The sequence below is a fragment of the Xenopus laevis genome, chromosome 6S (genome assembly GCF_017654675.1).
Source record: "Xenopus laevis strain J_2021 chromosome 6S, Xenopus_laevis_v10.1, whole genome shotgun sequence".
Taxonomy (NCBI): Eukaryota; Metazoa; Chordata; class Amphibia; order Anura; family Pipidae; genus Xenopus; species Xenopus laevis.
In genome coordinates, this window is record NC_054382.1 from 120,507,065 (window position 1) to 120,627,731 (window position 120,667).

General features: G+C 40.0%; 3 protein-coding genes across 3 annotated transcripts; 2 read left to right on the forward strand and 1 right to left on the reverse strand.

The window, feature by feature from the left end:
• Positions 1–10,932: 10,932 nt before the first annotated feature.
• On the reverse strand, positions 10,933–87,476 carry nudcd1.S (NudC domain containing 1 S homeolog). Its single transcript, NM_001087312.1, is given in 10 exon segments — positions 10,933–11,377; positions 16,688–16,847; positions 38,323–38,448; positions 46,092–46,236; positions 52,429–52,636; positions 60,137–60,325; positions 63,357–63,540; positions 64,061–64,246; positions 69,255–69,409; positions 87,268–87,476. Coding segments are annotated over 10 exon segments (1,761 nt in total). The 5' UTR covers positions 87,383–87,476; the 3' UTR covers positions 10,933–11,084.
• Positions 87,477–87,613: 137 nt separating this feature from the next.
• Positions 87,614–93,220, forward strand: eny2.S (enhancer of yellow 2 homolog S homeolog). The gene is made up of 4 exons (XM_018223913.2): positions 87,614–87,755; positions 89,981–90,051; positions 91,126–91,200; positions 93,006–93,220. The coding sequence occupies exons 1-4, from the start codon at positions 87,688–87,690 to the stop codon at positions 93,080–93,082; spliced, it is 291 nt and encodes a 96-aa protein (XP_018079402.1). The 5' UTR covers positions 87,614–87,687; the 3' UTR covers positions 93,083–93,220.
• An 8,491-nt stretch (positions 93,221–101,711) lies between these two features.
• ebag9.S (estrogen receptor binding site associated, antigen, 9 S homeolog) lies at positions 101,712–116,466 on the forward strand (the record flags this gene model as incomplete). The annotated part of the gene is given in 7 exon segments (NM_001095825.1): positions 101,712–101,774; positions 105,884–105,979; positions 110,501–110,579; positions 113,348–113,470; positions 114,382–114,498; positions 114,688–114,779; positions 115,992–116,466. Coding segments are annotated over 6 exon segments (615 nt in total). The 3' UTR covers positions 116,113–116,466.
• Between the last annotated feature and the right edge of the window lie 4,201 nt (positions 116,467–120,667).

Here is a 120,667-nt window from a genome sequence, read left to right on the forward strand (position 1 = left end):
TTGCACATGAATGGGAAACTGGCTACAGGATCGGGTACAGAGGGTGGTTGTTAATGGGACATTCTCTACTTGGAGTAAGGTTCTTAGTGGGGTCCCCCAGGGCTCAGTATTGGGTCCACTTTTATTTAACTTGTTCATTAATGACTTAGGGGAGGGTGTTGTAAGTAATGTATCAGTGTTTGCAGATGACACAAAAGTATCCAGCCCAATTAATATCATCAAGGATGTGACATCCTTGCAACAGGATCTTGACAAACTGGCAATCTGGGCAGCTAAGTGGCAAATGAGATTCAATGTTGATAAATGTAAAGTCATGCACCTGGGATGTAAAAATATCCAAGCCACTTATACCCTTAATGGGACTGCACTAGGCAAATCCATTATGGAAAAGGACCTTGGAGTCCTTGTAGATGATAAACTTGGCTGTAGCAAGTAATGCCAGTCAGCAGCATCAAGCGCAAATAAGGTCTTGAGTTGTATTAAAAGGGGCATAGAGTCACGGGAGGAGGGGGTCATTCTTCCACTGTATAGAGCACTGGTAAGGCCCCATCTAGAATATGCCATACAGTTTTGGTCTCCATCACTCAAACAGGACATTATTGTATTAGAGAGGGTACAGAGAAGGGCAACTAAGCTGGTAAAAGGTATTGAAAATCTTAGCTATGAGGAAAGACTGCCTAAGTTCACCCACGCTGGAGAAGAGGCACTTAAGGGGAGATATGATAACTATGTATAAATATATAAGGGGATCATATAATAATCTCTCTAATGCTTTATTTACCAGTAGGTCTTTCCAGCTGACACGAGGTCACCCATTCCGATTAGAAGAAAAGAGGTTCCGCCTAAATATTGGGAAGGGGTTTGTTACAGTAAGAGCTGTGAAGATGTGGAATTGTCTCCCTGAATCAGTGGTACAGGCTGATACATTAGATAGGTATAAGAAGGGTTTGGATGGTGTTTAGCAAGTGAGGGAATACAGGGTTATGGGAGATAGCTCATAGTACAAGTTGATCCAGGGACTGGTCCCATTGCCATTTTGGAGTCAGGCAGGAATTTATTTCCCCCTCTGAGGCTTCGGATGGTTTTTTTTTGCCTTCCTCTGGATCAACTAGCAATTGAGCAGATTAAAAAAAAAAAAAAAAAAGGTTGAACTTGATCGACGTGTCTTTATTCAACCTTACTTACTATGTTACTATGTAAATATTATGCCCCAAGTCAATATTTCTCAATAGTTACTTGTGAATTGGAGTATAACCAGTCAAAGAGGGAAAGCTCTATCTTTAGGCAGACTTCTAGAAAACGTTATTGTAATTTTCAAATGCTTGGTTACCTGTCCGTGGAACAACTGAATTATCTTTAAAGAAAGCTATATATGCTGTTGACACAAATGCCGTGTTTTATGTGGTTTTAAATCCAAAACAGAAATGAATAAACAGATCAAAGAATCCACAGTTAAGGCTTTTCACCAATATCATTTATGTCATAAATTGTTTTGACAACTTTTACTTACACAAATTGAAGGTAAATGGACGTAAATGAAGGTAATTTTCCAAAAAGCAATTGTCGGTGCTGTGATGTGTTCTTTTCAAGTGAAAAGGGGAAGAAAGGGAGGGCTCAGTATGTCACAACAATGAAAACTGACTCACGCTTTGCATAATCGCTGCAAACACTCTCTCATCTTATTACTGCCTGACATTTTATTCAGTCCACTGCAGGGATCATGTAATGAATCAAGGTCTACAAGAGAGAGAGAGAAATGTGCACTGAATTATAAGTTACTTTGGATACAATGGCACAGTCCTCTAGATACCAAATATTTACCTGTATTCTGTTATAATAACCAGTCAGGAATATCATTAAAGTATTTGTGCAAGGGTTCTGGAGTCTCGTTAAAATATTGGTTTAAGGGTTCCGACGTAGAGTCCTGCATCGGATTGGGTACCCGAGGAATACCCGCAATATGATTGGGACTCAGGCAGATTATTCTTCATTTGCCCAGTGGGCGGGTGCCCCGCGGGAACCCGATGCTCTGCAGTGGGGGGGGGGGGCTACAGGTGGCCAATGCAGGGGAAACAGCTACAAATCCAAGTATCATAATGAGTAAAAATGCTCACTGTGACATCACTTCCAGTTGGCGTGATGAACACTGTGGGACGCGGTTTGTGTGAAAGTTGCCAAGGCGGGTAAGCGAGTCCTATAAAAGTATTTGGGTAAGGTTCTGAAGTCTCATTAAAGTATTTGTGTTAAGAGTTCCGGAGTCTCATTGAAGTATTTGTGTAATAGTTCTGGAGTCCCATTAAAGTATTTGTGTAAGAGTTTCGGAGTCCCGTTAAAGTATTTGCACAAGAGTTCCAGAGTCTCATTAAAGTATTTGTGTTAAGAGTTCCGGAGTCCCGTTAAAGTATTTGTGTTACACAAGTATTTGTTTAAGAGTTGCAGAATCTCATTAAAGTATTTGTGTAAGAGTTGCAGAGTCTCATTAAAGTAGTTGTGTAAAGAGTTGCAGAGCCTCATTGAAGTACTTGTGTAACAGTTCCAGAGTCTCATTAAAGTATTTGTGCAAGGGTGCTGGAGTTTCATCAAAGTATTTGCGTAAGAGTTCTGGAGTCCCATGAAAGTATTTGTGTAAGAGTTGCAGAGTCTCATTAAAGTATTTGTGAGTTCCAGAGTCTCATTGAAGTATTTATGTAAGAGTTGCAGAGTCTCATTAAAGTATTTGTGTAAGAGTTCCAGAGTCTCATTGAAGTATTTGTGTAAGAGTTCCAGAGTTTCATTAAAGTATTTGTGTAAGAGTTCTGGAGTCCTATTAAGATAGTTCTGTAAGAGTTCCAGAGTCTCATTAAAATATTTGTGTAAGAGTTCCAGAGTCTCATTAAAGTATTTGTGTAAGGTTACTAGAGTTTCATTAAACGATTCTGGCGTCCCATTAAAGTTTTTCTATACGGTTCCTGGAGTCTCATTAAAGTATTTGTGTTAAGGAATCTGGAGTCTCATTAAAGTATTGGTGTAAAAAATGACTTGCTGAGAAACTGAATGCAGCTGGGAGTGTTGTACTATTAACAATCAAATATGGTCATTTCCACATTACTTGTATAACTAGTGATTAAAGGACATATAAAGTCTAAAATAGAATAAGGCTAGAAATGCTGTATTATGTATACTAAATATAAACATGAACTTACTGCACCACAAGCCTAATCAAACAAATAATTTATGCTTTCAAAGTTGGCTACAGGGGGTCACTATCTTGTAACTTTGTTAAACATCTTTGCAAGACTAAGACTGTGCACATGCTCAGTGTGGTCTGGGCTGCTTAGGGATTGTCATAAACAAAGCTGTTTGAGTTCTGCATGGCTGGGAAGTAAGGCGGGGGCTCCCCCTGCTGTTCATAAGTATGATTGTTTCCCTGCTCAGCAGTTAGGGACCGTCTGACAATTCCTATCCACAGCAGTAAATGAAGGGAGAATTTCACTGCATACAGTCAGGTTTCTTATAAAAACAGTACATATTTTTTAATTGAAGTATATTGGAGATAGGTTTCTTTTTCATTTAAGAAAGTAAAAATGGGATTTTTGTTTTTTGCCTTTACAAACCTGTATTTATATACAGTAAAACCCCCATTTTACAGAAAAAAATGGTGTAAAATCCAGGTAAATGTAAAATCAGGGATATGTAGTATGCATAATATATAGGTGGGGCCACAAAACAACAATGTAAAATGAGGGAAAACTTAAAATCAGGAGATGTAAAAAAAATTGAGGTTTGGCTGTATTACACATTCTACAAGGACAGACTGAACTGTAATTTTGTGCGGCACACTGAACACATTGAATATACAACCATAGTAATGTTCAGATATATTCTGTATTATTATAAATTATTCATGGGGCAGAAAATTCATAATGAATCCTCACATCTGAATCCAAAGGTAATGTGTTTGACCCAAGTGTACTGGTTTCCATGGAGATGTGCGGGCTACATACATTGGCCATAGATGATATTCATTTTACAAAGGTAAACAAAACGAACAACCTTATTCTTTTGAAGCCAGTGTATTACACAGTACAATACAATATGAAGCGAGGTGTTATTCTAACAAAGGGCGATGCTATAGGAGCAGAGGGCCCTCTTATCAGTTTAGAAGAGCAAGGACAGAAAGAGAAAATTAAAAGTGTGGGCATAGTACAATGGAACAGGCAATGGAAGTACATATACAACAGAAATCTCATTCGCAGAGACATCGCCAACTTACTAACAGGCATAGAGGACAATTCGCTAGTGAAAGAGTCTGTCGCTAGCCTAGTTTCACGCCCTATCGCCAGGCGAATTTCCACTCAGGCAAATGATCATTACTCCTCAAATTCACTATGTTGCTGGTTTACTGGTGTGTTTGGGGTCGTTGTCTTGTTAAAAACCCCATTTCAAGGGCATTTCCTCTTCGGGATAAGGCAACGTCACCTATTCGAGGATTTTGATGTATTGAAACGGATCCATTATCCCTGGTATGAGATAAATAGGCCCAACACCACAGTATGAGAAACATCCCCACAATACTCCCAGGCAACTTGAGACCTTCGTTGATCTTCCTGGATTATTGGCCGAGTCTTTGCCATTTTGCCTATTCTTCTATCCATTCAAAAGGTAGTTTTCGGTTTTCTTAAAAGTCCTTCAGGTTTTGGTTGCCATTTAAAAGCATTTCAGCTGAGCAGCCTATGATTTTCTGCACTTCTTTATATGTTTTCCCCTTCTCAATCAACCGTCCTTAAATAAGGTCCGGAATTGACACCTGTTTTTTTACAGAATGAATTGAACCCTACACTGCTATTAATTGGAACAAGCTATTATTATTTGCAACACTGATATTGTCTGGAACAAGCAAATATTATTATGAACAAAGTTATTATTTGTAACAAGCCTCAATGAATGCTTCAATGACACCGAATCCGCAGCATATCATGACTGATGGGTCTGTTGATTTCTATTTCTCTACTACACCTACTAGTAAATTATTTGGGATGTAGAAATACAATTTCTACCAAAACAGTGATTGATCAGGTTAGTGATGTTGGACTGCTATTATTCTGAACATTAACCCATTTCTATCCCAATTTTGTATATTTTACTCCAGTCTTGGAGGGATGTACATATGATAGACTCCATGCAGTCTTATCACTACCTGCAGTTTTTTTGGCTTTTACCTGCAAGCACTTTCTCTCTATCTGCCCACTGATCTGGTTCAAATGTTAATATAGCCATCCCTGCCCAGAGCAACAAAGGGTCAGATTCACTAAAGGGCGAACTGAACCATCACTAGCGTTCATTCGCACTCGATCGCCAGATAATTTTTCCCTCTGTGGAAGGATCGTTACTCCTCAAACCAGGCGAAGTGCTAACAAGAAGCTAGATCTTCTTCAATCTTCTCACTTACATCATATCCTGAGTGCCGAAAAAGCATTAAAGTTGAAAAAACACTGGCGACTTTATAAAAGTCCTAACAGACATTTTTTAGGTAACTGGTTTTCTCCACACATTTCATAACATATGGAACATTAATTTTACAGTGGGCTCATGTGTAGGGCATTATATTAACTCTCTCGTCTTTATTAAAGGGATCCTGTCATCAGAAAACATGTTTTTTTTTTCAAAACGCATCAGTTAATAGTGCTACTCCAGCAGAATTCTGCACTGAAATCCATTTCTCAAAAGAGCAAACAGATTTTTGTTATATTCAATTTTGAAATCTGACATGGGGCTAGACATTTTTTCAATTTCCCAGCTGCCCCAGTCATGTGACTTGTGCCTGCACTTTAGGAGAGAAATGCTTTCTGGCAGGCTGCTGTTTTTCCTTCTCAATGTAACTGAATGTAACTGAATGTGTCTCAGTGGGACATGGGTTTTTACTATTGAGTTGTTGTTCTTAGATCTACCAGGCAGCTGTTATCTTGTGTTAGGGAGCTGCTATCTGGTTACCTTCCCATTGTTCTTTTGTTTGGCTGCTGGGGGGGAAAGGGAGGGGGGGTGATATCACTCCAACTTGCAGTACAGCAGTAAAGAGTGACTGAAGTTTATCAGAGCACAAGTCACATGACTTGGGGCAGCTGGGAAATTGACAAAATGTCTAGCCCCATGTCAGATTTCAAAATTGAATATAAAAAAAATCTGTTTGCTCTTTTGAGAAATGGATTTCAGTGCAGAATTCTGCTGGAGCAGCACTATTAACTGATTCATTTTGAAAAAAAATTTTTTTCCCATGACAGTATCCCTTTAAGGTTCCCTGGACATGTGTAATAAAAAGTGGTAACTTCAAGCATTTGCACCAACAATTACAACAAAGACCTCCATACAACTTTAAATTTCCCACTGAATGCAAATTGACCTAAGCGCAAGATCACTAGTGAATTTTCGGTAGGCACAAATGAATGCTAGTGCATCTTCGCTATGAAATGCTCGCACAGGCGAAGTAACGCAAAAAGTCGCCAGCATTCGATGCCCAGGAAGAAACCTCGCATTTTAGTGAATTATCGTATTCGTATCGCATTTGCGCCTAGTGAAGTGGTGCGAAGCTAACGCTGGCAAAAATTCACCCAATAGTGAATCTGCCCCAAAGTCTCAAGGACATCCTGGTTTCGAACAAGGGACCTGTTGTTCATCTGCCACTTCTCCTCCTGCTTGAGACACAGGAGGCAGTGTGGGGTCAGCCTGACCCTGACAGATTATCTTCTGTGATGCTGCCTAAATGTCAATCTTCCATGATCCATGCCCCCTGCCCATCTACATGCAAAAGATCATTAAATGGCTATTTAAGACAGTTTGCCCTACTCCCCAAGGCTGGATCATTGGCCAATCTGCCTAATCCTGATCCTGAAACCTTGTTCCTTTGACCATGGCCTGAAACCCTGCTCCTGTTCTTGCCTTGTCCTTATTCCCCATTATCTGATCTCCTAGTTTTGCCCATGGCCTATTTATGGACTGTACATTTGCCACAACGCGATTGACCCTCGGCCTGTTATACGGACTTGAAATTTTGCTGCCAGCCCGGCCTGTTTCAAGGATTTGTTTTTACCTGCTGCTTTAAACTTTTCTGCAGAGGTACAGTATGTGTGCTTTTTATGTAAATTAAACATTTGTTTGAAGCACACAGTGTGTGTGTGGCAGTGTCTATACATCACATTGGCTCCATACAAACCAGCACTTATTCCTAACACAAAGAGAAGAGGAAGCCTCCATATTTCGTTTTTTCTCTAGGCACCTTGTGCTTATTCAGGCTAAGCCTGACCCTGGTCACTGAAGGTTATTGGCTGAAGAGTCAAACTGACACCTTGAGGAAGCGTCTTTGCCCAAAAGCAGTCTCAGGCAAGGCCCTTCTTGCAGAGCAAGTCTCGAATGATCAGACTCCAACAAAGCAGTTTCTCACAACAGGGGCATGAGCAGTAGTGTTCCCTGGACATACTCCATATCATTATGGTAAGTGATGATTTTAAGTACTTCCAGGAAAAACGAATCACAGCATGATACAATTTTATCCTTTATCCAATTTTATCCTTAGCCATTACATTTTAAATCCAAAATGAATCATTGTTTTGACCTTTTTTTCCCCAAAAGTATTTTTTTCCCAAAAACCCTCTCAGGAAATATTTCACTCTTCCAGCAAATGACAGCATCTGTGCAAATTTAGCATGTAGGCATTTGGATGTAAATGGTAAAACATCTCATGTAAAGATGGCCATGAACAGAAATCATTACTTAAAGTATTCTGTGCTATGATCCAAAAACCTTGGTTTCCATGGTAATGATTAAACAATTTTAGTTCAGCTGACAGAACCCTTGTTTTTACTCAGTACTCTAGAAACTGTAGTCAAGAAAACGGGGCATTTAGATGCAACTGCAAGAGACCAGAATCCCTGAATACAGGGCTAAATATCATAACAAGAACAAACACAGTTCCAATACAGCAATCTTAAATGGAAAAATAAAGCTTAACCAAAGAAGTAGCTAGAAATGTTGTACATGATGTTTTGTGCTTCTGTACCAGCCCAAGGCAACCACAGCCCTTTAGCAGTAAAGATCTGTGTCTCCAAAGATGCCCCAGTAGCTCCCCATCTTCTTTTCTGCTGATTCACTGCACATGCTCTGTGCTGCTGTCACTTACTGAGCTTAGGGACCCACTCACAATATACAGTACACATAGAATAGAAATGTCACAATATAAGGCTGATTAGTAATTAATACACATAATTACTAGATGGCAGCACAGAAACCAGTGCAATAAGCATCAGAATTTAATAATCAGCAAACCTGTAGCATCAGCTTATATTACAGGGGAAGCTCATTTTCTGCTGGATAATTAGTGACAAGCCCTAAGCTAAGCTTCTCAACAGCCAATCAGAGCCCACTGAGCATGTGAGTGTCACAGACACTTTCCAAGATGGTGACCCCCTGTGACAAGTTTGAAGTCCTGGATCATTGCTGCTATTGACAAGCTGAAACTTTAGCCTCGTGCAATAAGTTCACTATATAATATATGACATTTTTAGCCGCATTCATTTTTAGGGTTTAGTTCTCCTTTAAACATTCATTTTTCAAGTAAATACTTTTTGTAATTTTCATAATTTTCGGTTATTGTTAATATTGTGCGTTTTACAACGTTTACATTTAAAGAGGTGAAACACGGCCATGGAATTTCTTCAATTGTAAGTTTATTTTAAGAACCTAAAAACATATATAATCTTTTATTTTATTATGGTTTCATTGCTATATGTCTTTTGTTTCTATGGCACTGAATATTGTGATTTATGGAGGAACTATTCTGAGTGTAAGTCCATGTGATGTGATGCCCGCTGTGTACTTAAAGGGGTTGTTCACCTTCCAAACACTTTTTTCAGTTCAGTTGTTTTCAGATTGTTCACCAGAAATCAAGACTTTTTTTCAATCATTTCCATCTTTTACCGTTTTTCCACAATTGAAGTTTAAAGTTGAATATTCCCGTCTCTAGTCTGGCAGCTCAGTGATCCAGGATCATCTGAAATGTTACAAGTTGCTCCATGTAGTTGCTCCATTTCTCAGCAGTATCTGTGGAATATTAGTAACTATATATATACAGCTGCTTTTAATGAAACTCAGAGATTGTGCTCAGCAGGGACAAAGATAACAAATGTATCAACTAAATGTATCAATTTAAATCAGTTAAGGGCAGAGACACACGCTCAGATTCGGGGAGATTAGTCACCCGGCGACAAATCTCTTCTTTCCCCTGCTTTCCCACCGGCTGGATAGCACTCGGAGCATTTAGTTTTCCAAAGTTTCCTCGTGAGGCCAAGACTTCGGAAAAAGAAGTGCTCCGAGTGCCATCCTGCTGGCAATTTACAATCTAGCTGGCGGGAAGGCAGTTGGGGGAGTTACATCGCCCCAAGGAAGAGATTTGTTGCCTCGAAGACTAACCTCCCCCCTGAATCTGAGCGTTTGTCTCTGCCTTAAAGAGTCGGCGACCCCCCCCCCCTTCCCAGAGCTGCTTAGAAGATGAAAAATGAAACTTTACACTTCAATATTAGAAAAAGTCACAAATAGAAAAAAGAAAGTCATTGGGAAATGTCTTTATTCCCTTGTGAAACCAACTGAACTGAAAAACATGTTTGAAGGTGAACAACCCCTTTAAGAGCAATAACTAGATATAGAGAATTTTACAAGCCAGAAAATTGAGTGACTTTTTTTCCTCTATACATTATAATATATATTGTTCAAAGTATATGCCTGCTTTTAGCATATATAATTACATAGTTTGGTCATATTGTGTGAATTTGTTTGTTTCAATATATAATGTTTCCAATATTCAAGTAAGAAAGGGTAGAATCACTGGGCAGTCATGTTCGGAACCACTATTGATGCTAGTAGCTTAGCTCATACCTGGGCTGCCGTTCCTCTTCATCAAAAAATGCACTGGTTTAAGCTACTTTACTTGTGAAAACTGCACTGCCATCTCCTTCTTCTTCTGTCCTTCTGAAGGTAAAGTACAGAAATAAATGAAAAGATTCTGTCCATGTACATGCTCTTACCAAGTGCTGCACAGGGCATGCCTGAAACATGGCACTTGCATGTAAAGTACCCTGGGAATGTTCAAGAGGAGCATCTTACAACCTTGCACCCAACAGTACTACAATGGAACCTACAAGTACTTCTGGCAGGGATCATTGGGTCATGTCTACCCCTCATATTAAACATTGATGGTGACTGTGGCAAATCTATATGGCGCTCCAATAACAGGGCAGTTTATAAAGTTAATATTAATTTTACACCTACAGAAAAACCAGCACCATTTATTATTCTTTTATTGCCTACAAAATTAGAGGGAGTTCAATTATGCTATGTCTCCTTTAATGAGTGCAGAGTTCTACAGCAGCCAAGGATTGCACAGCAGTAAGCACTTGCAGCGTTGGGGTCATTCGCTGAATTCTATTGAGGGCTCTAATTGCAAGGACTTTGCCCTCCTAGTTTGTGCAAATGTAATTGTAAGTACACACTGTAAGTAACAGCGAGAACATGGACTGATGTGAAAGATCAATAATCTGCTAAAACGTCAGTGTTCTATAAGTAACGGTTGATAACTGCAGCAGGGGCGTAACTATAGAGGAAGCAGACCCTGACCCTTATTGGGCCCCTTTACCTCTTGGGGCCCCCTGCAGCCGCAAGGTTTGCTTCCTCTATAATTACGTACATTTTGAATAAATACCGGTACATCAAGTCAACCTCTAGACATTATTGGGGCCTGAAAAATAATTTGCTGTGAGGCCCAGTAATACCTAGTAAGCCACTGAACTGCAGTAGTAGGAGTAGTAGTAATAATGGAGAAAAGCACCAAGAATTTTTTAAATGAGCCAAAGATTAAATAAACAGGTTCCTTTTGAACCCATTTGCCTAATAGCGCAGAAAAACAAACACTATACTTTAAATATTTTATTGGAATGCGGGTAGATAATGAAATCATTCAATAAAAATGGTTTATCTTTGTAACATCCAGAAAAAAAAGCTCTTTGAGAAGCATAATGTCCAGTATTACTGAACTGCAAGAGAATGTGAACAGCACTCTTTAATTAGGCTGTACTGTTTACCTTTATTACAGATAATGTCTTTGTGGTTAGAACAAATAACCTTTCATTGGAGGCTTGAAAGCCTAATATGGGGTCAGTGGTTTCAAGGCTCGCTACCTGCTGCTTAGCAACCTGCCCAACTCTCCTACCCTCTTTCCTGTTATACAATTCAGTAGATACAGGGGTGGGCTGGCGATAGATGAATATTCTGCGAACGCACTCACACAGAGCTGAATACGAGAAATTGGGCGCACAGGTGAAAAACTTCTTGTCTTGCTTTGATGCCTGGACGTATCCTGTTGTAAAGAAAAAAATAAAATAAATGATTATAAAAGCATCTTTTATGTCGGGTTCTAATATTCGTGTTTTTGACGCAAGCACAACAAGTTAGTCATTAAAAACACGTCATTAGCAAGTAGCACATATCCCATTTTGGAAACCATTGCTTAGTTAGAATAAAACCACTGGTAGATCAAAATAGTATAAATATGTTTAAAACAGAAGGAAAGGCTAAAACTAAGTAAGTTTATAAGAAAGATCTATATACACCAGTAAACCCTCACTGTAATGCTGCTCCGAGTCCTCTGTCAAAAGAAACAACACATTTCTTTCCTTCTATTGTGTACTCATGGGCTTCTGTATCAGACTTCCTGTTTTCAGCTTAAACCTCCAGGGCTAGGGCTTGAGCATGCTCAGTTTGCTCTTCACTCCCTCTCCCCCCCTTTCCCTTCCATGCTGTAATGTGAATCCAGAGCTATGAGTGAGCAGGGAGAGACTCAGGCAGGAAGTGATGTCACACAAAGCTAATATGGCAGCTGCTATGCTAAACAAACAGAGAGAGATTCTAGAGCTGTTTACACATGTATGGTAAAGCATTCTACAGAATAAATATAGTGTTATCGCTTGTGGCTAATCTATTGCCAATAAACTGACTTGGTAGCTTTCCTTGTCCTTAAAAAAAATAAGGCAATTGCAAAAAAATTATATTATATTTATATAATACACAGGAGCCATTAATATCTTGTAATATATATCCTTATAAACAGTTAGCGACATTATGAGTTATACACGATGGTAAATTACCTACAAGTCACATGACAAACTGGAAATTGCATTTTACTAGAAGTACTGTAAATGGTATTGAAAAAAAATGAGGATATTAGAAATAACCTTGGCATTCCATGACCTGTACAAAAGCACTCGGCCCTTGGCCTTGCATCTTATGGTCATGGAACTCATTTATGACCTTGAATATCCTTATATTTTGGTGGATATTCTCTATATAGGTATGATATTCTCATATCTCAGAATTACGGGAAGGCCAACTTGGCCTATTACAGGACACCTCATACTAAATTTGTTTCTCTCACAGGCTGTGCTGACTTATAAAAACCATGCTCTGGTTGAGAGCACCCATACTATTTGTACAAGAAAATGCCCCTAACAAGTTCTATACCACCTACACTTCCAGTGCTGCCATCTTTAGTCAGACGTGTATAACAAGTGTGTCTATTAGGTCACTTATTTGGATTATGTGTTTGATGTCATACCCATGCACATAATGGACAAGCTGCATACCTCCCAACTCCCCAACTAACCACCCCCATTTTTGTGGCCACACCTCCTAATTAATGTCCATTTTACAAAATTTGGCAGGTTATTTAAGTTTGAACACAGTTCTGTGGTTTCTATGTCTTATTACAATTTTGCTAATGAAGGTGAATTGCCCTTTAAGCTGTAAATCACAGTTTCCCCAAGAGACCTGCTTATCTTAAATCGTTACAAAAGTATCTAAGTGTCTATTCTGGGCTCTTTGCCAAAAGCCAATCAAGTTAGAAACTTTGTATCTTTTTTTGGCTGTTCAGTGCAGGAGATCAAAGAGAAAGTCGGGATATTTCAGTAACAATCCGGGAGTTGAGCTGTCAAAAGCGCGACTCTCCCGAGAAAAACGGGACAGTTGGGAGGTATGAAGCTGGGGCTCTCCTTGTTATTCCCATGCTTTGAGTCCAAAGAGATTGTACGTGGCACCATATTGATTGCTAAGAGCTTTTTCGGACTCAGATAGCAAGAAATTGAATTGAGCGGTCAGTCATATAAAAAGCTAGTTTCTTGAACAATCCCTATTGACATGTTAAAACGCACTTATTCTAACAGGTGTGTTTGGCTTTTCACACCTCTCCGATTCGCTGTTCACATTTAAAGGGAACCTGTTGGGCTAAAATGTTATCCCTAACCAAAGGTGAGGACTTATAGAGCCCATACTCCAGTTGGGGGGTTACAGTACCCCCCCCCGACCAGCGCTAGGACACTCTAACTGGGAGGGAGCTCCCAGTGCGAGCGGACATGTTGGGGCATGCGCATGTGCCTAATGAGCAAATGCCGAATCTGCTCATTATGCACATGCGTGTGACATCAGAAGCGCATTTGTACATGCGCTTTGACTGACATGGCTGCTCGCCTTCTGACGCCACACGCATGCGCATAATGAGCAGATCGCAGCACTTGCTCATTAGGCGCATGCTTATGCCCCAACATGGCCGGTCGCACTGGGAGCTCCCTCCCAGTTAGAGTGTCCTAAAAAAATTACTGTAACCCCCAACCGGAGTGTCCTAAAAAAAATACTGTAACCCCCAACCGGGGCTCTATAAACCCACACCTTTAGTTGGGGATAACATTTTAGCCCAACAGCTGCCCTTTAAGTCACTATACAATAGAACACATTTCCACAAAAGCTTAGAAAGAATGGAAAAGCGCAGAAGTAATGACGAATGATAATCAGGCTTCCATTAGTCTCTTTTCATACAAGATAATAAGTGTCTTTCAGAGCCATATTAATGCGTCAGTGACGTTTTTGAAGCATAATTTAAAATAATAATGGGGGTGACAAAACAGCACACATTTAAAAAAAAAAAAAAAAAAAAAAAAAGTGTAGTAATATCTGATTGCTTTCCCAGTGATTCAAATGAAATATTCTGTCAGCTGAAATGTTCAGTGAAAATATGGGTTGTCACAAAGAAATGATACAAATGTCAATATGTTTAAAGGACCAGTAATATCAATTTTTTTTACTAAAAAATTAGTTATTGTAAAACGAAAAAAAACACAAAACACAGCCATATTAAACTTTGAAATCGATAAGTCTCTATTAAGAAATAACTTACAGTATATACTCCAGTATAAGCCGTCCCGAGTATAAGCCGAGGTACCTAATTTTACCTCCAAAAACTGGGAAAGCTTAATGACTCGAGTATAAGCCTAGGGTGAGAAATGCAGCAGCTTCTGGTAAGTTTCAAGAAAAAAACTGAGGGTTTCTGCTCCCATTGGAGGGGCTGGCGTCTCGTTTTTGGATGCTGGCGACCATTCTTGGACGCCGGCGAATATTCTTGGAGACTATTCTTGGACGCCGGCGACTATTCTTGGGCGTCGGCGACTATTCTTGGGTGCCGGTGACTATTCTTAGACGCCGGCGACCGTTTATGCGCTTGCCCCGAGTATAAGCCAAAGTAGAGCTTTTCAGCATATTTTGGGGGCTGAAAAACTCAGCTTATACTCGAGTATATAAGGTAACTAAACTCCGCTTGCGCTCCACTTCAGAAAAGGCGATCCATAATGCAGCGATCGATTTTTCCTCCCTGATTTCCTTGTAGGAGATAGTCAGGGAGGAGAAAACGAGTGCTGCATGATGGATCGATGCCGTGTCGCCTTTTCTGAAGAGGAGCACAAGTGGAGTTTCAGTAAGTTATTTTTTAATTACGACTTGGCGATTTAAAAGTTTAATATGTGGTTTTTTTTTTTCGTTCTACACCAACAATTTTTTTATTTAAAAAAATTGAGGTTAATGATCCTTTAAAATCCCAACACCCATTGCATCAAGAGAATCGATTGGCTCTTTATCAGTTTATTCTAACAATGAATCATTTTATAGTGGAAGGAATATATACTATATAGCTTAAAAGTGTCAAAACCGGGTAAAATACTTTCCATACAAACTGACACACTGGCTGATTTTAAGTTCACTTGGAAATTGTAAAATATGGATTGTTTCTAAAAACATGTCAGTATCCGTTTATGATGTAATAGATCAAGCAATGCAAATTCGCATATCTTTTTCCTACACTGGATTTATGGAAATATAACTTGCGCTGAAAGCACAAGCACTTTATTCTTTTATAAGAATGTCTCAAAACGCAACACTCTATTTCAACTTGGATATATGGAGCTATAGGGAGAAATTTACTAAGTGCTGAAAATTCGCCAATGACTGCTTCGCAGGCAGCTCAACACTTCGCTGGCGAAGTTGTGCTACCGTTAATTCGGCAAGCAGATCTAAGTTGCGCTAGTGATGGCTAATTTGCATACCGCAGGAAGAAAAAAGTTGAATGGACGTATATGTTGCAGCCAATACATTACACTACACAAGCCCAGGGAACCTTAATAAAAGAAAATAGAGTTGTTATATTGCCCTACACATCAGCCCAGTGTCATATGGTAGGAAATGTAGGGGGAAGCCGGTTACCCAAATTTTTTTTTTTTTTTACAGACTTTTGCAGCCTATCACCCTGAAAAAAGGAAAATAAGCCAGCGATTAATTTTTGGGAGAAATTTTCAACTAAATTTTGAGGAACTCCTATCTACTCTATTGCACTTTGCCTGGTCTGAGGTGATGAAGGCAAGTCTGACACATGTGGTAACGTTCAGTAAAATCTGCATTTTAGTGAATTTGCGCAGTAACGTCCATTCGCCAAAGAGGAAATTCGCCTGGAGTTCGAGTATGAAGTAACACTAGAGTCTATCTTCTCCATTAGAAATGGCGTCAGACTGGCAAATTTTCGCCAGCGTTAGTCGCTTTGCCCTTTAGTAAATTTGCCCCATAGAATCTATTGCATGGAAAAAAATACCTCTTGCAAAACCCACTTCTTCTGTACTGTAAAATTGTACCCTTAAAATCCTCACTCCAGCAACAGTACTCTGCATCTCTCTTGCACCGAGGGGGACACCCTGCTTATAGACTTTAGAACACCCATTGCATCAAGAAAATCGATTGGCTTTTTATCAGTTTATTCTAACAATGAATCATTTAATAGTGTAGTGGCTTGCTTATGGCCTCCATATTGCCTTGATGCTTTATGTCAACTGTTTGGGTATCTACCTATGGAAGTACATTTCACAGAACTAAACAACACTGCTCCATAACAAGTAATTAGTCCCACTGAGCTGCCTGGTTCTGTACTTAGAGACGTAAAGAAGAAATAATATATCAGGATCTACGTTTCCTGCTTTTTGTTTCTTGTGTTGCTACAAGCAGCAAAAGACATGAACTAGAATTGTATCATGAGAAATTAGAATGGATATGCCCTCTGCCTGACAGTATTATATCAACTTCATTTATAATATCTTTTGGTTATATCATTTGAGTGATTTTAAAACCCATTCCCTAAAGATATAATGTACCCCAAGTACAGACAAGGCATAAAAGTGTCTTAGGAGAGGCAAGAAGAACATTTAGCATCCTCATGACCTAGCTCTGGATCAAACAGTTTTCTTTGAAAGCCTGAATATAAATAAAGTCTTGTTTTTAAAGGTCACCGTTATCAGTTTGTGCTTACCTAGGGCATTGAACGTTGCAATATGCTCCCAAAGGTTATCTGGCTGCTCAGAAACGGGCTGCCAGAGAAGGGCATCCACATCATGTCGCAAGGCGAAACACGGCATCAGCTCCGGGGTAGCCACAAATGTAAAAAGATATGGATTGCTGCCCAGATTTACCTATGCACACAAACACAGAAATATAAACATGCTTCAGGTGAGTAATTGGTTGGAGCAAGTTAATGTTATGTACATCAAAAGTTATATACAATATTGTTGATAAAGTGCAATATTGTTGATAAAGTGCAATATTGTTACAATAATATACGATATTGTTGATAAAGTGCAATATTGTTACAATAATATACGATATTGTTGATAAAGTGCAATATTGTCACAATATACGATATTGTTGATAAAGTGCAATATTGTTACAATAATATACGATATTGTTGATAAAGTGCAATATTGTTACAATAATATACGATATTGTTGATAAAGTGCAATATTGTTACAATAATATACAATATTGTTGATGAAGTGCAATACTGTTACAATAATATACAATAATGTTCATAAAGTTATATACAATATCGCTCATAACGTGCACATACAATTTACCTTTTTTTCATAAGGAGACAGGAGGCCTCATTTACGAAGGTAAAAACAAAGGCACACTCCATTTTATGCTTCTGCAAAAACTCCTAATATTTTGTTTTATTTAAGGTGAGATCCCAGCAAATGTTTTGGGGCACTTGATGAAGGGGCTTTGCCCCAAAATGTTTGCTGGGCTCTCACCTTAAAGATATACTGACACCAGAAAATACTTTTTTTTTTTTTTGTATTTATTATAACATTGTTGTTGAATGCTATTCATAGTTTTGCCATAAAAGTATTTGTGTGATGTTTTTACAATACGTTTCTTTCCCCCGTGTTCCTCTAGGAGGGGGCTGCCATATTTGTGCAGCAATAGTCCATTAGCATCAGAAACTCTAATGGACAGACTGAGAAGAGACAGTCAGGTTGGCAAAACAGTCAGGTTTACAAACTTCTAGGGATGCACCAAATCCACTATTTTGGATTCGGCCGAACCCCAGAATCCTTTGTGAAAAATTCGGCCACATACCGAACCGAATACCAATTTGCATATGCAAATTAAGGGTGGGAAGGGAAAATCATTTTTTACTTCCTAGTTTTGCGACAAAAAGTCACATGATTTCCCTTCCCCACCCCTAATTTGCGTATGTAAATTAGGATTCGGTTCAGCCGGGCAGAAGGATTCGGCCGAATCCTGCTGAAAAGGTCGAATCCTGGCCGAATCCCAAACCAAATCCTGGATTTGGTGCATCCCTATAAACTTCAAGTAGCAATTACTTACAAAATCCGAACTATCAGCAAACTTTAGGCAACTTTTAATGCAGATTAATATTTTAAAAAGAAAATTTTTAGTGCCAGTATAACTTTAAACAAAAGAAAAATCTTGGGAGTTTTTAACTTTTTGTATGCTATATAATAACCAATTCTAAGCAACTTTTCAATTGGTCTTCGTTATTTTTTTTTTTTTAGTTTTTGAATTATTTACCTTCTTCTTCCGACTCTTTCCAGCTTTCAAATTAGGGTCACTGACCCCATCTAAAAAACAAATGCTCTGTAAAGCTACACATTTATTTTATATTGCTACTTTTTATTACGCATTTTTCTATTTTTCTATTTTTCTTTTCTATTCTATTTATATCCCAATCTTTTATTTAAATTAATGCACGGTTGCTATGGTAATTTGGACCTTAGCAACCTGATTGCTGAAATCGCAAACTGGAGAGCTGCTGAATAAAAAGCTAAATACAGTGGAACCTCAATTATACATCCCCTGATTTTAAGTTTTCCCTCGTTGTTTTGTGGCCCCAACTATATACGTATTATGCAGAATACATTTCCCTGATTTTACATTTTCCTGGATTTTACACCATTTTTTTCTGGTCCCCTGAAAAACGTAAAATGGGGGTTCTACTGCAACTCAAAAGCCACAAATAATAAAAAGTGAAAAATTATTGCACATTATCTCAGAATGCCACTCTCTACATCCTACTAAAAGTTAAATCAAAGGTCAACAACCCCTTTTACGGCATGAAATTGGTTATTCAGTAATCACTTGCATCTTGGTCCTTTCTGCATCTCATGCCAAAGAGGTACATGGTAGCCCTGTCTTCACCTCCAGCCATGTGCCCAGCCCTACTTCCCAAATTTTGAGTTTGAATGATCCACAACTTAGGAGGAGGAGAACTATAGATTGTATACATATCACCTCTCATAAATACAGACCTGCTGAATGCCGGCAGTGCAGTATTCAAGGGGTAATGAATGTCTTTGTGCTCCATTCTGGGGCAGGGAGCAAAATCACGGGGGTTTGTTTTTTTGCACTTTATAAATAAGGCTGATGTCTGGTTGCGTTTAAGTCCAAATGGATTTAAACTCTGGATGGACAAACTCTAGCTTTGATCTCTAGCTATATCATAGAAGGACACAAATGAATTGAAAAATACATATTTACAAATGGTGCTTAGTGAAGAGAGTTGTGTTGCATGACCTGTTATATATATAATGCTGTAAATAAAGTAATATCCCCTCAGTGCTCCTTATCCTTTATAAAAGCACTTGGCTTGCAGCCTCATGCCTTTATATATATTCAAGGAACTCCTCTTCTTATATTTTGCAAGTGGTACAAAATTCACAATACGGGTAGAGGATCAGTTATCTGGACACCCATTATCCGGAAAGCTCAGAATTACAGAAAGGCTGTATCCCATAAAAAAATGAAAAAAATGAAAAAAAATTATTTGCTTCTTCTCAGTAGTAGTAACACAGTAGCTTGTACTTGATTCAAACTAAGATTTAATAAATCCTTATTGGAAGCAAACCCCGCCTATTAGGTTTATTTAATGTTTACAGGATTCTGTAGTAGACGTAAAGGGGTGGTTCTACGTTAAGGCACCTTTAAGTATGTTATAGAATGGCCAATTTTAAGCAACTTTTAATTGGTTTTCATTATTTTTTATAGTTATTTGCCTTTTTCTTCTGACACTCTCCAGCTTTTAAATGGGCGTCGCTGACCCCTTCTAAAAAAAAAAAAAAATGCTCAGTAAGGCTACAAATGTATTGTTATTGCTAATTTTTATTTAGTCAGGCCCTCTTCTATTCATATTCCAGTCTCTTATTCAAGTCAATGCATGGTTGCTAGGGTAATTTGGACCCTAGCTACCAGATTGCTTAAAATGCAAATTGAAGAGCTGCTAAATAAAAATCTAAATAACTAAAAAAAAAACCCACAAATAATAAAAAATAAAAACCAATTGCAAAGTGTCTCAGATTATCACTCTCTACATCATACTAAAAGTTATCTCAAAGGTGAACAAACCCCTTTAAGGTATAAAGATCCAAATTAAAGAAAGATCCATTATCCGGAAAGCCCCAGGTCCCGAGCATTCTGGATAACAGGTCCCGTACCTGTATAACCATTAGATCTTTGCCTTGAGAAATGAATACCTATCGTTGCAATCAGCATAATAAGCAGTGGGATGCAGATGATCCATGATGCACATGCCACCATCTTCTTCCTAAATTCTCTTTATGGCCAGTGCACATGTGTAGTAGGGGGAATAGCCAAACTTAGAAGCAGAAAGCTGCCTTATAACTCTACTGTCCACACATACCAGACTTGGGGTGTCAGCAAAGATGCTGGAAGCAGCACCCATCCCTATTGAACTGTATTTAGATAAAGAATCTATTTCAGCTGAAACGCAATAGAACATTGGCTTCAAGTATCTAGCATGCCGTTTTCCAAATCTATCAATTCTGGAATTGTCAACTTGAGAACATCACAAGGTATTATACTTTAAAGAGCCATTCTACATGACATTTTTCATAGTAATCACTAAGTATTAGAGGAAGCAGCTTTGAAAAGAGAAACAACGTTAATTTGATGGGCTATCAGACATAAAGTGATATTCAGAGGAAGTGGGACAGAGGTAAGGGCAATGGAATACAAAATCTCTTTTATAAGCACATAGGTTGTGTCTCAATTTTGGCATGGACAAAAAATAATGCATGCAGGACTCGCAGTTATCCCTAACTCGTGGCTATTAGCTAGACAATAGCAATAATGATAAATATTGGGAAGGGATTTGTTACAGTGAGAGCTGTGAAGATGTGGAATTCTCTCCCTGAATCAGTGGTACAGGCTGATACATTAGATAGCTTTAAAGGGGAAGGAAACCTAGTCGGCGCAAACTCCCCACCCCCCCTCCCGTTTGTTGTCCACCCTCCCTCCTCCCCCCTGGCCTACCCGTCCCGCTGGGCAAATGCCCCTAACTTGTTACTTACCCTTCTGCGCAGGTCCAGTCCAGGGAGTTCACCGACGACATCTTCTTCCACACGATCTTCTTCCTGCTTTGAACGGCGCATGCGCAGTAGGATCATTTCGCCGGTACGATCTACTGCGCATGCGCGTGACTTTTGGCGCATGCGCAGTAGATCGGTTACCGGCGAAATGATCCTACTGCGCATGCGCCAAAACGCCGTTCACAGCAGAAAGAAGATTGCGTGGAAGACGATGTCGTCGGTGAACTCCCTGGACTGGACCTGCGCAGAAGGGTAAGTAACAAGTTAGGGGCATTTGCCCAGCGGGACGGGTAGGCCAGGGGGGAGGAGGGAGGGTGGGCAACAAACGGGAGGGGGGGTGGGGGGTTTGCGCCGACTAGGTTTCCTTCCCCTTTAAGAAGGGGTTGGATGGTGTTTAGCAAGTGAGGGAATACAGGATTATGGGAGATAGCTCATAGTACAAGTTGATCCAAGGACTAGTCCCATTGCCATTTTGGAGCCAGGAAGGAATTGTTTCCCCCTTCAGAGGCTTCAAATGGGTTTTTTTTTCCTTCCTCTAGATCAACTGGCAGGCAAGTTAAAATAGAGTTAAAAGGTTGACCTTGATGGACGTGTGTCTTTTTTTCAACCTAACTTACTATGACCAGTGAGTGCCGCAGGGTGGGTCAGCCTACTGATCCCCTAACCATAACATTTTAAAAGGGTCTGTGAAATCAGTTTATCCTCATTTGGACTGGCGAAACCTTTACTCAAAACAGGATAACAGTGAGGTTCAACAATAAACAGACATAAATATATCCATGCATACTCCGTGCTCATAAAGAAGGCTTTCTTTTTACCCTGCAGTCCTGTGAGTCCAACAGATCCAACAGGACAACGACAAAAAAAACACCTTTACATTTTTGAAATTTTTTGGGCGGGCTGTGATCCGTTACAGTGTAACCCTTAAAACTGGTGAAAATCAGAAACCAATCTAAAAACTGGTGTCAGTAAGAAAGATCACAGAGAAGGTAAATATTAAAGATGTGCCACAACATAAGCTCCAAACATACAAAAAGGAAAAGAAGTAGAAATGACAGACACTGCTATAATTGCTGTGAAAGCACAATGTCACATTTACTCACAGTCTAAAAGGACTGACCTGACGAGGTCTCTATATAATAACAGGGCCAGCATACACAAGGCCCTGCTTCCATCATGGAAAATAGCCTTGTGTGACCCTGACAACCTCTTCCAGAAACGAGTTTTTATTTGACAAGTTTACAGCTCATCCTGTACTCTGTAAATAAAAGCTGCACTAAATCCTCACATCAAAGAGTCTGCTGCTTATCTCCATCTTTCACATGCTGCAACAGACATTACACATGATTTATCCAATCGGATGACGTAGTTAAAGGGATACTGTCATGGGAAACATGTTTTTTTTTTTCAAAACACATCAGTTAATAGTGCTGCTCCAGCAGAATTCTGCACTGAAATCCATTTCTCAAAAGAGCAAACAGATTTTTTTATATTCAATTTTGAAATCTGACATGAGGCAAGACATTTTGTCAATTTCCCAGCTGCCCCGGGTCATGTGACTGCACTTTAGGAGAGAAATGCTTTCTGGCAGGCTGCTGTTTTTCCTTCTCAATGTAACTGAATGTGTCTCAGTGAGACATGGGTTATTATTGAGTGTTGTTCTTAGATCTACCAGGCAGCTGTTTACCTTCCCATTGTTCTTTTGTTTGGCTGCTGGGGGGGGGGGGGAGGGGGGGTGATATCACTCCAACTTGCAGTACAACAATAAAGAGTGATTGAAGTTTATCAGAGCACAAGTTACATCACTTGGGGCAGCTGGGAAATTGACAATATGTCTAGCCCCATGTCAGATTTCAAAATTGAATATAAAAAAATCTGTTTGCTCTTTTGAATAATGGATTTCAGTGCAGAATTATGCTGGAGTAGCACTATTAACTGATTCATTTTGAAAAAAAACATTTTTTCCCATGAGAGTATCCCTTTAAAAGTCAATATGGGTAGAAATGCCAAATTTTTCAGTATATACAGAGCTTAGCGCACCAGCCTAAAGTTTCATAGTTTTGATAACTGAAATAATTCAGGCCTTTAAAGCTATGCAAAGTAGGTTGTCATCTTGGATTTTGTTATGAGTGTCAGTGACACTCAAAAGGTCTATGTTAAGCTTCAGCTCGCCTTTAAATTACTCCTCACCAGTTTTCATAAAATTCTTGGGAAGAATGAAACAAGGTTTTGGTTAGGAATCTGGGTGATTTCTTGACTAGTGATGGATGAATCTGACCCATTCCGCTTCGCCAAAATGCATTGGATTCTTTTCGTTGTGCATTGAGGTGCGTCAATTTTTTTTCCCCACAACAATTTTTTTCATCCATTGGAGTCTATGGGCATAATTTTTTAAGCAAAACTCTGCGAAAGATTTGGTTCATCCCTATTCCTGACTAAACTAAACCCTTCAAGACAATGTACCTTTAAAACACTGGACAAATAAAGGAGACTTTTATTTGAAATTATATTTTTGGAGAATATTTGCTCAAATTTAAAGATGAAAATGATGGCGTGGTTTGTTCCTATAAAATACTTTAGAGTTGTTTTCTTCGTCTTTTGAATCATTTTTACCTTATTTAGACAGCAAATAAATCCTGTTTCGAGCTCAGAACCAGCTGTCTGAATGCTTCCTTTTTATAAAGGTTGACAAAACCGCAGCTGTAAAGCAAGACAGAACTGCTGTTTTGCGAGAAAAAGCAATTGGCTTAAAAAGAAATAAGAATATTAGGAATGGCCAAAGTGGAAGCGGATTTAAATGATTTGCACAATGACATTTCTATACTACGAGCAAACGACGGTCATATTGCAATTTTTTTGTCTTTTGTGACAGATTTGCAGCAAAAATTTCATGATTATAGTAAAGAATGTGAAGGAGATAAAATTGTGGGACAAAACTGGTATGTCAATAAATCAGCAAGTAAATGTATACCTTCAGCTATATATAGAAGCCAATCGCAACACATTTTACAAGTATCTACCAAAAGATTGTTCTCATACACCAGACTGAAATCTCTATAATAATTATCTGCTAAAACAGAATGCCACATGCTGAAAAGCAATTCACAGACTTGCTAGTAATTGCAATTAAGCAGAAATAAACAGAGAGCTAATCTAGCTACTGAATGAAGAAGAAAAAGACAATGTCATCAGTAATTAGGGATGCACCGAATCCACTATTTAGGATTTGGCAAAAGCCCCGAAACCTTTGCTAAAGATTCGGCCGAATACCAAACCCGAATTTGCATATGCAAATTAGGGGTGGGAAGGGGAAAACATTTTTTACTTCCTTGTTTTTTGACACACAATTTCCCTCCCCGACCAGATTCGGGTTCGGCTGGGCAGAAGGATTTGGCTGAATCCTGCTGAAAAAGGCCGAATCCTGGCCCAAATCCCGAACAGAATCCTTGATTCGGTGCATCCCTATCAGTAATAGAGCTTAAACCTTGTCTGGAAACGTTTCATTTAGAATACAATGCAGATACTTAGTTGATGGTTTACTTTCTGCCATACAGCACTTATTATTATCTTCCCACTCGTTTAATATCAGTTTGTTCTGGATATGGCCGCTAGATGTAATGATATTTCAGCATTTCATTCACCTGAGGGCAGCTACAATTTCCTTTTCTCTCCAAAGAGAAAGAATGAGCAACTCTGCAGTAGGTACACCTGTTGCCTGAAGAAAAAAAGGGTCTGCAGCTTTATTAAACAATAGAATTTTATTTTGTCTTTGGTCTGGAGTTCAGTAATTATCAAATCAAAATGACTGATTCAGCTGAAGTAGAGCTTTAAAGCTGCACAATACAAATTTTATTGCTGTGTTGTGCTTAGTACAGGTGAATACCTACCACATTTCTTTGTATAGGATATTTGCAAGGAGCTTTCCCTTCTATGGAGAGATCCATTTATGATATAATTGATTTGTATGGGGAATGTAGGTACTGCCACTGGCCTAGCCACATGCCAGTAACTGATCCACAAAACAATTGAAAAAGCCAATACCTTAATTGCTTCAAAACTCAGTGAGGAAGGGGCATGTGTTTCCAAAACGTTCGATCGTGTATAAGGTTGTCTAAAGCACCATGCAATAAATAAGGGATCACCCCGTTTTGAAGCAATTAAAGTATTGGCTTTTTCAATTGTTTTGGAGATCCAGTTATTACTCAGAATCAAAACTAGTCTGTTTAGTTGCCAACAATCCCTCTTATTAAAGTATACCTTAAAATGCATCTTACATTGGATTTCTAGAAGTTATACATCCTCCTCAGCCCAAAAACTGCAGCAGGAGGATGTCCCGCTAAGCTTTATAAAATTTAGGGCAGATAGTCTCAAATACAGAAATTTCATCAATTGATCGCAAGTTGGAGCAAGCTTTAATTAATAGACTATAACAATACTTTAACTAATACTGATGTAAAAAAAACTTATATAGATAATGTAGCAGTCCTTATAACACAAATCTTTTGCTTCCTCTCTTTTCTTTCTCAAATTTTCTCCTCTGCTCTTTCGTTTCTCATCTCTTGATTTGCTTATTGTTCAACATCAAAATGTTTAAGAAAATGTACATTAAAAAAGAACGTGTGCTTTATAAAAAGTACATGGTGGCACTGAAAGTTCAGGCCAAAAGCAAGCTAGTTCCCAATCAGACAGCAAGTTAAACTTAAGACGGGGTCACTCCCTTTTGTCATGTAATTATGCCAACTCCTCTCCCTTGGCGACGGATCCCACCAATCAAAAACATCATAAGACAGGAGTTGGGTTGGGTGCAGGTTATAAAATGAAAGGGATCTTTGGGCTGGGTTGGGAAACAGCAGGTTATCGCCAATCACCGGAGTGAAACATTTCCAATCCTATGATTACAGATAAAGGACCTGTCATCCAGAATGATCGGGACCTGGGGTTTTCCGGATAATGTATCTTTCATACCTTAAGTCTACTGGAAAATCTAAGTTGGGATCAAGTACAAGCTACAGGTTTATTATTACACAGAAAAAGGAAATCAGTTTTAAAAATATGGATTCATCTATTATAATGGAGTCTATAGGAGATGGCCTTTCTGTAATTCGGAACTTTCTTGATAATGGGTTTCCGGATAACGGATCCCATACCTGTACTAATTCTCACATGTAGAAAGCCATATGAGATAGATTAATATTTAATGTTCTAATTACAATTAAAGGTAACGGTTTATTAGTTGCTTTGCACCATGTCGAAGTTTTAGTAAATAGTGCCAAGACCAGGTGCAGAATTTAGGAGCTTGCCAACTAATATAGCAAGGGCTACCTGCATGCTGTGGCTTTGTACACAGCCAATCCCCTAAATTTAAACTATAAGCTCCTTCAATGGATTACAGATTCAAGTCAAATGAGTGTGTATTATTTGTTGAAATCTATAAAAACGCCATGAAGATATACATTTTATACAAAAATGTTGTCAGCAATGGTTTTGTTAACCTTAATGGCCACAATAATAGATGGATAATGGTGCAAATATGCAGATTGATCTGCAGTCTACAAGGAAATCGACTGTATTTATGGCACCTGATTTTTTTAAAATGAGGCCAAGAATGCTGCAGTTTAGTTCATACATAAACACGGATTGCTTCTGGTATCAACATGAAAAAAATGATAAAGTCCCCATTTGTTTGTAATCACAATTATCACATTCTGCATTTGTTACATGTGAGAATGTGTGATGCTGGTAGTGCTTGTAGCAGCCAGAGAAAACAGAGAACATAAAAAGATATAAAAATGCACAAGATCAGAAAGGTACAGGGGAGATGAAAGCTTGGAACAGGTTTAAAGCTCAAAGATGAGAAAAGAGAATGAGCGTTTGGATAAGGACAAGATTAATCAGCAGGTGGATGAGTGCAGACATTGCCAGGTTTCATAAAAGGACTAGAAACTGCTGCTCCCCATGACACTGTGGATGTATCACTCTCCGGTAAGCAACATAATGTCACTAACATTTCATTTGCTGGTAGGATTTTGTGTTTTAAATATCATGAAATGGGAGCTACATCAAACAGGTAATTCCTTGGTTATGGATCAGAAAGACAAAAGTAGAATGAAAATATGAAAAAACAACTGTACCTTTAAACTCTTTAAAAAAAATCCCATGCCTTAAGGGTTATAAAATTATATGTGACCTTGCTCTTGCATTGTTTCCCCTAGCATTTAGATATATTACTGTGCAGCAACAACAACAACAAGCCAATGTTAGCTGGGAACCTATAGAAGGACTGTGTGGCCTGTCACTAGAAGCATGACCAGCTCAACGTTTCTAGTAAGCAAATATGAATCTCTATATATTTCTGTTAAACACAAAGAGTCAAAACAAAAGCAAAATCGCTATGATTTAATCGTACGCATTAGAAGAATTCATGTGCATTTTGAGGTCTGCTATTGTGCCAATACATCGGGGAATTGCTAATGTCAAGTCTGTTAGTTTGAGATTTGTTTTGGGAAAATGGTTAGGTATTACAACACACTGTAATACATTAGAAAGTTCTATATGAGATATTGTTATTTTCTGGGCTGGGCCAAGGGGTAGGCAGAATAGGCAAGTGCCTAGGGTGTGTCAGGGAGCCGGGAGCTCCCTCCAGGGAGGTTGTCAGGATCAAGGAGGAAGCCCTCTTGAGGGAACAAGGTCGCGGTGTCCAAAGGGTTAAATGAAGAATAGTCAGGATCCAGGCAAGAGTTCACAGGCAGGCAGAATACAACGAAGTCCAAAGTCCAGGCAAGGGGTCAGGATACAAGGCAGGAACAGGATAAGGCAATAAGGCACACAGGGAACCCAGGATATGCTTAGGGAAAGTAATCCTATACTTAGGCGCCATTCTGGCGTCTAGTTGGCGTTTTTATTTTCAAATTTGGCGCCATTCTGACGTCATTGACGCTCTGCGCCAACGTCGGCGCACTGACGTCATCGCCCGGCGCCGCTACCCACATGGCGGCCATGGGCGCCGCCATTTTGGGAGCGACGCCGGCAAGGATGGACGCGCCGCCCGGAGCTCCTGGGCCTGCTCCGGGTGGCGATCGTTACAGTACCCCCCCTCACGGGGGGGGGCCTCCGGACCACCAGGACTTGGCTTCTGGGGAAATTTGGAATGGAACTCCCTCACCAGACGAGGAGCATGGACATCAGAGCATCCTTCCCAGGAGCATTCTTCAGGGCCAAAGCCCTTCCACTTGATGAGGTACTGAAGAGAGCCCCTGGAGATCCTGGAGTCAAGGATCTTTTCCACCTCATATTCCTGTTGGCCATCCACAGAGATAGTAGGAGGAGGAGGCTGGACAACGGAAAAGCGGTTGGAGGTGGCGGGTTTCAACAAGGAGACATGAAACACGTTGGGAATTCGCATCTCAGGGGGAAGCTGAAGTCTGACAGCCACGGGATTGATCACCTCCAGGATGGAAAAAGGACCCACGAACCTCGGACCCAACTTAGGAGATGGTACCTTCAACCGAATGTTCCTGGAAGACAACCAGACTTTATCACCGACCTTGTAGGGAGGAGAGGGTCTACGTCTACGATCTGCAAACGTCTTATGAACCAGAGCACTCTTCTCCAGGTTGGACTTGGTTGCCGCCCAAATAGCAGACATGTGGGCTGCATGGTCATCAGCGGCTGGAACATCGGACAACACAAAGTCTTGTGGGAAGGCTTGAGGATGTTGACCATACACCGACATAAATGGGGACCTTCCAGTGGAAGTGTGGCAGGCATTGTTATGAGCAAATTCCGCCCACGGGAGGAGATCAGACCAATCATCTTGACAAAGGGAAACGTGGTTTCTCAAGAACTGTTCCAAGGCTTGGTTCACTCGCTCAGCCGCTCCATTTGTCTGGGGATGATAAGCTGAGGAGAACTGAAGATTAATACCCAGATCTTTGCACAGGGAACGCCAGAATTTTGCAGTGAATTGGGACCCTCTGTCAGAAACGATCTCGGCCGGGAAGCCATGCAGGCGAAAAATGAACTGGATGAACAACTGTGACAACTCCACTGCAGATGGAAGCTTCCGTAGAGGGATGAAGTGGGCCATCTTACTGAAGCGGTCAATGACAACCCAGATCACGGTGTTCCCACTGGAGGGAGGAAGTTCAACAATAAAGTCCATTGCCAAATGCGTCCAAGGACGAGAGGGAACAGGCAACGGCTGTAGTAACCCGCTAGGGCGAGAATGGCTAGACTTGGAAGTGGCACAAACGGTACAAGCAGCAACAAAGTCTTTGACATCTTTACAAATTGTCGGCCACCAGACTAGACGTCGTAAAAGTTCAAGAGTCCTAGCAGGACCAGGATGTCCCGCCTGCTTGGAACTATGAGTCTGTTGCAGGATAGGCAGACGAAGTTCAGGAGGTACGAATGCCATTCCAATGGGAGTATCAGGAGGGGCAGAAGATTGACTAGCCAGGATTTGATCAGCAAATTGAGGGTACAAAGAGGCGATGATCTTGACAGGAGGAATAATAGGCTCTAGTCTTTCAGGAGTACGATCCACCGGAGTGAAACTTCGAGACAGAGCATCGGCCTTCCGATTCTTGGAGCCAGGGCGAAAAGTCAAGACAAAGTTAAAACGAGAGAAGAAGAGAGACCACCTTGCTTGTCTGGGATTCAGCCTCTTGAGAGATTGGATGAATTCAAGATTCTTATGATCTGTGTAGATCGTGACTGGGATCAAGGAACCTTCAAGGAGGTGATGCCACTCTTCTAAGGCAAGCTTAACCGCCAGGAGTTCTCGATTTCCTACATCATAATTTTGCTCCGCAGGAGAGAACTTCTTAGAGAAATACCCACATGGATGCAGCTTCCCATCAGAGGGATGTCTTTGGGACAAGATAGCTCCGGCTCCAACTTCAGAAGCATCCACCTCGACGAAGAAAGGTAACTCTGGATCAGGATGGCGGAGAACCGAAGCAGAAGTGAAGGCATCCTTCAAGGACTGAAAAGCTTCTATAGCGGGCGGGGGCCATGAGCTGGGTTTACCCCCTTTTCGGATGAGGGCCAGGATAGGAGCAATACGAGAAGAGAATCCCTTTATGAACTGCCGGTAGTAATTGGCAAAACCAATGAATCTCTGGATTGCCTTAGTGCTCAGCGGTAGGGGCCACTCTTGGATTGCAGACACTTTCACAGGATCCATCTCGAAACCCTCTGGGGAGATGATATAACCCAGAAAAGGGATCTTGGACACTTCAAACACACATTTCTCCAGTTTGGCAAAGAGAGAGTTCTTCCTCAAACGAGAGAGGACTTCCTTCACCTGGGAACGATGGCTTGAAAGGTCCTTGGAGAAAATCAGGATGTCGTCAAGGTACACGACCACAAACTTTCCCAAGAGATCCCGGAAAATGTCGTTCACGAATTCTTGAAAGACAGCGGGGGCATTGCAGAGACCAAAGGGCATTACGAGGTACTCATAGTGCCCATCCCGAGTGTTGAATGCTGTCTTCCATTCGTCACCTTCCCGGATGCGGATAAGGTTATACGCCCCCACGGAGATCCAACTTAGTGAAGATTTTAGCCCCCTTCAGTTGGTCAAAGAGTTCGGCAATCAAGGGCAAGGGATACCGGTTCTTAACCGTAATCTTATTAAGACCCCGGTAGTCGATGCAAGGACGTAGGCCTCCATCCTTCTTTTCCACGAAGAAGAATCCAGCCCCGGCAGGAGAAGTAGAAGGGCGAATAAACCCCCGCTGGAGATTTTCTTGGATATACTGCTTCATGGCAGTGGTCTCCGCTGGAGAGAGAGGATAAGTACGACCTCTAGGGGGCATGGTTCCAGGCAGGAGATCGACAGGACAATCGTATTGTCGATGTGGAGGAAGGAATTCTGCAGACCTTACAGAACACATCAGCGAATTCCTTGTAAAAGGGGGGTAGAGTCTTCAGATCAGACAAAGAGATATTCACCCTCTGGAGGGGTTCAGCAGGAAGACAGTGCTGCTGGCAAAATGGGCTCCAACGGGAGATCTGTCCTGCGGACCAATCAATGGAAGGATTATGCAGGCGCAGCCAAGGGAGACCCAACACAACTGGAACGGATGGGCAGGAAATAATTAGGAACGAAAGTCTTTCTTTATGCAGTGTCCCAACCTGCACAGGCAATTCCCCAGTCGTCATGGAGATAAATTCAGCCTCCAGGGGTCTGTCGTCAATGGCAGTGACACGGAGAGGAGTAGACAATGGGAATAAGGGAACTTCCATGTGTTTGGTGAATTGAGCGTCCATGAAGTTCCCAGCAGCTCCAGAGTCAATGAAAGCGGAGCCGACAATAGTCTTAGTGGCTAAGCGAATCTGTAATGGAAGGAGAAACCTGTGAGTGTTCTCTTGAGACTTCGGAGTAGTGCCCCCTACATGAGTTACCCTAGAAATACCTCGGGGAACAGAACTCGTGGGCTTCACCGGACAAGAGTTCGCAAAATGAGACTGTCCGCCACAATACAGACATAAGCCAGCCATTCGTCTACGGAGTCTTTCATGTTCGGATAGACGAGCCCTTCCAACTTGCATTGGTTCCTCCGGAGGAGAAGGAGAGGCTTGAGTAGCAGGAGTCTGCAGGAGAGGTCTCTGGAAGCGAGGTGCCAGCAAGGGTTGAAATCTTTTACAGCGCTCCCTCTACACTTGATGCTCTCTGAGCTGAGTGTCCACCTTAATAGAAAGTGCGATCAGATCCTCCAGCAGGTCAGGGAACTCTCTGGAGACAAGATCATCTTTAATGCGAATAGACAGACCTTGATAGAATACGGCCTTATAGGCATCGTCATTCCAGGAAGTCTCAGCCATCAAAGTTCTAAAGTCAATAGCATAGTCACTGACACTGCGGTTTCCCTGCCGGAGTTGCAGAAGACGAGAAGGGGCATTAGTGACCCGACCCGGGGCATCAAACACAGTACGAAATGCTTGAAGAAAAGCCTTGGCATCAAAAGTCAGCGGAGAATTCTTCTCCCAAAAAGATGTTGCCCACTCAAGCGGTTTGCCCACCAAACGAGACATCACATACCCCACCTTGGAACGTTCATTGGGGAAGTGCGAGGGTTGAAACTCGAACTGGATCTGGCACTGTGTAGCGAAACCTCTGCAGGCCTGTGGGTCCCCACTGAAGCGAGGAGGAGGCGGAATACGAGGCTCACCAGACGAGAAACCTGTGCTAGACGAGACGTCCGCCATGGGAGGATTTGCAGCCGCTTGGGAAGCAGGAGACACTGGAGGCACTCGGGAGAGAAGGGTATCGAGTGCCTGTCCTATGCGGTACTGCTGGGCTTCATATTCCTCCATGCGGGATGCCAGTCCGCGGAGCGCTCGTCCGACATCAGGCGTAGCTTCCTCAGTAGGATCCATGGCCCAAGTATAATGTCAGGGAGCCGGGAGCTCCCTCCAGGGAGGTTGTCAGGATCAAGGAGGAAGCCCTCTTGAGGGAACAAGGTCGCGGTGTCCAAAGGGTTAAACGAAGAATAGTCAGGATCCAGGCAAGAGTTCACAGGCAGGCAGAATACAACGAAGTCCAAAGTCCAGGCAAGGGGTCAGGATACAAGGCAGGAACAGGATAAGGCAATAAGGCACACAGGGAACCCAGGATATGCTTAGGGAAAGTAATCCTATACTTGGGCGCCATTCTGGCGTCTAGTTGGCGTTTTTATTTTCAAATTTGGCGCCATTCTGACGTCATTGACGCTCTGCGCCAACGTCGGCGCGCTGACGTCATCGCCCGGCGCCGCTACCCACGTCGCGGCCATGGGCGCCGCCATTTTGGGAGCGACGCCGGCAAGGATGGACGCGCCACCCGGAGCTCCTGGGCCTGCTCCAGGCGGCGATCGTTACAGGGTGCAAAGCTGGGGGGTGCCAGGCACGTACCTGCTCCGTCGCCTACCCCAAGTCTGGCCCCCTCTCTCCCTTGCGGAATATCCGTCTTTTTGAGTCCTGCACATGCGTGGCTAGCGCCAACTCACTGCTTTAGCAAAATGCGCAGTCTCAGCCGGCGCACCACCGGCGAGGTTGCCTAGGGAGCCTGGCCAGCTTTTCTCGGCTCTGGTTATTTTACTAGGGATGCACTGAATCTAGGATTTGGTTTGAGATCCAGCCTTTTTCAAGTAGGATTTGGCCGAATCCAAGTTCCTGGTCAAACTGAATTGGAGCCCTTAAAATCACGTGACTTTTTGTCACACAAACAATGAAGTAACTTGCGGATCTTTCTTTTCATTTTGTATTCGACCAACTCTTTCACAAAGGATTCAGTCGGATCCCAAAACAATGGATGCGGTGCATCCCCAGCTTTTACATAAAAGTCCCTTCCAAAAGAAGGGAGCAGAAAACCAGACTTTGGGACTTCACTTAGGTTTTGCTAAAGCAGTAATCCCCAACGAGTGGTTCGTAAGCAACATGTTGCTCTCCATTCCCACTGATGTTGCACCCAAGTGGCCTCAAAGTAAGTGGCTATTTTGAAATTCATGGCTTCAATTAAAGTTTTGGAGGTATAAAAACAAAGATTTGCTAGAGCCTCCTGTAGGCTAGCAGTCCACATGGGGCTACCAATTAGCGTATCACAAAATATACAAAACTTGACTTAATAACAGATTCAAATAATTTAAATAGTGTAAGTAAAGTTTATTTTGCTTGACTAACATGATAAAATAGGATTTGGAATTATTTTTTAGGGTGGCAGGTCCTTTTTAAAGAGGTTACAAAATAAGGTTCAAAGTCTAGAAATGCGAGGTTATCAATGCAAATGCTGAATGTTGAAGGCCTTCTTAAATGAAAAGGATTTACTGAACCCTTATAAAACCTCATCTTGAGTATGTGGTGCAGTTGTGCACACCATTTCTACTCAAAAAAATTTAGCTGGAAAAAGTACAGATACCTTCAACAAAAGGGGATAAAACAGTTAAAAGGGGGAAAAAAAAGTATCAAAACTGTTATTTTCTCTCTGTAGAAGAGACACTTTCAAGGAAACAAGATTTAGAGGGTCTTAGAGGGTGTGATTTTACTCAGGAAAATATCTAGGACTACAGTTAGTTTTAGGTATATCGTATTCGGTTTATTCATGTTATCATGTTTTTTTTTAAAGTGGACCTGTCACCCAGACACAAAAAAGCTGTATAAAAAAAGTAATTTTCAAATTAAACATGAAATCCAATTTCTATTTTTATGAAAGCATTCATAGCTGTTGTAAACTCATTTAAACATCTCAGCTGTCAATCAAATATTGTCTGCCCCTCCTCTATGCCCTGGGCATAGAGTGGCGGGGCAGACAATTACTTTCACTTTCCATTCAACACTTCCTAGATGTCACTGCTCTCCCCACATTCCCATGTTCTATTCACAATTTAATTGTGTAACCAAGGCATGGGGATGGACATCAGGTCCCCCATTCTGGTGCACAAGAAAGATTCTGAGATGATAGAAGACTTGTCTTAATAACAGTGTCCACGGAATGGCTCCTGCCTGCTTGTTATAATTATGAATTCCCAGACTGGAGGAAACAACAGTTAATTTTGCTTGACTGATATGATAAAATAGTATTATGAATAATTTTTTGGGGTGACGGGTCCCCTTTAAGGTATGATCTAAAATGCAGAACATTCTTATCCAGTGCTATTTGTAAAACAGTGAGGATTTGATTCTGTTTATTGTAATTTAGAAAACTTACAAAAATTTACAAAACTTGATCTTATGGAATAACCTTTAAAACTTCACACAAGTGGAATGATTCTGTAACATTTTAAAAATATATATGTATTGCCAATAGAATTTATGTTTAAATTAATATGCTGTCACTCTAACTGAAGTAATAATATAATTTTTCTGGATTTAGAAGTCGTGGGATTTAAATTCACATTAATGGACTAAAAAAATAAAAAGGATATATGTATTACGTGCTTCAGTTCGGTACATAATGGTGTTCTTCCATCTAAATTTAGACTGAAAAAATAATGGATTTTAAATTTTTTAATGCATTTTACATCACTTAGCTTTGTACTGTTCTTAAAGTTGAAACAAACCGTTAATTAAAAAAAAAACCTACCCCCCCCTTCCCTACATAGATCCCCCACCCTCCTCCCCCCAGCCTAGCTGCTAACCCGGGCAAATGACCCAAACTCTTTACTTAACCCTCCGTGCAGATTATTTTCAGCAGAGTTTACGGGCGCCATCTTCAGCCTCTTTGGTAAACTTCAGAATGAGACCGGCGCTTCAGCAATTTTCGTTTTCGTCTACTGCGCAGTTGTGTCAAAACCAAAAATTGCTCCAACCGCACATGTGCCACCGGCCTCATTCCGAAGATTACCGAAGAGAAGAAGATGGCTGTCGTGAACTCCTCTGGACAGAATCCGCACGGAGGTAAGATTTAGTAAAAGAGTTAGGGGCATTTGCCCAGGGTAGCGGCTAGGCTGGGGGGGGAGGGAGTTCTATGTAGGGTAGGGGATTTTTAATTAAGGGTTGAATTCTCCTTTAAAGGAACAATAACACAGAAAATTAAATTGTTTTAAATGAATGACCATATAATGTACTGTTACCATGCACTGGTAAAACTGGTGTGTTTGCTTCAGAAACTCTACTATAGTTTATATGAACAAGCTGCTGTGTAACCATGGGGGCAGCCATTCAAGCACAGGATACACAGTAGATAACAGATAAGTACTACTATAGTTTATATAAACAAGCTGCTGTGTAGCCATGGGGGCAGCCATTCAAGCACAGGATACACAGTAGATAACAGATAAGTACTACTATAGTTTATATAAACAAGCTGCTGTGTAGCCATGGGGGCAGCCATTCAAGCACAGGATACACAGTAGATAACAGATAAGTACTACTATAGTTTATATAAACAAGCTGCTGTGTAGCCATGGGGCCAGCCATTCAAGCACAGGATACAGAGTAGATAAATGTGAAGTTCTGAAGAATCCCATTGTATACTACAGAGCTTATCTGTTATCTGCTGTGTATAGTGCCCTATGCTCACCTACCTTGCTTACATCTTGACAAAACAATTATATGAACGAAGCATAACTACACAGAAATATAAACACACATATATATATATATATATATATATATATATATATATATATATATATATATATATATATATATATAAGCTCAAAAGAACATAAGTCTTTCACAGGATTCACAAGGCATGACATCTTGGGCAAGTGCAGATAAACACAGTTTCAACCGAGAATCTTATTATAGGAAGAAAATGGTTTGCTACATCCATGAAATGAGGTTGTGGAGTCAAGGTTTAGCACATCATTGAACTTACTGTTACAATTTGACGAGCTGGAGAGTTTATATCTTCAGGCATAATGAAATAAGACAGTAAATTTGCTCCACCTGCAAAAGGTTTTGCCTTTTTAAAAATGAAACTCCAATCAATAAACAGCAATACCTCGAAAAAATGTAACTGAATGCTCTGACAGCAACATCAAATTGCTCAAACTTCATATAAGAAAGCTAAAAGATACAATCTGTAGCACTCATTCTTGCCACCGTTCTAGTTTTCATTGCCACATCTGTTATCCAGAATTCTGTTCTAGGGCTGAAACTGAAGTTGAATGTATTAGGAGAGGAGAAGCTCTTATAGTAGAGTCCTGCAGCGGGTGGGGTAACCGCGGGTTACCCACAAAAACCTGCGGTACCCTGCGGGTAGACGTTCTGGGTGCGGGTATAGACACGGGTCGGCGGGTTTGCAGGTCAATAGCAATATTTACTCCTTTTTCTGGTCACGTCTACTTTCGATTATGTCACTTCCAGTTTACAATGAAAACACTTCCTGTTTTCCTCTTTTTGTCTGATCACAGCAGCGCGGCACATTTGAGTGCAAGTTGCAGCCACCACATAAAGGGAAGCAGGTATGTGGGACATCACATGCACGCCCCCTTACTCGCCTGCTATTCCATAGGTGGAAGATGGAGGACAAAACCTATGCTTAAAGGGGTTGTTCACCTTTAAATTTAAACTTTTAGTAGGATGTAGAGTGATTTTCTGAGACAATTTGCAATTGGTTTTTATTTTTTATTGTTTTTTGAGTTATTTAGGTTTTTATTCAGCAGTTCTCCAGATTGCTAGGGTCCAAATTACCCTAGCAACCATGCACAGATTTGAATAAGAGACTGGAATATGAATTGGAGAGGGAATGAATAGAAAGATGAGTAATAAAAATTAGCAATAACAATAAATTTATAGCTTTACACAGCATTTGTTTTTAGGTGGGGTGAGTGACCCGGTTTGAAAACTGATAAGAAAAAGGCAAATAATTAAAAAACTATAATAAATAAATAAAGACCTATTGAAAAGTTGCTTAGAATTGACCATTCTATAAAATACGAAAAGTTAACGTAAAGGTGAACCACCCCTTTAAGGTATGAAGAGCCAAATGAAAGAAAGATAAATTATCTGGAAAAGCCCAGGTCCCGAGCATTCTGGATAACAGGTCCCATACCCGGACTTGCAAAATGCAAATATATATCTGCATAAATAGTACTGTATGTACTGTAATGTATGTTCAAGTTCTGTATGGTAAACAAGCTAAATATTAGTCTCATTATTAGAAGATTATAATTGCAATTCAATTTCACATTACACGTTTCAATGGTGAAAACAAATGGGAACTTTGTATTGATTGAGACTCGTGAGATCTATTCTTCTTTTAAAAGGTTTCAGGCCGTCTTAAGGCAGAATTCAACCCATGTACTGAATCCTACTAGCATACCTCCCAACATTTTGGAAATAGAAAGAGGTGCAAAAAGATTTGCAGTGCTCAGCGCGTTCAAAATGTGTTTGACCACGCCCATTTATGTGGCCACACCCCCTTATTACCATGTCCATTTTACAAAATTTGGCAGGTTAGGAAAGTTTGAACACATTTCTGCTGTTTTTATGTGTTATTGCAGTTTTGCTAATGAAGGTGAATTGCCCTTTAAGCTGCAAGTCACAGTTTTCCCAAGAGACCTGCTGATCTTAAATTGTTACAATTGCTTCTTTGCTTATCTTACATTGTTACAAATTGATCTAAATATCTATTCTGGGCTGTCTGCCAAAAGCCAATAAAGTTAGATACTTTATATCTTTTTCTGGCTGTTCAGTGCAGGAGATATAAAGAAACTCAGGACATTTCAGTAACAATCCGGGACTATGGGTTGAGCTGTCAAAAACGGGACGATGTACTAGGAACTGCATGGTACAGAATTCACATACAGTATTGTTGTAAACTTCTTACCACATGTGTGGCCTTCAAATGTGTACCATCAAATCTGCACAAATTTGTACTGTCTTCCAGAAATATGTCGCACTCTTCAAGTTCCTGAGCATTACATGGAGGTTTCTCACTCTCCGGATTGGGATTCTGAAAAAGAAGAGTAAAAAATAATGTTTTTTATATAATTCATATATATGAATATAATTCATCATTTATTTATTATGGGCAGGGACACAAGTGCAGCCTTTTTCATACACTTAGCACTTGTTTGCACTACTGTCCCTTGTACCACATACATAGATAGGCACAATACTTTATTCTCCACAATGCACAACTCCACAAAAAACATAACTTAAGCTTTTTGAAAAGTAAACACAATTTCAAGCAACTTTGCAATATACATCAATTAAAAAATATGCAGACTTTTCATAATTTGTAATGATTTGGAACAATTCCCTAAGCCTCGCCCCCTGCTCTCCTGCTGATCTGTCTGACTACTTTGCTGAGTTGGCTGACTACTGTTACTTTGTATCAACAGCCATCTGTCCTCAGCCTGCATCCTCCAAACCCCACATTTCCTTGCACATGTGATTTCAATAAGGAAAGGAACATCATAGTGCAATGCATTGTCCCTCCTTCCCTGCCAGAAAAGAATTGTTTAACAGCTGGATTTCCACATAGAAAATGGCATTTGTTCATAATTTTGAAGAATCCGGTAACGATGATGGGTATATTAGGGGTTTCCGTGTTATGTGGGCCTCTTTATCAAATTTGGCTTGGAAGCCGGAGTTCCCCTTTAACATATGGGGCCTTTTCAAAAACATGGTTGTGTCGGATTAATTAATTGCACTATGCACCTTACCACCAATTAGTGAATTAGCCCTATGGATGCATGCTGATTTATTTGCTGTCCATGTATCTTTGTCAGTGATACAATGCAAAAGTCTTACAGAAATGTATCCTGTTATAGAGATCTGTTATTAAGCATAATTAATTTCTGTGTTCATTAATGTAATGGACAGGCCAAGGAGAAGGAGCTAATGAACACAAATCCTTAATTATTCTTGAGCTGCTGTTCTACGGGTAAGCCTCAAGTCAGTTTTTTTTTTCCAGCAGCAATTCTTATATAATAGCCAACGTAATGGTTAGGTCTCATAATTATAAAACATATCGAACAAAATAAAAAAACAAAATCGAATTGTGTGAGGATTCTACTATTTTACCTGGATGCATGGCAATGGCCAGCTTCCCCAAAAATGTGCTAAATCCCCATAATAACTCAATTGAGGTTTAAATACCAGTTTCTGGTATAAGACAGTACAGGTATGGGATCTGTTATACGGAAACCGGTTGTCTAGAACGCCACAAATTACACAAAGATTGCCTCCTATAGACCCCATTTTATCCAAATTATCCAGATTTGTATGGGATCTGTTATCTGGAAACCCATTATCCAGAAAGCTCCGAATTATGAAATGGTCACCTCCAATAGACTCCATTTTATCTAAATAGTCCACATTTTTTAAAATGATTTCCTTTTTCTCTGTAATAACAAAACGGTACATTGTACTTGATTCAAACTAAGATATAATTAATCCTTATTGGAAGCAGAGCCAGCCTATTGGGTTTATTTAATGTTTACATTATTTTGTAGAATACTTATGTTATTAAGATCCAAATTACAGAAAGATCCATTATGCTGAAAGCCCCAGGTCCCGAGCATTCTGGATAATAGGTCCCATACCTGTACATGTTTCTTGTATTTTGTATATCATAGGGATGCACGGAATCCAGGATTCGGTTTTGGATTCGGCCAGGATTCAGCCTTTTTTAAGTCAAGCGGATTTTATTAAATAACGTTCCTCCAGAACCCATGGTGCTTTACATAAGACTGCAAGACTATTCTGGGTGCATCTAAATGAGGGTTTTTGAAGTGAACAGCCCTAGCAGGTACATGGTCTTGCTGGGCACGGTACACATACATTTATGTAGAGTTTTTCAGAGGTTTGTACAGTTCCTTATGAATATATTCAGTTCAGTCCTTTGGAGTTGAGATGCCTGATGGCTTGTGGAAAAAAACTGTTGCACATTCTGGAAGTCAGCGCTCAAATGCTGCGGTATCTTTTACCGGATGGTAGGAGGGTAAAGTGATCATGTGCAGGGTGGGTGATATCCCTGACAATGCTGGTAGCCTTCTGGAGACAGCGAGTGGGGTAAATACCCATAATGGCGGGAAGTGAGACCCCAATGATCTTTTCCGCTGTCCTCACCACCTGCTGCAGGATCTTGCGATCTGATGCAGAACAGTTTCGATACCAGGTAGTGATACAGCAACATAAAATGCTTTCAATAGATCCTCTGTAGACGATAGTGAGGATAGATGGTGGGAAGTAGGCTTTTTTTCCGCTTACGCAGAAAGTAGAGACGCTGCTGTGCCTTCTTCACTGTAGAGCTGGTGTTAAGGGTCCAGGAGAGGTTCTCTGCTAGATGTGCCCCAAGGAATTTGGTACTCTTGACGATTTCTACCGGAGATTCGTTAATGTATAGAGGAGGGTGATCACCACGTGTTCTCCTGAAGTCGACAACTATTTCCTTTGTTTTTTTTGTGTTCATAGACAAATTGTTGACTCCGCACCAGTCCATTAGCCACTTCACCTTTTGTCTGTACGCTGATTCGTTGTTCTTGCTGATGAGACCCACCACGGTTGTATCATCAGCGAACTTGATGATGTGATTTGACCCATGCTTTGCCACGGTGTGAACAGCAGTGGACTGAGCATACAGCCTTCAGGGGCTCCCATGCTCAGTGTGATGGCGCTAGAGATGTTTTTCCCCCATTTGGACTACCTGAGGTCTCTTGGTCAGGAAGTCCAGGATCCAGTTACAGATAGAGGTGTTCAGGCCCAACATGCTCAGATTGACACTCAGGTGCTGAGGAATGATTGTATTGAATGCTGAGCTGAAGTCTATGAACAGCATTCGTACATACGTGTGTCTTTATTGTCTAGGTGAGTGAGTGCCAAGTGCAGGGTAGTTGCGATGGCATTGTCTGTTGAGCGATTGGAACGGTAGGTGAACTGCAGTGGGTCTAGAGATGGTGAGAGCAGGCCTTTCATGTGTCTCATGACCAGCCTCTCGAAGCACTTCATTATGGTGGATGTTAGAGCGACGGGACGATAGTCATTGAGGCAGGACACATGAGGCTTCTTTGGCACAGAAATAATGATGGACTCCTTGAAGCAATTCGGGACAACAGCAGTGCACAGGGACATGTTGAAAATGTTGCTGAGAACATCCGCCAGATGGTCTGCACATTCTCTGAGCACTCTTCCAGGGATATTGTCTGGTCCTGCAGCCTTATGTGAATTGACTCTGCAAAGAATATTCCTTACATCGGTCTTGGTCAGACATAGCACCTGGTCGTTGTGTGCAGGGATGGACTTTAACACCTTCATGTTGTTCATTTCATCAAACCGGCTGTAAAATCTATTCAGCGTGTCTGGAAAAGAGGCATCCCCATCACCGGCTGATGTTGTTTCTGTGAACACAAGGATGCAGCAGTCTCTGAATTCCTGCAGGGTGGCTCTCTGAAGGCGATTGTAGTCTAATTAATTTTCTAGAGAGCAGACAGAGAGAAATATAGATGGGACAGCTGGCCGTTTGGGGTTATTACTTAGCCTAGCACGTATGCCCGCTCTCTAAGTAACACCGCTTGCGATGTCCTTTCCTTTGGCACTCAGCAGGCAATGCAGAGAACTGGGGGTCTGGTTCCCGCAGTAGGTCGAGGTCTCGCAACTTTTTCCGCAGATCATCTTGCAGGTGAGTTGCCAGTAGATCCTTGCACCGCAGCAATGCTTCACGTCGGTAGATGCGCACACCGCCCGCTCGAGTTCATCTCGCAAGACACAGGAAGCACAACAGTCAAAAGGGTCAAGTACCTAGGCTGCTACTGCTACCAGTACATCGCCATCTTGGAACCTCCTCACACAGCAGTCACCACAGCAGTGCCTGTTGAACATTTAAATGCATGGGGCCTGTGATTCTCAACTTTCCACCATACAGTGTATCAGTTCTCCAAGCAGCTTAGGCCCACTCGCAACAATGTTTTTTAGTCCCCAGAAGCCCTAGATAATTTGCAACAGCGAAGCCTAAACCTCGCAACAGTGCGCTTAATCAGATCATCGCTCCCCCTCGCTCAGCGCCTGGGAAACATTCAGTGCGGTGCTGGAGGGTCGGGAGCAAGCGTGACCTCAGCCAGGGAGAACATCGCTCTCTCCTCGCTCAGCTTCAGTGCGGTGCTGGGGGGTCGCGAGCAAGCATGACTTGCGAGCCGCAATGTAAATTTGTGTGTATAGAAGTTCGGGTTGGATGAAGGATGAGCCAAAAGATGTTCCGGGTCCGCCAGCAGTCCAGAGAGGACGCTGCTGCTACTGCTGCGCCGCCATCTTGCAGAATCCAGGTCTGTTCCTGCTGAATTTTATAATCCTTCTTTATGCTGCCTAATTCGCCATAAATTAGCACTGCATGTAGATCAGTTGTGTAGAGATCAGAACGGAACAGATAGAAGATGAGCCAGGTCTACCAGCACGATCAGGATCAGTAGTCTTGCACCGGGGTCTGGAGAGGCCGCTGCACCGCCATCTTCACATGCAATTGTATACAGCAGGATTCGGCCGAATCTTTGTGCCTTGCTGAACCGAATTTGCATTAGGTGCGGGTACGGGAATCACGTGACTTTTCGTCACATAAGAAGAATTTTTTCCACTTTTTACTTTCCTGCCCCTAATTTGCAAATGCAAATTAGAATTTACCAGGGATTCGGCCGAATCCCAAATAGTGGATTTGGTGCATCCCTAGTATATGACTACACTATAAAATTGCCTATAGGAAAATAGCCAAATATTATGGAGGTCCACAGGTTAACTTAACTTTAACACATGGGCTCATTTATAATCCTTGAACAAAGTGAGATTACTGCCTAGTCATGCCACTGGACTGCATCCCAATGCCCTTCATTACTTACATATATAAATATTTTCTTTTGTTTTTTTTTATATAAGCTCTAAAGTTCATTCTTCAACCTTAATAATACATATTTATAATAAAAACGGCAAGCAATGTGAAGTTTTGTTGCCATTAAAAGCAGTTTGTATTCGTGCCTCTCCTTCAGCAAGATAAATTAAATGATCAGGGCCTTAGTTGAAGAGGCAAAGCAGCACTCTTTTCTTTCCTGTATTTATTATGTTGTTGATAAAACAGCCTATCTTAATGGCACCTAAATGGGAGAAAATAAGGTGGGTAAGAACACTGGGGACAAGAAAAATCAATCTAGCTAATCAAGAGCACTCTTCATGTGAACATTAGATCTTCATGTACTGTACTTTATTTCTCCCTGCATGCTTTATTTGCAGGCTATGGTTTTAGTTTGCCATTAGATTGTTAACAAGTATTGCTCACACAAAGTGCAGGTGTTAAGTGACTGTTTTTTTCCTTCAGGCCGGTTAACCATCATGTAGCACATAAAGGGGCAGACTTATTCAGGTTCGAATGGTAAATTCGATTTAGAACTTTCGAGTTGAATCTTTGGTCAAAACTCACAAATTTGAGTTGGGAAGAATCCAAACTCAAATTTGAAATTTATCATACCTTGACCCTGGAAGTAACTCAAATTCGATAGGTCGCCCGCTAAAACCTGCAGAGGTCCGTTGACCCATTGGAAGATGTTAATAGCCTTCCTGACATTCAAGTTTTTTTGTTTTTCTTTCCGGAAAAAACTCGATTCGAATGGAGTTGGAATTTGATTCGGTTCAGTAATATTCTTTTGAATTTAGCGGTTACAGTTTTTACTTGAATAAGATACTGTTCGAGTTTCAAAGTCATTCAAGGTATAAAAACAAACACTCAACCTTTGATAAATCGGTCCCAAACTGTGTTACTGACTTTTCACAAGTGATCTGCACAGTCCAAACAAAATGGTATATAATCTCTCTCTGCAGATCACACTTAGGAAAGGAAATTAGAGAATAAGCTGATGAACGGAACAGGGATGCACCGAATCCAGGATTCGGTTCGGGATTCGGCCAGGATTCTGCCTTTTTCAGCAGGATTTGGCAGAATCCTTCTGCCCGGCAGAACCGAATCCGATTATGCAAATTAGGGGCGGGGAGGGAAATCGCATGACTTTTAGTCACAAAACAAGGAAGTAAAAAATATTTTGCCCTTTCTACCCCTAATTTGCATATGCAAATTAGGGTTCGGATTCGGTTCGGTATTCGGCCGAATCTTTCACGAAGGATTCGGGGGTTTGGCCGAATCCAAAATAGTGGATTCGGTGCATCCCTAGAACGTAATACAGAGACACAATTAATAATGCTAAATAAGCAGTACATTGTGGTCGTCAGTAAAATCATACACAGAGCACATTCCTTACCGACATAAAACAGAATTGCAAAATTGCAGGTCTTAAAGAATAGAGAAAACACCAAGGGATAGATAGTGTGGTCAGGCAACTATCAGATACTGTATATTAGGGATGCACCAAATCCACTATTTTTGATTTGGCCGAACCCCCGAATCCTTTGTGAAAGATTCGACCTGAATACCGAACCTAAATCTTAATTTGCATATGCAAATTAGGGGTGGGAAGGGGTAAACATTTTTACTTCCTTCTTTGTGACAAAAAGTCATGTGATTTCCCTCCCCAACCTTAATTTGAATATGCAAATTAAGATTCGGCCGGGCATAAGGATTCGGTCAAATCTGAATCCTGCTGAAAAAGGCAGAATCCTGGCCGAATCCCGAACCGAATACTGAATTAAGCATCCCTACTGTATATCTCAGCATCAGATGCAGCCTCACCAACTGGTTGTCCTACCTAAACCCTTTATTTTATTACATTATCTAAATGCAAAAAATGTGAGCAAGGACAAGGGAAAAAGTTTTTTTTTTTTTTTTAGAAAACTATTTTCATTCATCCTAATAGCTTTACATGCTGCTCTCCAAGAATAGAAGATACTAGTCAGTCAGATTTAGGTTTTTATTAGCGCGTGCTAGTAGTTTCTATTTCTAGCCACACTTGGATCAACCACATTATCCAATCTGATCGTCAACTGAATTGGCAGATTAGTGGCCCATATATAGGGCCCTACATTAAATATTTTGAGCTCTGATGTGACTACACTTTGAGATGAACACCCAATGCAGATTATGTGGTTTGCCATCTATCCCCTATCTGCACGTGTATGGGTCATCAAAGATTGAGCTACACCTTCTCTAATAATCAGACTATGAAGCCCATAGGCCTTACTATCATTTGGGTAAACTAGTGCCAATCTAGCACAGTATGTGATTAATCAGTCACTTGGCTGCATTTTGCTTGATCCTTACTGTTCAAAAAGGTTTGTTTAAAAACATTAAATGTTTTTGATACCCTCTGTATTGTTGCAGTACACAGAGCTTTCAAACTACAAGAAGGTCCTCTGCTCCCTTTGTCAGAAGTTAGAGGCTCTTTTTCTTTTTGACCAAGAAGAAATGGGAAAAAAAAGAAATTTAAGATGTTTGATGTATCCAATGGTTCTAAAAAATCTTTGCAGTTTTAATGCAAAAACAACAGGGATGGAACGGAGTCCTGGTGGAGACCCTGTGTCAACTCCTTGCAGCTTTGCTCAAGCCATTTAATCCCCTGCATCTTAGGCACCAACAATTTACAGAAAGAGGAAGAGACTAGAGAGCATAAGATATGAAGTATTAAAATAATGACGACATAAGATAAGTTGAAGTGCATTGCTTACTATATCCTCAGAAGTGAGATGCATGAGTTTCTCGGCTATTGCAGCAGTTTGTGCAGGATCTGCTATGTATTCTCCTTGTTTGTCAGCAATGACCAGTTCTGCCCACGTGCATCCTGGCTCCCGCTTGGTTAAAGTCACCTCTACACTGCAGGAAATAAACAAACAGTGACTATTTTGGTAAATTAGTTACAATTTTTTATATTAAAGAATTGCTATAAGTCAGAACTGGACATGCTTGCTTAAAGAACAACTAAAGCTTAACTAAAGAAGTAGGGCAGAAATATTTATTTTGTTTTAGGCTTCTGTACCAGTCAAAGGAAACCACAGCCCCTTAGCAGGGAAGATCTGTGCCTACAAAGATATATATATATATATATATATATATATATATATATATATATATATATATATATATATATATATATATATATATATATATATATATATATATATATATATAGATATATTAATATATTATATAATGAAGAAGAGGAACAAGCACTCCAGATTTGTGTTTCAATGTGCTTTGTCTTTTTTTTTACTTCATTCTGCAGCTTTATAAAGAATATATACAGTATATTGCAATATATGGACAAACGATCCCTGTTTTGTTTAAAGGGTAAGGCATTTTTCAGTAGCAGTATGCACAAAATGTCTCTGTCTTAAATATATTGATAATGGGTTGAGTGCAGAGGACTCTTGTATTTGTCTATATGTATTTTGTGGTCACAGCCTCATTGCACCCCCGCCTAATAGTTTTAAAAACTAGTGGTGAGCACAACTTTCCCTTGTTTGTTATAGTTATACAGGAGCAGTGACCAGCTCCATGTTGTAGCTCCCACCCTTCCCAGCTATAGTCAGGTGATCCCACTGGTGTCTAATAAAAGGGCAGCCAAGTATGGAGGTTTACTTTGAAAGCAGCAAGTAAGTTGCAGGTAAAACTTAGTCCCTTTGTCAAATGTATAATGAAACTATAGAATTCTTAATGAATCAGATGAAAATTGAGCATAGGACTGGCCAGATATGGAATGACTTTGACGTAGTTGGCCAGCTTAAATATATTGCAATATATGGACAAACAATCCCTGTTTTGTTTAAAGGGTAAGGCATTTTTCAGTAGCAGTATGCACAAATGTCTCTGTCTTAAATATATTGATAATGGGTTGAGTGCAGAGGACTCTTGTATTTGTCTATATGTATTTTGTGGTCACAGCCTCATTGCACCCCCGCCTAATGGTTTTTAAAAATTAGTGGTGAGCACAACTTTCCCTTGTTAGCTTTATAAAGGATCCCCGATTAGTAAATAATTCATATAATTGGAACATGGCACCTCAGAAACAAACACAATTAGCATCAGAATTTAAAAAATGCAGCCCTGTAGCATCAGCTTATATGACCTCATTTTCTGCTTGATAATTTGCGACAACACCTAAGCTTAGTCAATAAATAGCTTTTCAAATCACAGTGAGCTTGTGCGTGTCGCAGACACTCCTAACAAAATCCAAAATGGGAAACTCCTGTGACAACTACCTGCATCATTACTACTATACAGTAGAGATGTTGAATCTTTCAGCTAGTTCAGCTTATAAAATATGGCATTTCTAGCCATATTTATTTTTAGGGTTTATTGTTGTGAAGAGCCTTCAGTTTTAACTGGTACCTGTACTTGCCAGTGACTCCTAAAAGACTGGAAGAAAAAGTAGGTTACAGCCTTTACATAGTCACCTATGTATGGGATTTAGAAGACTTTCCTTTCTGCGTTCAAAACCCCAATACACAAATGCACTCAAATCCTATCACCTTTCTAAATTGATTATTAACATGCAGGCTTAATTCCTGCAGCGCTCACCCCTTTACGGAGAGGGTCCGGGTCGCTTAATTCATCACATTCAATATGCATTGATAATATACTGGTCACTCACTGCTCCTGGTCTCTGGTCCGAGTGTGACGCCCTGAACCCGCAGCTTTGGGAGGCTTTCGCAACCAATATGACAACCTTACGGAGTGCACTCAACAGATCAGTAGACAGCAGTGAAGTAAAACAGTTTTATTTACCGACAATCTCACTAACGCGTTTCGTGTGATCCCACACGTACTCAACAGATCAGTAGACAGCGGTGAAGTAAAACAGTTTTATTTACCAGACAATTTCCCTAACGTATGAGTACGTGTGGGATCACACGAAACGCGTTAGGGAGATTGTCCAGTAAATAAAACGACTTCACTGTTGTCTACTGCTCTGTTGAGTGCACGTCGTAAGGGTATTGTATGCGTTCTGCATGCAAAGGTTGCAATGGCAACCCCCTTTGAATGAGGCTTTCCTTTTATAAAAGCTATACCATACACACATATTGTACCCCTAGGTCATACACAGAGTGGCTCTTGGGGCCATTTCTTCACTATTCTTGCCAAAAAAACCCACGACTGTCATTTTTCAGGGGAGAATTGTTTAATATCAGCCTTGCTCACAGCCCCAGCCATGCGATATTTAGATTTGGATATGATGTGAAGAAAATAACAAATGCAGCATTCACAGCACTCAAAACCAACTTTTCCAGTCACAGAACTGACCTTTTTGTCTGTCCGTAGAGGACAAGAGCTTTCTGTAAAGTATACCAATTTTGAAATGTGCTACAAATACAATGCAGTTTCACAATGGGTGAACACATCTATTTAGTGGCCCTTTAAGTGCAACTCACGCTAATTCTATTCTTTGGCAAGAGCTTTTGTAGTCGCAAATGTTAAAGGAGGAGGTGCAGAACATCAAGCGGGCGATCAGCAGAGAACAAAATACTTGGCTTTGCCATGTTAATACGAGGAAATGGGATTTCATCAAAGAGAGCAAATGACAACCTCTCAGATGTCATTAGAATTGTGAATGAAGGGTGTACTACCTATATATAGATTTAGATTCCCTGGAATAAAAAAAAAGAGAGAGGTTTGAACACATGAAAGCGACCTTGGCAGGATGTATAATCTACTGACTCAAAAGGGGAACAAAGCATACTCCCGAATGCTCTTAATAGAGTGAACTGAAGGAGAAGCAAGCAAATAAATCAGAACATAACAATAAAAAGAAAGCTTTTGTACCCACATACAATACTGAATTTGTTAATTTGTTAATTGGGAAATTGACTTCCAAAAATTCATAAGAAATATTAAATTAAAAATACACTTTGGTTCCCAAACTGCCTTAAGTCCAAGTGTTACTAAGGAACCCATAGATATTTTGAAAGGGTTCAAAAACACTAGTACATTTGTGCCAGATGTTAATAACGAATTTCTCTCCGCTTTTGAAAAAATAGTCACGCATGAGGTGAAACAAATTTGGGATAAAAACAATGCTGCAGGCCATTCAACTAATTTATCATATAATGAAAGGGCCGCACTTCAAAAATTAAAGTCCAATGAGTCATTAGTAATACGCAAAGCGGATAAAGGTGGGGCTATTGTGGTAATGAATAAGGAGGCATACCTTGAAGAAGCTCTTAGACAACTAAACACACCAGGTCACTACGAGAAAATTGGGAATGACCCCACAGGTATTATTAAGAAAGAGATTGAATTGTTAGTATCACAGGCAATGGTTAATGGTCTTATCCCGAACCATGTAAAGGATTTCCTATGCAAAGAGTTCCCAAGGATACCCGTGTTATACCTCTTGCCAAAAATACATAAATCTCTAGAAAAACCCCCAGGAAGACCAATAGTGTCTGGTATTGACTCAGTGCTGGAACCCCTTTCTAAATTTGTGGATACTTTTCTACAACCTTTGGTTACAAATATACCCACTTGCCTTATCGATACCACTGTTCTACTCTGTAAATTGAGGGATCTTGGGAAAATCAGTACCAATGTAAAATTGTACAGTATCGATATACAGAGCCTCTACACCTCTATCCCGCAGGAAGAAGGTATAGGATATGTAGAGGAAGCTTTACTTGAAACTAACATCTCTCACCAACTGCTGTATTTCATTATTGATTGTCTGTCAATTGTGCTTAAAAAGAATTATTTCAGATTCTCTGGCGAATTTTACTGGCAAAAACAAGGGACATCGATGGGTGCGGCCGTCGCTCCTTCGTTTGCCAATATTTTTGTCCATAGAATTGAAAAACAGTTGTTCTTGATTGCACCATATATACAGTTTATAACTGGTTTTTACAGATTTGTGGACGATATTCTCGTCCTTTGGGATGGCCCAGACGCAGCCTTTACTGAAATGATAACTCATGCCAATAAAGCCCATCCCACTATTACATTTACTACAGAAACGGGGGGCCATTGTATTAATTTCTTAGATGTCACAATAACAATTGACAATGGCAACATCAGCACCAGCCTTTATCGATAAGTAAGAGTACCGAGAAAAACAATATTTTACTCGCATCCAGTTTTCATGCCCCTAAAATAATAAGAGCAATTCCGAAGGGTCAGTTCATACGGGCACGGAGGATTACGTCCGATGACGATCACTACATAAAGGCGGCTGACACTCTCAAACATAGATTCCTTAAAAGAGGGTATAAACCTAGGAATATTGAACACCATGTTAAAGAGGTGGGTACAATTCCGAGGCATGAGTTACTCAAATACAAACCCAAAGAGAAAAAGGACATTTTCCCACTTGTAAGCCAGTATAATGCACAGAGTAAACAGATTGAACGGATTGTTCACAAATTTTGGCCACTGCTACAACAAGAAAAAACACTCAGAGGCCCCTTAGCAAAACCCCCAATATTTAGCTATAAGAAAGGGAAAAGCCTCCGAGATCTGTTATGCCCCTCTGAGATCAATCACCCCCAATTGAAAGGAGCTACAAGGTTCCTAGGCCAACCCAAGATGGGCACATTTGCCTGCTTGAATTGCAACTGTTGCTCCTCCATCATCAAAGGGGACACTTTGAGACATCCTGCTAACGGCACACCAGTGAAAATAAAACACTATGCCACTTGCGATACGAATAACGTGATTTACCTTCTAAAATGCCCGTGTGGACTGGCTTACATTGGCCAGACTAAAAGATCTGTGAAGACTCGAATTAAAGAGCACAAAGGTAACATACGTAATTACAAGAAAGGGACAGCCACGGACACTACAGTGTCAAGGCACTTTAAGGAAGCTAATCATAATCAGTCACAATTGAGATGGGCTACTTTAGAGGTGATTAACTCCCCACAGCGAGGGGGGAACCCCAAAAGGAGAATACTACAGAGGGAAGCATATTGGATCAAGAAGTTAGATACAATGTACCCTAAAGGCATGAATGACAGCTGGAGTGTGAAATGCTTCCTTTGACACTGTTACAATGTTGAGCTTACTTGTACAGTTAAACATGGTTCTCGTAACTGTTTCTTGTTATTGATGCCTTATTTGCTTCTTTTTCAGATAACTGATTTCTGAGCCCTTGAGATTTACATTATATGTACGGCTATTGGTAAGAGTTATGGGCATATCTTTTTCCTTCCATAATTATTGAGCAATTTATCAGGATATGTTTGTGGTAGGTCCAGAAATGGGCAGTTCCTTGAGTATTTTTTCCTATTTTTTCCTTTTTTCAATTTTTCCTATTATTTAACATTTATTTGAAGAGACTTTTTTGAGTTGTTTCCAGAAAATGTTACACGATGGACTGAATAAATTAAGGACATTTTGCATACAAGGACTTCCTAATTACCGCTAATGCTTATCTTGTCACGTGACCTCACTTCCTGTTTCACTCCTTAAATGTTTGTTAACACTGACCATTTGTACACTTGATAAAGGGCACCCGCCCGAAACATGTTGTGTCCAATAAAAGGAATTTAGCAGCAAGTTCTGCTCTGTTTGCTTTCTCTCAGTACTTCGACATATTGGATATAAGATTAGCACCTGGAGCGGGGGTGTTCAACTGAGATTGAGAGCAGTAAACCACCATTCCCCAGTCGCATATTCTTTTCTTTGTAATAAAAAGAAAGCACTGCTGAATGGCTGCAACAGTGTGAGAGAAAGTGCTGCTACCAAAGGCAAACACAAACTCCAAATAAGTGAATGAAAAAACAAAAAAGAAAAATCCCAGACAAAGAGGAAAACATCCAGAGATATATGAATGGGATTAAAACTATTGTAGAGTTTCTGAAGCAAACACACCAAGTTTATAAGTGCAGCACAAAAGTACATTATATTTCCATTACTTTATAACACACATTTTTTGGTGTTACTGACACAATCGCATCAGAAATAAAAAAAAATGTTTGCCCATAAATCACAGCGATAAATAAAGGCAACCTATTGCTTCCTACTGTATCTTTTTTAACGAATATAGTAAATAAGTAATTTTCTGTAGCCAAACCTTACCTCCGTCCTTCCTTCATTATCCAAGCACTGCTTTCACAATCAACATCCGAATAGAGCTGTCCTTTCAGAAAAGTGCCTTGATCTTTTATAGAGATATCAATCTCACCAGGAAGAAACTTGATGTTAAGATCATCTTTGGTCTTGCCTTCGGGAAGCTGGAATGTGAGCGTTACGTCCTCACCAGTTTGTTGCCAATTATAGAGAGGTTCTACAGAAAGATGCACAGCTCAGATTTAGGATTAGAAGCAAACTATATAATTCAATAGCCGACGTGCTGCGACTATTACGTTTTTGCAGTTAGACAGACAGATTTTGACTTAAAGGACAAGGAAAGGCAAAAAATACAATCCCATTTTTACTTTCTTTAATGAAAAAGAAACCTATCTCCGATATACTTTAATTAAAAAATGTGTACCGTTTTGATAAGAAACCTGACTATATGCAGTGAAATTCTCCCTTCATTTACTGCTGTGGATAGGAATTGTCAGATGGTCCCTAACTGCTGAGCAGGGAGACAATCATACTTATGAACAGCAGGGGGAGCCCCCATCTTACTTCCCAGCCATGCAGAATTCAAGCAGCTTTGTTTATGAAGATCCCTAAGCAGCCCAGACCACACTGAGCATGTGCACAGTCTTAGTCTTGTAAAGATGTATAACAAAGTTACAAGATGGTGACCCCCTGTGGCCAACTTTGAAAGCATAAACTATTTGTTTGATTAGGCTTGTGGTGCAGTAAGTTCATGTTTAGTATACAAAATACAGCATTTCTAGCCTTATTCTATTTTAGACTTTCCTTGTCCTTTAATAGCAGCTTCAGAGTAACAGCTCTTCATACATGAATGTCAGCTTATCTTTTAGATTTACATGCCTGCAGCACAGATATAAAACTGCTTAGTTTCTGTAGTAACACCACAAGACATCAGCTACGTGTATGGCAGAAGGAGCAGAGATTATCACAGGACAAGGACCCGGTTTAAAATAGGGACCCTGTTTAACAGCCCTGAAAAAACCCTAGAAAGTGGATCCTGTTATGAAAAGTGATATTCATGGCTTTATTCAGCTGCCCATGCCTCCCTTGATGCCCCAACAAACTTATTAAAATGGTTATTCATATGCAGCAACTGCATGAAAAGATTTGCGACTGGAAACGTTTTGGAAAATTATTTTTACTTTGCCATAAACATTTTACAAAAGGGGAGGGGGGGTTTATCTATAATGTCCGTCACAATATTGGTGCAAACAGTTTTGCACCATTTACGATTTACCAGCTTGCTTGAAATGGAAGGTATACATGGCAATTTTTCCAAAATATATTGGCACGACTTAACAAGATCAACCAATTTGAGATTTCCAATAAATGTGTGAAATCATGGGGAAAAAAACAATACGGTTGCAGGATTTTTGCTGTGATTTTTGATAAATGTACCATAACCTATAAGGGTAGGACTCGAAGGTGCGGCTCAAGCAGACGCGTCGCCATGCAACAAAACGCATGTGAAGTGTCGGGTGTCCTGAAGATACAGGGTGTGAAGGAGAAATCGCATGTTAGAACTACATTTATCTGACTGTCGGATGAAAACTCAGTGTGCATCATTTTCATCCGACAGTCGGATCAATGTAGTTCTTACCTGTGACTTCTCCTTCACTTCCTGTATCTTCAGAACATCCGACATGTCGCATGTATCTCGTCGCATGGTGACGTGTTGGTTCGAGCCGCACTGTCAATTGTAACAGCAGAACGCATTATAGTCAAAGAAAGGCAAATTCACAGAGGTGGTGCCTACATCTTAACAGCCCCATTTAATTTTTTTCCCCTGCTGTTGCTTCCTTTAGTAAAAATGTACCGGCACCGACAGCAGCGGCACCCCACCTTTCCCAGGAGTCCTAGTGCTGACTTCATTTTATGCATGCGTAGTTGAATAAAATTAAAAAACAAGGTTACAGTAATGCATGTGTGCAAGTCTAGGTCTGCCGAGGGACAACTGTGGAAGGTAACAAGATGGCAGCAGTGTTAGTTTTCTCCTGGACAACGTATTTTTTTCATGTTCGAACATCTAACATATTTCAAACTGCCAGTAGTTTCACCTTTCCTTGATCTTTAAGTTTATATATGCAGTGTGAACTCATTCTGGGAAAGAAGTAAAAAAACATATTCCATAAAAATATTTCTTTATTATTTTATAACTGAATAAACAAAATCTTACAAAAACAAAAATCAGTCTCTCACCTCATCACAGCTTGCCTTCACACATATGCCTCACACCTTGGCTGCCCCATACCTATGTAATCTCTTGACTGGCAATTTAATAAGACATGGCATTTTGTTAATGAGAAACCCCAAGAGCACAGATAATCTACAGAGCGGAGATCTTAATCCTTACAGTTGTGGGGGAGAATGGTAAGTGCTCTGAAAATTGAAATCTTCTATAGTGAACTCTGGCCATCATCATTATTCCTTATAATTATTTTTTAATATTAGTTAAAGTAAGAATAAACAACTCCACTCAACCTCGATATAAAAGAGTTCAATTCAAACTGTGCAATGCTGGATGTAGTTCTTTTAAGATTTGAAACTAACAGTTTTATGATTTTGTGGCCAAAGAAACATTACTTTTTTTGTTATGTAAGTTTAGTTTTCATAAAGCATAAACACATTTTCGACTATTAAAAACTGACAGTATAAACCCAACCTTCTTTACCATTGAGCTAAATTTAAATAAAAAAAAATGTGGAGCAACCCAAGGAAAAAGGTTCCTAGGGGTAGCCCAATAAAGGCTGTAATTGGTTATTTGATAGTCTCTTAGTGGACTGACAGACTACAGGTGGCTCTGTTTGGCAGTACCAATGTACCAGTACTTAATGCTTCCAAAATTTGCCTTGAAGTGAGAAATCCAAAAATGAGCACCTGCTTAGAGGCGACTGTGAGTAACATCAAAGGGCTTGGTCAACAGCATATTGAGGTTCTGGCCTCTATGTGATGGGGCCCAGAGCAGTGAAAGGAAGGTCCAAAAAAGTTGAGTGTAAATATGGATAGCTCTACAACTATGTCTGTTACAGCCATGCTTTCATATATCTGTACCTTGTTGAACACTTGACGGGGGCATACTCCATGTTCCACATGAGGACCAGAACCCAAAAAGTCTGAAGATCTCTAGTATTGTATAGTGGAGTCTTTGCAGCAATACCACTTTGCAAGGGATGCGGTTAGATTTTAATGAGTGAAGAACCTCTTAATTTATTGCCACAGAACATAAATTCTAAGGCCCCATAGCAATGTTCCCTCTAAGGTGTGCGCTCGTGCGCAGCGTCAACAACAAACTGTGGTACAATACAAAAAATGTTGTATTAATTTTGCCCTGAGCACACAGAGAGAACATTGCCCCATATCATTTACATTTTAGCACTGCTCTTTGATCTAAGGTGCCCTGTTTTGTCTGGCAAAAAGCAATGCAGCAAGATCAAAGAGCCCTGATAGGCAAGGGATTAAAGTAACAGTTAAAAAAAATTCTGTAGAGCTTCATAAGGCAGCTTTTAGGAAACATGTTAATTAAAAAGTGTTTTAAGATTATGAAACGGTGTAAAACGGTAAAAAAGTAAAATTTCGCATATGTGTAGCTACAAACTATGGCAAACTGTATCGCTAACTTTTTTATTTCTCTCTGTATGAAAGTACAAGTAGGTTTCACCCTTTAAGTGCAACAGATCATAGAATCTATGATCTGTGGATAAAGGGACTGAAGTGCAACAGATCATAGATCCCTGTTCATTCCCCAGCCCCTAGGCAACGCGCCGAGGCCGGGAACGAGTAGGGCCTTAGGGCTCACGATCGGATCAGCCCGATATTGCCCACCTCAAGGTGGGCATATCGGAGGGAGATCCGCTCTTTGGCGACATCGCCAAACGAGTGGATCTCTTCATGTATGGCCACTTTAAGGCATATAATTGAATTTTTAGCCATTTTATTGCAGTAGAAAGATGTATTTACCCATTTTAGTTTTGTCAGAATGTATAGTTTTGGAAAACATATGGGTTTTCTAGGGTCTCCGTACTGTAAGAGGTCTTTGGCACTCCGGATGCTACAATATAAGCATCCATGCATTTGAACTCATACGTTTGGGTGTCTCTGTATCCACATTGTTTGGTAAATCTATGTATATTGGGCATCAAACTGTTCAGTAGAATCCTGGCATGCTTATTTAGGATGTTCTATGTTGGTACCTTATGAAATCTGGGGTGTATAATCGGGTAAAATGCAAGCTTTATGACAATTTTCAGAAATGTTATACAAACGGCTATGTTTAGCATGACTTTGCAGTTTGGCAGTTTGCAATAGAAAGGAATATTTACCCATTTTGGATTCATCAGAATGTGTACTTTCCAAAAATATGTGTTTTTCTGGGGTTGAATAATTTGCTGCTTTTACTCCACATAAATCCACATTATTTTTTTTGGTAGTAGAAATTTATGCTATGAATGTGTATGCACGAACTTCATTTTGGGGTCTCTAAGTGCCAGATATTTTGGTAATACTCTGCACAATGGGCATCCAACTGTTCAGTGGACCCCTGTCATTCATATTCATGATGTTTTATCTTGGTACATAATGCTATGCAGTAGATAAGATTCTATAAACTGGAAGCTTTGAGGTGATTTTCCAGTATTTTATCAAAATTGCATATTTTGGGAAAGCATTGCGATTCAATAAAAAGACATGGTAACCCATTTTGGAATTGCCCAAATATGTAATTTCCAAAAATATATGGTTTTGGTGGGTCAGTGTGTTTATTGCTATTTTTACCCCCCAAATATGCAGTAAATGTGTACATTTTTCAGTAACTGAAGGGACCTCTGGGTTCTCTAAGTGCCAGATACTTTGGTAATCCAATGCACAAGGGGGTATCAAACTGTTCAGTGGACCTGTGGCATTCATAATTAGGATGCTTTTTCTTGGTACCTCATATTTTGTGGGTTACAAGATGCTACAAAGTGGAAGCTTTGAGAAGATTTTCAGGTACGTTATCAAAACTGGCAATTTTGGAAAAGCATAGCAACTCAGTAGTTTGGAGTAGAAAGACATGGTTACCTATTTTGGATTTGTCTCAATGTATACTTTCCAAAAATATATGGTTCTGGAGAGTCAACATATTTTTTGTTAGTTTTTATCCCACAAATATGTAGAATTTCCAGTAGCTGAAGTAACCTCCAGGACAATCTGCATATGCTAACGTAATTGTGGGGTGTCTAAATTAAATAATCCATGTTATTCTTTATGAAACAACAAAGAGACAGTAGACCTCAAGGGACTTTGATTAACAGACAGAAAATCCATATTGGTCCCTCACATCACTTCAATTTCACCCTTTCTCTTACATACAAAACACAAACTTTTTAAGCAGCGCCACATTACATCTGAATTAATCTGTTACTTTCAGCCTAAAGAGCTACTTTAGATTATCATTACTACAGGCTGCATTGTTAGCAGTGGCAATGTACCTTTAGGTTTAGATCCCAGAACAAAAGGTAACATTTGTACAGCGTGCACATTGAAAAAAAATTATATCTTGTCAAGATATGAAAGCAGAAACACAAAACAAACAAAAAGCTCAGACAACAAATGTTGGGTCTCGTGGCTGCTACCCACAATGCCCCAAGGTGTTAAGCAGTAGGTTACATTTGTATAAAATTGCCATAATTGGTCAATGCAATGACCACTATTATCTATATAATTACACAAAGAACAGGCCTCCATAATTAGCCAGTCATAATGACATCCTTTCTGTAGAGAGATTAACAATTAGCTTTAGGTAAAAAAGTTTTAATGTGTACTGGCTCTGGTATATACAGTTCTTTAGAAACATCTTTAACTTACGGTAAGTAAAACAAATATCTGAGGTCTCATTTTCATTAGAAGGTTCCACAACTAGCACTAGTTAATTTGATATCACATGGGCCGATACCTGGCTTACAATTAAGGATTCTGACAAATCCTGGATCTGAGCCCTAATTTGCATATGCAAATGAGGGCAAGGAAAGGTTAAAGGGAACCGCGGGTTCAGAGTGCAGCTAAACATTTTTTTATTTAGCTTCTATGTCACGTGACAAAAGGTCATGTGATTTTTAGGATTGAGGTCTGCCAAGCACTTGGATTCAGTTGAATCCTGAACTGTATCCTAGATTCAGGGCATCCCTATTACAAATATAATGCTACAATTTGTAACTTATTTGTATGATCGGTTTTTTCCCTTGATTGTCCCTCAAACAAGTGTTTTGGGTGACTGGACTATGATGTATCTGACCCACACTTAATCTTCCAAAACCTAAAGTCAGATTTACAAGTAACCCCTCATAAACACATGTTGGGGAATAAACCAACTTGGAACTGTGTAGACATGTATATCAAGATTAATGACTGACTGCTTAATGGACAGACTCTTCTTTTTCCGTTATAGGAATCAACGGTATTGAAAAGCTGTTGTCACAAATCACAATAATCAAGTTTCACAAATAGTGGTCATTTATCACCAAAACGTAGATTTATCAAAATCTGAGAATGTAATCACGGGATGACCCAAGTAAAAATGTTCAGTTACCATTTCTTCCTCTTACCCATTCATTATTTCAAGCCAATTTTGTCACGTATTCGTTTCCTTCCTCCCCCCCTTTTTAGCAAAACAGGATATACAAACACAAACTCAAATAAAAGAATTGCAATTAAACTCGGAACAGTTAAAATCACATTGTTCCATTCAATAATAATATAAAATACACTTACCATTGACCTCAAATTTGAAAACCATTAAATTCACTGATTTTTTCAATGGGTTTTGGCAAACTATCAAGTCTAGAGTGTTCCTCTGTCAATACCCTTATTACCTTTTGCTTACAGGTGTGGCTTTACAGATAAAGTGCCTTTCTTCTTTTTTCAATTCCTTTAAGTATTTTGGTTTGTAGTTGTCTGTACACATGTTAGCAATACCTTTTATGAAATATATTGATTATTGCTAAGTGGCCCTGTAGACTGGGGATATACTGTAAGAAATTCTAAAGGAATGCTATCATCATATGCATTAATCTCTATTTTTTGAATTTGTAGAGACTATTGCAAACAAGATGAAATACTGATTGTCAAGTGAATCAGTTTTCACAGAAATTAAAGTGCTAAGGACTTTTTCTGCCTTTATTTTCTTATCTTGTACCTTGTTAAAGAAAATGAATATCATTGTATTTTGTAGTGAAATATAAAAGAACTTCGATATTCCAGGTATGACTAAATCAGGAATCTCATCGATCAAACAAAAGGAGATATAGACTAAATATAGGCTAAAACTATTTCAAAATGAAATTAGATTTTTAAACACAGCAGGTTGTGCATCCATTCTGAAGCTCTTTTAGATTGTATTTTCTGAATCAAGAGTGAAATCAGTTTATTGTTGGATACTGGAATCAGTTATTATTTATACAGACAATACTCTTTATCAACCACTGAAACCTTGTAAGTTTTTCCTTTGTGTTGCACTAACATGCAACGCAGAAACATTGTGTTTGGGTATAAAAAGAGGTTGCTACCCAACAGCTACAATTTAAGAATCATAAAACACACATAATTACATACTGCAAAAGCTGCATTCAAATAGGCACAACAATATGGCACAAAGAAAGAAGTTGTGTAAAAAAAAAAAAAAAGCACACATCTATAGTATCATTACCTCTTTTGTTGTCTTCATCCATTTTCTCATCTTCAGATGGTTCATGCGGATCCTTCTCATTTGCAATGAATCTGAATGGCTTGTAAGAGATCATCATTACCCCATTGCCAAGAGGCTCAATAGCCGCGTAATGTGGTACAGACTTTCCAAAAAGCTTCCTACGCTTTAAGATTTCATATTCACCATTCTCTGTGAGCATAAAATGTTATACATTCAGAGGAATGCCAATAGGCAATTACTTTGCACACTGCTCTCAGTAAACTGCTCAATTATAAATCATCTGAAGCTGTAAGTGAAACTCATTTGCAATTAAAAAATTCCAGTTTGCCCCTGAAATGCTATCGATTTGAAGAGAGGAGACACAAAGGCAGTATAAAAAAATTTGTAATAATTTGTAAAAATTTGTAATAGTTACAACTTTTAAAGAAAATCCTGCTTTAAAATATTAAAAAATGCCAGCGTTTTTTTTTTTTTTTATATATAACTTTTTGGCATACAGGATATGATGTCACTGACATAAGATTGAGGAGGCTGTAGCTTCATTTTATCCATTCGCCAGGTCTAATCTGGCGAAGGAAACTCAGGCGAAACAGGTAACGTTCTGTAAAATTCGCATTTTAGTGAATTTGCAATCGTTCGCCTAAGCGAAAATTCGCCTGGCGATAGGGTGCAAAACTGCCCTATCGACGGTCTCTTTCGCTAGTGAATTGTCCTCTACGCCTGTTAGTCAATGGTGATGTCCCTGCAGACGGATTTTCTGGCAAATTTTTGCTAGTGATGGCACTTCGCCCTTTAGTAAACCTGCCCCAATGTTGGAATCAACATAACTAACAAAAGTGTTAGCAGTTGAACATAGATTACCATTAACTTGGCTCCCGTGGCTTTGAAACCAAATACCTTGGGTCAAACTATATTCATACACTAAGTGAACAAGTTGTCTTGGTCCATTGAAGTGCAGTATATTCTTGAATGCCGCAGGAGGTTACTTTCCTCTGTAAACCATAATGGGGCTGCTTCAGTAGAAAAGGAAGGCTGCTTAATACAGGCCAAAGCCTAAAAATGGGTTTTACCTCTATACAGCAGTTGCTTCCAAGAAAAATACTTTGGCCTAGAAAAACATTAGCTTGTGCTTGATTTTTAAGGAAGATAGACATTGTTTCGAGTCAAAAGGATATCAAGTTACCTCACTGAGGGGTGCCTAATGTATTGGCATTACCATTCATTTTACCTTTTTGTTTTCCTTTAAGCCTCTGTGTTATCTTGCCATAAAGTAGTTTAGAATTAAACACCATACTTGCACTTTTGTTGTCTACTGTAGCAGGATAATTCACTTTAAGGGAACCTGTTGGGTAAAAATGTTATCCCCAACCAAAGGTGCGGGCTAATAGAGCCCGCATTACGGTTGGGGATAACAGTAGTTTTTTTTTTTGTTAAAAAATGCCCCTCGTCAGCGTTTCACTATCTGCACCGGGAGGGAGCTCCCGGTGCAAGCAGCCATGTCAGGTTACTCGCAATGTTATCTTATCAAAACTCGAATGTTATCTTATTTAAGAAAAAATTTGAATGTCTAAAATTCAAATGAATGTTATTGAACCGAAAACTTGAATCGAATTCGAATGAAACTCGATTTGAGTTTTTCTCTGAAAAAACCATGGTCAAGGTGTAATAAATCTCACATTCAAATTTATATTGGAGTTGATGCTTTTGAATTCGAATCTGTGAGTTTTGACACACAAAATTTTTTTTGAAAATTCAAGTTTGAATTTACCATTCGAACCTTAATAAATCTTCCCCATAGTTTTTGAGGATAATTGTCAGTTCATCTCGAATACAACGTTGTGCACAGTCAGGAAAATTGTTAGGCACACAGAATCAAAAGAGTACAGAAAAAAAAATATAGGGCTGTGCACAGTTTGTCAATTTGTAAAAATATTTATACAGCAATATGTTCTAAAACTTGGTCTATATGAAGGAAAAAAGTATTAAAAAGAGGAAATAATGAGTGTTTGGGCAAACAACTACCCAGGTACATAAAGTATAAGGTTACAAACCTTGGTAAGTTAAAGGAAAACTATATCCCAGAACAATGTAGGTCTCTATAAAAATATAATACATAAAACAGCTCATATGTAAAATCCTGCTTCAAAAAATTAATTTTTTTAGTAGTATGTGCCATTGGGTATTCCTAAATAGAAAACTGCCATTTTAGAAACGAAGGGCCGCCCTATGGGACCATATAATTCGCGGTGCACACAAACAAACCAAGGGCACACACACATTTTTGGTCACGAGACAATTAATGGACGAAGTCCATTAATTGGTACTCACACTTCTTCATGTTCCAGTATTTCTGGTCAGATGATCTCCAAGGCAGCACAGAGAATATCATAAAATGGGGGATCAAGGGACACCGAGTAGCGCCTGCATGGCTCCTCCGACTCCTTCTGCAGCGGCCACTGCCAGCCCCCGGCACTCGTAGATGGGCACAGCGATAGGAGCAAGTGGCATGCACACCAACTGATTCCCCAGTACCTGCTGCTGGGAATAGGGGAAGCACAGAAGGCAGAAGACTCTGGGGAAGCAAGGTTTGTCTCCCCGGGCTCCAGAGCTCTGGCTGTGTGACGTGCTGGAAGCTCAGTTCCCTCACAGCCCTGGTATATGGCAGTGCAGGAGTGGGAGGCAACGGTGAAGTTGGCCCAGTGCTGTGGGGATGAGGGCGCTGCACTCAGGCGCTGGCAGGCTCAGGGCACATAGGGAAAACTTATGGAGTTTGGAGCATCAATCAGCGGCCAGCAGGATCCAGAAGCAGAGAGCCAGGGAGAAGAAATCGAGCGCCACTGGATGGATGGTCGCCCTGTCGCCTTTTCTGAAGAGGAGCGTAAGCTGAGTTTTTGGAAGTTATTTCTTAATAAAGACTTTGTGATTTTAAAATGTAATTTGTCTTGGTGTTTTTTATTCGTTGTGTACTAACAAATTTTTTTTTTTTTAAAAATTGATGTTACTGGTCCTTAAAGTATTCATTCTGGGGGTATCGTTTTCCTTTTACTGACCCCTATAAACCAAGCACGGCATTAAGCACGAGGTTAACTTCTGGGCTCCATTGGAACAGCCCTCTATCTCCAGACTGAGCAGAGCTATATTTAGCATAATAATAATAAAATAAATAAATATTTTTTTCTGACATTCATTCATTGTTCTCCTTCCAAGGTTTCATAATTACCTTGATTTTGTGCCCGGGCAGCTGAAACCCATTCCAAACATACATGGAATCCACTCCCTTCAATGTCCGATTCGTCTTTCTCAACCGACAGTAAAAGCACATCAATGACATGCAACTCATCCCGAACCGAGGAAATACTGTGAACGACAATAAAAGGCTCCCCGAGTTCCTGATTAAACATAATCTGCAAATCAAAAGAACAAATTAAAAGCCAATAACTAAAAAAAAAAAAAACACAACCATGTATTTAAATATGTATTTAGGAAATTCAATTAGAATATTTGTTTCAAGTTTTACCCCCCTTCTAACTGCGTTCTGAGCACAGAAGAGGACTGAAAGGACAGATTTATATAAGTATAATATATTCTTATGCAATTAGTGCCAGGTAATAGAACGTTAGAAGCAGTGATGGATTTGCTGAATTGTTATAAGCGAAGTATTTTAATTTATTATTTAACAATTATATATATATTGAGTGGATTTCATTAACATCACAGCTGGAAAGGGAGCAGATCAATTAGACTTTATGACATGGAGTCATTATCGAGACCTTTTCTGAATCAGGTGTTCTTGTTTGCAGTATGCCCTTGACATGAGCCAAACAAAGTAAAACAAAGTATGCATACATCTGGTACAGTTACGGAAGCTATTTTAGCACCCGTGCATAACTTACACGACATCCCCAGAAAAGATAAACCACTCACCTCCCATTTTCCAGACAGAGAGTCACTTTGGTTTCCAATTCTAATGATGTACAAAGTCCCTGTTCCATCTGAAAGGGTCACCCATTGGGCAGAAGCAAAATGCATAGAAGAGCATAGTCGATTGTCGCAGGCATTTAAATCCCTTGGAAATCTGAACACTTCTATAGGTTTTCCCATCGCGGTATCCTTCACAAAATAAAGCCACAGATTTAAAATGTGTAATATGGTATTAAATTACAAATGATTAACTGTTGAACAAACAAGTTCCCCAGAACAACAGATCAACTGATGAGTAGGATCTGCGTCAGATTTGGCCACCCACATTTTGGGCCAAATTGGGCTCATTCAATTATTTTCCTGTCAGCTAAAGGAACGCATCAACAGGCTAATGTGATCGGTATCAGCTAGGGAAATCAAACCTGTCTGACTGATATACAGGTATGGGTGATTTTTTTGGCTGCTTATGTGAGCCTCCCCCTAGAAGATAAAGTCATCTAAGTTTTCCATTTTTTATGTAAGAGTATGAATGTGGCCAACATTTGGATCATACAGAGGTGCCAACAGGCCGGTTAGATAAAGGAAAGCATCAACAGGCTAATGTAGTCCATATCAGATAGGGGAATCAAACCTGTCTGACTGATATATGGGTGAGTTTTGGCTGCTCATGGGTTTTAATTTTTAAGCAAATAATACGGCAATTAAACAAAAACTTGCAAAGAGACTTACGGTCCTTGATAAGGGTCCTAATGTGGGCCGAAACTTTGGATATGCATTGAAAAATAAAACACATCTAATTCACGATACAAGGAGTGCGGGTCCACTTGTTACATTGTATGATATAATTTGACCTACACACACGGACCATACAATAAACACTTTGATGCCTTATTTAGCAGTGGATATTTTCAGAAAATGGATGGGAAAGATATTTCTCAGAGGGATTTCTATTGCAAGAAGAATATGTTTGGATCGATCTTGGTAATAAAGTAACCGTATGTTACAAATTCCTATTTCACATATAAAAGTCATAATAAAGTACAAGTATTGGACCTCTTATCCAGAATGCTCGGTTCCTGCTGTTTTCCAGATAAGGGATCTTTCCATTTTAGGATCTCTACACCTTTAGTCAATTTAAAATTTATAATTTATATTTAGAATAATTTAAATATGAATAAACCCCAATAGAATTGTTCTGCCATCTATACGGATTAATTATACCTAAGTCTGGATCAAGTACAATGTACTGTTTTAATGTTACAGAGAAAAAGGAAATCATTTTTAAAAATGTGAATTATTTGATTACAATGGAATTTATCGGACGTGGCCTTCCCATAATCAGAGCTGTCTGGCTAACGGGTCTCCAGAGAACGAATTCCATACCCTTGTGATGAAAGAATAAAGCCCAGTGGGAGGATAGTTTAAAGTCCAGCTGAGCTATTATAACCTGTTTTCATTTTATGTCTTTTGTTTAAACTTTAGGTTTAAGGAATACTTGTACCATTTTTAATAAATAAAATAAAAAGCCTCAATGATTAAAGCTGGCCATAGACGCACAGATCCTATCGTACAAATCGAGGATTCATAGGATTTTCGGATCGTGTGTGGTGAGTGCCGACATCTTTCGTCCGGCGGAGATCGGTCGTTTGGTTGATCGGACAGGTTTGATTTTGACCCGACCGATCCCGACGGAGCCCATTGCGCATCGTACGGCCGAACGTTCAGATTACCCCTGATATAGCCATGCTCGTTAATGGCATATATCGGGGAAAGATCCGCTCGTTTGGTGATGTCGCCAAATGAGCGGATCTTTGTGTCTATGGCCACTTATAGGCTTAGTAATAGATTTAGATCAAAGTGAGGCTAGTTTGAAGTCCAACTGAGCTATTATAACTTTACTGGTTTCATTTTATGTCTTGTTTAAACTTTAGGTTTAAGGAATATTGTACTTGTATTATCTTTAATAAATAAAATGCCTCAATGACATAGGCTTAGTTATAGATTTAGATTTTATGTTGGCAGTGACAGGCTTGGATGGCCAATAGAGTAGTATGTCAGCTTCCTGGTCAATAGTTCTTTGGTTTGTTTCAAAAAGCAGACACCATCTTCATATAGCTTTAAAATTGCTGAGCTTTTACAGAGATGTCTTTTATGTTGTCTTGTATGGAAAAGACATTAGGATAATATAGACAGAGTAGTCAGAGTTAGAGATACCATAAACTGGAATCAGAGTCAAAGGACTCCACAGCTCTGGGGCTAATACACCTCACTAAGAACTGGATAATTTTAAAAAGCTATGTACATAAAAAGAAACCTGAGCAAATAACATAAGACGTAAACATTATTTTTGGCATTTGTGTAATATAGTTTGTTTAAAATAACTCTGGTCATGTTCAGGTTTCCCTACTTATTCAATCAGCTGAGAAAATGTTATTTCACAGCAATGTAAGAAATGTGATTTTGCATGTTAATTTTGAGCCAAAAAAACATATGGTGCACAACTGATGATATGCTTTGAGATCAGTTGAAGTCATTCACTGAATTCCCAGTGTGGGGTTTTAGTTCCTGTGTAAAAGTCTAATGGAAAACAGAAAAAAAAGAAAAAAATGTCGAATTGAAGTCTTGTTCTGATCACTGAAAACAAAATGTGCCTGTTTATTTAGAGGATCTCAAAATTGCATTTGAGAGGTTAGGTTCTATCTCTATGACAACCTCAGAACTTGCTTTGTTCTTGCAACAAAACTTTTATTCATGATCCATAAAATGACAGAGGCCACAAATCGTACCTCGATTTATAACTGGACTGACAAAAGCAAAAGGAATAAAGACATGATGGGGAGGAAATAAGGCACAAGATAACACAAAAGTAGATGTTTTTCCCCAGAAATGTTGGACATTGTCCATATAAACACATAGCATGGTCATAATTGTTGCCCAAAAGATATATACTTCTCTTTTCTTTTGGAAATGAGTTGCTAGGTGGGTGCAAATCCTTGCCTCATGGGACTGATGCATACTTCTAAAACTATGTAGGAAAGTAAGGATGGGTTTTGGCCCCAGTGATGCCAAGAAAAGCATTGTTTTTGTGTGCAGAGCCAACTTGTGTGCAGAGCTCACCTATAAGTCAGCAATGGTTGTAGAGCAGAACGTGGGATTTTTTTTTTTTTTAGAGGGCTACAGTTGTCTGTTAATTTAGGGGGGTTGTTTACTAAAATCTGAAAATTTCTCACTATTTTCTTAAAACCACTTTGACCAAACTCCTGTGGACTTTTTTATCAATAAATTTACTCAAAAAAAAAAAAAATCTGTTGCGGCAAAAGACTTGATAAAATCTAAATTGTATGATTTTTTTCAGATTTGACACCCGGAAAACCACAAATTAATCGGATTATTATACAAAACCCAGTGCAGATCATGATATCTTCCAATTGTAAACGGGACAGCTCCCATTGACTTCTACATGAATTTGACAGGTTTTCAGTTGGAGTACTTTTTTATTCGGACTTTCAACAGCCTTGGGGTTTAATAAATCACGAAAAATTTGAGTTTTTTTTTTCTATGAAAAGATTGTGTTTTCTCCTTTAAAACTGGGGAAAAATACGAGTTTAGTAATTAACCCCCTTAAAGGGGAACTATTATGAAAATGAAAATTTTATATACGCTTCAGCATACTGAAATAAGAAACTTTCTAAATGCAATCAATTAAACATTCTGCATGATTTCTGAAATAATCAAGTTCATATTCACTATCCCTCTCTCAGCATCTGTTTCTCTTCATTCTGTCTTTATGCAGGAGTTGGGTGTCAGATATTCATTGACTGTTAGATCCATGCCTCTCTACATGCAGGATTTGTGCAAAAAGCAGTTATTTTTGTTAGATTTTGTTTAACTGGAATCAGTTATTTGAGTGAGCTATAATTCATCTGCTAGGGAGCCCCCTATAAGATATTTTGGATCATTCATCTGACACCCAACTGCTGCATGAAGACAGAATGAAGAAAAACAGATGCTGAGAGAAGGATAGTAAATTTGAAGTTGATTATTTCAGAAACAATGCAGAACATTTAATTGATTGTATTTAGAAAGTTTTTCATTTTTCATTATCGCAAGAGTTACTCTTTAAAGGGGACCTCACCCTAAGAAATAATTCCAAATTATTCTTTATCATGTTAGTTGAGCAAAATAAAACTTACACTACATTTATTATTTAAATTTTGTTTCTTTCAGTCTTGGAATTACACAATCGCAGCACATAGGCAGGAGCCATTTTCTGGAATGGCTTTTTTTTCTGTGTATGCGCCTGAATGGGGGACTTTATGTCCATGCGCAGTGCCTTACACAATTGTAGAGTATGAGGAGGGAGGGGGAATGTGGGGAGAGCAGTTACATCGAGGAAGTGGTCAATGGAAAGTGAAAGTAATTGACAGACCCACCTCTATGCCTTAGGCATAGAGGTGGGGCAGGTAATATTTGATTGACAGCTCAGATAATTCAATGCCTTTATAACAGATATGGCTGCTTTAATGAAAAAAAAACCAATATGGGTTCCATGTTTAATTTGCAAACAAATTTTGCTATACAGCTTTTTATGTGTAGGTGACAGGTCCACTTTAATATCTAAGATAAACTACATCTCAACACTTTCAGATGGTCCCTGCTAGAACTAAGTATTATATGATACACACCCATAAACACAACAGTATGCCTTTATACAATTCCAAGTCACCAGTACCTACACTGATTGCTAAGAAACATTTTCTAAATTCTCCATTTGAATATAGATACAACGCAATCACCTTAAAACATGGATTTATTATCCTCAAAAAACATAAAAAAAAGCAGCGGACTAGGCCCAAAGTAGCGGCACACAAACTGGCAGAACAGAAGGAATTAAATTGCAAATCACTAAGTGCCTGTGTTGAAGGTGGGAGGGCGAACAATAATCATGACTGAATAGAAGGGAGGCTGAAAGAGAAAAAAAAGGATTAATCTGCATTATAGTCAGCACAGTTAGGGGAGGCGAGGGATTCAGAAAGGAAAGCTATTAAAGTTTTTCCACAGAAGGAACTTTTCTTGTTATGATGTAGGAAGTAGGTTATATGGCAATTAAAGGTGTTAGGCACCAAATCTCACAAGTTTTATTTAGAAAACCGACAGGTCTTTGTAACAAAAAAAACAAATAAAAAAAACTTCTTACCAGCGTAACTGTAAAACTCATCACCCTCTTCAGTTGGTCTATGTAGAAGACGCTGTTGGGGAGCCATGGATTACAGTGGAGATAGTTGTACATGCCAAAGGCACGCATGTGATCTAATGTGTACTGATCATCTCGAAGTGTCACTTCCGCAACAGCTGTGTAGAAAGAAAAATTGACATATTAAAGGGATCCTGTCATCGGAAAACATGTTTTTTTCAAAACGCATCAGTTAATAGTGCTACTCCAGCAGAATTCTGCACTGAAATCCATTTCTCAAAAGAGCAAACAGATTTTTTTATATTCAATTTTGAAATCTGACATGGGGCTAGACATTTTGTAAATTTCCCAGCTGCTCCAAGTCATGTGACTTGTGCCTTCACTTTAGGAGAGAAATGCTTTCTGGCAGGCTGCTGTTTTTCCTTCTCAATGTAAATGAATGTGTCTCAGTGGGACATGGGTTTTTACTATTGAGTGTTGTTCTTAGATCTACCAGGCAGCTGTTATCTTGTATTAGGGAGCTGCTATCTGGTTACCTTCCCATTGTTCTGTTGTTAGGCTGCTGGGGGGCAAAAAAAAATCAGCAAATGTTGAAAAATACGCAGAACACATTGAAGATAAATTAGAGCCTGTGAGCAGTTTTTCATGGCACCATTTTTTCCCTTTTGGGCTACCAATAGAACATTTTCCTTTATTTTTAAGTCTCGTTGACTGTGTTGAGAAAATCTCCCGTGTTTGCCATGTGAAGGCAAAATCACAAGCATTTTTCACTCAGTATATTACCAAACACATGGACTTTCTTTACACTTGGCTACAACTGTTTGTCCATGTTGCCAATTTCTTAAAAACACGTCTGTGATTTTTGACATTACCTTTGGTTGACTGGCAATAGTATCTACTAGTGATGTGCGGGTCAAGTATTTCTCAACCCGCACCCGACCCTAACCCGCCCCTCCCGAAACGCACACGGCGGAGCCCGCTGCTGCCCTCTTTTTATAGACCAGCCCCACAGTGACGTCAGAAAAGGGGCGGCAGCAGGTGGAAGTCTATAAATTCTGGCGCCAGTACTAGGTCGCGGGTGGGAGAGCAGGAGAAGAGCTCGACCTGGAGACCCGAAGATTTTGTGCAGGAGTCAAACGCAACCGACCCGCGGGTTTCGGGCCGGCCCGCACTTCACTTGTATCTACTACTATACTCATTGATGTTGCTGTTTAACTAAAATGTGTCATCTATAGTTTATATATTACTGGTTTATAAACACATGCAGAACTAATAAATCCAACCACCAAGAGATAGTAGTTACATACAGTAGTTACATAGTTAAATTGGGTTGAAAAAAGACAAAGTCCATCAAGTTCAACCCCTCCAAATGAAAACCCAGCATCCATACATACACCCATCCCTACTTTTAATTAAATTCTATATACCCATACCTATACTAACTATAGAGTTTAGTATCACAATAGCCTTTGATATTATGTCTGTCCAAGAAATCATCCAAGCCATTCTTATAGTCATTAACTGAATCAGCATCACAACATCACCCGGCAGTGCATTCCACAACCTCACTGTCCTGACTGTGAAGAACCCCCTACGTTGCTTCAAATGAAAGTTCTTTTCTTCTAGTCTAAAGGGGAGGCCTCTGGTACGGTGATCCACTTTATGGGTAAAAAGGTCCCCTGCCATTTGTCTATAATGTCCTCTAATGTACCATATTCCATTGGTTAATATGGAAAGGATTATTTGAAGCAAGCCATTTTCTGGTCTACATGCAACTTTTTTGTCTCATGTCTTGCTGATTGCGTGGTGGAATTATTAGGAATAATTAGCTGTTTTTCAAAACCATACATTGCAAAAAAATGTGCTCATCACTAGCATTCACATATACCAACTACCTGCAGTCAAGTTCTTTTAATATTAGCAGTCCATGTCCTAAGTAAGTAACCTGAACACTGATCGTAGTTGCATTAAAATTTTTTGGGAAAATACAATTGCCAGTCTATATATATATCCCAGTAGTATATTGCCCCAGTCCCCAAGGCACCACTTATATATTCTTCACAAAAAAATATCCTGCAGCTCAAAATTGATAAAAATCCAGTTTTATTCAATACACATAAAAAAAGTTTACATACTGACCCCATCAACAGTCCACCTTATGCATTTCGCATCCCCCCGGTACTGGGTCATAGGTGATAATGTCAATATCACAGCAGTCGGAAAATTTTAAACCAGCAAAGCCCCTCCTTCCTCAGTTTTTTGTGAAGTATATATCACTAATCGAAGTTTACACAATTCTTTCCATTACAAGTTAGTTTTACCCATATGGCTAATAGCAGAACAGGTGCTTTCTCCGTGTAAAGCACCAGAAATTGTTTCTTCCATTCACTTAAATGGAAAATGCCTGACTGTGCCAGTATTGGAACATTTGCCCAAAAAGCACACTTGTGGGCAATTTATGCCAGTGGAGAAAACCCCTTAGTTCCATAATCTTTATACATAATAACCAAAATAGGATTTGTGCAGCGTGAACTGTACTGCAATAAAGACAATATTTGCCAAGCATACCAGATTTTTACACGTATGGGACCTGTTATCCAGAATGTTCGGATCCAGATAATTACTTTCCGTAATTTGGATCTTCATACCTTAAAAGGGAACACCACACAAACATAACTTTAGCTTTTTGAAAAGTAAACATAGTTTCAAACATCTTTGTAATATACATCAATTAAAAAAAATATGCAGAGTTTTCATGATTTTTAATGGTTTTGAGCAGTTCCCTAAGCTTAGCCGACTGCGCTCCTGCTGAACTGTCTGACTACTTTGCTGAGCTGGCTGACTACTGTTATTTGTATCAACAGCCATCTGTCCTTAGCCTGCATCCTCCAAATCCCACAATTCCCTGCACACTTGATTTCAATAAGGAACAGAATATCATAGTGCAAAGCATTGTGGGTTATGTAGTTCAAGCATGCTGTTTGTAAACTGTGGAGAAGTTGTTACAAATTGTAACATCAGTTTTTAGTCCCTCCTTCCCTGCCAGGAAAGAAAAGAACTGTTAGGGAGTAACTCCAAAAACACAGGCGTCAAGTTGGATGCAACGGAAATAAGGTAAGAGACGGAAATGTCGGATGAAATTGCAGCATTCATCCGACACGACATGACTGTCGGATGCAGATGCAGCATGCAGCGTCTCCATCCGTCAGTCGTGTTGCTTCAGACAAAAGCTGCGACACCATCCGACATTCCTGTTGCTTACCTTATTTCCGTCGCATCCAACTTGAAGCCTGCGTTTTTGCGCAGCGTGTCGGATCGCCCGTGGAGTTCCTCCCTTAAACAGCTGGATTTCAGCATAGAAAATGGCATTTCTTCATACTTTTTGAAGAAACAGGTAACTGTGATGGGTATATTAGGGGCCTCTTTATCAAATTTTGGCTTGGAAGCCAGAGTTCCCCTTAAAGTCTACTAAAAAAAAAATCACGTTAACGGTAAATAAACCCAATAGGCTGGTTTTGCTTCAAATAAGGATTAATTATATCTTTGTTTGGCTCAAATAAAAGGTACTGTTTTATTAAAAAGGAAATCATTTTTAAAAATTTAGATTATTTGGATAAAATGGAATGGGAGAAGGCCTTTAAAGGACCAGTAACATCAGAAACATTTTTTTAAAAATTTGTTAGTATACCACGAAAAAACCCACCAAGACGAATTAAACTTTAAAATCGGACAGCCTTTATTAACGAATAACCGAAACTCTGCTTGCGCTCCTCTTCAGAAAAGGCAACACATCGACGATCCATTGTGCGGGGCTCGATTTCTGGCTATCTCCTATAAGGAAGGCAGGGAGGAGAAATCGACTGCTGCACAATGGATCACCTTTTCTGAAGAGGAGCACAATTCATTGTAATCAATTTATTCAAATGTTTAAAAATAATTTCCTTTTCCTCTGTAGTAATAATAACCCAACTAAGATATAATTAATCCTTATTAGAGACAAAACAATTATATTGGGTTTAATTAATCCAAAATGATTTTAGTAGGTACGGTGATCCAAATTACGGAAATAACCCTTTTCCAGAAAACCACAGGTTCAGAGCATTCTGGATAACAGATCCCATACCTGTACTGAAATTTTGTGATCTCCTTCTCTTTCCTGTAATGTATTAAAAAAATTGAGAATAAAAGGGCCCTGACCTCAGGCTCAACCTCTAAAGGGGGGGACTTGAAGCAAAAAGGTCCAACAACCACAATGTACCCCCTACAGTAATATAATAATTTATAATATATGTATATTAGAAAAGTTCTGTGACCATATAAAGGCATAAGGGGGGGCAGTGTTTATTTACAAGTGATAAAGATAAAGTGGTGCTTATACAACTATTAGCAACATAGCAATTCCACAATCCATAAACAGTTAGTTCATTTAAATGCCGAAAACAGTTCTTGATCAGTAGTGATGTGTGGGCCAGCCTTAAAGGAGAAACAAACCCGTACTAGAAAAACCCTACCCTGCGTAGACCGACCTCCCTCCTCGCTTTTTCGGAAATTTTTGTGACTTTCAGCGCAAGCGCAGTCGTTAGTGACCGGAAATATACTCCAACTGTGCATGCGCCGAAACTCCGCTTAGATTCTGAAGAAAACCGAAAAAAGAAAATGGCGCAGTGAACTCCCGAGGCCAGATATGCACGCAGGGGTCAGTAAAAAATAAGGGACATTTACCCATGGGGGGCAGTTAGGCTGTGGGGGAGGAGGGAGGTTGGTCTATGCAGAGTTGGGGGGTAGGGGTTTTTTCTAGTACGGGTTTGTTTTTCCATTAAGCCTGGGGGGCCCGCGGGTCGGGTCGACTTCTGTAGTACGCCCTCGGCAGGTTGGGGCTGAACATTAGCTTCTATTCTTCCCGCCCACAGTCTTCTTCTGCCCCACTACCATCTCTGCATGTGACTTTTTATATACTCACGAGTGTACCTTCCACCGCCCGCTTGGGGGTACATGCGTCATATGTATGGTTAGCTTAAACTTCCTTCATGGCGGGTCAGTTAATCATAGAATATGTAGTCAAAGCTAACTAATGATACAATGTGGCAGAAGTACAATTGGGACAGTACCGTATATACTCGCGTATAAGCCGAGTTTTTCAGCACCCAAAATGTGCTGAAAAACTCGACCTCGGCTTATAAGCAGGTCAGCTAAATCCCTGCACATACCGTAGCCAATCCCTCACCGGCCGCAGATACGAGGCTCCTTCCGCGGCCCCAACACACCTCCCTCTCCCATAGCGCATCAGGACTGTCTGTGACTGACTGTCACGATCGCCGCCCGGAGCAGGTCCAGGAGCTCCGGGCGGCGCGTCCTTTCCTGCCGGCGTCGCTCCCAAAATGGCGGCGCCCATGGCCGCCACGTGGGTGAAGGACGCGCCGCCCGGAGCTCCTGGACCTGCTCCGGGCGGCGATCGTGACAGTCGGTACGGTACCTTTTTTCTGCTTTTGCTAGGTGCAGCGCCTCATTGATCTTCTGAGCAGCCATGACAGGTGGGAGGTCACAGGGAAAACAAGTGGCAATTGTCCAGCTAATAGTTCTGACTCTTTTAAATCATTTTAGATAGATTTCTATGCCATAAAACATGATTACACATTTACACATTCACATTTTGAAATCTGACATGGGGCCCCTAGGCTTATACACGAGTCAATACATTTTCCCAGTTTTCATAGGTAAAATTAGGTACCTCGGCTTATACGCGGGTCGGCTTATACACGAGTATATACGGTATACGCCCCTTTTCAACATTAGCTAAATTAACAGGGTTTTGTGCTGAACATACTTTTTTTGCCCATAGTTTCTGTTATTTTTGACACTAAACAAGAGAAAAAAGCCAGTTTCACTTTAGCACGTCCTGTTACTTTCTGCTCCCAAACAACTGCCAAAGAAATTATAAAATTAATTACCAGGTCAGTGGGAAGCCCCTAATAATGAGATGCTCAAAGGCTGCTGGTTAGATAAGGCAGAGACGTTTGTTTAAAGGTGATAGGGAGCTCTGAACCATTTTTTTTGATAAAGGAAGGGGAAGGTGAATTCAGTGAACATAGCCCAACTTTCAAATTAGTGCTTTATAATGGCAGAAAAAATTGAAAATATGTATTTTTTTTAAAATTAAAGTGGACCTGTCACCCAGACACAAAAATCTGTATAATAAAAGTCCTTTTCAAATTAAACACGAAATCCAATTTCTATTTTTTATTAAAGCATTCATAGCTTTAATCTATTTAAAAATATCAGCTGTCAATCAAATATTGTCTTCTCCTCCTCTATGCCTTGGGCATAGAGGCGGGGCAGACAATTACTTTCACTTTCCGTTCAGCACTTCCTATATGTCATTGCTATCCCCACATTCCCCCAGTTCTCCTCACCATTTAATTTTGTAACCAGGGCATCAGGTCCCCCATTCTGGTGCACAAACAATATTCTGAGATAACCTTGGAATGTGTACCAAATCTCCATGTCCACCCACACCCTATAGCCCCTCTTAGAATGCAGAATGTTGGGGACCAGTTATGTAGCTAAGTTTAAAGGAAACGAATATTGTAATATGAATATCTCTGGTTCTAGCCGGCAAATATTGGTGATTTCACAGTAACCTTGTACCTTATTATTATTTATTTTCTTTTTTATTCTTTTACCTATTCTTATTGTTGTTTATGATTTTATGTGTATACTTTTTGCATATATTTTTCAATAAAAGCAAAACTGAATTGAAAAAAAAAACAATATTCTGAGATGATGCAAGGCTTGCCTAAATAACAGTGTCCACAAAATGGCTCCTGCCTGCTAGAATTAGGATTTCCCAGACTCAAGGAAACAAGATTCAAATAATTTATATCATGTAATTAAAGTTAATTTTGCTTGACTAATGCGATAAAATAGGATTTTGAAAAACTTTTTTGGGTGACGAGTCCCCTTTAAAACAATAGGCAAAATGTCATTTCATCACAAGTCCTATTGAATGTGCTCAATTTAGCATAGTGCTTCAGTTGTATACTGTGTCTTTAAGCAATATAAATAAATACAATAATTTTTCAAAGAAGAATCCTCTGTTCCAATAACCTGTTAACATCAGGGCCTATTCTATTCTTTGGAAGCAAACTCAGTAAATTTTGCTTGCTTTGTAAATGCCAGGGGTCCCAGGGAGATGTAACTTGGCTGTTAAAATGACAATGAGAATCAAAGCTGGAGAATGGTAGTCAATATTGACTCAACACTGCCCAGAGGCATGTTGGCAATCATCAGTCAGGATCACCAAATCCTCTTGCAGTGGGAGCCATCAACAACGTCTGTTTAAAAATCCAGCCTTAAGCCAAATGCGGAGTCTGGTGCCAGCAAAGAAGAAAAATTCTACTGTATACATATTATAGGAAGAAACAGCAACCCCAGTTCAAAGCATTGTCATGATGATCATGATGTCAATGATGAGAAAACATACATCTCACGCTCAAGTCAGGGTCAATATAATAAAAACCGAATGAATCGAAGAAAGCTAAAAATATGCAGGAGGTTAGAACACAATGCTGGAAAAGACATAGTTCAAATAGGTGCTGAAGCACAAGGCTAGAGATGGAATGTCATTCATTTAAGGAGAAGGAAAGTCATAGTTAGTTGGGGGTGCAAAAAGTTAGGAACCCCCAAGTGAATATATATATACCACCGGTCCAGGAGTTCTTCCAGCTGGCACCAAACAGCAATTGGCTTCCTTCTTCTTCTTTCTTCAAATTTCTATGAGCAGATGCATGGGCAGTAGAACGAAATAGCCGACTTCTTTTTCTTTGCTCAGCTTTTCGCACTACTGAGATTGCGCACCAGTGTGAAGGAAGAAGGTGAAATCTCCATGGCACTGGCCCGGGGTGTGAGGGAAGTATATACAATCACTTGGGGGTGCCTAACTTTTGGCACCCCGAGTAAATAGCACCTTTCTAGTGATGTGCGGGTAAGGCTCTTCCCGACCCGCACCCACCCGCAACTCGACCTCCCACCACCCCTCTCTTTTAAAGACCCGCCCCGCCGATGGCATCACAAAAGAGGCGGGGCGAGAGGCGTGCATCTATAAAAACACGTAAGTCGGAAGCCAGCATTTGGAAGGTAGTTTGCCATCATTTCTTCATTAAAGGAGTTGGAAAGGGGCGTGCAAGGTTGACCTGCAGTTATCGGGTCGGCCCTACACCTTTCCTTCTTCTTTAATGAAGAAATGATGGAAAGTGTGAGTTAAGTATATATAATCACTTGGGGGTGCCCAACTGTTGGCAACCCCAAGTAAACAGAGCCTTCCCTTCTCCTTTAATGAAGAAATGATAGGTAGTGGTAGGTAGACAGAATGCTATTAACTAAGCTGCCATTGCTGAGAGTAGAATGACTTACTCGCGTAATGCTCATGTTAAGCTTAAAGAAATGCTGCTCCACAGAAGTATAAATCACCAGAACCCTTCAAAATATCAGGTTGCTATGGAAACAACGGCACACATAAACCTGGACCCCAGAACACAGAAATGTAAAAGTACCATTAAATACCCTTTGAATGGCTAATTATGCATAAATCTTGGTGCCGGGCACACTGGCAAACTCACATATTGATCAGACCAGGAAAATAGTAAAATTAAAAATTGAAGCTTTATTATATAGTCATCTTTCAATGACTATGATTAAGTGTCCTAGTGACACGAAACGCATCAGGCGAGAGATGACTATATAATAAAGCTTCAATTTTAAATCTACTATTTTCCTGGTCTGATCAATACGCGAGTTTGCCAATGTGCCCGGCACCAACATTTATGCTTTTGTATACGGATTGTCCGCTCCCCTGAACTGAGGGCCTGGGGCTGGAGCACCTGGGCCACGTCTTTACTTTTGTGAGTGATTCTACCACATCTGCCTTATGCTTAAAAAGTTATTGATTCAGGTTAATTGCTAATTAAGAGCTATATGTCCTTGAGGGAATCAAGTTTGCTTGTAGTAAAGTTTTGGGCAAAACCTTTAGCTCAGGGAAATAAAAGCATCCCTCTATAATGGAAGCTAAATACCCAGGTAAGCTTATCTTGAAATGGTGCACAAATATAAATATATTTTTCCCCCACAGACATAACAGATTTCACAGATTGAAAGGGAACTATGACAGCCCATCTCTGTGCCCTGTGGGGCTAGTTCCCCACCTACCTTAGGCACACAGTGTAACGCAACCCAAATCTGGGTGACTCCCTCTGCTTTACAGAGAATCTATTCTGCATCCACAATGGCCACAATAATATCATTACAAGCCTCACATTCTAATTTTGGAGTGAACACTAATTCCTAGTTCTTTGGGGTGTTTGAAGGAGTGTTTCACCTTTCAGTTGACTCTTAGGGGTATATTTATTTAAGAGTGAAGTTAGAGATCACCACAGTCCACTAGAGTGCAATTCCGCCACTCTCCATTCATTTATATAGCATTTTAAAGGTATATTTATCAAAGGTTGAAGGGATATTGTCATGGGAAAACATGTTTTTTTTCAAAACGCATCAGTTAATAGTGCTACATCAGCAGAATTCTGCACTGAAATCCATTTCTCAAAAGAGCAAACAGATTTTGTTATATTCAATTTTGAAATCTGACATGGGGCTAGACATATTGTCAATTTCCCAGCTGCCTCCAGTCATGTGACTTGTGCTCTGATAAACTTCAATCACTCTTTAATGCTGTACAGCAAGTTGGAGTGATATCAAGCCCCCCCCCCAGCAGCCTAACAACAGAACAATGGGAAGGTAACGGCTCCATAGCTGTATAACAAGAAGCATTAATGGAAGATGTGTGGAATGGGAAAAGGAGTACGGCAAGAAAGGAGATGGGGAGAGCCAAGGAAAAACACAGGGAGAAGATAAAGAAGGGAAATGGATAGCTGGAACAATACAGAGAATAAAGAAGAAAGGGAGACTTTCAGTGGCCATGAGAAGAAAGTTGTGCCCAAGCTTGCACAAGGCATGTGGCATAACCATCAATTTCCCATACTACGTTTAAAAGACTTATCAACTTTTCTTTTATTTGCCTAATAAAAGAAAACATTTTTCTGAGCAACTTTGCAAACATATTCATGACAAATTTTCTATAGTGCTTAAGTTATTTATATTGCTATTGAAAGCATCGTTTGACTGTCTCTTTCGATTCTCTGCCCTGGTGTCTCTGGCAACTTCAGGGGACTAAGGATACGTATCGCCACGTGTGCTTAGCGCAGGCGACTTTTCATTATAGCCTATGGGAAGACACACTTAGGCAGTTCGGGGAGATTGTCGCTCAGAAGACGAGGTGATTAGTCGCCAGGCGACAAAATCTTCCCGGATCTCCTTGTGTGAACTAACCCTAAAAAGTAACAACCAGGAGTTAAGCATATGCTGCTCTCAATAGCAATTACATTTACAAATAACTTTTAAAGCACAAACAATTTTTAATAAATGAATAATGGAAAGTTTCTTATCATTGTGTTTTCTTTTATTAACAAAAAACAATTTTTTGGGGTTGCCATGTCCAACCGCCGGGCCGCGGCCTACTACCGGGCCGCGGGCATACTTGAACTTCGCCGCTGAGGCGAGAGAGAATTTTCCACGGCATGCCCGGCTGCAGTGGAGGGCACAAAACGCAGCGCGCACGAAATTTTACGCTGGCGTGTCTGAAATTTGATGTAGAGTGAACAAAATATGATGTGCCGCGGACGAAATTTGATGCTGGAGTGTTTGAAATTTGACACTGGCGTGTAAAAATTTGATGTGGAGTGCACGAAATTTGACGCTGGCGTGTCCAAAATTTGATGCTGGCGTGTCCAAAATTTGAAGCGGGCGTGTCCAAAAATTTGAAGCGGGCGTGTCCAAAAATTTGAAGCGGGCGTGTCCAAAAATTTGAAGCGGGCGTGTCCAAAAATTTGAAGCGGGCGTGTCCAAAATTTGATGCGGAGTGCACAAAATATTATGTGGCGCAGATGAAATTTGACGCTGGCGTGTCTGAAATTTGACACTGGCGTGTCAGAATTTGATGCGGAGTGCACAAAATTTGACGTGGCGCTGACAAAAATTGACGCTGGCGTATCACAATTTGACGTGGCACGGGTAAAATTTAAGCGCAGCCGCAGTTCACGCTTCCCCGGTCCTTAAAAAAAATTAGGGCTTTACACGAGTCCCTGGGGCAATAAAGGTTGGGGACTGCTGCTTTAAGAGAGCTACAAGAATTACATACCATACCCCGCTGCTACATTGTACTTGAGAATATTACACTATATTTTATCACACTATAAAAACAGCTTGGGCCCTGCAAACTGAGCAGGCAGCTTATTGACCCATGTGTGGGGTTGCCTGACTGATATGTGGCAGAAAATTGGGCAGATACCAGGTTAGTTTGAAGATCCCATCAACATGATCTATTTTGTAACGGAAAATCTGTTAACATTTATAAGTAATGCGTATGATTTAAATCTACAACCTTCTAGTATTCAGCACTGTGTAAGTGCATCATTAATACTGTTAATAATATCATACCATGCAAATAGCAGACATTATTATAAAGCAGATAGTTTTATAATAGTGTACTAGTGTCCCTTTATGAGGGTTTATGAAAATCTTGCAATCACCTACAGGAAAGGAGCATTAGAAACTTTCCTGCCCAACTTGAGAACATGGTGGTTGCCATGGTATTGTATCCAGTTAATGATTAAACAAAGGTGACAAAGAACACGAATATCAGCAGCTAACAATTTCATTCACGTCGGGGTCGCGAAATCCTCGCAAAGGGATGTAGAGATATGTTCACCAATTACGCGGCTATCGCCTGGATAAACCGGAGTCACACTGGCAGAGCAGAAATGATTCAGAAATAAAGAAATAACAGACGCCAGGAATAGCTTTGCCAAACTGTTCAGCCCTGTGCAGAGAAATGTACCGTAGGGTTGTTACAGCAAGTCACAGACAAATTTATCCTCGCATCTATCCCATGTTCTATGGTGTTAATTTCTGGGCATCACAATATGTCCTTATAAAACCTGTAAAGAAGCATTCAACGCTGACTTCCGCTACATTATTTCAAGGGACACAACCAGCAGTGCACACAGGGACAGAAAAATAGTGCTTGAAACATTACATTTGTGAAAAGCAAATCTCAATTAACGATAACAAATCCAACTTAATGGAATTTTCTTTCATTTAGGTTTAAAAACCTCCTTTTAATCCTTCACCTGAAAATTCCACCCTAACTGGCCCTCCTTCCACTGCCTTGAGGTCCAATTGGGGGGCTGCCCAACAATTTGCAAACCACTGCATTTTTTATAATGCAGCAAATGCAACATATGCTTAAACCTTAGATCAGCAGTCAAGCAATACATGTGCTATACGCTACTTGGAATTATAATTGTAAGGAAGTACTCTCACCAAACATACCCTATTATAAGCATGAAAACATTACAATAGTTATGCAAAAGCATGTGTCTCAATCCCTTCCCCTTTAGATTGGAAGCTCTTTTGCAAGGGCCTTCTTCACCTAATTTACTGTTATGTATGTAACTCGGGGAGGCACATTAATTAAAGGTCGAATTTCGAATTCTTGTGAGTTTTTTTAAACTCTATTAAATTCGAATATACACGAAATTCGACTGGGAGGGGTTATTTCATAGAAAAAATCAAATATCTAAAACTCACACAAATTGAAAGCTCAAATCAAATTAGAATTTGACTAAACTCAAATGTCAGGAAAGTGACTAACATGTCCAAATTGATACCTGGGCCTCTCCCATTGACTTATACATGAACTCGGTAGGTTTTAGGTGATGAATAGTCAAATTCGAGTTCTTAAAGGGCCGGAGTATGAGAAATTCTAATTAAAACTCAAATCAAGTTTGGCTGTTTCGCAACTTGAATTTGAGAGTTTTGACCATAAACATTCTAATTTTCAATTCGACCCTTAATAAATCTGCCCCTGTATGTTATCTCTATGTAATTTGTATAAGCACATTCATTTTACAGTGCTGCACAATATATTGAGGCTATAAAAATACATAATAATAATAACGTATACTAACATGACCATTAGGCATTTCAAAAGCGGATCTTACCCTAATTTTTATTTCATATTTCATTTTTATATTCACATTTCATACATTTAACCATCATAAACCCAATAATGACACCTTGTAACTCCAATACACACACACACATATATATATATATATATATATATATATATATATATATATATATATATATATATATATATATATATATATATATATAATACACAAAAGCCATGAATATCCTGTAAATTATATCCTTATAAACGGTGAGTTCTGATGTCATCAGTTATAAACGGTGAGTTCTGATGTCATTTCTGTCACATGACTCACCGAAACTTGTGTATTATAATAAATAAAGTACCCCCAGTTGTAAAATATGAGGATATTAGAAGTTACCTAGGAGTTTCCTGACCTGTATAAAAACACTCGGCCTTTGGCCTCGTGTTTTTATATGGTCATGAAACTCCTCGGTAACTTATAATATCCTTATATTTTACAAAAGGGGGTACTTTATTCACTATATATATATATATATATATATATATATATATATATATATATATATATATATACACACACACACACACACACACACACAGTCAAATAGCCTTGGTACTAGTGTAACATTAAACACCAGCAGGTTTATACTTGATGAGAACATGAACTAAAGAGAGCTGTCAAGTACAATAAAATGTATGCAAGAATCCAGCTACTGATTGTGATCAGTAGGTGCTCCATCCTTTTTAGAAAAGTAATTTAGCAAAGCAGTAGGTTTGTGAAAACCAATAAAGGGCTTTGTATTACCTTCTAAACTCCCCTAAAAGAGAAGAGGGGATGGTTTACATTCCTGTGTCTGCAGTGCCCCCTAATGGGTGAAAACAAGATTAAAATACAAATAAGTACATTGTTAAATTGGGTTAAAAAAAAGACCAAAAAAGTGCAATGGAGTGAATTTTTGGGGGGAAAATTTTCTAAGTCCCAAAAAATCCTGGAGTCTTTTCCTTTTTTTTAGAGTGATAGCCTGTAAAAGTCCTTAAATTTTTTTTTTGGGTAACCGGGTTCCCCCATACATTTTCTAATATATGGAACACAAACTATACAGTGGGCTCATGTGTAGGGAATTATATTAACTCTTATCTTTATTAAGGTTCCCTGGACTTGTGTAATGTAATGTACTTGCTGCAACACATATGTCCATTCAACTTTATAATTTCCAGCCGTATGCAAATTAGCCTGAGCGAAGACCTCTAACGAAGTTGCGCTAGGCATAATTGAACGCTAGCGCATCTTCGATTTGATTGCCGACGTAATGCTAGCGAAAATATGCGAGCATTCTGCGACCCTGGACACAACTTCGCATTTAGGTAAATTAGCATTGTCTGAGCGAATTTTCACCTGGTGAAGTGTAGCAATGCCGTCGCTGGCAAATTTTCGCAGGTTAGTAAATTTCCCCCTATATCTATAATTTAAATTGATCATGTACCACAAAACAGTGCAACTCCATAGGATTCTGTACATAAATACACATAAAGATTTTAGAATTGTGAATGTATTATGAATTTAGGGTTATTTTGAAATGAACCAGTTTTTCCTGTCTGGTTTAAGCTGTGACTCACATTTTTGGGCAAGTATTATCCAAGCATGGTGACTCAAAGTAAATACTATCAATGTAGAATGGAAACGAGCAGTTGGCATTTTACCCTAACTCATCAAGAACTGCCAGTCAAAACATCCAAGGCAACACTGCACTAGTTATTGTAAAGGAGGGTCCACAGGTGAAATTTTGCACTGCAGTTACACTCAGTAAACTATTTTTGGGGATGTGCATGTACCTACCCAGGGCCGCAGAGGGGGTATTTGGGAAATGGATCAGATATGGCGGTGCTTTGTCATAGAAAGAACTACCAGGACAGAAAATGGCCCAGGCAACAAAGTTTGACACACCAGAGATTTAAAAGAGGTTTTTCACCTTCCAAACACTTTTTCAGTTGAGTTAATTTCAGACTGGTCACCAGAAGTAGACTTTTTTCAATTGCTTGTTGTCAACTTTTATTTTTTTAGTGTTTTTTCAAAATTGAACCTTAAAGTTAAATGTCGGTGCCTCTGGTGGTTTAGTCTGGCAGCTCAGTCATCCATGGGCAGATTCTAAACTGTAACAATTTGCTACATTAGTTGATACAATTAGTTGATATATTTCTCAGCAGCAGGCCTGGACTGGCAATCTGTGGGTTCTGGCATATGCCAGAGGGGCTGCTGTAATTGCCATTACTATTTAGTGGGCTGGTAGGGGACTGTTTACTGTGTACTAGAAATGCCAGGGCCTATCTTGAATCCCAGTCCAGACCTGCTCAGCAGTATCTTTGGAATACTAGCAATTACAGAGCTGCTTTAGAAAGACATAAAAAAATTTAAACGTCAATATTAGAAAACTATCACAAATAGAATATAATTTTAAAAAAGTTGTCAAAAATAATAACCAGTTGGGTTCTGGTTATTACATTACATGGCCAGTCACTCCAGCCTTTATATATTTCATTTTTGGCTTATTGTATCAGAAACATTTTTTTTTTTTTGCACTTACCCAGTTTTTATATTTACACTGAACAATTCCTTTAAAACCACTGCCTGGTTGCTAGGGTAATTTGCTGCTAAAATTCCAATATAGGGGCAGATTCACTAAAGGGGGCGAACTGGGTAACACTAGTGACTTTTTAGCCAGCATTGCCACCCACAGGGACATCGCCAATTCACTGACAGGACAAGGAGCCAATTCGCTAGCGAACAGGAATGTTGCTAGCATTCATTTGCACTCTATCGCCAGTCGACTTTTCGCTCTGGCGAACGATCGTTACTCCGCAAATTCACTAGTGCGGATTCTACTGAACGTTACCACTTTCACCAGGGTTGACTTTACCACCTCAGACCAGGCGAAGTGCTAAAAAGAATACATCTTCCTCAATCTTCTGTCACTTACATCATATCCTGTGTGCCGAAAATACATTAAAGTACAAAAAACTTTGGCGACTTTTCCTTTTTTTAAGTGGAATTGACTGCAAAAGTCCTAACAATCTTTTTTTGGGGTAACCGGTTTTCTTGAGACATTTCATAACATATGGAACATTCATTTTACAGTGGGCTTATGTGTAGGGCATTATATTAAAGGGATACAGTCATGGGAAAAAAACTTTTTTTTTCAAAATTAATCAGTTAATAGTGCTGCTCCAGCAGAATTCTGCACTGAAATCCATTTCTCAAAAGAGCAAACTGATTTTTTTATATTCAATTTTGAAATCTGACATGGGGCTAGACATTTTGTCAATTTCCCAGCTGCCCCATGTCATGTGACTTGTGCCTGCACTTCAGGAGAGAAATGCTTTCTGGCAGGCTGCTGTTTTTTCTTCTCAATGTAACTGAATGTGTCTCAGTGGGACATGGGTTTTTACTATTGAGTGCTGTTCTTAGATCTACCAGGCAGCTGTTATCTTGTGTTAGGGAGCTGTTATCTGGTTACCTTCCCATTGTTCTTTTGTTTGGCTGCTGGGGGGGGGGAGGGGTGATATCACTCCAACTTGCAGTACAGCAGTAAAGAGTGATTGAAGTTTATCAGAGCACAAGTCACATGACCAGGGGCAGCTGGGAAATTGACAATATGTCTAGCCCCATGTCAGATTTCAAAATTGAATATAAAACAATCTGTTTGCTCTTTTGAGAAATGGATTTCAGTGCAGAATTCTGCTGGAACAGCACTATTAACTGATTAATTTGGAAAAAAAACTTTTTTTCCCATGACATTATCCCTTTAACTCTCTTGGCTTGATTAAGGTTCCCTGGACATTTGTAATAAGTGATAACTTCAAGCATTTGCACCAACATTTATAATAAAGACGTCCATGCAACTTTAAAGGGGACCCGTCACCCAAATAAATTAGTCAAAATACTATTTTATCACATTAGTCAAGCAAAATGAACTTTAATTACACTATACAAATTATTTGAATCTTGTTTCCTTCAGTCTGGGAACTCATAATTATAGCAAGCAGGCAGGAGCCATTTTGTGGACACTGTTATTAAGGCAAGCCTTGCTTCATCTCTTGTTTGTGCACCAGAATAGGGGACCCGCTGTCCATCCTATTGCTCTGGTTACACAATTAAACGGTGAAGAGAACAGGGGAATGTGGGGAGAGCAGTGACATGTATGAAGTGCTGAATGGAAAGTGAAAGTAATTGCCTAAGGCATAGAGGAGGGGCAGACAATATTTGATTGACAGCGGAGATGTTTAAATGAGTTTACAACAGCTATGAATGCTTTAATAAAAAGTAGAAATTGGATTTCACGTTTAATTTGAAAAGCACTTTTATTATACAGATTTGTGTGTCTGGGTGACAGGTCCACTTTAAATTACCCACTGTATGCAAATTGACCTAAGCGCAAGATCACTAGCGACTTTTCTCTAGGCACAAACGAACGCTGGCGCATCTCACTATGAAATACTCACACTGCTGAAGAAACGCTAGCGAAAAGTTGCCAGCGTTCGGCGCCCAGTGCGCAACTTCACATATTGGTGAATTATTCTAGTGGTAGTGCATTTGCACCTGGCGAAGTGGTGCGATGTGTGTGTGAAGCGTCAATTCGCCCCATTGGCAAAAAGCGAAATCATCCAAAAAATCCCCACAAATAATAAAGAAGACCAATTGCAAATAGTCTACGAATGTCACACTCCACGTGATAATAAAAGCTAATTTAAACCCTATCTATGGAGCATTATAAATACCCCATGTGCTTTACACCAACATTTTTAGTCTATTTTGGTAAAAAAAAATTCCTCTACACGCACCTTTAGAAATAGAACACGTGATGCCTTATATGTTTATGACATGGGGGTGGTTCCCTATAAATGGGGGCCTGTAGTCTCAGATCCATGTGACAGTCAAGAAGCAGCAGAACTCACCAGCATCCAGCTCTACATTATAACAAGGCAGTGGATCCAGGGACAGCTTGTAGCTCTCGAACTTGGGGTCCAGCAAGTGCCTGTTTACTTTAAGGGAACAATTGGCACCTTCCATGACTGTCTGTCTCCCTCCAGCCACCCTGGCCAATAGGAACTAAAAACACCTTTCCCTTGATTCCTCACACGCCTGCCGGAACCAAATCATTTGCAGACGGACACGAGAAGAGGAGCATGCCGGGAAACTGAGTCTGTCATCATTTAAAAAAAAAAGCTTCCGCTTGCGGCGCGTAGTTGTGACGTCACGTGAGTCCGGCGCTTACATTCTGACGCTCTAGTTGCCGGGTAACTGTGTGGAGCTAAATCTTTTTTTTTTTTTTTGCGGTGCCGGAGTTTGGGCGCGTACTGGTACCGACACTCACCATGAATAAAGACGCGCAGATGAAGGCTGCCATCAACCAGAAACTTATTGAGACGGGGGAGAGAGAACGGTAGGTGCCTGTATTGACTTTTGCTGAGCCCTCTCTAATATTGGATCCAGAAGCGGGAGAAGAACTTTCCCCAATGCCTCAGAGTGTTACATAGGCCACGGCCATCGCTCTCCTGCTTTTGTTTCTCTGCCTGATTGTATTAACCCCTTCCCCTGTTTAGCAGGGGCTTCTTTAGCTCTTGTGTTTGTATGTAATTGGTGTAATGATGGTTACAGGATCAGAACTGCAATTAATAATCCTAGGGCCTCATAATAATATGGGCCTACCCACAAGGAGCCTCTGTTATTAGTCCCCCGGCTCTAGTTTTCAAAACCAGCCAAAGGCGGCTACAAAACCAGCCCAAAACTAGTCAAGAGGCTCTTCAAAAGTAGCCCAAAAATGGCACAATAGGTGCAGTGAAAAAATGAATAAATAAATGAATATATGTGAAAATACGACTATTTACAGTTTTCACTGTTTCACAAATTTTCCCATGAAGCGAAATGGGACAGATTCGCCCATCACCAGGGGCAGGTCCGGCTTGAGAATTAAAATAGGCCCTGGCATTTCAGGTACACAGAGGCCCAATCAGCCCATACAGAGGCCCAAACAGCCCCACCAGCCCACTAAATACTGACTTTCTATAGCACCTTATAGCAGCCCCTCTGGCATTTGCCAGAACCCACAGATTGCCAGTCCGGGCCTGACCAGGGGTGGAACTACAGAGGGTGCCCAGGAGGTATATGGGCCATATAAAACCCTAATACACATACAATTTCAAAATATTGGTCAAAATCTAGACATTTTGGTGGCCAGCAGATTTTTGCCCCAAAATTGTCTGAAATTGAGGAAAGTCACTGGAAAATGCGAGAATGTTTCAGAGTGACGGGTAGAGTACAGAGCTCAAAATCCGGTAACTCCCAAATTCTACACAAGTCAGTCCCATTGCATGCTGGGTATTGTAGTCTTACATTAAACTTAAAAGTTGGCAAATTGTTAAACAAAATCTACATTACCCAACATGCTTTGTTAGACGCAGGCTTGGCACATCACTGCAAGGAAAAACTTTAGCCCAAAAAGTAGCCCAAATCCGTACTTTGGCTAGTTTGTACTTTCAAAACCCGCCTGGGCTTTAAATTAGTAGCCTCATTTGGCTGGAAACCTGGCAACTATATTATAATAAATAAAGTACCCCTTGTTGAAAAATATGAGACCATTAGAAGTCACCTTGGAGTTTGCGTCGTGTTTTTATATGGTCAAGGAACTCCTCTGTGACTTATAATATCCTTATATTTTACAATAGGGGGCACTTTATTCACTATATAATGACTCTTTGTTCTAGAAAAGAAGTATAAGAGAATGAAGCATTAGTGAGGCACCAAATTTGGGATTCAGTTCAGAATGTAACAGAACCCTAGCATTTTTTTGTAGGAATCCACTGAATCAGAAGTGTTCAGCTGAACTGAATCCAAACCCTTAATAATGTGTGACTTTGAAGGGCTGCACAGGTGAAAGTAGCAAACTTAGGACATTGTTTTCAGATTTGAACGTGCAAAGTGGGTTCCAATGTGGCTTTGTATTAGGCCAGATCTTTTACTGATGATGATCTAAAGCTAAAAATGATAGATTTGGTTACTGTCGATTGGGATGCCTGGGCCCTCCAGAAAACTTTTGGCCACAGGCCCGCTCTCCAAAATATTTTTCCTTTTTTTTTGTCATTCACTTTCTTCTTTTAATCACTTTTCCTCAAATATTATCAGTCTCTACCTCCATTTCTTCTCTTTATTCATATATAGAAATAGGGCAACTGCTGGTTTATAGGCATACAAGACAAATAGTTGGGTGAGTAGAAGGGCCCACTGACACCTGGGCTCATCGGGAGTTTTCCTGTTATCCCGGTGGGCCAGTCCGACTCTGGATTTGGTGCATCCCTAAGAGCTGTTCCTATAAAGGTGGCACAGAGGCATAAGGAAGGTTCTGAATGGACCTGGTGCAGAAGTATTTACATGCCAAGTCATTTCTGCGGAGTGCCATAGTGATGACATGCATCTATATCCATGCAACCTGTCTGATCCTATTGTACAGGCACCTGGAAATGTCTTGCCTTTTCACAATCACATGGTGGCTGCAGGGTTAATTGGCTATGAAGGTTACATCTCCGATGCTATAAAGCTGCACTTTCATGTTTTTGTAGAAGCCACATCAGGGTTTTTTGACCACATTACAATATTTCTTTCTCATTTTAGACTTAAAGAACTGTTGAGAGCGAAACTGATTGAATGTGGTTGGAGAGACCAGCTAAAGGCACATTGCAAAGGTAACCCACATGTTTAACCCTCTTTAAAGAAAAACTATACCCCCAAATTGAAAACTTAAGCAACAGATTACATCATATTAAGTGGTATATTAAAGAATCTTACCAAACTGGAATATATATTTAAGTAAATATTGCCCTTTTACATCTCTTGCCTTCAACCACCATTTCGTGATGGTCTGTGTGCTGCCTCAGAGATCACCTGACCAGAAATACTGCAGCTCTAACTGTAACAGGAAGAAGTGTTGAAGCAAAAGACACAACTCTGTCTGTTAATTGGCTCATGTGATATGGTTGTTGGTATGTTTGTGAGTACAGTGAATCTTACGATCCCAGGGGGCGGCCCTTATTTTTTTAAAATGGCAATTTTCTATTAACCCAATGGCACATACTACTAGAAAAGTATATTATTATGAAAATGGTTTATTTAAATGAAGCAGGTTTTTACATATGAGCTGTTTTATGCAATATCTTTTTAAAAAAGACCTACATTGTTTGGGGGATATAGATTTCCTTTAAGTAAAGCCCATAGGAACATCTCTCTTTTTGTCACCAGATCCTGAGTGTTAGACACTTGCCCTTTAACTCTGAGATCCCCTTGCTCCAGGGTGCTTGCCAGGTTCTGCATTGATTTGAACAGTAATTATGCTTCATTCCCCTATATACTTCAAATGCAGTAATCTCTTAAAGGGGCGGTTCTTCTTTAAGGATGACCTATTCTTAGCAACTTTTCGTTTGGTCTTAATTTTTTTGTAGTTTTTGGAATATTTGCCATCCTTTTCTGTCATGTTCCAGCTTTCAGACTGACCCAAATTTGTATTGGGGTTTATTACTTATGCAGTATTTCTATTCTGGACCACCTATTCATGGTCAAGATTTTGATTCATAACACTCCATTGTCACTAGGGTAAACTGAAAAAAAGGAAATAGTTGTTGAGCAAAAAGCTATTCCAAAAACCACAAAAAATAAAACATGAAGACCAACTGCAAATTGTCCCAGAATATCACTGTCGACATCATATTAAAAGTAAATTTAAAGGTAAACATCCCTATAACTATTTTGTCATTTTTTCGCAGATGTGATCAATGAGAAAGGAGTGGAGCATGTAACTGTTGATGACTTGGTTGCAGAAATAACCCCCAAAGGCAGAGGTAAGTAATGGGGGTTCACGGCCCCTCTACATTTTTTGTCTGCAAATCTGTAGTTCTCTAGAGGGCAGCTGTAATATTCTATAATTACATCAATCCTATGCTAAGGCCATTCTCTCTTCATTCCTTAGCGCCTGGGTCTGACCTATCCAACCCTACCTTAAAGGAATTGTTCAGTATAAAAATTAGGGATGCACCGAATCCACTATTTTGGATTTGGCCAAACCCCCGAATCCTTTGCAAAAGATTCGTCCGAATACCGTACCAAATCCTAATTTGCATATGCAAATTAGGGTTCGGGAAGGGGAAAACATTTTTTACTTTGTTTTGTTACAAAAACTAAGAAGGATTCGGCGGAATCCTCCTGAAAAAGGCGGAATGCCGAACCAAATCCTAGATTCGGTGCATCCCTAATAAAAACAAAAACTGGGTAAATAGATAGGCTGTGCAAAAGTAAAACATTTTTTCTAATATAGTTAGTTAGCCAAAAATGTCATGTATAAAGGCTGGAGTGACTGGATGTCTAACATAACAAAACATTACTTCCTGCTTTGCAGCTCTCTTCCACTGCTTCCAGGCAGTAACCAATCAGTGACTTGAGGGGGGGGGGTACATGGGTCATAGCTGTTGCTTTTGAATCTGAGCTGAATGCTGAGGATCAATTGCAAACTCACTGAGCAGTTTTGTCCCATGTGGGCTCCTTTCAAGCTAGAGTCCTGTGCGGACCAATTTCTAAGACCCAAACCGCAATCCACATATTTACCCACTTTGATCCACTACCCGACCCGGACCCGCAACTGCTTTATCCGCAACCTCCTTCAAACAAGAAGTGATGGCGCAGCAAACCGGAAGTGACGTCATCAAAAGTGGGCGGGACAGAAATAACTTTTTTAAAACTTTAAAAGGAGTAAAATATAGACAATTATTACATAAGATAAGAAATTTAGATGAGACCCGAAAACCGAACCGCGACCCTCAGACCCTTGGGTATACCCGCACCTGAAAATAGTCCCCTCATTCTGCAGGGCGCCCGCTTCTTTTTCGGGTAACCCGCTGCAGGTCTCGTATTTCAAGCCACTGACTAACAAGTTAGAGCTGAAAAGCAGGAAGTAGTGTTTTCTTCTGTTATATGAGACATACAGTCACTCCAGCCTTTATACATTACATTTTTGCCTAACTAACTATATTAGAAACATTTTGTATTTTTCACAGCCTGTCTATTTACCCAGGTTTTATTTTACACTGAACTGTTTTTTTAAGGGGGTTATTTATCAAAGGTCGAATTTCGAATTGATGTGAATTATTTTTTCTACTCTAATAAATTCGAATGTGCTCACAAGCGGAATGGGAGATTATTTTAGAAAAAATTTGAAGGTCTAAAATTTGATAGAATGGGAACGATCCGAAAACTTGTTTTGTATTTGAATCGAATACGAACGGAACTCGAATTTTCCTCCCAAAAAAAACTTGAATGTCTGGAAGGCTATTATTCAAATAGTCAAAGGACCTCTGCCATTGACTTGTAAATTCATTCGGCAGGTTTTGGGTGGCGAATATTCGAATTAGAACTGTTTCCATGTTTGAGGTGTGATAAATCTTAAATTCAAATTTACGCTCGAATTGGAAGATTGAAATTCAAATGAGTGATTTTTGACACCAAAGAAAATTCAATATAAATCTATCCCTATATATCATTGGCATGCTCAGTTCTGCACACAACCAGCCGCTACGACACTTCACATGTACATTGTCCACAACTTTGCTTTTGGCAGTATAAATAATGTTGTTTTGTTGTTGTTGTGTTGCAGTGCTTGTTCCTGACAGTGTGAAGAAAGAACTGTTACAAAGGATAAGGGCCTTCCTGGCCCAGCATGCTAGCCTTTAGCAAGTGCAAGTAAAGATCTATTCATTCACCTTCTCATGTGCTTTTATATATTCACTTTGTTTCCATCTGGTTTTTTTTTATCTTGTTTAAAAAATCTTGTTTATAAAATAAAATGTCATGTACTTGAAACAACCTAAACAGACATTTGTGTTCTTTGTTTTGTTTTTTGAAACTTTTCCAGTTAAGCCATTTAAATGCTCCAAACCTTGAAGTGAAGTAAATTATCCAGTATACGAGCACTCTTTCATCTGCCAGTCACTCAAAAAAAAAAAAAACAACCCTACATTGCTTTAATATTTCTTTACGGGAAATCTTGAATAAAATTCTGAAATTCTGAATAATTAAAATTCTGCCCTTTGTGTGGTGGTTTTTTTTTTATTTTTTACACATTGCTGGTAATTAGGGATGCACCGAATCCAGGATTCGGCCTTTTTCAGCAGGATTCGGCCTAATCCTTCTGCCCAGCTGAACCAAATCCTAATTTGCATATGCAAATTAGGGGGCGAGATGGAAATCATGTGACTTTTTGTCACAAAACAAGTAAAAACTGTTTTCCCCCTTCCCCCCCTAATTAGCATATGCAAATTAGGATTCGGTTCGGTATTCGGCCGAATCTTTTGCAAAGGATTCTGGGGTTTGGCCGAATCCAAAATAGTGGGTTCGGAGCATCCCTACTGGTAATAATAACTGCCTTTTATATTGTAGGGGTTCTTGTTCTAGCTGTGTGAGTCAAAGGCATGGTAGGGCCTACTTTTAGCAGCTGGGGAAAAAACTGAATTTGGATTGTCATTTTGCAAGTACAGGAAACCTGTTAACCTGAAAGATCCGAATTACAGAAAGGACGTCTCCCATAGACTCTCTTTTGTTAAAATTTTTTAAAATTTCTTTTTTCACTGTAAAAATAAAACCGTACCTTGTACTTGATCCAAACTAAAATATAATTAATCCTTGGGGCAGATTTACTAAAGGACGAAGTAGCTGTCGCTAGCGAAACTTCTCCAGAAATCCAATCCGCAGGGAAAAAAGCCAATTTACTAACAGGCGTAGAGCACAATGTGCTAGCGAAAGAGCTCAATCCAACGATCGTAACTCTGCAAATTCACTAAAGCGCAAATTTTCCATATGTCACCCCTTTCACCTAGCGAATCGATAAGGTTTAGCTACATCTTCCTCACTTATGTCGGTGACATCATATTCTGTATCCGGAAAAGTCATAAAAATGGGAATAAAAACACTGGCGGTTTGTTTTTTTTTTCATGTTTTAAACTGTTAAATATTGTACCTGTTGATTATTTTTGTTTTGATATTTTTTTTGTCAACCATTTGAGAGGCATGTCACATTTGTTTTAGGGTGAGCTCATGTATAGGGCATTAGAGGATCTCTTTTGTCTTTATTTTGCTTCCTTTGGACATTTTTAATAATACAGTAAGTGGCCACTTCTAGCATTTGCACCAACATCTCTAATAAAGACATATATATGATCTATATGTACCTGCCCTATTCAAACTGACCTAAGCGCAAGTGTACTAACAAAGTTTCACTAGGCAGAAATGAACGCTAGCTAAAGTTTGCTATGAAATGGTCGCTCTGACGAGTTTACGCTAGCGAAACTTCACCAGTGTTAGGCTGCCGAAAATGCAACTTCGCATTTTAGTGAATTAGCGTAGTGGTGGTGAAGTTGCGCAAGTGAACAACACTTCAGGAGGTAGGCGTATCAATATCCAAGTCTACAATAAAGAGAAGTATCAAGAATAGAAAGGCTAGATTGGACTTTGAGTCAATTGTCCAATTACTTTTGAGCCCCTGAAATTAAGTGATTGTCTTAAAAAAGGCTTTAGTTCCTCACATTTTTATGCAATCTTTTTGTTCAACCCACTGAATTAAAGCTGAAAGTCTGCAGTTCAAATGCATGTGTGTTGTTTCATTTAAAATTCATTGTGATAATGTACAGAACCAAAATTAGAAAAAAACATTGTCTGCCCATATATTTATGGACCTAACTGTATATAATCATTATTGCCTACAAGACTAGGGTTTTTTCACTTATGCTATATGTCAGCATCGGTGGGCATATCGGGGAAAGATCCGCTTCTTTGGCGACCTTGCCAAATGAGCGGATCTTCAAGTGTATGGCCACCTTTAGGAACCCTCATGTCCCAATCTCCATAAAGAAGGACATATTAAAGAGATACTGACACCAGAAATTAAACTTTTTTTTACATCTATCATAATATTGGCTTTGAAATAGGGATGCACCGAATCGACTATTTTGGATTCTGCCGAACCCCCGAATCCTTCGTGAAAGATTTGACCGAATTGTAATTTGCATATGCAAATTAGGGGTGGGAACAAAAGTCACTCAATTCCCTTATGCAAATTCGGTTCGGCCAGGCCGAATCCCGAACCGAATCCTGGATTCGGTGCATCCCCACTTTGAAAGCAACTTATAACTTTACCATAAAGTATTTGCATGATGCTTTTACATTACCTTCTGATGCCCCATGTTCCTGTATAAGGGGGCTGCCATATTTGTGCAGCAGAAGTCCTTTAGCATTAGAAACTTTGAGGCTGAGTAGGGTTGCGACCCGCCCGGTCTTTTACAGGCCTGGCCGGTAAAAATGAAGCTTGAGCCCAATGTAGGGAAAATGCATAAAAATATAGGAAGGTCGTTATTTTTTTTCAAGAAAAGGTGGCAATCCTAAGGCTGAGATGGGACAGTCAGGTTGGCAAAACAGTCAGGTTTAGAAACTTCAACTAACAATTTCTTACAAAAACAAACCTCTCAGCAAAAAACGATCAACATGATCTATAGGTAACTTTTAATGTACGTTCATATTTTAAAAAGTGTTTTTTTTAGTGTCGGTATCACTTTAATGTTCTGCTTGAGGTGGTGCAGGAAAAAGGACAGTATGCAAACGCGGGACATCTTATGATATAAGGGTAATGGCACAAGGGGAGATTTGTCACCCGTGTTTAAATATGTGCTACTGTGGGAGATAAATCCCTCCAAAATTCCTTAATTCGGCAATAAAGCAAACAAAAATTGCTTCACGAGGCAACTTCGGGCGATTTTGTAAACTGAAGCGTTGTGTATGTTTTCCCATCGGCAATTTACTTCGGAGACCTGCAGTAGTGCAAATTTAACACGGGCAATAAAACTCCCTATGTACCATTACCATAAAGAGACAATGCTGCACACTATATACTCAAAGAAACATTAATAGGCAGCGCTACACAGCACTAACATCTAGTGGAAACTTGTGGGAAGTGAAAAATGAGAGCTTTACAAATAACCTCTATACAGTATCTGCCCACAAACATGCTCAAAATACTGTATGGAGACAGAAAACTTCCTATCATCACACAATATAATAACTTCTACATGATAAGTCTACTACTCAATAGAAAAGCAGAAAAAAAACTGGTCATTACATATTCAGCTTGTATTAAATTTGCACAACTATATATATATATATATATATATATATATATATATTTATAAAAATATAGTATAAAATATACTCTGAGGCTTTTGGGGGGCATTACATGTAAACATTGGGCCATTAAGGAAACAGATTATTTATATATAAGTTTATAAATCACATGTTTGCTTAATGGCCCAGTGTTAATGTCTAATGTCTCCCCAAAAGCCTCAGTATATGTTTGTCATAAGTGGTACCCCCACATTTATTGGTTTCCCTTCATGTACCAAAGAAAAGGGATAAACTACTAACATAGGTACTAAACTGCACAAGGGCAGTTGCCATTAGCAAGCTTTTGCTAGACTGCTAGACTGACATTTAGGTGCAACATTTTTTGGGGAGATGGAAGGTTCTAGTGTGTTTATATCTGTCATTTGCTGTATAAATATATTGCTTGAGCCTTCCTTAAAGGGGAACTATCGCGAAAATGAAAATTTAATATAAGCTTCCTCATACTGAAATAAGAAACTCTCCCAATTAAATATTCTGCATTGTTTCTGAAATAATCAAGTTTATGTTCACTATCCCTCTCTCAGCATCTGTTTTTCTTCATTCTGTCTTCATGCAGGAGTTGGGTGTCAGATATTCATTGACAGTTAGATCCAATATTTCTTATAGGGGGGCTTCCATTCCTAGCAGATGTATTAGAGCTCACTCAAATAACTGATTCCAGTATAAACAAAATAACTACCTTGTGCACAAATTCTGCATGTAGAGAGACATGATGTCTGGTGATTTTAATAGAGTGAGCTCTAATACATCTTCTAGGAAAAAGGAGCCCCCCTATAAGAAATACGGGATCTGTCAATTAATATCTGACACCCAATTCCTGCATGAAGACAGAATGAAGAGAAACAGATGCTGACAGAGGGATAGTGAAGATAAACTTGATTATTTCAGAAACGGTACAGAATTTTTAATTTATTATATTTAGAAAACGTTATTTCAATGTGCTGAAGCTCTTAAATTTTCATTTTTGTGATAGTTCCCCTTTAAAACAGCACTACACTGTGAGCTACAATAAGAGCAACGCCAACCCACAGTTGGAATCAGATCAGAAACTGTCTTGACTCAGTTGGTGAGCTTTAGCATATTGGATACTGATCACCAACTAGTTGGCTCAGCCAGTAACTGCCATATCTATTATATAGAAAACCCAAGACTAGGACAAATATCTATTTTCAATAGAGTACTATTCAATAATAAAACTACAAATGGAAGGGGAGTGGCTTGGGGAGAGGTAAGTTGGGAAAGGGTAGTGGAGGCCACAAATCTGACACTTTATTTTCAGACATTAACAATGAAGGAAGGATAGTAGAAGAGTGTTCAATCCTTTTCTTCCTCAAGGCTGTTTCTGATGTTGAAGTGGACGAGCAGGCTCATGTCCTTCCACACCCCTCTTAAGCTGGCCATGGACGCAAAGATTAGTACGATTTTCGGACCGTGTGTGGAGAGTCCTGACATTTTTCATCTGGCGGAGATCGGTCGATCGGACAGGTTTGATTTTGTCCCGACCGATCCCGCCGGAGCCCATTGCACTCTCATCGTAATCTGATTATTCGGCCACAGGGCCGAATGTTCAGATTTACACCCGATATAGCCATGCCCATAAGTGGCATATTGGGGAAAGATTGGCTCGTTTGGGGAAAGATCGGCTCGTTCGGCGATGTCGCCAAACGAGCGGATCTTTTAGTCTATGGCCACCTTTACGGTTGCCACTAGGGATGCACCGAATCCACTATTTTGGATTCGGCCGAACCCCCGAATCCTTTGTGAAAGATTCGGCCGAATACCGAATCCGAACCCTAATTTGCATATGCAAATTAGGGGTGGGAAGGGGAAAACATTTTTTACTTCCTCGTTTTCTGACAAAAAGTCACGTGATTTCCCTCCCGTCCCTAATTTGCATATGCAAATTTGCATATGCAAATTAGGGTTCGGATTCTGTTCGGCCTAATCCTGCTGAAAAAGGCCGAATCCTGAACCGAATCCTGGATTCGGTGCATCCCTAGTTGCCACTAGTGATGTGCGGGCTGGCCTGATACACACAGGTCAGGCTGGTTGGGGGCCAACCTCACTCCCCCATTGGCGGGTCGCGGGCAGGTTCGGGTTGAGCTCTTTTGCCTGCTCTCCCCATCCGTGACCTTACACTGCCGGCTTCTGGTTTTATAGGTGTGCGCCTGTCCACCCCGCCCCTTTTATGACATCACCAGCAGTGCGGCGGGGTTCTACAAAAGGAAGGCAGAAGTCGGGTGCGGGCAAGCAGGGATCAGGGGTGCATGGGTTAGGGTCAAGCTTTTCTCGACCCACACATCACTAGTCGCCAACTTTCCTCCAGACTAACTCCAGGGCACGGGTTGTGAAGTGGAAACGTGGGGGTGTGGAGGGGTATGGAGGGGCGGGGCTATGAGAGATTGGCCAATCGCTGTGTCAAGCTCAGGGAATCCTGCCCGGGTTTCCGAATTTGGAAAAACCTACAGGCAGTGACATCACTTCAAAAAAACAGGCTGTCCAGGTGAAAACTGGAGAGGTGGCAACAGGGGCGCGGCAGCGTTAGTGACATGGACCCCGGGAAAACGAAGCCGGCCTCAGGCGACGAAATGCGCAGGATCAGCCCTGGGTGGCAAACCCTACCTGTACTACATGGAATGACATGAAAATTACTGGCAATACTGGACTTCCTCTGTTTTGTATACAAATACAAAAGGGTCTTCTGATCGGAAATGCTTTACAGATGTAACAAACACTCCATCGCCCCTTTTTTTATGAATTGTAAAAAAATACACTAGGCTCCCAGGGCAAAGGCCCAAAAGGAAAGTCTCTCCCACACAGAACATGAAACACATCGCCATGTTGAATGGAGCTTTGTCAAAGCAAAGAATACACTCAAAGAGGTTTGAAATGTAAATTAAAATATGATTTCATTCCCCCTCAGTAAAGACTGCTTTTCAACGTATTCATTTCCACACGTCTTTGGCGGAACGTATTCTCCAATTAACTTGTTTTCTAATCCCCCCCTCGGTAAACGCTTTCCCCCATCGAGTCTCAAAACGAACGGCTTCCCAAGCTGCTCTGCGCTCTCTCTTCCACACTTCCGGCAGAGGCTAGACGTGACTAACGTGATGACGTAACACCTAGGAATCGCCGGGCCTGAGAAGCTGAGGTGCTGGTTGCTGCTGAGCCCCGTGTTATTCTTGTCTCCAAAGTGGAGTAGTATGGAGCCTGCAGCTGGGGTTACACCCGCTATTCCCTGCTAGACGTCACGCAGCGCCCAATGGAGAGTTGGGGTATGATGTAAGCATTCTATTGGCGGGTTCATGTGGGCTTAGACAAGGAGCAATGGTGTCAATATAATACTTTACGGCAGTGACGTGCTGGCTGCTGCAGCTGCTGTTGGAGCAATCGATGGACTTTTACCGTATTATACTTAATAATGATTCCCTTTTTCTCTGTAATAATAAAACAGTAGCTTGTACTTGATCCCAACTAAGATATAATTAATCCTTATTGGAGGCAAAACCAGCCTATTGGCTTTATTTAAAGGGGTGGTTCACCTTGAGGTTAACTTTTAGTATCTTCTAGAATGGTGAATTCTAAGCAACTTTTCAATGGTCTTCATTTTTTTCTTCTTGATTTTTGTTTTTAAGCTAAATCTTTCCAGCTTTTCAAATGGGGGCGTCACTGACCCCATCTAAAGACAAATACTTTGTAAGGCTCCTCTTTCTATTCAGTCCCTCTCCTATTCATATTCCAGTCTCTTATTCAAATCAGTGCATGGTTGCTAGGGGAATTGGGACCCTAGCGACCAGATTGCTAAAATTGCAATTTGGAGAGCTGCCGAACAAAAAGCTAAATAAGTCAAAAATCACGTGATAAAAATGAAAATGGCCTCAGAATATCCTCTCTACATGATACTAAAAGTTAATATCAAGGTGAACAACCCCTTAAAGATTTACATGATTTTCTAGTAGATTTAAAGGAGAAGTAAACCCTTGCTACTAAAATCACCAAGACTACATAGACATCCCTCCCTGCTCCCCCCAGCCTAGCTGCTACCTTTGCTAAATGCCCCTAACTCTTTACTTACCCCTCGGTGCAGATTCTTTCCAGCGGAGTTCACAGGCGCCATCTTCAGCCGCTTTGATAATCTTCGGGTCCTCTTCCAGTGCTTTGGCAATTTCTGTTACTTTCGGTGCAGTTGTTGCAAAACAGAAAAGTGCTCCAACTGCGCATGCGCCGATACGGCACTTACGTCCCGCTTATTGGAAGATGACGCCCGTGAAATCCGCTGGACAGAATCAGCACCGAGGGGTAAGTAAAGAGTTAGGGGCATTTAGCAAAGGTACCACCTAGGCTGGGGGGGGGAGCAGGGAGGGGGGTCTATGTAGGGTAAGGGATTTTAGTAGCAAGGGTCTGTCTTTCCTTTAAGGCAAGAAGATCCAAATTACGGAAAGATCCGTTATCCAGAAAACCCCAGGTCCTGGGCATTCTGGATAACAGGTCCCATACCTGTATATTGTTTGGGGACTACATAGCTGACGATTGGCTCTGGGTAGAAATGTGAGTCTGTAGCCATTGTTTGATACATGCGAGTCATTGTGAGCTGAATATGGAGGGAGAGCTGAGAGAAGAGCATTGTACAGGCCAGAGAATAGCTGGGGGGAGAGACTTCTGTGCAACCAAGTGTGAAGAGCTGTGAATAACAACATTAAAGAGCATATGGAAACAGTCTAGCTATTCATGGATCCACTTACTTGTATAAGCAGCCATTTATTATAATTTATCTGTACTGCACCCACTTTTCACTGCACTTTACAGAGATCATACATCATTCACATTAGTCCCTGCCCCAATGAAGCTTACAGTCTAAAGCCCCTTTCAAATTCACACACACTAGAGTCATTTTCATCAGGAGCCAATTAACCTGCCGGTCTGGTTTTTAAGTGGGGGAGGACCTAAAGGAAACCCAGATACAGGAAGAACATACATGCAAACATACATACATACATACATACATACATACATACATACATACATATACTCTTTTGGTCGAGTTGGAAGCGTTGCCATTGAGCAGTGCTAGCCACTGAACTATTGCCACTAAATTTCATCTTTATAAGTGTTTATTATTTCTCTTTCTCCTCAGTAACCACAGTAAGACAGGATCTCTTAATGCAGAGCTGTGAATGACACTGGCAACAAGGATTTGGTAATTCGTCCTTTCTTTCTATTTAAAGGAGAACTAAAGCTTAGCTAAAGAAGTAGGTAGAAATGTTGTGTATTATGTTTTGGGCTTCTGTACCAGCCCAAGGCAACCACAGCCCTTTAGCAGTAAAGATCGGTGTCTCGAAAGATGCCCCAGTAGCTTCCCATCTTCTTTTCTACTGATTCACTGCACATGCTCTGTGCTGCTGTCACTTACTGAGCTTAGGGGCCGCACACAAGATACTGAATATATATTATATAATATAAATGTCACAATATATAAGGCTGACTAGTAAATAAACTGATCAGATACCAACACAATTAGCATCAGAATTTAATAATCAGCAAACCTGTAGCATCAGCTTATATTACAGGGGAACCTCATTTTCTGCTGGATAATTAGTGACAAGCCCTAAGCTTAGCTTCTCAACAGCCAATCAGAGCCCACTGAGCATGTGAGTGTCACAGACACTTTCCAAGATGGTGACCCCCTGTGACAAGTTTGAAGTCCTGGATCATTACTACTATAGAGATGCTGAACCTTTAGGCTGGTTCAATATATAAAATATGGCATTTCTAACCATATTCATTTTAAGGGTTTAGTTTTTCATTAAAGGAGAAATCAACCTGTAATAAAAAAAAACCTCTCCCCCCCCTACCCTGAGTAGACCCCCCCCCTAGCCTACCTTCCCCTCTCCCCCCCAGGGCAAATGCCACTCACTCCTCCGTGCAGATTCTGGCCTCAGAGTTCACGGCAGCCATCTTCTTCTTCTCCGGTAATCTTTGTGTCTTGATGGAAGTTTCGGCGCATGCGCAGTTGGAGTAAATTTCTGGTCCATAAAATTTTTCGAAAATTTCGGTCCCGAACCACTGAGCATGTGCCAAAAGTCGTGAAAAGTTCAGAAAAATTTTCGTGACTTTCGGCGCATGCGCATTGGTTTGAGACCGGAAACTTACTCCGACTGCGCATGCGCTGAAACTTCCGAAAGAGAAGAAAGAAGATGGTGCCTGTGAACTCCGAGACCAGAATCTGCATGGAGGTGTGAGTAAAAAATTAGGGGCATTTGGGGGCAGGTAAGCTGGGAGGAGGATTGTGGGTGGTCTACCAAGGGTAAGGTGGAGGGTATTTTTTTTTATTACAGGTTGAATTTTCCTTTAAGCAATAATTGTGCATTGTTTTGTCTTTAGAAGTGTGTGTATATACACAACTGATGCAAGTGTGGAGAAGACATTTTTGTCATGAGCAAAGGCAATCCTTAAAGAAAGATTTGTATTGTGTCCAGATAATAATTTTCTACAAGCAGAATTATCTGTCCAGTTTATGTTTCATTGCCCTTAAAGGAGAACTAACCCCCCCCCCCACCACCACCATAAGCCCCCCTAAGCTTCCAGGCATAGACTACACAAAGATCTGGAAGATGCCAACTGGGGGCTTCTCAGAATTACCTTACTTTGTCTACAAAGAAATCATTTAAACATTAAATAAACCAAGTAGAATAATTGTTAGTTATATCTTAGTTGGGATTAAGTATAATCAACCTTATTTTTTTTTTTTAAAGGGAAATAGGGAATTATTTCTAAAAATGTTAAATATTTGTTTAAATGGGTTATTCACCTTCCAAACACTTTTTTCAGCTCCGCTGTTTTCAGGTTGTCCACCATAAACAAAGACCTTTTTAAACTGCTTTCCATTTTTTATTTTTTACCGTTTTCCCAAAATTTAAGTTTAAAGTTTTATGTGTGTGTCTCAGTCTGGCAGCTCAGTGATCCAGGAGCATCGAGCTGTTACAATTTACTCCATTTAGTTGATACAATTAGTTGATACATTTCTCAGCAGCATCTGTGGAATATTAGCAACTATTGTATCAATTCTAACAGCTGCCTGTAATGAATCTCAGGGATTCTGCTCAGCAGGGACAAAGATAACAAATGTATAAACTTAATGTATCCGTTTAGAACAGTTAAAGGGGTGGTTCATCTTCAAACAACTAGTTGTTTTCAGATAGTTCACCAGAAATAATGACTTTTTCCAATTACTTTCTATTTTCTGCGTGTGACTGTTTTTCTGATATTGAAGTATAAAGTGTCATTTTTCACCTTCTAAAGCAGCTGTGGGGGGGGGGTCGCCGACTCTGTAAACTGTTCTAAACTGATACATTTAGTTGATACATTTCTTATCGTTGTCCCTGATGAGCAAAATCTCTGGGTTTCATTACAGAATTGTTAAAATTGATACAATAGTTGCTAATATTCCAGAGATGCTGCTGAGAAATGTATCCACTAAATATTGTAAAAGTTCAGAGTCTGCACCTGAATTACTGAGTTGTCAGACTCAACCAGAGACAGAAATATTCAACTTTAAACTTAGATTTTGGAAAAACAGTAAAAAGTAATTAATGGAAAGTAATTGGAAAAAAAAAGTCTTTATTTCTGGGGAACAATCTGAAAACAACTGAACTGAAAAAAAGTGTTTGGAAGGTGAACAACCCCTTTAAAGAGTCTGCGACCCCCTCACAGAGCTGCTTTAGAAGCTGAAAAATGAAACTTTACACGTCACTATTAGAAAAACTGTTACAAATAAAAAATAGAAAGTCCTTGGGAAAAGTCTTTCGAAGGTGAACAACCCCTTTTAAATGGAGTTTATGGTAGATGGCCTTCCCGTAATTCAGGGTTTCTAGATAACAAAGCCCGTACCTGTATATTTTTCACAGTTCAGATGAATAAGCTTATGTAAAAAAGAGGGGAATACTTTTCGCTCTAACTGTGAAATCAGAATAAATAATTAGGGATAGCCGAGGCAAAAAACAACTACTGATCTTCGAGTGAACTAAAATTCTAATTTGAGAGAATATATAGAATTGATTTGAAACAAAAAGATGATTAAAATAAATGATTGTATCTGTTTCATTGAATAGTCAATGATCAAATTCCAGGTTTCTGCTGTTTTGCGTTAAGTACGTACGCGAATCACTGGTTGGGAAAGTTTCAGTCTAAATGTTAAGGATTTGTGTTTATTTTATTGTATGAAAAAATGGCCTGTGTAGAGCACCTACAGATTCCTTTAACTACATTTTCCAGGAGAAAAGTAGTTGTATATGTTTTGTCTTTATTTTTTTGGTTCCAAAATTTTGTGTGCCTTTCCAGTCAGCCTTTTTTTCAGTCATGTGCGTTGTGTCTGCAGGCACTCAGAGCAGAGGAGCCAGCCAGAGCAGAAAGAAAGTAAATAAACTCACACACATACTCATTTTTTTACTTTGAAGCATTGTCAGACTCCTGCACTGAAATCCATTTCAGAAGAGCAAACTTTTTTTTATATTTAATTTTAAAATCTGACATGGGGCTAGATATAGTGTCAGTTTCCCAGGTGCCCCCAATCATGTGGCTTGTGCTCTGATAAACTTCAGAAACTCTTTACTGCTGTACTGCAAGTTGGAGTGATATCACCCCCCCTCCAGCAGCCCATCAGCAGAACAATGGGAAGGTAACCCGATAACAGCTGCCTGGTAGATCTAAGAACAGCACTCAATAGTAAAAATCCATGTCCCACTGAGACACATTTAGTTACATTGAGTAGGATAAACAACAGCCTGCCAGAAAGCATTTCCATCCTAAAGTGCTGGCTCTTTCTGAAAGCACATGACCAGGCAAAATGACCTGAGATGCACCTACACACCAATATTACAACTAAAAAAATACACCTGCTGGTTCAGGAATGAAATTTTACATGGTAGAGTTAATAAATTCAGTATAAACAGTGTAATTTAGAAATAAAAATAAAATAAAAATGATGACAGAATCCCTTTAAGGGAACACTGGGATCCTCCATGCACATTGAGTGCTACATTTTTAAGTAGCCTGAAACTATCCACGTTGATTTCCATGATACCACACAATGGTCATCTGCACAAGCACTTGTAGGTGATTACTGGGCAATTCACCAGGGGCAGATTTGGGTGTTTTGGTACCATAACTTTGGGCTATTTATAAAATGAGAACCAAGTAACTGTCACTTATGCTGGTGGTTACTCAGGGGGGGGAGCCTTCCAGTTCTATTTCTGGCATTTCCATGCTGTGTTCTTACCAAAAGCAAATGTGTTATTTCATATTTTTTAGGTATAATACCAAGATGGCCATTTCACAGTTTCGACTTTTCAAGATCTGCACTTGCATTGCTTCCGTGCTAGCCTTCTTCAAGAGATTAATATGCAGGTATTGTTTATATTGTGTGTGTGTATATAGTGTATAGCTCAATAAGGAACTTCAGGTGAACTAAAATGTTCAGCTGTGATGTCAGATACCCATGCATGGTTCCATTTGTCTACAATATACTAAGGAATCTTGTTCCTCTGTTTAACATTTAGGGAACCAATCGGAAGTTTGATTTCAAAGAGATAACCATTAATTGATACCTGCTAATTCATGGCTATAGGTTACTAGAGCTTATATTACATTACACCTCAGGCTTGTAGGCGGCTGCTATTTGCAGGGTCAGTAACAATGCCCATGGTTTTCTGTAGGTTGATTACTGTTCATGTCATTGCACATCCAAGTGAATAGCCCTGCACCTGTCAATTAAATGCACATTCATTTACATGGAAAGCACCAGAGGTTATTAGGCATCCATTATTAGCATCAGAAACCCATTCAAGCGAAAAGGATGTGATTGGTGCAAGAAGTGATGACTAAAAGCCAGCTCTTAAACTGACACAAAGATCCGATCGCACGAATCATCGTACGATCGGACTTTCCCATCTCCCGACCTGCCACTAACCATTCAGATCAAATAAAGTAGAAAAGAGCAGATCAGCCGATGTTCTGCCCCTGACAGCAATCCTACGAAAGTTATGTCCGACCAAAGCCAGTGACAGTCTCCCTCTGAAAATCGTACGATCGGCAATACACGCAGAGATATTATCGGCAGCCGGCAGAAATATTTTAACCTGTCCGATCGACCAAACGACCGATCTTCGAGGGACGAAAAATGCCGGTACTCTCCACACACGGTCCGAAAATCGTACGAATCCTTGATTCGTACAATCAGATCTTTGCATCTATGGCCAGCTTTAGAAAAGCATGACCGTAGCTCTCAGACTAAATGACACTAAAACCCTTTCATATGCCAGTTCTTGCTGGTGCTGTATGTGTGGTTTGTTAATGAGGCAGGGGTTAATATGCAAAATGTGGCACCTTCTGGGAAAAAATAGTATAAAAATACTTGTCTTCCTGTTAAATGCTGAAGGTTGTCCATTACCACATTATTGTTCATCTAAATTATTTAATAAAAATACATTCTCAATTTAGCATTTACATATATTTATTTTATGCATGTTTGTTATATATCTGTGCCTACCTAGATGTACCTAAAGCATTCTATTGCAGGCTGTATTCGTTTCCATTGACTGATAACAGCTTCCATTCAGCAGAACTGTAATTGCTAAGCACTGACCGCAACACCCTTTATCTGTCTCACTTGCAGGCTGACTGGTAGTTAAATGAGAAGGAAAGGCTAAATCTAAGTAAGCTGAAAGGTATAAATATAAATACACCAGTAAACCCTCAAAGTAATGCTGCTCTGAGTCCTGTGTCAAAAGAAACACGGCATCTCTTTCCTTCTATTCTGTACAGATCTGTGCCAGCAGCAGTTAGTAAATACATTGTAAAACATAGAGAGAGCAGTGCTGTCCAACTTCTGTGGTACCGAGGGCCAAAATTTTACTGGCCTATGTGGTGGAGCGCCAATAACGGAAGTCAGTGTTGACCACTCCCCCTTTTAAACCACACCCACTGTAAACCACACCCATGTTACCACAAGAACTTTTAAGATCATATCCACATTAATGGTGTTAGCACACCAAAAAACCAAATGGTTGGTGCTCACTGCAGGGAAATCCCTCATCACTCATATGTGAAAAATTTAAGTCATGTTAAAACATACACTTAAATCCATATGCCTCATCCTCCCCTCAACCCCCCAACATATGATTAAATTATTAGAGGCCCTTAACAATTTCCAAATGCTAACAAACCCCAAGAACAACCCCCTAACAGGCTAACATTCCACAGGTAGTGTAGGGCAAGCAGAGGATGGCCCACACAAGCAGCACTGGGCAAGCAAATAATGGCACACACAAGCAGCACTGGGCAAGCAGAGAATGGCACAAACAAGCAGCACTGGGCAAGCAGGGAATGGAACAACCAAGCAGCACTGAGTAAGCAGAGAATGGCACACACAAGCAGCACTGAGTAAGCAGAGAATGGCACACACAAGCAGCACTGAGTAAGCAGAGAATGACACAAGCAGCACTGAGTAAGCAGAGAATGGCACACACAAGCAGCACTGAGTAAGCAGAGAATGACACACACAAGCAGCACTGAGTAAGCAGAGAATGGGACACACAAGCAGCACTGAGTAAGCAGAGTGACACACACAAGCAGCACTGAGTAAGCAGAGAATGGCACACACAAGCAGCACTGAGTAAGCAGAGAATGGCACACACAAGCAGCACTGAGCAAGCAGAGAATGGCACACACAAGCAGCACTGGGCAAGCAGGGAATGGCACACAAGCAGCACTGGGCAAGCAGAGAATGACACACACAAGCAGCACTGGGCAAGCAGAGAATGGCACACACAAGCAGCACTGGGCAAGCAGAGAATGGCACACACAAGCAGCACTGGGCAAGCAGAGAATGGCACACACAAGCAGCACTGAGTAAGCAGAGAATGGCACACCCAAGCAGCACTGGGCAAGCAGAGAATGGCACAAACAAGCAGCACCGGACTAGCACACAGGGAGGGAAGGCAGAACAGAGCAGCAGACAGGGAAAGCTATCATTCTAAAATGTACTATATACAGTGACACAGTGCTGGTGCACCATTAGCATTTTTAATAAAGTGTGAACAATGTGGGCAGTTTCAGTCTGGGTCTCAGGTGTGAACAGTACAGGGTTTTAGGATATAAACAATAGAGGTGTCACAAGTGTGAACAATAGAGGGGGATCACAGGTGTGAACAATACAGGGGATTACATTCTGAATTTGATATCTAAACAATGCAGGGGCCAGTTAATCTGGAAAAAAAAGAAACCTGACTGTATGCAGTGAAATTCTTCCTTCATTTACTGCTGTGGATAGGAATTGTTAGATGGTCCCTAACTGCTGTGCAGGAAAACAAATACTTATGAACAGCAGGGGGAGCCCCCGCCTTACTTCCCAGCCATGCAGAACTCAAGCAGCTTTGTTTATGACGATCCCTAAGCAGCCCAGACCACACTGAGCATGTGCACAGTCTTAGTCTTGCAAAGATGTTTAACAATGTTATAAAATGGCACACACAAGCAGCACTGAGTAAGCAGAGAATGGCACACCCAAGCAGCACTGAGTAAGCAGAGAATGGTACAAACAAGCAGCACTGGGCAAGCAGAGAATGGCACAAACAAGCAGCACTGGACTAGCACACACAGGGAGGTAAGGCAGAACAGAGCAGGAGACAGGGAAAGCTATCATTCTAAAATGTACTATATACAGTGACACAGTGCTGGTGCACCATTAGCATTTTTAATAAGGTGTGAACAGGTGAACAATGTGGGCAGTTTCAGTCTGGGTCTCAGGTGTGAACAGTACAGGGTTTTAGGATATAAACAATAGAGGTGTCACAAGTGTGAACAATAGAGGGGGATTACAGGTGTGAACAATACAGGGGATTACATTCTGAATTTGATATCTAAACAATGCAGTGGCCAGTTAATCTGCAAAAAAAAGAAACCTGACTGTATGCAGTGAAATTCTCCCTTCATTTACTGCTGTGGATAGGAATTGTCAGATGGTCCCTAACTGCTGAGCAGGGAAACAATCATACTTATGTACAGCAGGGGGAGCCCCCGCCTTACTTCCCAGCCATGCAGAACTCAAGCAGCTTTGTTTATGACGATCCCTAAGCAGCCCAGACCACACTGAGCATGTGCACAGTCTTAGTCTTGCAAAGATGTTTAACAATGTTATAAAATGTTGACACCCTGTAGCCAACTTTGAAAGCATAAATTATTTGTTTGATTAGGCTTGTGGTGCAGTAAGTTCATGTTTATATTTAGTATACAAAATACAGCATTTCTAGTCTCATTCTGTTTTAGACTTTACATGCCGTTTAAAGGAAAACTATACCCCCAAAATTAACATTTAAGCAACAGATCTGGATATAGAGACCTAAATTGTTTGGGGGTTATAGTTTTCCTTTGAAGTCCATGGGCTTGGAAACAATAACACAGAATGAAACTTGGGTAGCCAGAGCATTCTGATCTGTAACATTCTCCAAGCTCTGATCTTGCGTTTATCACAGACAGGGCTACTCCCATATGCACATTATTGACTTGCTTGCGTTGTCAATGACATAGATAGAACCAGAGTTGCCGGCACATTTTTCAGGTACAGCATTCTCTAAGAAGTTAGCACCTTATTGCTGATGTTCAGTAGGGGCAAGCACTCCCTATTTAAGCTTCTGAAGTTCTGTCTGGTCCCCGCCTGGACAGAACTGCAAGGGGTATGTGTTACACGTTCATGATATTCGCAAGCATTTGACTCCTAATACAATGAAAACGAAAAGGAAAAAAAATAATTTATGAAACATTGCTTAACGGGATCTCACAATAACATCCTCTTTTGCAAATGAAAATGTACATCATTGGCAAGTGCCGTTGCAGAAATAAACAGGCTGAGATATGGTTTTTTCCCCCCAGGTCTGGGAGAGGCAGGAAGCTAAGTGGGGATCAAATAACTTTACCAACTGCAGTGGATTATTCCTCTGTGCCTAAACAGGTAAGTTAACTGAGTCCGACTGGCCTAATACAGATTTCTACTGTGGATCAATCAATCTTATCTATCATTATGGCACTCTCTCTACCTAACTCTAGTCTATCATTATGTCACTCTCTCTACCTAACTCTATTCTATCATTATGGCACTCTCTCTACCTAACTCTAGTCTATCATTATGGCGCTCTCTCTACCTAACTCTATTCTATCATTATGTCACTCTCTCTACCTAACTCTAGTCTATCATTATGGCACTCTCTCTACCTAACTCTAGTCTATCATTATGTCACTCTCTCTACCTAACTCTAGTCTATCATTATGTCACTCTCTCTACCTAACTCTAGTCTATCATTATGGCACTCTCTCTACCTAACTCTATTCTATCATTATGGCACTCTCTCTACCTAACTCTAGTCTATCATTATGTCACTCTCTCTACCTAACTCTAGTCTATCATTATGTCACTCTCTCTACCTAACTCTAGTCTATCATTATGGCACTCTCTCTACCTAACTCTATTCTATCATTATGTCACTCTCTCTACCTAACTCTATTCTATCATTATGGCGCTCTCTCTACCTAACTCTATTCTATCATTATGGCGCTCTCTCTACCTAACTCTATTCTATCATTATGTCACTCTCTCTACCTAACTCTATTCTATCATTATGTCACTTTCTCTACCTAACTCTATTCTATCATTATGGCACTCTCTCTACCTAACTCTATTCTATCATTATGGCGCTCTCTCTACCTAACTCTATTCTATCATTATAGCACGCTCTCTACCTAACTCTATTCTATCATTATGTCACTCTCTCTACCTAACTCTATTCTATCATTATGGCACTCTCTCTACCTAACTATTCTATCATTATGGCACTCTCTCTACCTAACTATTCTATCATTATGGCACGCTCTCTACCTAACTCTATTCTATCATTATGGCGCTCTCTACCTAACTCTACTCTATCATTATGGCACTCTCTCTACCTAACTCTATTCTATCATTACGGCACTCTCTCTACCTAACTCTATTCTATCATTATGGCACTCTCTCTACCTAACTCTATTCTATCATTATGGCACTCTCTCTACCTAACTCTATTCTATCATTATGGCACTCTCTCTACCTAACTCTATTCTATCATTATGGCACTCTCTCTACCTAACTCTATTCTATCATTATGGCACTCTCTCTACCTAACTCTATTCTATCATTATGGCACTCTCTCTACCTAACTCTATTCTATCATTATGGCACTCTCTCTACCTAACTCTATTCTATCATTATGGCACTCTCTCTACCTAACTCTATTCTATCATTATGGCACTCTCTCTACTAACTCTAGTCTATCATTATGGCACTCTCTCTACCTAACTCTAGTCTATCATTATGGCACTCTCTCTACCTAACTCTAGTCTATCATTATGGCACTCTCTCTACCTAACTCTAGTCTATCATTATGGCACTCTCTCTACCTAACTCTAGTCTATCATTATGTCACTCTCTCTACCTAACTCTATTCTATCATTATGGCACTCTCTCTACCTAACTATTCTATCATTATGGCACGCTCTCTACCTAACTCTATTCTATCATTATGGCACTCTCTCTACCTAACTATTCTATCATTATGGCACGCTCTCTACCTAACTCTATTCTATCATTATGTCACTCTCTCTACCTAACTCTATTCTATCATTATGTCACTCTCTCTACCTAACTCTATTCTATCATTATGGCACTCTCTCTACCTAACTCTATTCTATCATTATGGCGCTCTCTACCTAACTCTATTCTATCATTACGGCACTCTCTCTACCTAACTCTATTCTATCATTACGGCACTCTCTCTACCTAACTCTATTCTATCATTACGGCACTCTCTCTACCTAACTCTATTCTATCATTACGGCACTCTCTCTACCTAACTCTATTCTATCATTACGGCACTCTCTCTACCTAACTCTATTCTATCATTACGGCACTCTCTCTACCTAACTCTATTCTATCATTACGGCACTCTCTCTACCTAACTCTATTCTATCATTACGGCACTCTCTCTACCTAACTCTATTCTATCATTACGGCACTCTCTCTACCTAACTCTATTCTATCATTACGGCACTCTCTCTACCTAACTCTATTCTATCATTATGGCACTCTCTCTACCTAACTCTATTCTATCATTATGGCACTCTCTCTACCTAACTCTATTCTATCATTATGTCATTATGGCGCTCTCTCTACCTAACTCTATTCTATCATTATGTCATTATGGCGCTCTCTCTACCTAACTCTATTCTATCATTATGGCACTCTCTCTACCTAACTCTATTCTATCATTATGTCACTCTCTCTACCTAACTCTATTCTATCATTATGTCATTATGGCGCTCTCTCTACCTAACTCTATTCTATCATTATGGCGCTCTCTCTACCTAACTCTATTCTATCATTATGGCGCTCTCTCTACCTAACTCTATTCTATCATTATGGCACTCTCTCTACCTAACTCTATTCTATCATTATGGCACTCTCTCTACCTAACTCTATTCTATCATTATGGCTCTCTCTCTACCTAACTCTATTCTATCATTATGGCACTCTCTCTACCTAACTCTATTCTATCATTATGGCACTCTCTCTACCTAACTCTATTCTATCATTATGGCACTCTCTCTACCTAACTCTATTCTATCATTATGGTTTATTACTGTGGCTTGGGATATAAACTGTAGAAAGTAACATCTCTGCTTATCATCAAGGTGGAAGAGTGGAGCTCATGGGATGACGAAGCCCCCACCAGTGTTAAGATTGAAGGTGGCGTGGAGCAGTTGGAACCAGATTACTTCAAGGATATGGCACCAAATATCAGGAAAACCCAAAAAGTGAGCTTATATTATAATGGCCAATATTGTTTCACACTGCATACTCATTGGTGGGCGAGCCACAGGCTAGGAGACATTGCCAGTCCAAGCAGTATACTTTTCTACTTCTTATAAAGGGGAACTAACACGAAAATGTAATATAAGCTTCCTCATACTGAAATAAGAAACTTTCTAAATACAATCAATTGAAAATGCTGTACTGTTTCTGAAATAATCAAGTTTATCTTCACTGTTCCTCGCTCAGCATCTGTTTCTCTTCATTCTTTCTTCATGCAGCAGTTGGGTGTCAGATATTCACTGACAGTTAGATCCAATATATCTTATAGGGGGGCTCCTTTCCTAGCAGATGAATTAGAGCTCATTCAAATAAGTGATTCCAGTACAAACAAATTAACTGCCTTTTGCACAAATTTTGCATGTAGAGAGACACAATGTCTGGTGAATTTAATAGAGTGAGCTCTCGTACATCTTCTAGGCAAAAGGAGCCCCCCTATAAAATATATTGGATCATTCATCTGACACCCAACTCCTGAAGGAAGACAGAATGAAGAGAAAGATGCTGGGAGAGAGAGAGACAGTGAATTTAAACTTGATTATTTCAGAAACGGTACAGAATTTATGATTGAATTTTTGATTGATTGTATTTAGAAAGTTTCTTATTTCAGTGTGCTGAAGCTTATATTTTCACTTTTTGTGATAGTTCCCCTTTAAATATTCACTCTAGATGTAGTACTTATTATTATTATAAGATAATAATAATAATTATTATTATTAGTATTATTATGTCTACAAAATGTAACCTTTATGTTAAATTGTCTTTTGCATTAGTGTTACAGTGCCATATTTTATTAACCCGCTGTGCTCTGCATTGCATTTTACTCTATTAATGACCCTGTCGCTCTCACATTCAGATTGTTATAAAGAAGAGGGAGCCTGCCAACTTTGGAAACATGGATTTCGCTGATGGCAGTATTGCATTTTCCAGCAGACTGGCAGCAACACAGGACATTCCATTCATTCATCAGTCCGTAAGTACAGCTGTTTTAATCAGCATAAAGTGTATGGGCAGTGGTGAGCAGGTAATTAAGTAATACTATATATGTTCATTCAATTTGTGATTTAAACACATTGTACACATGATATTACTCAGAAACTGGGATCTATTAAAATGGGCAGCTTTACTGATATTGTATTATAATTTTTCTTCTCGATTTCAGGCAGAACTGGGAGATTTAGAAACCTGGCAAGAAACTTCTAATGCTTGGGAGGAAGAAGGCGATGCAACCTGGCAAGCTGAGGAGGTGCTAAGGTAATGGCAAAGCTGTTGTAAACACATTTAAAAATCAAATATTGCCTGCCCCTCCTCTATGCCTTGGGCATAGAGGCGGGGCAAGCAATTACTTTTACTTTCCATTCAGCACTTCCTAGATGTCACTGCTCTCCCCAAATTCCCCCAGTTCTCTTCACCATTTAATTGTGTAGCCAGTACATGGGGATGGACATCAGGTCCCCCATTCTGGTGCACAAACAAGATTCTGAGATGATCCAAGCTTGTCTTAATAACAGTGTCCACAAAATGGCTGCTGCCTGCTTGTTATAATTATCAGTCCCCAGACTGATGGAAACATAATTCAGATAGTTTATACAGTGTAAGTAAAGTTCATTTTGCTTGACTAACATAATAAAATAGGATTTGGAATAATTTTTTTGGGTCCCCTTTAAGGGATTCTAATAGTATCCCAGAAGTTTTTAGGAAACTTGAAAACTCCTTTAAAGGATAAAGAAAGGCTAAAATTAAGTAAGCTTTATCAGAAAGGTCTATATAAATATACTAGTATACTCTCAAAGTAATGCTGCTCTGAGTCATAAGAAACACAGCATTTCTTTCCTTTTATTGTGTACACATGGGCTTCTGTATCAGACTTCCTGTTTTCAGCTTAAACCTCCAGGGTTTGGGCTTGAGCATGCTCAGTTTGCTCCTCTCTCCCCGTCCCTGCTGTAATCTGAGCCCAGAGCTATGAGTGAGCAGGGAGAGACTCAGGCAGGAAGTGATGTCATAACAAGCTAATACTGCAGCTGCTATCCTAAACAACAGAGACAGTGTCTAGGAGCTGTTTACTCAGGTATGGAAAATCATTCTAAAGAATAAAAAATGCATTCTAGCTCTCGCTGTTGTGGCTAATTTATTGGCAATAAACTGCCTTGGTAGCTTTCCTTCTCCTTTAAAACGGTGAGAACCAATAAGCTGCAGTACCACTTTCAAACTTTAGATGGCAGTCAAACCATTATAAGGCAGACAAGATCATCACGAGAGTAGCAAGAGCCTTTGTTTGAATGTTTTTCATATGTGTGAAGACAGAGTTTAGTATGCTGTGATTCAGAAAAGGATTACGCAGCCGCACTTCACTGTCCCAGGTCTAAACAGAATTGGATGCAACTTTGTTGCAGCCGCTGAAACACAAGGTATTGGGGTGAAGGGCAATATTAAATTATACACAATTATTCGCGTTGATCATTACAGGCAGCAGAAGATGGCTGAAAGGGAAAAACGAATGGCTGAGCAGCAGAGGAAGAAAATGGAAAAAGATGCCCAGAGACTAATGAAAAAGGAGCAAACTAAAATGGGAGTCAAGTTATCCTAACGAGTATTTTGCTACAGAGAGTGCAGAGACCGATGCATCGTTTCACAGGCTTCAGGACATTTGTAGCAGATGCCATAGGGAATCCTGGAAAAAAAAAAGAAAACTTTCTTTTTAAAAAATTAAAATTTTTGGGGTTTCTTTCGAGAAGCGGTGCTGGGATTTCCGGGTGCGGTGACCCTTTAAGTTATTTTTCAGATACTGGGGCAGTTACATCATGACAAATTCGCCTCCAGGGACTAAGCGCACAGAGAATTCTAAACTTCAGAAATAAAAGGGTGGAAATAATTCAGTGGTGGACAATCTGCTGCTCTATTTATGCTTTCAAGAAATATTGAATTAATAAAGAATTTTAAAGAAACATGAATGCATTGCATCTATCAATTACTCTGGCTTTGATTTCAATAATTGCACATTTCGGTAAGTATGAAGAATGGCTGATCTCAATCCCTCGTCTTCATTTTTTTTATTGGATACGTGTCTCCCTTCAAATTCTTCAGACAGAAAATTGTTACAAGGTAAGGTTAACTGCCCTTTACACACACTGTATTATATAGGGGTGGGCTTACAGTATTTAGAAACACTGGGCAAATTTGCACCTGGGCAGTAACCCATAACAACCAATCCGTGATGAGCTTTTTTTCAGGCAGCTGCAGGTTGAACACTGAAAGCAATCATCGGATTGGTTGCTGTGGGATTACTGCCCAGGTGCAAATTTCCCCAGTGTTTATAAATAAACCCCACAGTCTCCTGCTTGTGTAAGATGGACTGCCAATAGGGAGACTTACACATAATCAAACACACCTACTCAGTGAACACTAAGGGGCTAAACTGTTCTGATATCCATAGGACTATGCTGGGTGCAAAAGTATGTACATAATGCTTAACAATACGGCCATATGCAAGTGAGCTTCCTGCAGCATCACTGGCAATGTCACAAGGTTCTTTTAATGGAGAACTAAAGCCTAAAGAAGTAGCTAGAAATTTTGTACATACACATGTTTTGTGCTTCTGTACCAGCCCAAGGCAACCACAGCGCTTTAGCAGTAAAGATCTGTGTCTCCAAAGATGCCCCAGTAGCTCCCCATCTTCTTTTCTGCTGATTCACTGCACATGCTCTGTGCTGCTGTCACTTACTGAGCTTAGGGACCCACTCACAATATACAGTACACACAGAATAGAAATGTCACAATATAAGGCTGATTAGTAATTAATACAGATAATTACTACATGGCAGCACAGAAACCAGTGCAATTAGCATCAGAATTTAATAATCAGCCCTGTAGCATCAGCTTATATTACAGGGGAAGCTCATTTTCTGCTGGATAATTAGTGACGAGCCCTAAGCTTAGCTTCTCAACAGCTGCTCAGAGCCCACTGAGCATGTGAGTGTCACAGACACTTTCCAAGATGGTGACCCCCTGTGACAAGTTTGAGGTCCTGGATCATTGCTGCTATTGACAAGCCAAAACTTTAGGCTGGTGCAATAAGCTCAGTATATAAAATATGACATTTTTAGCCTAACTGATATCTGGGCGCAAAGAATGAGATCCCGTGGCTCAAACATTATTTATAAACAGAAATAACAAGGGGTCTGTGTGTATTTTGAAAATGGTTTGAATAAATCTGTTTTTATGAATAATGTTTTGAGCCACATGACATCTTAATTTTTTGGTTTAGTATTGGCCACTTGAGGGCTTTATCCTGCTCTCATTGGCCTTTAGATTAGCCATGTACAATATATTAATGGCCACAGAATTGCACCCATTAAAACACAAGACTTGTCCTTGTCCTTAACTATACTAGCAGTGCACGTTTTTCCTTTTTATACGGCTTAAAGGGAATAGTCATAAACAAAGCTGCTTGAGTTCTGCATGGCTGGGAAGTAAGGCGGGGGCTCCCCCTGCTGTTCATAAGTATGATTGTTTCCCTGCTCAGCAGTTACGGACCATCTGACAATTCCTATCCACAGCAGTAAATGAAGGGAAAATTTCACTGAATACAGTCAGGTTTCTTATAAAAACAGTACACATTTTTTAATTCAAGTATATTGGAGATAGGTTTCTTTTTCATTAAAGAAAGTATAATAGGGATTTTATTTATTTTTTTGCCTTTACATGCCCTTTAAGAAGGGGTTGGATGGTGTTTAGCAAGTGAGGGAATACAGGGTTATGGGAGATAGCTCATAGTACAAGTTGATCCAGGGACTGGTCCCATTGCCATTTTGGAATTTGGAAGGAATTTTTTTCCCCCTCTGAGGCAAATTGGAGAGTCTTCAAATGGGGCAATAAGGCAAGACATAGGATTTTTGGTGGCAAAAAAAATAAGGGGCCGTCTGTAAACAGTTATTGAGATTGGCCTTCTACAATCCATACAGCTTTCATTAGGTCATACAGCCTAGGATTATGTAATGTTTCCTCCCCCTTACATGGAGATCACACCATATGTTTGGTGGGCTGCTCTATTTTGTTCCCCAAACATCTGGGACAAAGATTTGCTTAGTGCAAAGGTGATGCAGTGCAACACTATGGGTCCTTCCTTAATCCTCTCTGTATATGTGTATGGGTTGAATAAATCTCCTTAGCACTGTGCAAATCTTTGGTGTGCATTTTTTCCCTTCCATCACTGATCACTCTATAGAACAAGATAAGCACTCAACACTTGCACAAGTGTAGTCACGGAATAGGTTGAGCTTTGCATCATTTTGCATTGTGTTGCAGATGTTTGAGAAGAAACCATATGCCTTCCATTTCATGAATACTGAGCTGGGGGTGTACACTTTATATTCAGGTGAGGGAGGACAAAGGTGTAATAATAAGACCTATAAGAATAGAAGTATATAAAATAAAGTGTGGCAGCACTGCAATTCAGAAGCATCACAGTCAAGTAGATTGTGTAAATCTACTGAAAGCTCCAAGTTCAATAATCGTGGGGAATTAGAGTGAATGTGGTTGTGGTTCATGTTTTTGGATCTTTTTAGCAAAATAACTAAATCAAGTAGGACCATTCAGGAAAAAAACATCTACTGGCTACCTAGTGGTTTCCCTTTAGCAAACATATAAAATCCTGCTGTAGGTCTGATTTGCAGCTTTTATGCAGACCCGATTTACATAGTGGGTGCCCCTAGGCCCACTGCCGCTTGTCTCCCCTGTCCCCTCCAGGGGGCAGGAGCAATGGGGATTGGCGCATGGGAAATTTGAAAAATGCTTGTATCTTCAGCACATCCCCAGTGTTTTTGAACCAATGTGGGTGTTGTTGGGCAGCATGCCGCCACCCTAGGCCCGGGCCTAGATGGCCTTTCCACAAATCCGGGCCTGCTTTTATGTACAGTTGTGTTAAGACATCACTAACCTGATCAATCACTATTTTTAGTAGAAATTATATTTCTATATAGCAAGTAATTTACTAGTAGGTGTAGTAGAGTAATAGAAATCAACAGACCCAACAGTCATGACATGCTGCTGATTCTGTGCCATTGAATCATTGAGGCTTGTTCCAAATAATAGCAGCGTGTAGTTCAATTAGAGAGCTCGTTCATTCTGTGAAAAAGACAGGTGTCAATTCTGGCGGCAAATGTTGTGCATGCCGGTTATAGTGCATTTCTCTCTGAAAATCGGAGTAAAATGGGTCATTCCAAACATTGTTCAGAAGAACAACGTTGAGTGGAGAGAGGAAAACATAAAGAAGTGCAGAAAATGATAGGCTGCTCAGCTAAAATGATCTCAAATGCTTTAAAATGGCAACCAAAACCTGAAAAACATGGATAGAAGAATAGCCAAAAAAGATCTAAAGTTTACCTGTGAAACTTTTAGAAGACGACTATGTGTCCCATTGTGCTGATGTGCTCAAGAGCTTACAATTTGCCAAAGAACAAGCTCAAGCATTATAATATGGTGATGTTTCTCATGCTATGTTGTTGGGCCTACTTATCTCATTCCATGGACAATGTATCAGTTTCAATACATCAAAATAGTCCGGTCATGTTGCCTTCTGCCATAGAGGAAATGCCCTTGAAATGGGGTTTTAACAAGACAACGACCCCAAACACACCAGTAAATGAGCAACATCTTGGTTCCCGACCAGCAAGATTGACTTTATGGAGTGGTCCAATCCCCGGACCTTAATCCAATAGAAAACTGTGGGGTGACATCAAAAATGGTGTTTGAGGAAAAGCCAAAAAATGCAGAAGAATTGTGAAATGTAACAGGTGCCAGAAGTTGGTGGACTCTAGGCAAAACAGATGTGCAGCAGAAACACTGCTTCATTTGTGAACTCTCCTTTAAAATGACCCAAGAGGGAGAATCAGGGGTGAATTTGGGCTATTCTGCCTCCACCAAACGGGTCTCCTACTGCAGACCTGGAAGGGATAGGCGGGCATTAGAGTAGAGGATGCTGCAGCACTCTACTATCCTAAAGGGACAAATTTCCACTGATCTGTGAAAATCAAAAACTATAGGAATATAGTGTCAAGGTTCTCACCTCATAATGGGGATCGGGAATGTGGCTAAAGAGTTTTAAATGGTGCTCAAATTACTCCCTAGACTAGACATCCGATATC

Bases quoted from the DNA above. Each gene is read 5' to 3' on its own strand.
- eny2.S (XM_018223913.2), top strand. From the start codon at position 87,688: ATGAATAAAGACGCGCAGATGAAGGCTGCCATCAACCAGAAACTTATT. The intron at 87,756-89,980 runs GTAGGTGCCTGT...TTCTCATTTTAG, and splicing joins GAGACGGGGGAGAGAGAACG to ACTTAAAGAACTGTTGAGAG. The intron at 91,201-93,005 runs GTAAGTAATGGG...GTTGTGTTGCAG, and splicing joins AATAACCCCCAAAGGCAGAG to TGCTTGTTCCTGACAGTGTG.